Source organism: Muscardinus avellanarius (genome assembly GCF_963383645.1).
Source record: "Muscardinus avellanarius genome assembly, chromosome: 2".
NCBI lineage: Eukaryota > Metazoa > Chordata > Mammalia > Rodentia > Gliridae > Muscardinus > Muscardinus avellanarius.
In genome coordinates, this window is record NC_137787.1 from 32,215,401 (window position 1) to 32,354,779 (window position 139,379).

A 139,379-nucleotide genomic window follows, 5' to 3' on the forward strand; every position below is an offset into this window, starting at 1 on the left:
GGAGTGTAGCTGGAAGGTAGAATACCTCTAGGTTCAATCCCCTGTACCACTAAAAAAAAAAAAAAAAAAAGTATAATTTGAGTGTGTAGTTGCCAATACTTTACTATCTCTGCATGACATATTTATGAATGGTTACCATAGAACATTTTCACTTACTCTTAAGTCACAGTTTAGATAGGCAGAAAAATGAGAATGAGTTCTTACCCTTCATTGTTTTACATACCATCTAAGCCATCATGGCTGCATAACAGTATGTCTGTGACTTCAGCACTCTCAAGACACTACTGGTCAGAGAAGACCCTCTGAAGTCCAGGGAGAATGAACTTCAGATGAAATAAATAAACATTGTTTGGGATTCAGTTTAACTAAAAACTATAGGAGGCTAAAACAGACCAGGCCAATAAATAATCCTCTTCTGCATGTGAATAGTGCCCTTGGCTTGGGCATCATTCTGGCAGTGAGGCCCATCTGAGAGTTTCAAAGTTGTCCATTCATCACTAGCCACCTTGACCACCATGCACAGAAGGAAAGGTCCTCACAAATGGTTTTGCATTTAGAAACTGTGCACAAGAAGGGCATGGTAGCACATGCCTGTAACCCCAGTACTTGAGAGGCTGGAACAAGAGAACTGCAGGTTCAAGGACAGCTCCAGCAACCTAGCAAGACCTTGTTTCCAAAAAAACAGACAAACAGAAAGGGCTAGAGTATAGCTCAAAGGTAGAATGCCCCCTGGATCAAACGTCAGTACTACTTTACAGAGGACCACTGAGTCCATTCCTCCTCAAGGCCATGACACATTCATTTTATCACCAGCAAATAGGAACAATCAAGAAAAGGGGCCAGGCTCTCAGCACTAGGCATGTCTGTGCTTTCAACGCTTCTACACCTTGCCTGAGCACTAGATGAGGAATAGCATAGGCAGTTCAGAACTTGAGTAGAGCGCACAAGATTTCCTTCAATTGCAGAAACAGAACGTGGAGGGATTTCAAATTGTTACCTGGCACTCACTTCAAGTAGAAGGTTCCTCCTTTTGGTGCTTCCAGTCTCATGAAATTTGTTGACTTTCCCTTAGGCTTCACCTCCTCAGTCTCTCTTGAGGTGAAATCCTGCTGAATGATGAATTTGTCAAACAGATTTCTGTTGAGAAAAAATTGTCATCCAAGAATAAATGGGATTTTCTCTGCCTTGCTTCTCTTTGTGGTAGCCCTCTAATATTAGTGAATATTATACCCATGAATATATGTGTGTGTGTGTTTATATTTGGTACTAGGGATTGAATCCAGGGGCATTCTACCTCTGAGCTACATCCAAGCCCTTTTATTTATTTATTTTGAAACAGGGTCTCACTAGATTGCTGAGTCTTGCAAAGTTGCTGAGGCTGGTCTTGAACCTAAAATCCTCCTCATTTGGCTTCCCAAGTATAAGGATTATAGGCTACCACCATGCCCAGCTTTATTTATTTTTTTATTTTGAAACAGCCTTTTTTTATTTTTATATTGACCCTTGCTAATTTGCTGAGAGGCTCACTAAAATGATGAGGCTGGTCTCAAACCCATGATCCTCCTGTCTCACCCTCCCAAATACTAGAATTACAGCCGTACCCCGCCTGCAATGTGCCGTTTGCATTCATAAAAATCAATGAAGTGAATAATATGCCGGGGACTGATATAGGCTAACCAATTTCTGCATTCTTTCTCTCTCTCTCTCTCTCTCTCTCTCTCTCTCTCTCTCTCTCTCTCTCTCTCTCTCTTTCGCACTGGAGATGGAACCTAGGGGCATTCTACCTCCACGCCATACCGCTGGTCCTATATTTTAGTGTTTTATTGTTTTAGTCTTTTTATTAAAACAGGGTCTCAGTTGCGAAGGGCCTCCCTAAGTAGTTGAGGTTGTCTATGAGCTGCAATACTCAGGTCTCCACCTCCCGAATGCTGGGATTACAAGCATGCTCCACCACGCCCAGCCAATTTCTACATTTTCTTTTCATTTCATCCTTAAAACAACTCTGAAGGTAAAGTGGTCAGTCAGTTTGGTTTCTCATTTGTTTCAAAACAAACTTAACCAGATTCTCTCACAAAACGAGGCTTTACTGTAATGAAACCTTTAATGATAAAGCTGGCTTTATTTTTATTTTTCAGAGATTTTAGGTACTGGGAATTGAACCTGGGATTATTCTACTCTTGAGCTACACCTCCAACTCCCCCTTTTTAATTTTGTGTGTGTGTGTGTGTGTGTGTGTGTGTGTGTGCTTGTGTGTGTGTGTTTGTATGTGTGGTGCTGGGGACTGAACCCGGACTCACTAAGTTGTGGAGGGCCTCACTAAGTAGCGGAGGCTGGCCCGAATGCAAATCATCCTGTCTCAGTTTCCCAAGTACTGGGATTACAAGTGTGCGCCACCATGTCTGGCTAGATAGATTGTGTGTGTGTGTGTGTGTGTGTGTGTGTGTGTGTGTGTGTGTGTTACTGGGGATGGAACCCAGGGCCTTCTCCTCAGTGCTACACCTCCAGACCTATTTTTATATTTTATTTGGAAACAGGATCTCACTAAATTGTTGAGAGCCTCACTAAGCTGCGAAGGCTGGCTTTGAACCTGTGATCCTCCTGTCTTAGTCTCCTGAGTACTGGGATTACAAGCGTGCACCACTACATCTGACTCTCTTTTTATATTTTGAAACAGGATCTTGCTAAATTGTCATCAAACCTGCAATCTTCCTGTCTCAGTTTCCCAAGTACCATTCTTACAGACATGTGCCTCCATGCCTGGTTCTTCAAGGAGTTTAACACAGTGTGGAATATGTGAATTACACTTTGGTTTGACAACATATAATAATAGTGTAATAGAGACCTTAACAATAAGGGCTTGTACCTTTCAGGAAACAAAGAAGATTAAAGGTAGAAGTAGAAGATTTGGAATTATACTTGAGTGCCTCGAGAATTTCAAAGTGGCAATCTCTAGAATTCTAGACTTTTTAGTAGCTTCTTCCCCCTTCCCCACGCATTCTCCCCCTTATAGTTCAAAAGAACTGCCAAAGCTACAGCCATCTGGTCGACCTTCCAAGGCACAACTCCAAAGCCAAGCCAGTTTTCCTTGAAGCTCCAGCCAAAGTTTTCTGCATGAATCTTAGTGTGTGTGGGCATTCTCAGCTCCAGTAGAGGTTAGGAAATGTAGTGTTTTATCTAAGTACCTTGTTGTTCCTCTAAAAACTGGTTCTGTTGGGTACGGTGGCTAGAATATAATCTCCAGCAACTCAGGAGGTTCTGGCAGAAGTATGGCAGCCTAGGCAATGTAGTGAGATTATGGGTATGGTGGTACATACCCATAATCCCATTAGTTGGGAAGCTGAGACAAGAGGACAGCAGGTTCAAGAACAATCTCAGCAAGTAGTGAGACTCTCAGCAATCTAGTGAGACCCTGTCTCCAAATAAAAATAAAATTGGGCTGGGGGTGTAGCTCAAAGGTACAATGCCTCTGGGTTTAATCCCCAGTATGATAAATAAATAAATAAATAAATAAATAAATAAATAAATAAATAAGCAAGCAAGCAAGCTGGGGATGCAGCTCAATGGTAGAGTGCCTTTAGGCAGAATGTCCTGTCCCCAGAAACAAGGAAAAGGAAAGAAAGAAGGAGAGAAAGAAAGAAGAAAAGGAAGGAAGGGAGGGAGGGAGGAAGGGAGAATTGATTCTGAAGATAAAAGAGAGAAAGTGGGACTAGGTTTCTAGGAGGCAACTGTGGTTCCTACAACAAGGTAGTAAAAGCACTCTATCAATAGAAAGTATGATGACCAGAAAGCACATTCAGAGCTGGGCGTGGTGGAGCATGCTTGTAATCCCTGCATTTGGGAGGCTGAGACCCGAGGATCGCGGTTCGCGGACAGCCTCAGCTACTTAGTGAGACCCTCTGCAACTCAGTGAGACCCTGTTACAAAATAAAGAATAAAAAATAGGGCAGGGGGTGTAGCTCGGAGGTCAAAGGTGCCTCCGGGTTCCAACCCCAGACCCCGGGGGCGGGGGGGGGGGGCACATTCGATAAGTCACTGGAAAATAATAGTAACTGCATGAACATTTACTGAGATCTTTCTTTTTTTTTTTTATGGTACTGGGGGTGGAACTCAGGGGCATTCAACCTCTGAGCTACACCCCCAGCCCTATTTTCTAGTCTTTTTATTTTTTATTTATTTTATTTTATTTTATTTTTTTAGTGGTACTGGGGTTCCTGGAAGCCCTTCTACCTCCGGGCTACACTCCCAGACCTATTTTATGTTTTTGAAACAGGGTCTCTTACGCCAGCGCGGCTGGCTTCGAACCTGCGATTACAAGCGTGCGCCACCACGCCCAGCTGAGATCTTTCTTTTTCTCTTTCTTTCTTTCTATTTACTGGATACTGGGGTTTTGAACTTAGGGGTATTTTACCTCCAAACTACACCACACCAGCCCCCCCCTTTTTTTTACTTTGAAACAGGGTGTTGATAAGTTATTTAGGGTCTCCCTAAATTACTGAGGCTAGCCTCAAACCTGTGATCCTTTTGTCTAAGCCTCGAAAGTGCTGGGATTACAAATGTGTGGCACTCCGCCCAACAGAACTTATACTTCACGTGCTTTTTTTAAATAAATGTGCTTTACATACACCATTTCATCAAAACCTCACATCAATACTATAATATAGCTAATATTTTCTTCCCCATTTTCCAGATTACACACACACACACACACACACACACACACACACACACACACCTTGAAATTTTTCAGGGTCATTCTGTCAGTTGGTACAAGAGCAACTAGTATTAGAACCTAGACCCTTCTAAAGCCCCAACTTTTGCAGTCAGGTGATGGTTTCCCCACTACCTACAAAATAAGGAACTACCACAAAATGAAAGGTTGAGCGTCTCGGCCAGGTGTGGTGGCTGGGGGAGCTGAGACAGGAGGATCTTAGCCTCTTGATCTCAGGATCTCAGGTTCGAAGGCAGCCTTAGCAACCTAGAGTGACCTTCAAAACAAAACAAAGAAAGGTCTGGAGGTATAGCTCAGAGGTAGAATGCCCCTGGGTTCATTCCCCAGTACCACAAAAAGAAAAAGAAATTTAAAGTCTTTGTTCTGGACACACAACACCTCTGAAAGAAAATGTTTGGTCAGCAATTTTCAGGCTGTGCCTTTATCTCAAAGTGCAGTGTGCAATCAGTGTGACTCTGCTTTCTCTCCCAGCAAGTCGTCTCTTCCATGCCATTTCCATTTCATTTTGGCAAGGAATCCCCTGCTTTTTTAATTTATCGCCCTTATGTGCTTTGGTGATAATTTGCCCCCCCCCCAGCCCCCGGGGAAATTTCCAAGGGTGCACTTAGTGCAATTTTGTAATTTGGGGGGGGGGGGGGAAGAGAAAAGGCTTGCAGTACTCAGGATTGAAGCCAGGGGCGCTCTAACACTGAGCTACGGACCTACATATTCAGCCTTTTTTTTTTTTTTTTTTTTTTTTTTATCTTTTTATTTTCAGAGAGTGTCTCTCTAAATTGCCCAAGATGGCTTGGATTTATAAGCCTCCTGCCTCAGTCTTCCAAGTCTCTTGCATAACAGGCATGAGCCACTGTTCCTGGCTTAAATTTTTAATTTTTGATTTGTGTTTATTCATTATTTGGAGAGGCGCTCTAATAGTCCAGTGACAATAAATCCTAAACAAATGTCTGGCTATGTAATCACTAACAATCTTTTTTAAAAATAGTTTTGTTTCTTTGTTTTTTTATAATATTGGGGATTGAACCCAGAAGGCATTCTATCTTTGAGCTACACGACGAGGCTTTTTTATTTTTAATTTTGGAACAGGGTATTGCTAGGTTGCCGAGAGTTTTGCTAAGTTGCCAAGGCTGCTCCCAAACCGGTGATTCTCCTGTCTCAGCCTCCCAAATACTGGGATTACAGGTGTGCGCCACCATGCCCGGCTCAAAAGATATTTTAAGTAGTATATAAAAACATAACAATTGAGCCAGGTGCACTGTAACTCCAATATTTGGGAGGCTGAGACAGGAGGATCACAGGTCTGAGCAACTTAGTGAAAACTTGTTTTAAAAAATATAAAGGGCAAGGCCGGGCATGGTGACGCACGCTTGTAATCCCCGCGTTTGGGAGGCTGAGACAGGAGGATTGCACAGGTTTGAAGCCAGCCTCAACTACTTAGTGAAGCTCTCAGCAACTTAGTGAGACCCTGTTTCCAAATAAAATAGAAAATAGGTCTGGGAGTATAGCCCGGAGGTAGAAAGCCCCTGGGTTCCACCCCCAGTACCACCAAAAAAAATTATATATATATATATATATATATATATATATGGCTGGGATATATCAGAGGAAGGATATCCCTGGGTTCAATTGCCAGTAACCCTCCAAAAACATAAAAAGTATGCATATTACTTGGTATAATATGATGTTTCAAAACATGTATACATGGAGCAATGTTTAAATCAGGTTAAACATGTATATCTCTTCAAACATGTATTTTTATGGTAAAACACTCAAAATCTTTTAGTTTTTTGAAATGTATAATAAGTTATGATTATAATTACTTTACTTGGCAATAGCACATCAGGGCTTTTTTTTTTTTTGTACTGAGGACTGATCTCAGGGACATTCTACCTCTGAACTACACCCCCAGACTTTTTTTTTTTTTAAAACAGAATCTCTTAGCAATCAAGAAGATACAAATCAAAACTCCACTGAGGTTCTTCTTATCTCCAATCAGAATGGCAATCATCAAGTCAAAAAACAATAAATGTTGGTGAGGATGCGGGGAAATAGAAACTCTTCTACTAATTGCAAATTAGCGCAGACACTATGCAGAGCCGTGTGGAGAGTCCTCAGAAAAACGGAGACGGAGCCACCATATAATCCAGCTATACCACTCCTGGTATAGCTTCAGGCCAAAGGGACTGAAATCAGAAAATGAAAGTAATATATGCGTATTCGTCTTTATAGCAGCACAATTTACAATAGCCAAAATATGGAACCAACACAAGCACCCATCAACAGATGAATGGATTACGGAATTATGGGATATACACACAATGGAATTCTACTCAGCAACAAAGAAGAACAAAATTATGTCGTTTTCAGGACAATGGACGGACCTGGAGAAAATTATGCTAAGTGAGATTAGCCAGTCACAGCAAGTGAAGGATCATATGTTTCCTCTCACATGCGAAAGCGAGGGAGTAACCAGTCCTTTAGACAGTGGAGGAGAAACTTGAGTGGAGCCAGGGAGGTGGTCTAGGGGAGAGGAGGGGAAAGACTGAGGTTCACTGAAGGAATTACTTCCATGAACACATATGTACACACATGAGAATACTAGTGTCGATCTCAGTACCCTTATGAGGAAGGAGCCGGCGTGGTGGCGCACGCTTGTAATCCCTGCGCTTGGGAGGCTGAGACAGGAGGATCACATGGGTTCGAAGCCAGCCTCAGCTACTTAGGCTCTCAGCAACTTAGTGAGACCCTGTTTCCAAATAAAGTATAAAATAGGTCTGGGAGCATAGCCCGGAGGTAGAAAGCCTCTGGGTTCCACCCCCAGTACCACCAAAAAAAAAAAAAAAAAAAAATAGGGCTGGGGTGTAGCTCGGAAGTAGAATGCCTCTGGGTTCCATCCCCAGTGCTGAAAAAAATAGAAAAGAAAAAAAAAGAAAAGAAAAGAAAGAAAGAAAGAAAATAAGAAAAACCAGGGTCTCGCTAAGTTGCTGAGGGTTTTCCTACGTTGCTGAAGCTAGCCTTCAACCTGCAATCCTCCTGTCTCAGCCTTCAAGTACTGGGATTACAGGCGTGTGCCACTGGGCCATCGCTCTAACCAAGTGCTCTTCTAACTGTAACTTAGTACAAGCTGGTTAATCTCTCTGCATCTTTTCCTCCTTTCTGTTCTCTTTCCACAGCCTCAGTTAACTACCATTCTATTCTCAATTCTAGGAAGTGAACTCCTTTAGATCTGTAGGAGTGAGATCATACAGCGCTTGTCTTTCTCTGCTGGCTTATTTCACTTACGGTCAACTCCAGTCCCATCTCTGTTGTAACACATGACAGGATTTCATCCTTTTTTTTTTTTTTTTAATTTAATGGTTGAGTGGTATTCCACTGTGCCTATGTACCACCTTTCGCTTATCCACTCATCAGTTGATGGACACTTAGCTTGTTTCCATTTCTTGGCTGCGGTGACTAGCACTGCTGTAAACATAAGAGTGCAGATGTCTCTTTGACATACTGACTTCATTTCCTTTGGCTATGTCCCCAGTAGTAAGATTGCAGGATCATCTGGTAGTTCTATTTTTTTCTTTTTTCTTTTTTTCTTTTTTTTTTAGGAATCTCCAGTTTTCCATACTGGCTGTACTAACTCACATTGCCTCCGATGGTCGTGCCAGGGTTTCCTTTCCGCCAGGTCCTCAACAGCTCTTGGTATTTTTTTTTTTTTTTTTGCCTTTTTTATAATAGCTCTTCTTGTTAGGGTGAGATGATATTTCACTGTAGTTTTGATTTGCATTTCCCTGAGGATTATTATTGCAACTTTTTGATAGCTCGAATGACAAGACAGGAAATAAAATATCAAGTATGCTCTTTTTATTATGTTGTAGGTGCCATAAATTTATGTTCATCATTGAAGACTTGTGGACTCCAGCTGAAGCTATAAACGTGTAATTCTGCTGCTAACCTTCTCTGGAGAATGCAAGAGAAGCTTTCAATTTTCCATTTCCATATGCTTTATAATTCAACAAAAATTTCTTCTCGCTTTCTTGCCTGCATCTCATAAAACTTAAATGGAAAGTATTAAATAGCTCAATCGCAGGGCAACGCCATGTAGCGTGCTTGGCATGACAACATTTAAAATATATAGTCTTATTATATTAAATATGTCTCATTATTGTAATTACACTGCTTGAAGTGCAGTGGATAACACATCACGTCATTATCTAATTTTATGGAAAAGCTTTCCAAATTGTTTGTTGACAGATAATACCAGATTCTGTTTCTATTTTGCCTAAATTGCAGCCTGTGTTAGGATTTTGTATTTTGCTTTAATATTTCTTAAAATGTGTTTATCTGTTAGGATCCAGTTTAATGTACTTTATTTCGTATAAGATGTACTGGTAATTGCTTAGGAGGCTAGTGTGACGGCACCAAACCTTTTGTGTTTTAGGGTGACGATAAAGTTGCCTCTATAAAATGCCTTCAAAGAACATCTGTACGTGTTTCAAAAATATAAAATAGGTCTGGGAGTGTAGCCCGGAGGAAGAAGGGCTTCCAGGAACCCCAGTACCACCAAAAAAAAAAAAAAAAAAAGAACATCTGTACGGTGTGATATTATGTAGTCATTAAAAGCATATTTTTGAGCCAGGCGCGGTGACAAAGGCCTATAATCCCAGTTCTTGGGAGGCTGAGACAAGAGGATTGTGGGTGCGAGGACAGTGCCAGCAATGTATTAGGCTACTCATCAACCTAGGGAAACCCTGTTTCAAAAGAAGAGATCTAAAGGGCCGGGGGTGTCCTTTGGAGGTAAAATGCTCCAGGGTTCAATCCCCAGTACCACACACACACACACACACACACCCCAAAATCTAAAGACACCACTATCTTGCCAAAAAATCTACTCTCAAACCGGGCGTGGTGGCGCACGCTTGTAATCTCCGCGCTTGGGAGGCCGAGACAGGAGGATCACACGGGTTCGAAGCCAGCCTCAGCTACTTAGTGAGGCTCTCAGCAACTTGGTGAGACCCTGTTTCCAAATAAAATATTAAAAAGTCTGGGAGTATAGCCCGGAGGTAGAAAACCTCTGGGTTCCACACCCAGTACCACCAAAAAAATTAAAAACAAAAAAACAAAAAATCTACTCTCATTAGCCCAGCTAATGTTATCCCTAGAAAAGACTCTAGTTCTGCACAACAAACTTACTCAGCACCCCTTATTGACCATACATTTCACAGTCACTTTCCAACAATTTACTGCCCACAGAAGCCCCAAAACAATCTGGCCTTCCTTTGTTAAGTTTCTTCTCCACAATTTATTGCCCTTTATTAAAATGATACATTAGCTCCCAGGTCTAACCGCTTCTTTGAATTTTCAATTCTTTTCTGATAAGTCACTCCGTGGGTGAGGCATAAACCTTTTCTCCGGTTAATCTGTCTTTTGTTAGTTTATAAGTACCAGCTTTGAATTTAAGAATATCCAAGGGAGTCTACGTGGTGGCTGCAAGCCTATAATCATAGTAAGTGGGAGGCTGAGACAGGAGGATCGCAGGTTCAAGTACAACCTTAGCAATTAGTGATCCCCTCAGAAACTTATGAAGACCCTGTTTAAAAAAAAAAAAAACAGGGTCTTCAACAGCATTTGGGAGTCTGAGACTGAAGGGTCTCAGTTCACGGCCAGCATCAGCCACTTAGTGAGGTCCTTTGCAACTCAGTGTGACCCTGTTTCAAAATAAAGAATAAGCCGGGTGAGGTGGCACACGCTTGTAATCCCCGCGCTTGGGAGGCGGAGACAGGAGGATCGCGCAGGTTCGAAGCCAGCTGCGCTGGCGTAAGAGACCCTGTTTCAAAAATATAAAATAGGTCTGGGAGTGTAGCCCGGAGGTAGAAGGGCTTCCAGGAACCCCAGTACCACCAAATAATAATAATAATAAATAATAATAATAATTAATAATAATAATAATAAATAAAAAATAGGACAGGGGGTGTAGCTAGGAGGTGGAATCCTCCTGGGTTCCATCCCCAGACCCACACACACACACAAAAAAAAGGCTGGGAGTGTAGCTCAGAGGTAGAATGCCCCTGGATTCGATCCCCAGTAACCCTCTGCCCCCCAAAATTGTTTGAGGGAAACATTTCTTCTCTACATGACCTCTATGGGCTGTGTATGATGGCAGAGGTACCTGTCCACTGACAACTGGAACAAGTCAGTTTTTAGCACCCCCTCTTCAATAAGACATCGTATTGAAGATGAAAGTACTTTCAATCATGAAATAAAACAAAAAGCACAGATGTTTAGAATTTTTCTTTAGACTGAGAATATAGCTCAGTGATATATACTTGCCTAGAATATGTAAAGCCCTGGGTTCCATCCTCATCACCAAAAGAAAAAAAAAAAAAAAGAAAAGAAAAGAAAGAAAAGAACCACTTCAAAAAATTTTATATCTAACAATTTGACCATTGATCCCGTGGTTACAGAATGATATAGTAACATTGCCAAAAAACAGAAGGTACATTTTAGGCCATTACTAATCACATTATTACTATAATGTTTTTACTTCTTCATTCACTCTTTAGTTTTAAAATAGATTAAGAAAGTTGCTTTTTATTTATTTATTTTTTTCCCTGTACTGGGGTTTGAACCTAGGGGCATTCTACCTCCAAGCTAAACCCCAGCTCTATTTTATTTTTTATTTTGAAGTAAGGTCTTGTCTTGCTAAGTTACTGAGTCTCACTAAGTTGCTGAGGCTGGCCTTGAACCGAAGCTCCTCCTGCCTCAGTCTCCCAAGCACTGAGATTGCAGGCGTGCACCATAACAGCTGGCACTTCTTGTTTAAATGAGGCCTATGTAGCATCACAGTAGTAAGACGATGACTTGAAACGCTTATCAAGCTTAACTTCCAAGGGAGCATGGCTGAGTGCACACCTGGTACAGGAGCAACTAGCTGGGAGTGTGTCAACTACCTTTTATGTAAAAGCCCGGGTCTATCAGGGAATAAGTCACAAAAATTAAAACAAGAATAACACGTTGTCCATTAAGATACATCATCTATATGATACATGTAAAATCAAAGCTCAAAGGAACCACAGCAATTGTTTAGAATGTAAACCAACAAAGTACTTTTTTAGGAGAGGAGTATTTCATCACATCTTGTTTAGAATTGCTGGCATACGGTGATGATAAAAAGCAGAAGTGTTTTCGCTGATTTTATTATTGCTTTTCAGTTCCCTACAAGCCGGGCGTGGAGGCTCACGCCTGTAATCCCAGCTGAGCGCAGGAGGACTGGGAGTTAGAGGCCAGCCTGGGCAATTTAGCAAGAACCTGTCAGGAAGGAAGAGGGGGAGGGAGGGAAGGAAAGAGGGAGAGGGAATGAAGGAAGATTGGAAAATAAATAAACTCCCTACAGACAGTGCACCCTTTATTGCTCACATCTGGATGGATTGCTACCCATTACACATCCTTTGGCCTACCACTGTTCCATAGTTAAGCTCGTTAATGTTGGTTTTATCGATCTCATCAGAGTTTAAAATCCATTCAGGTTTTATTAGGGAAACATCGGAGATTCACCTTTTTAGAGGAACAAACTTATACTTTCTGATATAATAAAAACGGATCACCTAATGACTTATCCGTGTATTCAACTTTCTTAAATTGAAGAAATTCTGCTGGGCATGGTGATGTCCGCTTCTATTCTCAGTATTGGGGAAGCTGAGACAGGTTTGGCAGATGTGAAGCCAGCCTCAGCAACTTTGCACGTCCCTGGCTATGGTAGAACTACTACCCTGGTTCCAGCCTCAGTAACACACACACACACGCACATGCACACGCACATGGAAAAAATAGGAAGAAGACATTCAACTGGAAAACAATTAGAAAGGTCCAAAAAGCATGGAAACTGTAAAGTGCTGGAGAATCCAAATGGATGATATACATGAATGAGGAGGGCAGGAGAGGAAAGTAGGCTCTGGGAAGCAAAATCTTGCCCAAAGTGGGTGAGTTTATTGGGAACAGCCACTACACAGCCACCTACAACCATATCCTAGTCAGGACACAGGCCCAGTATACCCAGACCTGCTAAACGTTTCTGTTTAATGAGGAGCCCATAATCTAAATGACCATTTAAAAATCTCCCAAAACAGGAGGTATAGCCAAGCGGTAGAGTATGCTTGCCCCGGGGAGTGTGAAGCCCTCCTGGGTTCACTTTCCCCAACACCGAAGGGGGAAAAGAAAAAAAAAAAAAGACTTCTTGATTTCTTAAATGTTGAAAGTTAATTCAAATTCTAGAAAACATTGCAGCACAAACAAAATACGTCCACAGCTGCAGTGCGTCCCTAGGCTACCGATTTCCTAATGAAAAATGCAAAACTAGCAGCTGAACCAGTTTAAGGAGGCTGAGAAAATGTGCTTTATTCTCTGATCCTTTCTCTTTCCTAAAATGTGATGTTTGGGGAAAAAACCCAGATATGTTTACATCATATTCGAAATTATGTGCTGTTTAATGAGAAAAGTAGCATAATTAAGAGTAGGTAGCTGGGAATGGCCTGCACTCCTTTCTCTGGAATCAGGGCCAAGGATGGTGTCACTGACATGCCTGTTGACTTACTGATGTTCGACAGATTTATTTAACCACTGGCAAACCACATTTCCTTTTCCAGGGCAATATGTTTAAAAGATTATTTACCTCCCTTGGCTACAAAAGGAGGAAATACTTCTTCCTTAACCCAAGGCGGCTGCGGACCAGTTCTCCCAGAGAAATCATTAAACCTGGAGGATTCGGAGGCCAGAGCCCCCAGGACTCAGGCTGCGGCTGCAAGCATCCTTGAGAAGTGTTTGTTCCCCCAAAGCTTCGCCCGCCCACCACAACCACCCGCGTGCGCGTGAGTCAGTAGACTGCAGGTAAGAAAGCCAACCTAATGCTTTTAGCTGGAATCTCATTAGAATTGGCATTTGGCATATTAAAAGTGAAGATTTATTCAAATTAGAGAGAAAATAGAAGCTGTTCCCCACATTTCCGCAGGGAGTTAAGAGCTTCGTGTATCTTGGTAAAAAAGATGTAGAGGGTATAAGTCTTCTAAAAGACACCGCCCCCCTCCCCCGTCCCAGGATCGGAGAATCAGCGTCCGCAGGGGGTTATGCAGAATTAAAAGCAAGAATTTGGATGGGGCTTTTGTCCTCCGAGGCCTTTAAGAATGCTCTGCTCTAAGTGCAGCGCCCCGCCCCTTTACAGCCGGTTGCCATGGCTCCTCGCTGTGAACCCCCAGGGCCACCGAGGCTGCCTCCGTGAATCCATTTCCATCCCTGGGAAAAAGCTTTGCAGGGCTTCGGCCTCACCGTGCAACCAAATAAAGGCCCCAAAAGCTAATCTCCAACCCCTCGTACCTTGAAGAAAGCGGCCCAGAAAGGGTCCTTACACAATGAGATAGCTACCTCCCAGTATGGCAAGAAGAAAGAATTTTAAAAAGTGACTCCGTCTCTCACAAATCAACTCCTTTGTGAGACAATATTCCTTTGTACATCTCTTTTTCCAGTGCTTACAGATCTAGACCTATTTTTTCTTTTTTTTTTTTCCCCAAACAACATCATGATTAGACAAGACCTCTTAACAAAAACTAACATGACCAATTGTATTCTCTAAAATGTCTACATCTGAAATTCCTATCGGCAGAGTGTTTGGGGCAAGTATGCTATTTTAACATCAAATAAGGGAAAGAATAATGATATCCCTTAATCACATCAAAAGATAGGAAGCCAAGTTGCTGACCCTAATTTTTTCTTGGTGGGGTTCACCTGGGGGTTGGAGAGAGGACACATTTAAAATAGCCCAACCCAGCCTAACTTTTAAAGCTTTACAAATGGATACAAACTTCTTTTACAGAGCAATGTTGTGTGTGTGTGTGTGTGTGTGTGTGTGTGTGTGTGTGTGTGTGTGTGTTTGCCGGGGTTTGAACCCACTGGCATTCTACCTTCAAGCTACACCTCTAGTCCTATTTTACTATTTCACTTGCAAACAGGATCTCACCTAAGTTACTGAGAACCTTGCTAATTGCTGAGCCTGGCTTACAACCTGTGATCCTTTTGCCTCAGCCTCCCAAGTACTAGGATTACAGCCATGTCCCACCCGTGCAGCTCAATGTAATGTCTTCTAAAAAACAATTCTCTACCAGTGAAATTTCAAACATCAGTGGAGAAAAGCTTTCTTCATGGAATAGGAGATCCTGTTTCCCCAAAATAATGATAGAGGCCCTTGTATATCTTTCCCTGACCGAGAGAGACAAATGTGTGTTCTCTGGAAATTCCCTGCTGGGTTTGGTGGTGCATGCCTTTAATCCAGGTACTTGGGAGGCTGAGACAGGAGAATTAGATTGGAGAGTAGTGTCAGTAATTTAGCGAGACCCTGTTTCAAATTTTTAAAAATTGTGCTGGGGGTGTAGCTTAGAGGTAGAAACTCCCTGGATTCAACCCCCAATACCACAAAAGAAAAGAGGAAAAGAAGAAAAAAAAAGGAAGAAACACATTGTTGCAGTACTAACCATAACAGGCTTCTGAGAATCTGCAAAATGATTTAAAAAGAGAAGCTACCCTGAAATCCTTTTATCCAGAAGAAGTTATGGCTACGCCTTCCTCCCATTCACTCAGTCCTGTAGACATCTCTTCCAATACGGAGATGGATAATCTGATGGGTAAACCTTTTAAGAGAATGGTCTTTGGAGTCAGAATATCTATGCCCAAACTCCAGTTCTACAGTCTACAGTAGAGACTCTCTTAACAGACTCCCAATTAAGGAGTTACCAACTTAACCAGTGCCTCAAACAGCCTGGCTGATGTCTTTGGCCTCCTACGCTCAGGGCTGGCAGGTCGATCATCTCTAGTCCATCTGAGTGTTCCAGCTACCTCTGCACAAGGGAATGACTACAAGTCCTGCTTCTTTAGACTGCCAAAGGGGAGCTCTTCAAACACACAACAAACCGGAGTCCTCATTAGCAGAGAGATTTTATTTGCTGTGCCTTTAATTTATTCTTTTGTGGACTCATTTCAAAGCTAAATAGGCATGTTTCAACTCTGTTGTTTTAGATGGTGGCTAACACATAAAAATGCATAAACACATAAAAATGCACACATATTCCCCGGGGGGTCAGCATGTACTGTGCTTAAACTATGCTTGGCACATAACACTTTTCTGAATCAATATCATTTTTCTTGCTGCTTTCCCTATTCTTTGGTATTCAATGCTTCCTGCTCTACCTCTTCCCCCACCCCACCCCCCAAATACCTCAAGCTATTTAAATAGCCAAAACTTCCTACCTGAAACTGCCTTTTACCTTTTGTGGAGGAAATTGTACTCTTGTGGGATTACGGGCCATAATATAGAACTAGCTTAGTAAATACGCATACTGCTAATGCAAAGGGAACTAGTAGTCAGTCTACTACCTAGCCTTTTCACTGACCACTTCTATTCCCTGGAAAAACTCAAAAGAAATACGCCAATACTATTAATAGTGCACATCTCTGTTGAACCAGGGGCAAGTGTGGGAAAGTATACATCTTACAGGGCAGAGGGATACTGGTAGTTTGAAAAGTGCATTCACCCCTGCCACCCAACTACCACTATAAGAATTATTGCTTTTAGATCTTTCTAGATTTGGTCTTTAAAAGCAGGCAAAAATAAAATCATGGGCTTCTCTGGCAGGTGACCTTTTATGGCCTAACAGTTGTTCAGCCTCAAATATCACACGGTCAAGCTGATGTGAGAGCTGACAAAAATCAATACAGTTCTGCAAAGGAAGCTACGCACATCCAGGCTCGCTTACCTTCAAAACCCATACTTCTCTTGAATTCCTGAATTCTGAGTCCTGCCTCAGATATACAGCTGTGCCCACAGCTGCCAGGGCCACAGGCAGTGAGTGATGGATAAAAATCAGATATGTAATTTCCTTAGAGTAACCAAAGTTCCTTCTCGAGCTACCTAAGTAGAGAAATTAAAATTTAAAATATCCATTTAACTAATATGTGATTCAATTTCTTCACTATCGGCACACACTAAAAACCAGTTTAAAAAAAACAACACAAAAACAACTCTCTCTCCTGAGAAACTTAGTTGGCTGTTCACAGAACTTCCCTTTGACATTTTAAGGCTTCTTTTCATTCCCTTGCTGCTAATATAACTTGACTTCATAAGCAAAGGGCTACCCAGACAAAGAAGGGCTGGGGGAGGGGGAGGCTTCAAACCCTTGCTTTCCAGCCCGCAGCCTGGCAGCTAATAGCAATGATTTCCAATCAGGAAACAAACCCGTTACACAAACATGCCGAATAAAAAAAATCTAATTTGTACAGTATGTCCATTGCTTATTTTTTCCTGGAATACACGATGAATTTCTTTTTCTTATTCTTTTTTTTTTCTTCTCTTTTTTACGAAGGGTGGTGGAGGAAAGGAAAGAACCACATTCAAAACCCAACATCATTCTTCTCTACAGTGTCATTTCAAAAGCCAGATAAAAGCAGCACGAGGAGGCTGGAAGAAGAGTGTCCAACTTAACAGTCTGGGAAAACCACCCTCTACTTCATTCTGGAGCGCCGAGGTTACACCCAGGCATCACAAAACCTTCTCTCCTCACACAACAGTAACTGGTAAGTGTTTTCGTGTTTGTTTTCCCAAACCGACACAAACGCAGCTGACCTGATGAGAATTCCTGCAGATGATTTATTTACAAACCAGCATTTGAACTAACTACCAGCTGGCCAAAAAAAAAAAAAAGGTAAAGGACTCTGGATGGTTACAAAATGTGCTGTCTGCAGACTCAGACTCTGAGTCCTGTCATACAGGATTGACTACAGCTGCTGTCAAATCCTAAAACATAAAGAGATACGAAAATGAGAATATTGCTGGGGTGGGGGTGTCAGTACAAAGAATGCTCACTGATTTTTCTCAGCTCTTACCGAGATAATAACAAACTCATAAACTTGGATTCCAAGTCATTTGAATCCGTAAATAGTCAAACATCAGTTGTGGAAAGCTCACTGCAGAGAAAACTAGTGGAAATGGGACTTGGGAGATGAAAACTGATATTACCTTTTTTAGATGACAAGGTATGAGAAACTTTACCCGTGGACTGACTGTGCTTTCCCCGCCCGCCCGCCGCCTAGCCCTTCTGAAAGATTAACAACTTCTGCTTTGTTTTGCTCTCCTATTTCTTTGCTGCAACTTTAACCTCACATTATCGATTGCCCTTTAGAATCATTGATACCTGGGCTTCACTAACCACCCTCCTTTTTTTTTATTTTTTATTTTTTATTTTTTTGCGGGTCTGGGAATGGAACCCAGGGGCATTCAACCTCCGAGCTACACCCCCTGCCCATTTTTTTCTTTATTTTGAAACAGGGTCTCACTGAGTTGCAGAGGGCCTCACTAAATAGCTGAGGCTGTCTGTGAACCGCGATCCTCTGGTCTCAGCCTCCCAAATGCTGGGATTACAAGCGTGTGCCTCCACGCCTGGCTACTAACCACACTCTTGCCTTGGAACTCTTCAGGAAAGCCAATGTCCCTGTTTCCTACTACCCTCTGCTCCAGCCTTCTCATCTTAGAACTCTTTGAGGGGTACTGTGCACCCCATTCTTCCCATGTTGAAGTGCTTTGCGACGCTGGTTGCTACACGCACGTGATGAAGTGCCACGCTGCAGGTATATTTTTAGGGGATGAAGTGCCACGCTGCAGGTATGTGGTACCTTAGGCAGCACATCTGCAGATAGGACCCCAGGAGGCCTTCTACGCTGCAGCTCACAGAGGGCTCAGCTCTTCCAGAAGCTGAGGAAAAAAAAAAAAAAAAAAAAAAACAACAGGAGCAGCAAGCATACTGCACCCACCCATAGCACCCTAAGCCACAACAAACAGAAGACCATCAACTCCATCAGGGTCCAACTACCCTGTCAGCGGCACCAATTGTTCTAACCAAATTGAACAATACAGTAGGACACACACACACACACACACAAATTATTTGCCAGGAAGGAAGAAACGTTTTATTATTTATATACATGGTCACCAAGACACAGGAGTGGTGCAGAGCACCACCCCAGGCCACACAGAGAAATGCCACAGTTGGACCAGCCAGCAGAGGGCCACGGGAATGATGATCTGTAGGGAGCTTTTATTTTGGTTTTCTAGGGAATGAACGGGCAAAGCAAAGTAAGCAAGCAGCACTAATTTAGGATTGTTCTTTGTTCTTGCTTTTATTGTTTATAGCAAAACTTCAGGGCTAGGACTGTAACTTAATGGTACAGCACTTGCCTACTATACACACGGCACTGGGTTCAATACTCAACACCACCACAAAAAAAAACATAAACAAAACAAAGAGATGAACAAAAATCCCCTTGTAAAGTTATGATATTAACTACTTTTAAGAAGTAGTATTTTGCCGGGCGTGGTGGCGCACGCTTGTAATCCCAGCATTCGGGAGGCTGAGACTAGAAGATTGCGGTTCGTGGACAGTCTCAGCTACTTAGTGAGGCCCTCTGCAACTCAGTGAGATCCTGTTCAAAATAAAGAGTAAAAAATAGGGCTGGGGGTGTAGCTCAGAGGTAGAATGCCCCTGGGTTCCATCCCCAGTACCGAAAACAAAAATAGTATTTTCAGTAGTATCCAGCATATTCACACTTGTACAACTGATCGCCAGAACTTTTTCATCTTGCAAAGCTGAATTTTTATAGCTAGTAAGCCCTGATTCTCCTGCCCACCCCCCATTCTAGTCCTTGGTAACCTCTTTTCTCCTGCATCTCTGACTCTGACTACGTCTGATCCTTCAATGGAGTGGGATCACGCAGTATTTGTCCTGTTGTGACTAGTTATTTGTTTTAGGGAGTCTTCACATTGTTTCCTATATGGGTGCTCACAGGTTCCAACATCTCCATTCCTCACTATCACTTTTCAATTTTGTTTTCTTGTAGAGTTAAGATTATACTGGCTGTGTTGAGGATCCACCATATACATGGATTTCTTTCTTTCTTTCTTTTCTCTCTTTTTTTTTTTTTTTTGGTCTGGGGATGGAAACCAGGGGCATTTGACCTCTGAGCTACACTTCTTTTTTTTTTTTTTTTGGTGGTACTAGGTGTGGAACCCAGAGGCTTTCTACCTCCGGACTACACTCCCAGAACTTTTTTATATTTTATTTGGAAACAGGGTCTCACTAAGTTGCTGAGAGCCTAAATAGCTGAGGCTGGCTTCGAACCCGTGCGATCCTCCTGTCTCAGCCTCCCAAGCGCAGGGATTACAAGCGTGCGCCACCACGCCTGGCTGAGCTACCCGTCTTGACGTATTTTTTATTCTTTAATTTGAAACAGGGTCTCACTGAGTTGCAGAGGGCCTAAATAGCTGAGGCTGTCGGTAAATCACAATCCTCTGGTCTCAGCCTCCCAAATGCTGGGATTACAAGCTTGAGCCACCACGCCCGGCTCCTGGATTTCAATTTTAGAAGCCATTGAGAATCCAGGATTCTTAACATAGTACACTGAAAATACAAACAACCACATAGTTGTGATTCTTTTCTAAACAGTTATTCCAGTTACTTCCTAGCCTAAAAGTTGGAGGCCAGTTTTCTTAGGAAGGTATTAAAGCCAGGTACTTGGAAGGCTGAGACAGGACCATCACAGGTTTGAGGCCAGCCTCAGCAGCTTAGTGAGATTCAGTTGCAAAATAAAGAGGGCTGGGTGTATAGCTCAGGGGCAGAGTGCCCTTGGGTTCATTCAATCCCCAGTACAATAAAAAAAAAAAAAAAAGGATATTAAGTGTCAATATCTGCAAATGTTGGTAAACTCTTAATTTACTTAATATACACATTACATGCTCAAATTTTTAGTTGTTCACAGCGCATTAACATAAGCTTATTAGGAAAACTATACTCACATGACTGAAGATTTAACAGCACACACAGTTGTGACAGGAAGAGGCAAAAGCAAGCAGAGGTTTTCTTTCAGAAACAATTCTATTAAAATATTATGGGCCAGGCAAGGTGACACACGCTTGTAATCCCAGCATTCGGGAGGCTGAGACAGGAGGATCGTGATTAGAAGCCAGTCTCATCTACTTAGTAAGGCCCTCTGCAACTCAGTGAGACCCTGTTTCAAAACAGAAGAATAAAAAAAAGAAAAAATAGGGCTGGGGGTATAGCTTGGAAGTAGAATGCCCCTAGGTTCCATCCCCAGTACCACAAAAAAAAAAAAAAAAAAAAGAATAAAAAAATAGGGCTGGGGGGGAGTAGCTCAAAGGTTCCATCCCTGGGTTCATCCCCAGTACCACACACACACAAAAAAAATACTATGGGATGCAAGTAATTAAAAATGTTCTAGGGGCTGGGGATGTAGCCCAGTGGTAGAGTGTTTGCCTAGCATATGCAAGGCCATGGGTTGGATCCCCAATACCACACACACACAAAAATATTCAAGATATATTAATTGCAGTATTGTGATTATAAACTGCCATTTTATATGCTCATGTTTTGTAGATATAAATTCCTTAAAATTTGATTTTGAAGACTGACATTTTCTCTCCCTTTTGATTTTGGTTCTGTTTCATTTTAGGCTTTTAGCCACTTGAAACTGTTGTTCTTAGGTTCTGCCTCTGGTCAGTTGGAGAAAGTGGGGCATGAGAAGTAAGAAGGGACCTGGTGTTACTAGGCAATAGCTTCTTCCAGAGATAGCCCCCAACTGCAAGATAATTAGTTCCTGTTCCTCCTCTTTCTTTTTTCTTTCTTTCTTTTTTTTTTTTTTTTCCTTCTGTACTGGGATGGAACCCAGGGGCACTCTACCCCCGAGCTACACCCCCAGCCCTATTTTTTTTTTATTATTCTTTATTTTGAAACAAGGTCTCACTGAGTTGCAGAGGGCCTCACTACGTAGCTGAGGCTGCCCATGAACCGATATCCTCCCGCCTCAACCCTCCCAAATGCTGGGATTACAAATGTGCACCACCATGCCCGGCATTTCTTCTTTTGTGTGTATGTATGTGTTTGTTACTGGGGATTGAACCCAGAGGCATCACCCCCCAGCCCTATTTTATCCTTTATTTGGAAATAAGGTTTCAAAAAGTTGCTGAGGGTTTTGCTTACTGCTGAGATTGGCCATGAACCTGTGATCCCCAAGTACTGTGATTATGGGTGTGCACTACTATGCCTGGATGTTATTTTTTTAATTTGGAAACAGGGTCTCACTAAGTTGCTGAGGGCCTAGCAAAGTGCTGAGGCTGGCCATGAACCTGTGATGCTCCTGTCTTAGCCTCCCAAGTACTAGGATTTAATATGTGTGCCACCACACCTGGCTCTTTTCCTTTTAAGTAAGATCTTTATTTTTTATGTTTATTATTATTATTATTATTATTATTATTATTATTATTATTATTATTATTTTGGTGGTACTAGGGGTAGAACCCAGAGGCTTTCTACCTCCGGACTACACTCCCAGGCCTATTTTATATTTTATCTGGAAATAGGGTCTCACTAAGTTGCTGAGAGCCTCACTAAGTAGCTGAGGCTGGCTTCGAACCTGCACGATCCTCCTGTCTCAGCCTCCCAAGCGCAGGGATTACAAGCGTGCACCACCATGCCCAGCTTAAGTAAGATCTTTAGAATGGCTTGTATCTCTAAGTGGCTAAGAAGTTTTCCCTCTTTCCTCGGCTGGTTTCCTGTCATGCCCATGGTGATACCAAGGATCCCCTATTGTGACCTGCTACCTCCATTTTTGCCTCCACTGGCTCCATCTGTAGTCAACTGCTTCCTTCCCAGGGTGTCCTCATTAGGATGAGGGGAACAAAGAACACCAGAAGCAAAGGAAGGAAAGGTACTACATAGAGACCACAGGCCTCAACTTATTACCCTTTTGGTGGTGCCCTCAGTTTCTTCATTTTATTTTTTGGTCATGCATGGTGGTGCACACCTATGAGCTCAGTACTTGGGAGGCTGAGACAGAAGAATAGCAGGTTCGAGACTGGCTTCGGCTACTTAGTGAAACCCTGATCCAAAATAAAAAAAAATAAAATGGGGCCAGAGGTGTGGCTCCAAGGCAGAATACCCTAGGGTGGGCTTTTTTTACCTTTGTGTGGTCTTTTTTTAACTCGCCGAGAGGTTCCGGTTGCTTTTCTCTTTGGAAAGTATTACGGTAATAATGGCAACAGCGACACTTTGGGGTGAACACAGGCAGAGACACAGGTCAGCACATGCTGCCGAGAGACAGACCTCTGGCACTCAGCACAGCTTCCCCATGCAGGAAGTGTGTGTGTGCAGGGGTCCTGTGGGAGAGCCACCCAGGAAGCCAAGGGTACTGTGTTGTGCCCCTCCTGGTCATAGCCACACACCCTGCTGGCTGCAGTTCATCTTCCTCTGATTTTGCCCTTGGAGAGCAGGCTCTCATCCCTGACAGGGCTCGGGGCAGAGGCGGTCATGGATGTTACCACACGTCTTTTACAGGATACTTCTTTAGGTCTAAGTGTCCGGCCCGTGTCCAGGTAAGGAGGTTTGTTTATATAGATATCCCTTGATTCAAAATGAGGTTAGACAGACCCACTGTAAGCTGGAAACATGTTAACTTGAAAACGGATTGAATACGCCTAACCTACTGAGCACCGTAGCTTAGCAACAGCGCGCTGTATTGATTGCCTCCCCTCGTGACTGGCTGGCGGACAGGGAGCTGGGGCTCCTTCCCCTGCCCTGCATCTCAAGAGCTTGCACCACTGTGTGTTGCTAGCCCTGGAAAAGAGCAAATTCAAAACACAGAGTTGTTTCTACTAAATGCATATATATGTATCAACCACTCTGAAAAAAAATGGGAGGTTAGAAACTAGAAATTGCCAAAGATGCTGAGACAAAAGGATCACAGGTTCAAGGACAGCCTCAATAAATAGTGAGACTCTTTATCAACCTTGCGAGACCGTTTCACAAAAAAAAAAAAAAAAAAAAAAAAAAAACGGGGCTAGGGGTGTAACTCAGAGGTAGAATGTCCCTGGGTTTTATCCCCAGTACCAAAAAAGAAAAGAAAAAGGGAAAGAAAAAAACCATCAAAGATGATTAGATCCCCTGCTTTTTTTTTTTTTTTTTTCCTTTGTGGTACTGGGGATGGAACCCAGGTGCATTCTACCTCCCAGCTGCAACCCCCAGCACTATTTTTTAATTCTTTATTTTGAAACATGGTTTCACTGAGTTGCAAAGGGCCTCACTAAGTAGCTGAGACTGTCATCGATCCTCCCATCTCAGACTCCCAAATGCTGGATTCCAAGTGTGCACATCCATGCCCAGCGGATGCCCTGCTTCTGGTGTGACAAAAAACCATTGTGTAGGGACTCCAGGTCCCTTCCTGCCTCCCTTTCCCCACTTCCTCCTCCTGATCAGAGACAAAACCTAAGAACCTCAACTTCAATTTATCTTCAAAACGAATAGCACTGCAACATAAATTTAAGAATTCAGAGTCAGGCTTGGTGGGATACACCTTTAATCTCACTACTTGGAAGGCTGAGACAGGAGCATCACAGGTTCAAGAGCAGCCTCAACAACTCAAGTAGACACTGTTTCAAAAATAAATAATACATGCCGGGCATGGTAGCGCACGCTTGTAACCCCCGCACTTGGGAGGCGGAGACAGGAGGATCGCGCAGGTTCGAAACCAGCCGCGCTGGCGTAAGAGACCCTGTTTATATAAAAATAGGTCTAGGAGTGTAGCCTGGACGTAGAAGGGCTTCCAGGAACCCCAGTACCATCAAAAAAATAAATAAATAAACAATACAAGGTGTGGTGGCACACGCATGTAATCCCAGCATTTGGGAGGCTGAGACAGGAAGATCTCCGCCTGCGGCCAGCCTCACCTACTTAGTGAGGCCCTTTGCAACTCAGTGAGAGCGGTTCAGAATAAAGAATAAAAAATAGGCCTGGTGGTGTAGCTCAGAGGTAGAATGCCTCTGGATTGAAACCCCAATACTGCAAAAAATTTTTTTTAAATAATTAAGAAAAAAGCCAGGCATGGTGATGCACTCTTGCAATCCCTGCACTTGGAAGGCTGTGACAGGAGGATCATACAGGTTCGAAGCCAGCCTCAGCTAATTAAGTGAGGCTCTCAGCAACTTAGTGAGACCCTGTTTCCAAATAAAGTATAAAATAGGTCTGGGGCCGGGCATTGTGGCGCACACTTATAATCCCAGCGCTTGGGAGGCTGAGACAGGAGGATCACATGGGTTCGAAGCCAGCCTCTGCTACTTAGTGAGGCTCCCAACAACTTAGTGAGACCCTGTTTCCAAATAAAATATAAAAAAGGTCTGGGAGTATAACCCAGAAGTAGAAAGCCCCTGGGTTCCACCCCCAGTACCACCAAAAAATAAAATAATAATAATAATAATAATAATAATAATAATAATAATAAAATAAGGTGGAGGTTTAGCAAGGGAATGCTCCAGAGCTCAATCCCCAGTACTAAAAAACAAACAAACAAATGAAAAAAGCCCCAGAAACTTAAGAAATCACTATGGTTTTGTATTTTAATATTAAAACCGGAGGGAAATACACTAAGGAATATAAGCATGTGTGTTTGTATCACTTTGAATCTCAATCTGATCTATAATTACATTGCGCCCATAAAAGCATAAAAATAAATAAAACTACCTCCAGGGAATTTAGATAAGCAGCCCCTCAAGACAGTCAAAGTGTCCCAAATTCAACATTCCACTATTTTCTAGGTATAAACAAACAATAAAAACTACAACTAAAAATGTATTTCATCTTCAAACATATTTATACTTAAAGAGACTGGATGGGGCGGGAATCCGTCCATCTTAATGTTTCCAGAGACTTAGTAAGACCCTGTCTCAAGAAATTATAAAAAATAGGGGCCTGTGGATGTAGTTCCGTGAGCCACAGGGTTCATTCTTTAGTAACAAAAAGAAAAAAGGCCGCGCAGCTACACCTACCTGTTTTGTATTCAATACATTCCTCTGGACTGCATCAAAAGGGAACCAGGAAACCAGGGGCCAGTGGTAAGGGCCATGAGTACATAGTTTTAGACAGAATTGGCTTGTTTTTCCCTGCTACAGAAGACTGACCACATTCTTAGTCCCTGTTTCCTGCAGATTCATGTCTAGTTCCCTGACCTCCCATTTCAGAGCATGCTTCCCCCCCCCTTTTTTTTTAGTGGTACTGGGGATTGAACCTGGGGGCATTCTATCTCTGAGCTACACTCCCAGCCCTATATTTTATTTATTTATTTATTTATTTATTTATTTATTTATTTATTTATTTATTTATTTTGGTGGTACTGGGGTTCCTGGAAGCCCTTCTACTTCCGGGCTACGCTCCCAGACCTATTTTTTACATTTTTATTTGTAAACAGGGTCTCTTAAGCCAGCTGAGGCTGGCTTCAAACCTGCACGATCCTCCTGTCTCCGCCTCCCAAGCGCGGGGATTACAAGCGTGCGCCACCACACCTGGCTTATTTTTTTATTTTTATTTTGAAATAAGGCCTCACTAGGTTGATGAGAGTCTCTGCTGAAGGTGTCCTTGGACCTGTGTGACTGTGTGATCCTCCCGACTCAGCCTCCAGAGTCCTGGGATTACAAGTGTGCGTCACCACACCTGGATTCTTCTTTGCCTTTTACTCCCACTTTTTGTTTTAAGCATTATTCTTTCCTGATGCTTTTCTTTCTCCCACCCCACCCACTATCCTGAGGACAGAGCCCAGAGGTATTCTACCTTTGAGCTTTATATTTTTACCCTCAGCCCTATTTATTTATTTATTTATTTACTTATTTATTTATGTGGGTCTGGGATGGAACCCAGGGACATTAGACCTCAGAGCTACACCCCCTGCCCAATTTTTTATTCTTTATTTTGAAACAGGGTCTCACTAAGTTGCAGAGGGCCTCACTAAGTAGTGAGGCTGTCCTCGACCGTGATCCTCCAGTCTTAGCCTCCCAAATGCTGATATTACAAGCGTGCGCCACCATGCCCGGCACATACGTGTGTGTGTGTGTGTGTGTGTGTGTGTGTGTGTGTGTGTGTTTTGAAATAGCATCTTGCTAAGTTATTGAAGGCCTCCATAAATTCCTAAAGCTGACCTTCGTGCACTATTGTGCTCAGCTCATTTCAACTTTCACAGTAGATTGAGCTTGACCATTTGGCTGACCTCACCGGTCCTTCTTCACTACCCCCTTCAGCTAAACTGTATGTTCAGTGCCTTTTTTTTTCTTTTTTTGCGGTACTGGGGATGGAACCCAGGGGCATTCTACCTCTAAGCTACACTCCCAGTCCTATTTTTTAATTTTTAATTTTTTATTTTTAATTTTTTTGGTGGTACTGGGGGTGGAACCCAGAGGCTTTCTACCTCCGGGCTATACTTCCAGACCTATTTTATACATTATTTGTAAACAGGGTCTCACTAAGTTGCTGAGAGCCTCACTAAGCCGCTAAGGCTGGCTTCAAACCGATCCTCTTGTCTCAGCCTCCCAAGCGCGAGGATTACAAGCGTGCGCCACCACGCCTGGCTTTATTTTTTATTTTGAAACAGCATCTCATTGAGTTGCAAAGGGGCTCACTAAATGGCTGAGGCTGTCTGCAAACCTGGATCCTCCCGTTTCAGCCTCCCAAGCGCAGGGATTACACGCGTGCGCCACCACGCCCACCTCTCCATGCCATTCTGTGTGAGGGATTTGACCATAAATAAGCTTTGTCTGTACAGCGATTCCAGAACCAATCTCCCATCAATCTCAGAGATAACTGCTTTTTTAGAATACTCTTCTCAATGGTGATATATTTATCAGGCAAACAAAAGAGGCCAAAGTATCAACAAATGGCTGTACTCTGACGGATGCTGAGTTAAAAATCTAAATGCTACCCTATTTGTGCTCAAAAACCACTCTGTTGCAGAAATCTTTTCTGTGTAAGAGAATAAACTCTGGTAATGGAGCATTTTGCTTAATTATATAACTAGGAGTTGACATAGCTTTTTATTTATTAGGTCATACCATATCAGAGTGCTGCCATTAGACTTTGACCATGTTTGACCTAACAAAATGGTAGTTTCTTATGCTTCAGGAGAAAACATGAATTCATAATTCAATAGAAGTAATAACCTCAGCCATGTAGTGAGGCGTTCAGCAACCTTGTGCAAGCCTGTTTGGAAACAAAATAATGAAAAGGGCAGCAGGTGTAGCTAGGAGGTAGAATGCCCCTGGGTTCAATCCCTAGTGAAAAAAAGAAATAAGCAAGGCATGGTGGTGAAAGCCGATACTCCTAGTACTTGTGAGGCTGAGACAAGAAGATCCCAGGTTTGAGGCTAGCCTGAGTGACTTGGTGCGATTCTCAACAATTTAGTAAGATACTGTTTCAAAATAAAAAGTATGAGCGTGGTGGCGCACGCTTGTAATCCCTGCACTTGGGAGGCTGAGACAGGAGGATCGTGCAGGTTCGAAGCCAGCCTCAGCTGGTTTAAGAGACCCTGTCTCCAAATAAAATATAAAATAGGTCTGGGATTATAGCCCGGAGTTAGAAGGCCCCTGGGTTCCATTCCCAGTACCACCCAAAAATAAAATAAAATAAAATAAAATAAAATAAAATAAAATAAAAGTATGTCAGATATGATGGTGGACTCTTATAATCCCAGCACTTGGGAGGCCTAGATAGGAGGATGGCAGGTTTGAGGACACCCTCAGCAAGTAGTGAAACTCTCACCAACCTAGCAAGATCCTATATCAAAATAAAATTAAACCTGAGTGTGGTGGCGCACGCTTATAATCCCCGCACTTGGGAGACTGAGACAGGAAGATCACACAATTTCGTAGCCAGCCTCAGCTACTTAGTGAGACTCTTAGCAACTTAGTGAGACCCTGTTTCCAAATAAAATATAAAATAGGTATGGGAGTATAGCCCAGAGTAGAAAAGTCTCTAGCTTCTACCTCCAGTACCACAAAAAAATAAATAAATAAAATAGGGCTGGGGGATTAGTTCAGAGGTAGAATGCCCTGGGTTCAATCCCAAGTACCACAAAAATTAATTAATTTTTAAAAAGGGCTGGGTGTATAGCTCAAAGAAAGAATGCTTCTGGATTTAATCCCCCAGTACCACACATTTTAAAAAGGGGTGGCCATGCACCTTAGTGGTAGAACACTCCTATATTCAACCCCTAGTACCACACACACACAAAATAAGTTCTGGCATAATAAATTGAACAGCCAGGCATGATGGCGCACGCTTGTAATCCCAGCATTCAAGAGGTTGAGATAGGAGGATTGTGGTTCGTGGCCAACCTCAGCTACTTAGTGAGGCCCTTTGCAACTCAGTGAGACCTGGTTTCAAAATAAAGAATAAAGAGCTGGGCCTGGTGGTGCATGCTTGTAATCCCAGAGTTTGGGAGGGTGAGACAGGAGGATCTCACAGGTTCGAAGCCAGCCTCAGCTACTTAGAGAGGCTCTCAGCAACTTAGTGAGACCCTGTTTTCAAATAAATTATAAAATAGGGCTAGGGTGTAGCCTGGAGGTAGAAAACCCCTGGGTTCTACCCCCTAGTACTACACACACACACACACACACACACACACACAATAAAAAAATAGGGCTGGGGTGTAGGTAGGAGGTAGAATACCCTTGGGTTCCATCCCCAGTACCAAATAAATTAATTAATTAAAAATAAGCTGGGTGCAGTGGTGCATATTTGTAATCCCAGCATTTAGGAGGCTAAGACAGGAGAATCATGGTTCATGGCCAGCCTCAACTACTTAATGAGGTCCTATGCAAATCTGTGAGACCCTTTTTCAAAATAAAGAATAAAAAATAGGGCAGAGGTACAGCTAGGAGGTAGAATGTCCTTGGGTTCACCATCCCCAGTACCACAAAAATTAAAAATTAAGCCGGGCGTGGTGGCGCACGCTTATAATCCCTGCGCTTGGGAAGCTGAGACAGGAGGATCACGCAGGTTCAAAGCCAGCCTCAGCTACTTAGTGAGGCTCTCAGCAACTTAGTGAGACCCTGTTTCCAAATAAAATATAAAATGGGTCTGGGATAGCCCGGAGGTAGAAAGCCTCTGGGTTCCACCCCCAGTACCACCAAAAACAAATAAACAAAAATAAAAATTAAAAATTAAAAAAATTTTCAAAATACAAAAACGGGGCGTGATGACATATGCTTGTAATCCCAGAATTTGGGAAGCTGAGACAGGAAGATCCAAGTCGTGGCCAACCTCAGATACCTAATGAGACCCTTTGCAACTCAGTGAGGCCCTGCTTCAAAATTAAAAAAAAAAAAAAAAAGGCAAGGGATATAGCTTGGAGGTAGGATGCCCCTGGTACTACAAAAAATTAATTAAGTAATTAATTAATAAAATAAGGCTAGGAGTATAGCTCAATAGTTAGAATGCCCCTGGGTTCCATCCCCAGTACAAAAAAAAAAAAAAAAAAAAAACAATAAATGTTGTAACTGGGCATGGTGGCACACACCTGTAAATCTCAGTATTTGAGAGGCTGAAACAGGAGGATCACAGGTTGGAAGTCAGCCTCAGCAATTTAGCCAAGCCCTCAGCAACTTGTGAGACTCTATTTCAAAATAAAAAACAAGCCAGGCATGGTGGCGCACGCTTGCAATCCCAGCATTTGGGAGGCTGAGACCAGAAGATCGCGGTTCGTAGACAGCCTCAGCTACTTAGTGAGGCCCCCTTCAACTTACACCCTGTTTTAAAATAAGGAATAAAAAATAGGGCAGGGGGTGTATCTTGGATTTGAATGCCCCTGGGTTCCATCCTCAGACCCACAAATAAATAAATAAATAAATAATAATAATAAACAAAAATCAAAATGGGTATGGGGTTTAGAGGCAGAAACATCTGAGTTCAATCTCCAGTACCACAAATAAATTAATAAACAAATAAAATAAAAATAATAAAAAGTACTGGAGTATAGCTCAGGCGTAGAATGCCCCTGGGTTCAATCCCCAGTGCCAATAAATAAACAGCTAACAAACTCTTGAGAAGAGCTATTTTTTTCCTAATTTCAATACCACTAGCAAGTTCAGGGGGAAAAGCTTAGTACAGTTACAGATGGGAGATGCTAAATTGATATGAATTACTTTATCACCCAGTTATGTCTTTATTATGCACAACCTTTCCCTTTGTCGTTCTGCCCCATGAAAGCTTTCATTTCATTAACTGTAATCAAAATGTAATTACTCACCTCTAGAGTGACTTTATCATTATTAGCACACAGAACTATATACTTAATTACTGTTTTTCTCTTGTGTGTGTGTAGTACTGGGGTTGGAACCCAGGAGCATTCTACCCCTGAGCTACACCATCAGCCCTATTTTTTTTTTGTTTGTTTGTTTTTTGGGTTTTTTTTTTTTTTTGTACTAGGGATTGAACCTAGGGACTTATACATGCTAGGCAAGTGTTCTACCACTGAGCTGTATCCCCAGACCTTTAGTTTTTATATTGAGGCAGGGTATCAATAAGCTGCGAGGAGAACCTCACTAAGTAGCTGAGGCTGGCCGCGAACGTGATCCTCAGTCTCAGTCTTCCAAGTACTGGGATTACAAGCGTGTGCCACCATGCCCAGCTTTAATTATTATTTTTTATATTCATGAACACAGAAGTTGGGAAATTTTAGCTGAGCGTGGTAGAACACACCTGTAATCTTAGTATTAGGGAGGCTAAGACAGGAGGATCGCAGATTTAAGGACAGCCTCAGCAAGTGAGATTCTCATCAACCTAGTGAGACCCTGTTTCCAAATAAGAAATAAAATCGGTCTGGGGGTGTATTTCAGAGGTAGAAAGCATCTGGGTTCGATCCTTAGTACAAAAAAAAGAAAGGAAGGAAGGAGAAGTTGAGAAATTTTTAGAAGACAATATAAGAACTCTTGATCAATTTTGTTTCTTGTTTGGGAGAAATACTTTCTCCTCAAAGGATATTTCACATCTAAGCACGCAGTTTCTCCCTCCTGTCTTTTGCTTTTGGGAATTCGACTGGGAATGGGTGAATTTCAGAACACACTTAACGCTGCTTGTCTTGTAGGAAGGATTATAATATATCAAACACTAGAGAAAAGTAGCATTTTCTGTTTTTTCAAAAATACATTAGATCTCCTAAAACAGAAGGAGGGAAAAAATAATTGTAGAGACTATCTGACCATTTTAATCTCTTTATTAGAGAATTTACAGCCAGACACTGTGGCGCCCACCTATGACGCCAGTACTTGGGAGTTTGAAACCGGAGGATCACAGGTTTGAGGACAGCCTTGGCAACTCAGAGAAACTCTTAGCAACTTAGACCATCTCAAAATAAAATATAAGAAAGGCTGGGATGGTAGCTCAGAGGTAGAATGCTCCTGGGTTCAATTTCTCGAACCAAAAAAAAAAGTAAAACTTACTTATTTCTGGGGGAGGGGTACTGGGGATGGAACTTAGGGGCCTTCTACCTCTCAGCTATATCCTCAATAACTTTTATCTATTTATTTTTTGATACTGAAGATTAAACCCAGGGGAATTCTACCTCTGAACAATACCCCCACCCCTATTTTATTTTTATATTGAAACAGGGTCTCACTAGGTTGATGAGAGCCTTATTACTTGTTGAGGCTGTCCTCAAACCTGTGATCCTCCTGTCTCAGCTTCCCAGGTACTGGAATTAGAGGCATATGCCACCATGCCTGGCTATTTTTTATTTTGAAACTGGGTCTTGCTAAATTGCTTAGGCTGTCCTTGAACCTGTGATCCTCCTATCTCAGTCTTACAAGTATTGGTATTAAGGCGTGTGCCACAATACCTGGCACATTCTTTTGTTTGTTTGTTTGGGGGTACTGGAGAATGGAACTCAGGAGCATTCTACCTCCGAGCTACACCCACACACCTATTTTTTATTCTTTATTTTGAAAAAGGGTCTCACTGAGTTGCAAAGAACCTCACTAAATAGCTGAGGCTATCTTTGAACCATGACCCTCCTGTCTCAGCCTCCTAAATGTTGGGATTACAAGCATGTGCCACCATGTTCAGCTACATTTGTTTTTTTGTTTGTTTGTTTTGTTTTTGTTTTTTATTTGGTGGTACTGGGGTTCCTGGACCTATTTTATACTTTTTTATTTAGAAACAGGGTCTCTTAAGCCATCTAAGGCTGGCTTCGAATGCGCGATCCTCCTGTCTCCGCCTCCCAAGCGCGGGGATTACAAGCATGCGCCACCACGCCCGGCTTTGTTGTTTTTTGTTTTTTGTTTTTTTAAGAAAATTTTTCTAGCTATTACAAGTGGAATCTGCTCAAACTGATTAGGTGGTCTTCAGTAATTTTCTACAGAATAATCATTTCTTTCCTTTTATATTTTTCTCAGACAATCAGTGAATAGCGTATTCATCAATCATATTTAAGCAAAGGCCCAGACAGATTTTCTCTCTGGATGAGGAAAAAAATTGATCAGTTCTCAGGCCAGTTGGACCACAGCAGTCAGTTACGGCACATCCAGGGACTTGACTGTGGTGTACCGATACTCAACACAAGAAATGAACTCATCTACAGAATTATCTGATGCAAAACAAATAAACTCCTTTACCAGAACATTATCACAGGATCAGAATGTCCCTTTTTAGCAAAAAAGGAATGAGAACAATGTAGCTTCATTTTAACAGCAGGAATCATTATTTTTTTAAGGTTCAGTTTAGATCCAAAATGTTACCAAAACCTACTGCAATAAATATCCTTAGTGATCAAAGGGTGTGATCATTAAATTTACTGGAAGCCAAGAATTTGCTACCATTTAACAAAATTAAATGTTGGTTATGTGAATTATTTCATAATATCCTCATAAAAGAATCGAGTAAGGTACTAACACTCTATCACATTTATTGAGCTCTTACTGTAATCCAGGCTCAGCACTAGCCACTTACATGTACAATTTTGTTAAGGCTTACAAACTAGTTAACTCAATAATTTCCTTTCCAGATAACAAGTGAACAGATGGGAATTGTTATTCAACATTTACATGAAGTCCAGGGTGACGGCACATGAATTGAGAGGCTAAGAAAGGAGGATCACAGATTAGAAGCTGGCCTCTGAAATTTAGTGAGGCTCTCAGCAACTTAGTGAGGCTCTCTGTAACCTAGTTAGACCCTGTTTCAAATAAAAAATACAATTAAAAAAAAAAAAATAACAGCCGGGCATGATGGCGCACGCTTGTAATCCCAGCACTTGGGAGGCTGAGACAGGAGGATCGCGGTTCCCAGCCAGCCTCAGCTACTTAGGCCCTTTGCAATTCAGTGAGACCCTGTTTCAAAATAAAGGATAAAAAATAGGGCTGGGAGTGTTGCTCGGAGGTAGAATGGCCCTGGGTTCCACCCCCAGTACTGCAAAAAAAAAAGACAAAAAACAAACAAAAAGGGCTGGCGGGGTTATATAATTTATGACACACGTGACCACCATATCTCATTTAAAGTGAATTCGAGGAAAACAAATTAATATCTACAATATAGTGAGCGCGGCACTATAATGCACTATAATGTCAGTGTTTGGGAGGCCGAGACCGGAGGATCGCAGGTTTCAGGCTAGCGCGCCATAACCTGAGAGACGCTGTTTCAAAGTAAACAATAAAGAGGCCACGGTAGTAGCACCCACGTAGAACAGACCGCACAGACACACACACTCACCCCAAAAAGAAGGACCAGAAAGGTAGCGTAAGGCCGGCCAGTTGCCCTTAGCGCCTCCGGGTTTCCAGAACAGCTTAGAGTCGCCTGCCGAGCCCCGAGCTCGCCGGGCGCCAGCTTGGCGAGCTGCTCCTGGTCCACCGGAAGTTCCCGGGTCCTGTGGGCGCATCGGGACTGATGGCGGGCCCTTGGGAAGACAGACCTTCCCTGCATCTGCTGTGACGGGTGGGCCGGGCATGGTTTGTGTTGGCGCCTGAAGGCTGCGTTTGACTGATTGGGGAACAAACATTTGGTTGTGCCCAGAAAGCAACGTGTTCTCTAGGGAAGAGGACGTGTGTTTGGAAGCTGAGAAGCAGTGTGGGGGGAGTTCTGGACATGGCAGCGATGAAACGGCACGATGGGACAGGGCGACATGGCGCAAAGCGACTACCGCGCTGGGTCCTGCGCGGTGGCGGGGCGGGGCCACCGGTTTTGCTGGGGAAGACGACCGCCATGCATCCAGTGTGGGGCAAGGAGAGTTTTCTTTCCTTTTTCTCTTTTTTTTCTCTTTCTTTCTTTCTTTCTTGCTCCCCCCCTCCCCCTTTTGGACTGTGGATCAAACCCACGGGTTTATTACGTCTGAGCTACAACCCCAGCTCTTTTTATTTTGAAACTGTCTGGCCAAATTGCTGAGTCTGGCCTCAGACCTATTCAAAACCTCCTATCTCAGCCTTCCAAGACCAGGGATTACAGGCCTGAGCCACTTGCCCTGCGAGAGAGCAGTTTTCTTTATGGACTGCGGGGACACTCTAAGGCCCCGCAGGACAAAGCTGGTTTTCTCCACCCAGCAGGGACAGAGACGAAGCCACCGTCCGACTTTATCAAAGCCGGTCCTCTGATCTCCCTCTCCACTCTGAAACATGCATTTTCAGAGAGATTAAAGACTGGAAATAGGTTGGTAAAGGGAAAATTCCCATTCTCCAAGTGCTAATGGCAGGCCTGAATAAGCCATTAGTCAATATTACAGCTCTCTTTAATGTAGGCTTACCAGATCCATCTTAGGAAAATAATTCGGGACCTATAATTTCTGCCTAAGCACATTGTCAGCTAGGGAAACCTGTTGGAGAAGGTGCTTATCGTCTGTGTCTATGTACACGGCATGAAGTTCAGTGCTAAGGTTGCTCGGTAAGTGAATTCAGTCTCAGTACTTGGGAGGTTGAGACCGGAGGATGCAAGTTTCTGGACAGCAGCAGCTATTTAGGTCCTCTGCAACTCAGTGAGACCCTGTTTCAAAATAAAGAATAAAAAATAGGGCTGAGGGTGTAGCTCAGACATAGAATGCCCCTGGGTTCCTTCTCCAGTACCACAAAAAAAAAAAAGAAAGAAAAAGAAAAAGAAGACAGGTAATTCTAGAGAACCTCCAGGATTCTGCCTCTCAGTTCCACCCAATCATTTTGGGATTTGTTGTTGTTATTTTTAGAAATAATTGAATGGGGCCAGGCATTGTGGCACATGTTTGTAATCCCAGCATTCAGGAAGCTGAGACAGGAGGATCGTGGTTCGTGGACAGCCTCAACTACTTAGTGAGGCCCTCTGCAACTCAGTGAGACCTGTTTCAAAATCAAGAATAAAAAATAAGGCTGGGGGTGTAGCTCAGAGGTAATGTGTCCCTGGGCTCCATCCCAGGTACCAACACATTGAATGGTTGAATGGGGAACTCTAGACAAAGGAGGAAAACCCATAGATGAGCAAATAAGGAGGCCTAATTGGGGTGATGGGAGAGGGGAAGAGGGAAGCTCCCTAATGTTCATGATATTCATTCACAAACATATCAATGTCGCTGGGCGTGGTGGCGCACGCTTGTAATCCCCGCACTTGGGAGGCTGAGACAGGAGGATTGTGAGTTCAAAGCCAGCCTCAGCTACTTAGTGAGGCTCTCAGCAACTTAGTGAGACCCTGTTTCAAAATAAATAATAAAAAATAGGGCTAGAGGTGTGCCTGGGAGTAGAATACCCCTGGTTTCCATCTGCAAAAATTATAAATAAATAAATAAATAAATAAATAAATAATAGAAGAAAAGCAAAGGATGTGGGCTCTCTGCACAGTGTTCTGTGAGTAGGTCTGCTCTTGTAATTATGCAGACTGAACTGTGAATGGTTGAGAAGTGGAGATTCTGTTTCTTCTACAGTCCCATGGCTGTTTGGACACTGTCATGTTTATATAACTTTCCCTCCCAGATGTTACAGTTTATGAAATGTGACTCATTAGGGTGTTACTTGTATGGTGAGATGGGAAGAAGTCCCTGAGGACTGGATAATTATGTAAGTCATCCACACACAACCTGAAACATTTGAATCACATATTTCCTGGAGGAGGGGAAAGGCAACAAGGTTTTACCCTGCTTAAATGAAACAGAAAGATTTCAGATTCTTTTCTTGGGGTAGATATAAGGGAATGGGAGTATGAGAATATATTTTTGTTTGGGGAGGTTTTCTTTTCATTTTTAAAATGTTTTTTAATTTATGGAAGTTTTTTGTTTTGGACTTTGGTCTATTTTTTGGTCCAATTGTACAGAAAAATTTCATTTTACTTGGAAAATTTTTATTTATTTATTTATTTATTTATTGGTAGATCTAGAGACTAAACCCAGTGTCATTCTACCACTGAGCTACATCCTTAGAATCCTTAGACCTTTTATTTTTAATATTTATTTATTTATTTATTTATTTATTTATTCATTGTGGCACTGGGTATAGAACCCAGGGGAATTCTAACTCTAAGCTATACTCCCAGCTCGATTTTTTGTTCTTTATTTGGAAACAGAGTCTCACTAAGTTGCAAAGACCCTTGTTAAGTAACAGGCTGGCCATAAAACTGAGATCCTCCTATCTCAGAGTCCCAAGTACTAGGGTTACAAGTGTGAACCACCACACTTGCTTGAAAAGCCTTTCTAAAATCCATTTTCAAAGCCGGTTGTGGTGGTGCATGCTTGTAATCCCAGCATTCAGGAGCCTGAGACTGGAGGATCATAGTTTTGCAAACAGCCTCAGCTACTTAGTGAGGCCCCATGCAATTTAGTGACACCCTGTTTCAAAATAAAGAATAAAAAATACGGCAGGGGGTCTTCTTTGGAGGTCGAATGCCCCTGGGTTCCATCCCCAGACTCGCAAAACATAAAATTAAATTAAAAAATAAAATAAGCCAGGCTTGGTGGCACACGCTTGTAATCCCAGCATTCAGGAGGCTGAAACAGGAGGGTCACAATTCGTGGCCAGCCTCAGCTACTTAGTGAGGCCCTTTACAACTTAGTGAGACCCTGTTTCAAAATAAAGAATAAAAAACAGGACTCCGGGGAGCTTGGAGGTAGAATGCCCCTGGGTTCTATCTCTAGTACTGCAATAATAATAATAGTAACAATAAATAATAATAATAATAATAATAATAATAATAATAATAATAATAATGATGATATCTATTTTCAGCCGGGCGTGATGGTGCAAGCTTGTAATCCCAGCATTTGGAAGGCTGACACAGGAGGATCCGGGGGTTCATGGACAGCCTCAGCTACTTAGTGAGGCCCTTCACAACTCAGTGAGACCCTGTTTCAAAAAATAGAAAAAGACTAAAAAATAAGGCTGGGGGTGTACCTTGGAGGTACAGTGCCCCTGGGTTCCATTCTTGATACTGCAAAATAAATAAATAAATAAAAATAAAAAGACTAAAAACTAGGGCTGGGGATGTTGCTTGGAGGTACAGTGCCCATGGGTTCCATCCCCAGTACTGCAAAATAAATAAATAAATAAACAAACAAACTAACTAACTAACTAACTTTTCAGAGCCAGGTGTGGTAGCACACACTTGTAATCCCAGCATTTGGGAGGCTGAGACCTGAGGATCGCGGTTCCCAGACAGTCTCAGCTACTTAGTGAGGCCCTCTGCAACTCAGTGGGACCCTGTTTCAAAATAAAGAATAAAAAATGGGATTTGGGGTGTCACTCAGAGATAGAATGCCCCTGGGTTCCATCCCCAACCGCAAAAATTAAAAATAAATAAATAAAAAGGGCTAGGGATACAGCTTGGAGGTAGACTGTCCCTGGATCCATCTCCAGTGCAAATATATAGAATCTTAATGAGTACTGACATGTAGATAGTTACAGTTTTTTTCAAATACTAAGTACCAGTTTTTCCTAGAATATTGATTTACTCCTGGAAAAATAACCAAATGTGGCACCATTTGAGGAGCTATCGATACTATCAGAATAATACTAAAAATGTTAATATTTAAAACCATAGCCATTATTTCCCCATTTTATAAAACTTTTAAAGCTCATACAAACTTTTCCTGTGTAGAGAAGCTTTCTTGAAAAAATGCATATTAACATCAAACTGCACAATTCCATTTGAAAACCTATTTTTCTGATTTTGGTATTAAGACTTTTTAGAACCTGTTTAAAAGCGTAGTGAGGAGCGTATTGAGACAGGTGAAGAAAAGGAGCTGCCACTTGATGGATGTGACATTTCTGAAAATATTCAGTTACATAAAAAGAAAATCTCAAAACAAGAATGTATTATATGTATTATAAATAAGAGTCTTTCAGCAAGATGAACAGATGAGTAATTCTTACATCAGTGGTACCCATGAGAAAGGTCTTTTGGAAGAATGCTTGTTTATAGAATCTGTAAAGTAGAATTATTGACCTCCAATGATTCATCTTTTACTGAAGCAGTATTACCAGAGCCCATGTACTTTTCTAAAAGCTCACCCACTCAGCCAGGCGTGGTGGCACACGCTTGTCATCCCAGTATTTGGGAGGCTGAGACAGGAGGGTCCCCCTGTGTGGCCAGCCTCAGCTACCTAGTGAGGTCCTTTGCAAATTGTTGAGACCCTATTTTAAAATAAAGAATAAAAAAATAGGGCTGGGGTATAGCTCAGAGGTAGAATGGCCCTGGGTTCCATCCCCAGTACTGCAATAAAATAAAATAACAAGAGCCAGGCGTGGTGGCACATGCTTGCAATCCCAGCGCTTGGGAGGCTGAGACAGGAGGATGCACAGGTTTGAAGCCAGCCTCCGCTATGTAGTGAGGCTCTCAGCAAGTTAGTGAGACCCTGTTTCCAAATAAAGTATAAAATAGGTCTGGGAGTATAGCCTGGAGGTAGAAGAGCCTCTGAGTTCCACCCCCAGTACCACAAAAAATAAAATAAAATAAAATAAAATAACAAAAAATAAAAATGGCTGGTGGTGCAGTTCAGAAATAGAATGCCCCTGGGCTCCATCTTTAGGCAGTCTCACACACATGCACATGCAGCCTCTTTTATTCTGACATTTAGACACCTAATTTTCAGAATATGTTCAATATTGGCTGCTCCAATTGCCAGCCTTTTTCATTTTTTTAAGTAATTAAACCCAGGGGTAGCCGGGTGTGGTGGCACAAGTTTGTAATCCCAGCATTCAGGAGGCTGAGACTAGAGGATGGTGGTTTGTGGACAGCCTCAGCTACTTAGTGAGGCCCTTTGAAAATGAGTGAGACCCTGTTTCAAAATAAAGAATAAATAATAGGGCTGGGGTGTAGCTCAGAGGTAGAATGCCCCTGGGTTCCATTAAAAAAAAAAAAAAAAAAGCCAGGCATGGTGGCGCACACTTGTAATCCTAGCTTCTGGGAGGCTGAGACAGGAGGATCGTGGTTCCTAGAAAGCCTCAGCTACTTAATGAGGCCCTCTGCAACTCAGTGAGATCCTGTTTCAAAAGTAAAGAAATAAAAAATAGGGCAAGGGGTGTAGCTGGAGGCCAAATGCCTTTGGGTTCCATCCCCAGACCTGCAAATAAACAAACAAACAAACAAATAATAATAATAAAAAAAAAACCCAGGGCTATTCTATATCTGAGCTACACCCTCAGTCCTTTTTATTTATTTAAGTTTTGAAGTAGAGTCTCACTAAATTGCTGAGGGTGTCACTACTTGCTAAGGCTGTCCTTGAACCTGTGATCGTCCTATCTCAGCCTCCCAAGTACTGGGATTACAGGCTGAGCCGCCACACCCAGTTTGACAGTTCCTCCTTTCATAAGACCACGGATCATTTCTCCCACTCTTGTTGGGCTCTTGATGTGAACTGAACGTCTCTGGGATTGTTGCATCATCTTCACAAGTACAGTGGACTCTCGATTAGTCTTTTTTTTTTCTTTTTCTTTTTTTCCCTGGTACTGGGAATGAAACTTGGGGGCAATCTACCTTCAAGCTACACCCCCAGCCCTATTTTTCTTCCTCCTCCTCCTCTTCCTCCTCCTCCTCCTCCTCCTCCTTCTTCTTCTTCTTCTTTTTTTTTTTTTGTGGGGCATTGGACCACTGACCTACAACCCCTGCTCTAATTTTTATTCTTTATTTTAAAACTGTCTCACTAAGTTGCAGAAGGCCTCACTAAGTAACTGAGGCTGTCCGCGAACTGTGACCCTCTGGTCTCAGCCTCCCAAATGCTGGGATTACAAGCGTGTGCCGCCACGCCCAGCTTCTATTAGTCATTCTTGGTTAGTCAGTATTCATCTCCATCATCTTTGTGTCCTGGCTCCTCTTCTTCAAGGTGAACAATGTGTCTTGGACCGATTTATACATATTCCCAGAGTGTACATTCTCCTGCTTTTTACTGTGCCTATTCTTGCCATGACTGCTCTGTCCTTTACCAAGGCTTTCTTGTCCCTCCTGGCCATAAAACAAGAGGCTACTCTTGGTAGCTGTAAGCCTCCAAAGCATGGGGTCCTCATAGGTGCCTTGGAGCTTGAAGACACTTTGTGAGTGTCCGCTCTGGGCAAAACAGTGCATTTGCTGCTACCTGGAGGCACAGAAAATAAAAAGCCATCCAAGCTGGGCATAGTGAACACCTGGAATCCTAGTACTTGTGAGGCTGATTCAGGAGGCCAGCAGGTTCTAGGCCAGCCTCAAACACTTGGTGATGAAATGCCTTTTCCTTTCTGAGGTTCTCGTCTATGAAGAGTTTTTTGCAAGAGAACAAGGAAGGGGTGCCTTCTAGACACTACTTGGGAGTAGCTCAAGCCACGTGGTGTCAGTTGCAAACTACTTTCTTCCAAAGTCCTTGCAATATGCCAAAGAAATATGCAGATCACCCCTAGGGGTCTCGGTTGGTCTCAGTGTCCACTGCGTGCTTTCAAGTCACCGCCCAAGAGTTGCCCAGGCCGAGTGCGGTCAGTTCCACACTGTCTTCTCTCAAAGCCAGGCAACCTGTGGGAGAGAGGAAATCTCCCAAAAGGGAGGGCTTCCCAAGTGAGAAAAACAGTGATGAGAGTGGCTGCTCTACGGGGTTATATACTTCTGAGTCTCTTTTCCAGTTGGGGGTCTCAGAGGCAGATTCCTGGGATCTGCATAGAGTATTTGCATAGCATCCTTTTTTTTTTTTTTTATGGTACTGGGAATGGAAGCCTTCTTCCTCTGGGCTATTCTCCAAGACCTATTTTATAATTTTTATTTGGAAACAGGGTCTTTTTTTTTTTTTTTTTGTGGTACTGGGGTTCCTGGAAGCCCTTCTACCTCTGGGCTACACTCCCAGACCTATTTTTTGTACTTTTTTATTTGGAAACAGGGTCTCTTAAGTCAGCGGGGCTGGCTTCGAACCTGTGCGATCCTCCTGTCTCCACCTCCCAAGCGCGGGGATTACAAGCGTGCGCCACCATGCCAGGCATATAGCATTCTTTTTTGGGTCTCCTCCTTGGTTGGGGTTCCAGATGTTGTGTCCTGGACCCTCTGGGAATCTCCAGGGAATTCCTAGAATTGCTTATCAGCAGAAACAACTGGAGTTTTATGCTCTGGCCACTCTCAGGAAACAATCTCATTGTCACTTGGCATTTGGAAGATCTGGTCTCTTTAGGAGTTTTGAAAGTTACTTAGCATCTGTTGTCTCTCAAGAAATAAAGTTTTTCCACCATGGCCCCCCTGGCCCTATCTGCCGCCTTCTTCTTCTCCTTCTCCTTCTCCTCCTTCTCCTTCTCCTTCTCCTTCTCCTTCTCCTTCTCCTTCTCCTTCTCCTTCTCCTTCTCCTTCTCCTTCTCCTTCTCCTTCTCCTTCTCCTTCTCCTTCTCCTTCTCCTTCTCCTTCTCCTTCTCCTCCTCCTCCTCCTCCTCCTCCTCCTCCTCCTCCTCCTCCTCCTCCTCCTTCTTCTTCTTCTTCTTCTTCTTCTTCTGTACTAGAGATGAAACCCAGGGGCATTCTACCTTCGTTCTACACCCCTGACCCTATTTTTTTATTATTCTTTATTTTGAAACAAGGTCTCACTGAGTTGGAAAGGGCCTCGCTAAGTAGTAGCTCAGGTTCTCCTCGGACTGCGATCCTCCTGTCTCAGCCTCACAAATGCTAGAATTACAAACATGTGCCACCATGCCCGGCTATCTGCCTACTTCTTCCTACCTCCTCAGTGAGACCCCAGCAACATAGTGAAATTATGTTTCAAAATAAAAAATGAAAAGGGGCCGGGCATGGTGGCACACACTTGTAATCCCAGCATTTGGGAGGCTGAGAAAGGAGGATCGCGGTGCAAGGAGAGCCTGAGCTATTACTTAGGGAGGCCCTTTGCAACCTGTTTCAAAATAAGGAATTAAAAAATAGAGCTGAGAGCCAGGCGTGGTGGCGCACGCTTGTAATCCCCGCGCTTGGGAGGCTGAGACAGGAGGATCGCACAGGTTCGAAGCCAGCCTCAGCTACTTGGTGAGGCTCTCAGCAACTTAGTGAGACCCTGTTTCCAAATAAAGTAAAATAAATAAATAAATAAATAAACAAAAAACAAATAGAGCTGAAGGTGTAGCTTGAAGGTCAAATGCCCCCGGGGTTCCAACCCCAGTACTGCAAAAATAAATAAACAAATAAATAAATGTTGCTGGGTTTCTCACTAACTTGCTGGGGCTGGCCTTGAACCTACTATCCTACTGTCTCAGCCTCCCAAGTACTGGGATTGCAGGTGTGCATCACCAGGACTGGCTTATATTTTGTTTTGAAACAGGGTGTTGCTAGATTGCTGAGAGTCTAACTAAGTTGCTAAGGCTGGCCTTAAACCTGCAATCCTCCTGTCTCAAGCCTCCCAAGTACTGGGATTACAGGCTTGTGCCATCACACCCAGCTCCTATTTTCTATGAGAAAAAAAAGGCAAAAATTATTCAAAAATAATATTGTACAAGCCAGGCATGGTGGTGCACGTTTGTAATCCCAGCAGTTGAAAGGCTGAGACAGGAGGATAGTGGTTTGCAGACAGCCTCAGCTACTTAGTGAGGCCCTTTGCAACTCAGTGAGACCCTGTTCCAAAATAAAGAATAAAAAATAGGGCTGGAGGTCCAGCTCAGAGGTAGAATGCCCCTGGGTTCCATCCCCAGTACCGAAAAAAAAAAAAAAATTTGTACAAATGAGAGGGGGTTCTAAAATCATTGCCCTTTCTCCCCCCCCCCCACTTTTTTGCTTTTGTGTTGAAACAGCATTACTGTGACCACCAAAACAAGTTTCCTCTCCACTCCCTTCACAAGGTCACTTTTTAACCCTCTGGAGGAGGAAAGGTGTTTTTCTGCAAAGTGACTTCAACCTCAATATATTGCGTAGGCTTCCTAACTATTGTTCCTCTTCCCTTAGGAGAGTAAGTAGGCTTCTCTTTCTTTAAGGCAGGAAATGTCTTGATGAAAATTAAAACAAGAACTCAGGGGCTGTAATTCAGTTTCCACCCTAAGCCCAGTATTCCCCCTGGACTTCTGGAAATGCCACTGACAATGTGTGATTGAGAATCAAAACATCTTTAGTGCCAAGTAATGATGAAACAGAAAGCAGAGACAGCTATACCAGCTTCTTCTGTGCACCCTTGGCTTCTCTGACACATTCTGTTGGTGTGAGAGATTTCTGAGCTTTTAGACTCATGCAAGTATAGTCATGTTTAGCCTTTAATCATTTCGTTTTAAAGCATGAGTGGTACCTGTTTGTGTGAAATGTTATCATCTATTAGGAGACAGGAGGATCGCAGGTTCACGGCCAGCCTCAGCTACTTAATGAGGCCCTCTGCAGCTCAGTGAGACCTTGTTTCAAAATGAAGAATATAAAATAGGGCTGGGGGTGTAGCTCCAAGGTAGAATGCCCATAGATCCCATTTCCAGTACCGCGAAATACATAAATAAATAAATAAATAAATAAATAAATAAATAAAATGTGTTAGGTATCTTTCTCTTCCTTTCCTTTCTCCCTCCTTTTTTTAAAAAATTATTATTCTTTGCTTTAAAAAAGAGTCTCACTAAGTTGCAGAGGGTGAATCTGTTGTCCTCCTGTCTCAGCCTCCCAAGCACTAGAATTACAGGTGTGTGCCACACCCATCTTTTCTTTCTCTTCTTTAAATTGTAGGTTTAACCCAGAGCATTTCATCCCTGAGTTATACCCTAGCCGTGTGTGTGTGTGTGTGTGTGTGTGTGTGTGTGTGTGTGTGTGTGTGTTTTACTGGGGATGGAACACAGGGGCATTCTACCCCTGAGCTACACCTCCAGCCCTATTTTTTATTCTTTATTTTGAAACAGGATGTCACTGAGTTGCAGAGGGTCTCAATAAGTAGATGAGGCTGGCTACAAACCCAGATCCTCCTGTCTCAGCCTCCCAAATGCTGGGATTACATTCATGCACCACCATGCCTGGCTTACTCCTAGCCCTTATTTATTTATTTATTTATTTATTTATTTATTTATTTAATGGGTCTGGGGATAGAACCCAAGGGCATTTGACCTCCAAGCTACACCCCTTATTCTATTTTTTTATTCTTTATTTTGAAACAGGGTCTCACTAATATGCGGAGGGCTTCACTAAGTAGCTGAGGCTGTCCACAAACCTTGATCCTTCAGTCTCAGCCTCCCTAATACTCAGATTGCAAGCGTGCACCACTACCCCCAGCTTAGTTTTATTTTGAAACAAGGTCTTGCTAAATTGATAAGTCTGGTCTCAAACCTGCTATCCTCCTGTCTCAGTCCCCAAAATACTGGGATTAGAGGTGTACATCACCCTGACTGGCTGTTAGGTACCTTTCTGTGATTCTTGCCTCCAAAATTAGTTCTTCATTGACATAACATTACCCAGAAGACACTAAAAAGGATTAAGACTTTAGCTTTGACTGTTTATATAGAGGAACATATCTGCAACCTAAATTAAACTTCAGATCTCCAGGAACTGTCCTGGCTCATGCCTCACAGAAATAAAGCTGCAGAAGTCCCGTGCCATCAAGGTTTTCAAATTCAGTGCAGACTTTCTTCCTGATAAAAAGTTACTTGTATACATAGAAATTCCTTTCTGAAAAAATACTGGTTCTGGTTTGGAATTTTTTTCTCCACAGTTATCAAAGCTTTGAAACATTGCATTGTTGACGGTGGTGATCTTTTTTACCCAGGCTCTTTTTTTTTTTTTTTTTGCTGGTCTGGGGATGGAACCCAGGGTCATTCAACCTCTGAGCTACACCCCCTGCCCTATTTTTTATTCTTTATTCTTTATTTTGAAGCAGGGTCTCACTGAGTTGCAGAGGGCCTCGCTAAGTAGCTGAGGTTGTCTGTGAACCGCGATCCTCAGGTTTCAGCCTCCTGAGTGCTGGGATTACAAGCGTGCACCACCACGCCCAGCTTTTCCCAGGCTCTTGATAAAATTTGCAGAGAAGTGAAAAACAGACCTAGACTATATCCTTTAATCAAAGGTGAATAAATAGCATTTGAAAAGAGGGGAGAGCTGGGCATAGCAGTGCATGCTTTTAATCCCAGCATTTGGAAGGCTGAGACAGGAGTTTTGCGCAGGTTCGAAGCCGGCCTCAGTTACTTACAACTCAGTGAGACTGTTTCAAAGTAAAGAATAAAAAAAAAAAAAAAAATAGGGTTGGGGGTGTCACTCAGAGGTAGAATGCCCCTGGGTTCCATCCCTAGTACCGCAAAAACAAAAACAAAAACAAAAACAAAAAAAAGGTGTGGGGAGAACATGTATGAACCCTGAGGTTCAATCCTCAGCATTGCCGAAAAGTGAAAAGAAGGGAAAATAATATGGTGCTATATACTATTTTATCTTCTCACTACTCCGAGCCAGATATAAAGGCAAACATAGCATTTGGGCATTAGGCACAGAGTCTTCAACTCATACAGTAGACACACATCAGTGTATAAAGTCCAGAACAGCCGGGCGTGGGGGCGCACGCTTGTGATCGGGAGGCGGAGACAGGATCGTGCAGGTTCGAAGCCAGCCGCGCTGGCTTAAGAGACCCTGTTTCCAAATAAAAATATATATATAAAAAAAATAGGTCTGGGAATGTAGCCCAGAAGTAGAAGGGTTTCCAGGAACCCCAGTACAACCAAAATAATAATAATAATAATAATAATAATAATAATAATAATAATAATAAATAATACATAACAGATTCAAAATTTGGGGGTATACTGAGGGTTTTTTTGTTTTGTTTTGTTTTGGTGGTACTGGGGGTAGAACCCAGGAGCTTTTCTACCTCCGGGCTATAATCCCAGACCTATTTTATACTTTATATGGAAACAGGGTCTCACTAAGTTGCTGAGAGCCTAAGTAGCTGAGGCTGGCTTTGAACCTGTGCTATCCTCCTGTCTCAGCCTCCCATGTGCTGGGATTACAAGTGTGCGCCACCACACCTGGCACTATACTGAGTTTTGAACTCAGGTTCTAACTCCAAGCTACACCCCAGCTCTTTTTTATTTTTTTATGTGGAACAAGGTTACACTAAGTTTCTAAGGCTGACCTGGAGACTGTGATTTTCTTTTTTTCTTTTTCTTTTATTTTGTTGTACTGGGGAGGGAACCAGGGAGGGAATCCAGCCTATTTTTTATTCTTTATTTTGAAACAGGGCCTCACTGAGTTGCAAAGGACCTCACTAAATTGCTGAGGCTGTCTGTGAACTAAGATCCTCCTATCTCAGCCTCCCAAATGCTGGGATCACAAGCATGCGCCACCACTCCAGGCTTGGTACTCTTATCTCAGCCTTTGGAGAACTAGGATTACACGCATGTAATCCCATGCCAGGCTTCATATTCAATATTTTTTAAAAAGTATGAAACACATACACACAAATGTGTGTGTGTGTGTGTGTGTGTGTGTGTGTGTGTTGGTGTTGGTGCTAGGGATTGAACTCCAGGGGCATTCTACTTCTGAAATATATTCCCTGTCCTATTTTATTTTTTATTTTGAAACATGTCTCACTAATTTGTGGAGGCCTCACTAAGTAGCTGAGGCTGACCTTGAACCTATGATCCTCCTGTCTCAGTCTCCCAAGTACGGGGATTCCAAGAGTGTGCCACCACACCCAGCAAAATACCTTTTCAAAACAAAAAATAAAGCCAGGCATGTTGGTGCATGTTTGCAATTCTAGTTCTTGGGAGGCTGAGACAGGAGGATCACAGACTTGAAGGGAGCCACAGTAAGTAGTAGGACTCTCATGAGCCTCACAAGGCACTGTTTCAAAATAAAAATAAAGTAGGGCTGGGAGTGTAGCTCAAAGGCAAAATGTACCTGGGTTCAATCCCTAGTACTAAAAGTAAAAAAAATAAAATAAAGCTGGAAGTACAGCTCAGATGTAGAGCACCTTTGGGTTCAATCCCCAGTCATCGTTGTCATCGTCATCAATAGGAGCCGGGTGTGGTGGCGCACACTTGTACTCCCAGCATTTGGGAGGCCGAGACAGGAGGATCTGGGTTCATGGGCAGCCTTAGCTAAGAGAAAAAAACCAGGCCCTTTGCAACTCAGTGAGACCCTGTTTCAAAATAAAGAATGGGAAAAAAAAAAATAGGTCTGGGGTGTGGCTCAGAGGTAGAATTCCTCTGGGTTCCATCCCCAGTACTGCAAAAAATAAATAAACAAACAGACAAACAAACAAATAAATAAATAAATAAATAGGATTGGGGTATGGCTCACAGGTAAAATAAACCTGGGTTCAATCCCCAGTACCCCCCACACACACACACACATTATAGCTGTGTGTAAATTATCTCAAAACTCGCAAAGGAGTTAAGCTCAAAAGATTTCTGCCTGACCCAGGGATAATCATTCCTCTCAGCAGTCAACAGCACCACACAGATTGCACAAGTTGGGACACTGATTTCTGGGTGGAGGTCTAAAACAACCGGGACAAAAATTGGTGCTGACTTTTTAAGTTAGTGCTGCTTTTTCTTTCTCAAACTGCCCAAGGGAAGCATGGAGGTTTGGCTTGCAGATCAGCCTGCCAGTTCCTTTCGTGAAGAGAACTTGATCCCAGCACAATGAAAATAGATGCCATTTCATTTCCACTTGATTCAGTATTGTTTTTAATAAAAGAAAAACTTTTTCTCCCAACCTCGCTGCCTTTAAAACTGAACAAAACCTTTTCTTTGTATGTTAAAAGACAAGCTTTTCTATCCGAGGTAGATTTTCAATGCCAACTCAATAAAAAAAAATTATGAAGATTATATTCAGTTCATCTAGGCTTTCTGATTCATTTACTAAATCATTTTCTTTCAAACATGATTTATTTGAAAGAAAAAAGCCTAACTCTTTTTCTAACTCTAACTCCATTCTAACTTTTTACTAAGGGCCTTCCATTTTTATAGTTCAGTTTTGGCAATTGTTACCTCCCTGATCACCTTACCGCCACTGAGATCTTTTTCCAGTCCATCTCCCAAACTGCTACCACATGTCACTCCCTGCTTTGAACGGTTTCGCTTGCTCTCAACTGGCAGAGGAACAGATGCAGAGTCTTGACCATGACCTTCAATGCCTTCACGGTCAGAACCCGCCCTTCCTGTGGTCTCTCTTCCAGTGAAACCAAAACAATTCCATTCGTTATAATACACCGAAAAAAACCTTTCATTTATCTTAATGCCTGGCATTAAGCAAGACATGACAAGAGAACTACAAATAGAAAAGATGCTTCCTTAAAAGATAGGCTGTGCCAGGGCTTGAGGCAGGAGCCTACCAGCTTCCAGTTAGTGGAAGGCATCAACATCACCATCTAACCTCCAGTTTCAATTTAAACTCCCCTCTGCTCCCCTCGAGTAAATAAACGTGATATCTTATAAAACACCATTGGACCTTAACATCTTCCAAACAGAGATTGTTCATTCAAAGGAGAGCAAAGTACTCCACTGATGCCAGACATCTTGAGTACATTCTGGGGTGCAGTAGACAGTTTATGTCTGAGAGTCGAAGAAAGCACTGAGCGATGTTGTTAAGTACCTTTTCTCTCTCCTCATGCACACACATACGCTTTCTGCCTGCCTGCCTGCCTTCCCTCCCTCCTCTCCTCTTCTTCCTCCTCCTTTTTCTTCTTCATACTGGAAATTGAACCCAGGAGCATTCTATTGCTGAGCTATATCCCCAGCCTTTTTTATGTTTTATTTTAAAACAGGGTTTTGCTAAGTTGCTGAGGCTGAGGCTGGCCTTGAATCTATCATTCTCCTGTATCAGTTTCCCAAGTACTAAATTACAGGCATGAGCCACCACAACGGACTACACATGTGCTCCTCTCTCTCTCTCTCTCTCTCTCTCTCTCTCTCGTACTGGGGATTGAAAGCAGGGGCATTCTACCACACATGGCTTATATATGTGCTTTTCAAACACTCTTCAAGCTGGGCATGGTGGTGCACACTTGTAATCCCTGCGCTTGGGAGGCTGAGACAGGAGGATCACACAGGTTCGAAGCTAGCCTCAGCTTCTTAGTGAGGCTCTCAGCAACTTAATGAGAACCTGTTTCCAAATAAAATATAAAATGGGTCTGGGAGTATAGCCCAGAGGTAGAAATCCTCTGGGTTCCACCCCTAGTACTACAAACAAAACAAAACAAAACAAAACAAAAAACCCACTCTTCACTAAGAAGATAGCTCTTGAAAAACAGTTTGATGACTATACATGTTTTCTGGATGATGGATGGATCTATGGTAGCTGAGGCTGTTCTTGAACTGCAATCCTCCTGTCTCAGCCTCCCAAGTACTGAGATTACAAGAGTGTACCACCAGGCCTGGCTCAGCCCCGATGGTTTTAACATGAGACACAGTCAGCTCTTGAGTTCTTTTTGCCAGTGTGTATGGGGAACTTTATTTAAGCAATTTACCTAGAGAGAGTTGAGCAACATCAAATCTTTCTCCATCAAGGTGGGTTTAAGCTGAAGTTTCTCTATCATACTTCTGGTACACAGCTTTGTCAGTCGTGGACCATGAAAACCTATTTAATTTGACATTATGGAATAAATTAAACCTCTCTGTATTCGCCATTCTGCCAGAAGAAATCTTTGGGTTTTGTCAAGGCAGATAAACCAGATGTTTCCCTGAGTAGCCAAGCCTCATGCAAAGCCACACTGAAAAGTTTGAAGATAGATATTTCTATCAGATGTCCTCCCCTCAAATCATCTGGATAGTGTAGCCCATCCTGCACTTTCTGCCAGAAGTCTTGTAGTCAATTTTATTTGTTTCGAAAAGTTTCAGTTTTATCATCTGTAAGTCCGAATAGCTCAGAAACCAATTTGTTTAATTCAATAAATACCTCTGTGCTCCAGAAACAGACAATTTGAGTATCTGGGTACATCTAACGCAGGAATGTGATCATTTGACTCGTCACAGCAGCTGAATCCCTGAAGTAAACATGCTCCATCACATTCGCTGGAGTCCAAACCACTGACGTCATGGATGATTCCTGGCTTGGCTCCACACCAGCCATTTTCCACATGTTTCTAGCAGCCTTGGGTGGACCGCGTACACCCCCAACCACAGTGCAGCTTGGCAGTTATTTAAGTGACTACTCAGAGAGTTTAAGATCATGAACATCTTTATTAGTCTTTATTTCAGTCAGTTATTTGCCTTTCAGCAGCACATGTGATTTAAGATAAATACAGTAGCTATTTCCTATTTTCAATCAGGTTTAAAATCCTCATCCTGGAATTATAATCGTGCTATTCCAAACTGAGAGAAAAACGGATGTCTTAATAGAAAGTCACTGTCAGTCAAGACCACTGGACCTTTTCTGGTTGGTTTGTTCTGTTTTTGTGGTACTGGGGATTGACTCAGGAACATTCTCTCTCTAAGCTATTCCCCTGGCTTTGTTTGTTTGTTTATATTTGTGGTACTGGGGATTGAACCTAGAGGCATTCTACCTTTGAGCCACATCACCAGCCCTATTTTACTTATTAATTTTTCTTTGTAGTACTAGAAACGGAACTCAGGGGCATTCTACCTCAGGGCTATACCCCCAGCCCGATGTTTTACTCTTTATTTTGAAACAGGATCTCACTGAGTTGCAAAGGACCTTGCTAAGTAGCTGAGGCTGTCCATGAACTGCGATCTTCCTGTCTCAGCCTCTCAAATAACTGGGATTACAAGCATGCACCACCATGCCTGGCTCTTATTTTTTACTTTTATTTTTTATTTTATTTTATTTTTTGCAGGTCTGGGGATGGAACCCAGGGGCTTTCGACCTCCGAGCTACACCCCCTGGCCTAATTTTTGTTCTTTATTTTGAAACAGGGTCTTACTAAGTTGCAGAGGGCCTCACTAAGTAGTAGCTGAGGCTGTCCACGAACCCCAATCCTCCGGTCTCAGCCTCCCAAATGCTGGGATTACAAGTGTGTGCCACCACACCCGGCTTTCTTATTTTTTATTTTGAAACAGGGTCTCTAGACAGGCGTGGTGGTACTGAGGAGATAGAAAGGAAATAGGCAGATAGGGAAAAGGCCTAGGTAGAAAAAAAGTTAATTTCCTGAGTTTCCTGAGGGGCGACAAATGCCTGAAATTCCAAAGACTCAGGAGATAAGAAGGCCAGAGCTTCACAAAGCCATCTGAGTTTCCTAATCAACAAACCCATGGAGCAAGTCTGGCATTCCTGAAAGGAGACCCTTCAAAGAACTTGCAAATGTCCTATGCAAATTCTCCTTGAAATCTCAAAGTCACCCTAACCACAAACGGACTTGCAAGCGGTCAGGCATCCAGACATCGGCCAGTCAGATGGCAAAAGCAGGGACTTTCCCGCTCTGGACCCTCTCCCCTTTGGTTGGAGCTGTTCTCTCTCTTGCAGGTCGTGTTGGCCCTGAGAGAAGGCAGAGTGCATCTGAGGGCACGTGGCTTGGGCAACTCTCGAGTAGTGACCTGAAGGCCTCTGCTGGACATCATGGCTGACCAGGCCCCTTGGGGTGACCTGCACCTCTTTTCTGGCAGATCGCGTGGACTCTGGGAGAAAGTAGTTTGTAACTGATGGGCTCCAGCCCCTTTGGGGGTGTTCAGCCACCCTTACCCCATTCCCTGCTGCTTCCAATAAACCTTTTACTCCCCTTCCTGAGGTCTTCGCTCTCCGTAGACAAGAACTCGCCGGGGTTTTCTCTCAAGAAACCCCCGTTTCAGTACAGTTGTAATCCCAGTACATGGGAGGCTGAGACAGGAGGATTGCAGTTTTCAGACAGCCTCAGCTAATTAGTGAGGCCCTTTGCAACTCAGTGAGACCCTGTTTCAAAATAAAGAATAAAGGCTGGGTGTGGTGGCACACACTTGTAATCCCTGCGCTTGGAAGTTAGAGACAGGAGGATCACGCAGGTCCGAAGCCAGCCGCCCTGGCTTAAGAGACCCTGTTTCAAAAAAAAAAGTAAGTATAAAATAGGTCTGGGAGTGTAGCCTGGAGGTAGAAGGGGATCCAGGAACCCCAGTACCACCAAAATAATAAATAAATAAATATATAAATAAATAATAGGGCTGGGGTGTAGCTCAGAGGTAGAAAGCCCCTGGATTCCATCTCCAGTACTGCCCCCAAAAAATAGGGTTGGGGTGTAGCTTGGAGTTAGAATGCCCCTGGGTTCAATCCCTAGTACCACCACCACCACAACAACAACAACAACAAAAGAAAGAAAGGAAAGAGAGAAGGAAAGAAGAAAGAGAAAGAAAAAAAAAGAAAGACAGGAAGGAAACAGGATCTCCCTTGGTTGATGTGAGTCTTGTTAAGTTGCTGAGGTTGGCCTTAAACCTTTGATCCTCCTGTCTCAGCCTCTCTAAGTACTGGGACTAATGTGACACTAACCCTGGCTCTTTTCTGTTTAATAAATGACAGTGTTTACTTTAAAACTGGGCAGATGTCTGTAATCCCAGCTATTTGAGAGGCTGAATTAGGAGGATAGTTGGTTTTAGGGAGATCCCATTTCAAAAAATAAAAATAATAATTAAAAAGGGCTAGGGTTATAGCCCAGAGGTAGAATATTCCTGGACTCAAACCCCAATATAGGAAAGAAAGAAAAAAAGAGGGAGAGAGAGAGGGAAAGAGAGACAGACTGACAGACAGACACCACCATGATGGCCATTTGGCTGTACATTTGCCAACAGTCTAAAAGAATAGGTCCTGAGCCCGGGTAGGCATGAGTGTCCTAAAACACAGGCAGGAAACTGAGACTTAGAGACTAAACTGGAAAGGGTTTGACATTGGGGTGTTTCATCTACCAAAAGGTCCCAGGCCTGAAAGAACAGAGCAGCAAAGACAGAAACCATTTCTCTTTCACTGGAGTAGGGCCTATGAAAAAAAGGATTTTGTGTCAAGGAATAAGCCAAGATCCAGGAGAGGGAGCTGTGAATCAAGGTTCCAGAGGTTCCTGCAGGGATGTTGACTTAGGAGGGAGGTCACAAACTCTCCTAAGGCTGTAGAGTTATCCTTGGCTGTGAACAGGATTAGAAGTACGGCTAATCATTTTTTATTTTTTAGGGTATTAAGGATGGAACCCAGGGGCATTCTACCTCTGGGCTATACTCCCAGACCTGTGTTATATTTTATTTATTTATTTATTTATTTATTTATTTATTTAGGTGGTACTGGGGTTCCTGGAAACCCTTCTACCTCCGGGCTATACTCCCAGACCTATTTATACATATATAAATTTTAATTTATTTTTTTTGGTGGTACTGGAGGTGGAACCCAGAGGCTTTCTACCTCGGGCTATACTCCCAGACCTTTTTTATATTTTATTTGGAAACAGGGTCTCACTAAGTTGCTGAAAGTCTCACTAAGTAGCTGAGGCTGGCTTCAAACCCGTGCGATCCTCCTGTCTCAGCCTCCCAAGCGCAGGGATTACAAGCGTGCGCCACCACACCCAGCTTAAATTTTAAATTTGGAAATAGGGTCTCCTAAGCCAGTGGGGCTATTATAATTTGTTTTTTGTTTGGTTTTGTTTTGTTTTTTGCGGGTCTGAGGATGGAACCCATGAGCATTTGACCTCCGAGCTACACCCCCTGTCCTATTTTTATTGTTTATTTTGAAACTGTGTCTTACTGAGTTGCAGAGGACTCACTAAGTAGCTGAGGCTGTCTGCCAACCATAATCCTCAAGTCTCACCCTCCCGAATGCTGGGATTACAAGCGTGTGCCACCACGCCTGGGTGTATTATATTTTATTTGGAAATATAGTCTAAGTTGCTGAGGCTGACCTCGAACCTGTAGGATCCTCCTGTCTCAGCCTCCCAAGTGCAGAGATTACAAGCATGCGCCAGCATGCCCGGCTCAGCTAATCATTTAAGCATGCTAAACATTTCTCTCTTGAGTTTGGTATTAAGCACTGTGGTATACAGAGAGGACAGGCATTATTTTGGACATTACTTCCAAAGAATTCACAGTCTAATAGAGAATTTATTTTTATTTTTATTTTATTTATTTATTTATTTATTTATTTATATTTTGGTGGTACTGGGGGTGGAACCCAGGGGCCTTCTACCTCCAGGCTATTTTATATTTTATTTTATATTTTTATATTTTATATTTTTATTTGGAAACAGGGTCTCTTAAGCCATCTAAGGCTGGCTTCGAACTTGCGCGATCCTCCTGTCTCTGCCTCCCAAGCACGGGGATTACAAGCCTGCGCCACTATGCCTGGCAATAAATTAACATTTTATTTATTTATTTATTTATTTTGGTGGTACTAGGGGTAGAACCCAGAGGCTTTCTACCTCCGGGCTATAATCCCAGACCTATTTTATATTTTCTTTGGAAACAGGGTCTCACTAAGTAGCTGAGGTTGGCTTCGAACCTGTGCGATCCTCCTGTCTCAGCCTGCCAAACTCAGGGATTACAAGCGTGCGCCACCACACCCGGCTGCGAATTTAAATAAAAGTCAATCAACAGCAACGTGGTGTGTTAAGTATAATAGGAAAAGTATTACAGAAGAGAGAAATGCCATTATGGATAAGAGGTCAGGCTCTGGGTCCAGCAGATCTGAATTTGAGTCCTGACTCTTCAGTCACAGGTTGTGTGATCTTGGGCCAGTCACTGAGCTTCCCTGAGCACCAGTATCTTTTCTGGTAGTTGATAATAATAATAATAATAATAATAATAATAATAATATATATGTATATATATATATGTATAGTTTAAGATTTTATGAAGACCAAATTAGAGCATACATGCCTGACAGTAAATCCCCTAAATCATTGGTGATTATTTACAACAATAATAATTATTATTGTAATTATCTGCAGGAAAGTAATGTCAGAAAATGGTTCCAAGAAAAGGTGGTAGTTGAGTTAAATATTGAAGAATAAAACCAAGTTGGTTGGCAGGAAGCTATTGAATTGCTTTTGTTTTTTAATTATGCCCTGCCAGATTCCTCAAACGATTTTAGTTAAAAGAATTCAGTGATAGTAGACTGAGTTCAAGATGCCTGTGAGTAATATAGGATTTTTTTTGTGTGTGTACTGGAGATGGATCCCAGGGGCATTCTATATCTGAGCTATACCCTCAGCCCTATTTTTTATTCTTTATTTTGAAGCAGGTCTCACTGAGTTGCAGAGGCCCTTTTACTGGGACTGTTTGTGAACCACAATCCTCCTGAATGCTGGGATTACAAGCATGCACCACCACACCCGGCTCCTATTTTTTTATTATTTTATTTTATTGTTTTGGTGGTACTGGGGGTGGAACCCAGAGGCTTTCTACCTCCGGGCTATACTCCCAGACCTATTTTATATATTTTAATTGGAAACAGGTTCTCACTAAGTTGCTGAGAGCCTCACTAAGTAGCTGAGACTGGCTTTGAACCTGTGTGATCCTCCTGTCTCAGCCTCCCAAGCACGGGGATTACAAGTTGTGGAGGGCCTCCCTAAGTTTCTGAGGCCGGCCATGAACCTACAATCTTTCTGTTTCGGTCTCCCAAGCATTGAGATTATAGGCCTGTGCCACCATATCCAGCTTCTATTTTTTATTTTGAAAGAGTCTCCTTTAGTTGCTAAGAGTCTTGCTAAATTTCTAAGGGTCTTGATAAGTTGTGAGTAGAGAATTTCTTAACCTAAATTCTCCTGTTTCTGCCTCCCAAGTATTCAGATTACAAACATGGGCCACTATGCTTGGTGTATGTGGGGTGGGGGGAGTGGCATTGGTACTGGGGACTGAACTCAGCAGGGTTCTACCACAGAAGTACATGCCCAGGACTTCTTTATTTTTTATTTATTTATTTTATTTTATTTTTTGTGGTGCTGGGAATGAAACCCAGGGGCATTCTACCTCCGAGCTACACCCCTAGACCAATTTTTTTTTTAAATTCTTTATTTGAAACAGGGCCCTAGACCAATTTTTTTTTTTTAATTCTTGATTTTGAAACAGGGTCTCACTGAGTTGCAAAGGGCCTCACTAAGTAGCTGAGGCTGTCCACAATCCTCCTGTCTCAGCCTCCCAATTGTTGGGATTATAATCCTGTGTCACCATGCCCACCTGCCCAGCACTTTTTTTTTTTTGGTGGTACTGGGGTTCTCCAGACTATACTCCCAGACACCTGTTTTTTATATTTTTTTATTTGGAAACAGGGTCTCTTAAACCAGCGAGACTGGCTTCCAATCTGCACGATCAGGCACTGTTAAAAGGATTTGCTCAAATAAATAAATAAATAAATAAATAAATAAATAAATAAATAGGACTGAGGGTGTAGCTCAGAAGTAGAATGCCCCTGGGACCGATCCCTAGTACCCCTCTCCCGACACAAAGAATAAATAAATAAATTAATTGATGAATGAGAGGGGCCAGGGGAGTAGTTCAGAGGTAGAATGCCCCTGTGTTCAATCCCCAGTACAAAAAGAAATTAAAAGAGCTGGGTGTGGTGGCGCATGTTTGTAACCCTAGCATTCAGGAGGCTGAGCCAGGAGGATCGCAGGTTCTCAGCCACTCTCAGGTACTCAGTGAGGCCTTCTACAACTTAGTGAGACTGTGTTTCAAAATAAAGAATGGAAAATATGGCTGGGGCTGTAGCTCAGAGGTAGAATGCTCCTGGGTGCAATCCCCAGTACTGCAAAAAGAAAAAAATAAGAAATGAAAATTAAGTGGCCATTACTAAGTTTACTTCAAAAGATACAATTTGTCTGAAGAGCCAGTCATATTATTATAATTCTTATTGACATGTTTGTATTCATAAGCAGATTTAAAACGTCCCTGGGTGCAAACTCTGTCAGACTCTTCAGTATTACCTGTGACATCCAGGTGGATGAGCCTAGAAAGCAGTTGGAGCTTTCTGTCTGCCTTTTAAGACATCAGGGCTACGGATACTGGTTTGGAACTCATCACTGTGTAAGTATTAATCTATATTCTTTTGCATCTGCCATAAATAACAAAGGATAGAAAACTAATAAGTGCTGTTGAATATCAAGATTCTCTAAGTCAGCCCTACAAGCATTATGAACAGAGGAATTTCCACTGGTAGAATAAATTTTCTTTTTTCTTTTTTTGTGGTACTGGGATTGAACCCAGGGGCATTCTATCTCTCAGCTACACCCCCAGCCCTATTTTTTCTTTTCTTTTTTCTTTTTTTTGAAACTCACTGAGTTGCAGAAGGCCTCACAAAGTAGCTGAGGGTGGCCGCAAAATTGCCATCCTCATCTCGGCCTCCCAAGTACTGGGATTGCAAGCATGCGCCACCACACGTGGCTGAGCAAATCCTTTTAACAGTGCCTGAACACACAAATGAACCCCTCACAGCATTAAGAATGGTAATCAGTGAGACTGAAGCCTACTAAAACTTGGATGTTATAATCACTAGTCCTACCAAAAAATATGCTATGTTTGGTTTATAAAGTGATTTATGTTTGTCTTTATGTTCCTGATCATTCATTGAACTTTAATTCTTTTTCTTTTTAAATTTGCTTCTATAGATTTCCTCATTCTCCACCTGGCAAGGTCATGGAAACTCTAGAGGAAACATTATTTGAAGAAATTGAGAACTATTCCTATGCCCTGGAATATTACTCCCCAGAATCTGATTTGGAAGAGAAAGTCCACCTGGGAATTGTTCACTGGGTCTCCCTGGTGCTATGTGGTTTAGCGTTCATTCTGGGAATTCCAGGAAATGCCATTGTCATTTGGTTCACAGGATTCAAGTGGAAGAAGACAGTCACCACTCTCTGGTTCCTGAACCTAGCCATCGCGGATTTCATTTTTGTCCTCTTCCTGCCCCTCTACATCTCCTATGTGGTCATGAATTTCCACTGGCCCTTCGGCGTCTGGCTGTGCAAAGCCAATTCCTTCATCGCCCAGTTGAACATGTTTTCTAGTGTTTTTTTCCTGACAGTGATCAGCTTGGACCGCTATATCCACCTGATCCATCCTGTCTTGTCTCATCGCCACCGAACCCTGAAGAACTCACTGGTTGTCATTCTATTCGTCTGGCTCTTGGCTTCTCTAATCGGCGGTCCTGCCCTCTACTTCCGGGACACTCTGGAGCTCAATAACCACACTCTTTGCTATAACAACTTCCATGAGCATGATCCCGAACTCACTCTGATGAGGCACCATGTCCTGACCTGGGTGAAATTTATTGTTGGCTACCTCTTCCCTTTGCTAACAATGTGCATTTGCTACTTGTGTCTCTTCCTGAAGGTGAAGAAGCGAAGCATCCTGGCCTCCAGCAAGCACTTCTGGACAGTCCTGGCTGTGGTCCTGGCCTTTCTGATTTGCTGGACTCCTTATCACCTCTTTAGCATTTGGGAGCTCACCATTCACCACGATCACTATTTCCACCAGGTGCTGCAGGCTGGAATCCCCCTCTCCACTGGTTTGGCATTTCTTAATAGTTGCTTGAATCCCATCCTCTATGTTCTAATTAGCAAAAAGTTCCAAGCTCGCTTCCGGGCCTCAGTTGCCGAGATACTGAAGTATACGTTGTGGGAAGTCAGCTGCTCTGGCACGGTCAGTGAACAGCTCAGGAATTCTGAAACCAAGAATCTGTCTCTCCTGGAAACCACCCAATGAGTTTATTTTTCCACAAATTAGTACAAGGTTTTTGCATGGGTCCCCTCACAAATACTTCCAGATTAAATTTGGTTCTAAGATGACTGTGTTTTTGTTTTTGTTCAGCTTACTGGCTTCACATTTTTGTGTAGATATAAAACTTAGGTGCCACACATTTTACTTCCTACAACTTAAATGATCTGTGTCATGCTTGCTGATTATACCAGTGAATTAATCACAACTATTAAAGCAATATCAGTTTTTTTGTTTTGTTTTGTTTGTGTGGTTTTTTTTTTTGTGTGTGTGTGTGTGTGGTACTGGGGTTCCTGGAAACCCTTCTACCTCCGGGCTACACTCCCAGATATCTATTTTTTTCCCCCAGGTCTGGGGATGGAACCCAGGGGCATTTGACCTCCGAGCTACATCCCCTGCCCTATTTTTTATTCTTTATTTTGAAACCGGGTCTCATTGAGTTGCAAAGGGCCTAAGTAACTGAGGCTGTCCTTGAACCGTGATCCCCTGAGGTCTCAGCCTCCCAAATGCTGGGATTACAAGCATATGCCACCACACTCGGCTTTAATCTTGACTTTTATTTTTATTTATTTATTTATTTATTTATTTATTTATTTATTTTGGCGGGTCTGGGGATGGAACCCAGGGGCATTCTACCTCTGAGCTACACCCCCTGCCCTATTTTTTATTATTTATTTTGAAACCATGTCTCACTGAATTGCAGAGGGCCTCACTAAGCAGCTGAGGCTGTCTGCGAACCGCGATCCCCCAGGTCTCAGCCCCCAAATGCTGAGATTACAAGTGTGTGCCACCACGCCCAGCTAATCTTAACTTTTAAAAAACACTAAGTCTTAATATGACTCACCAGGTGACTCACCAGGTATAGTGGTGCATGCCTGTAATTCCAGTACTTGAGGCTGAGAGAGAAATATCACAGGTTCAAGGCCAATGCACTTTAACTTAGACCCCGTTTCAAAATAAAAGGGTTGAGGGAGTAGCTCAGTGCTTGAGTACCTGAGTTCAACAAACTAATTTCTTTCTTTTTTCTTTTTTTTGGTGGCACCGGGGTTCCTGGAAGCCCTTCTACCTCCGGGCTACACTCCCAGATCTTTTTTTTTTTTTTTTTTTTTGGAAACAAGGTCTCTTAAGCCAGAGAGGCTGGCTCCAAACCTGCGCGATCCTCCTGTCTCTGCCTCCAAAGCGGGGATTATAAACGTGCACCACCACGCCCGGCAACAAACTAATTTCAAAAATGTTAAGAGCCAGGCATGGTGGCACACACTTCTAATACTAGTACTTGGGAGGTTGAGACAGGAAGACTGCAGGTTTGCCACCAGCCTCAGTAATTTAGTGAGGCTTTCAGCAACTAAGTGAGACTCTGTTTCCAAATAAAAAATAAAATAGTTCTGGGAGTGTAGCTCAGAGGTAGAAAGCTCCTGGGTTCTATCCCTAATACCACACACACACACACACACACACACACACACACACACACCCAGCATTAGCAATTTAGTAAGGCCCTATGCAACTTAGCAAGACCTTGTTTCAAAATAAAATGATAGACAGGTGTGGTGGGCGCATGCTTGTAATCCCTGCACTTGGGAGGCTGAGACAGGAGGATCACACAGGACTGAAGCCAGCCTCAGCTACTTAGTGAGGCTCTCAGCAACTTAGTGAGACCCTGTTTCCAAATAAAATAGAAAATAGGTCTGGGAGTATAGCCCGGAGGTAGAAAGCCTCTGGGTTCCACCCCCCCAAAAAAAATAAAAAATAAAAAGGGCTAAGGGTGTAGCTCAGAGGTAAAATGTCCCTAGATTCAATCCTCACTATCATGCATCATATGCACACGCAGGTGTACATACACACAATTAAAATGTTTGCTTAAATTCATTTTAATTTTGCACAAGTAACCTATTAGGTATCTTTTTTCCCCCCTGTGTGTGGTACTAAGAATTGACCCCAGGGGCACTCGACCTCTGAGCTACACCCCCAGCTCTATTTTATTTTTATTCTGAAACAAGGTCTCGCTAGTTTGCTGAGCATCTTGCTACATTGCTGAGGCCATCTTTGAACCTTCAATAATCTTGTCTCAGTTTCCCAAGTACTGAGATTACAGGCCTGCATCACCATGTCTGGCTTAGGCCTATTTTTAAATTACATGTATACCTAATTTCTTAATGTAATCTGTACATGTGTATGAATTTATGAAATAATTGGCTATAATAGTTTAACACTTCTGTTCCAGTTAACTATTAATGCTTAATAAAGCTGTTTGAAAAGCTAGTTGCTTTAAACAATAATTTATTATTACATTCCAAATCTGAGGGTCAGAAATTCAAAGGCAGAGAAGGGAGATTTGTGTCTCTGCTTCCCGGTGTCTGGGGACTCACTTGGACTAGGACAATGCAAATAGATGAGTTTGAAATAGCTGGGGGGCTAGCCGGGCGTGGTGGCGCACGCTTGTAATCCCAGCATTCGGGAGGCTGAGACCGGAGGATGGTGGTTCACCGGAGGATGGTGGTTCACGGACAGCCTCAGCTACTTAGCGAGGCCCTCTGTAACTCAGTAAGACCCGGTTTCAAAATAAAAAATAAAAAATAGGGCAGGGGGTATAGCTCGGAGGTCGAATGCCCCTGGGTTCCATCCCCAGACCTGAAGAAAAAAAAAATAGCTGGGGGCTGGGTGTGACAGCCTCAGCTACTTAGGCCCTCCCTAACTTAGTGAGACCCTGTTTCAAAATAGAGTAAAAAATAGGGCAGGGGTGTAGCTTGGAGGGCGAATGCCCCTGGGTTCCATTTCCAGTACAAGAAAGAAAGAAAGAAAGAAAGAATGAACTGGCTTACCCCTCTTTACAAAGCTATTTCAGAGTGGCCAAAGCCGCCAAGAGACCAAGGTGGAAGTTTCTAGACCCTTTAAGGCTATGAATGGCACCAGCACAGTGTTATTTTTACTGTAACCTATTGTCAAAGCAGGACTAGGCTTGCTCAGATTCAACAGGACTGGACATAGTTCCCCATCTCTTGGTGGCCAGGCTGTCAACAAACATATGCCCATTTCAAATCCCCTAGGATGCAATTATGTTTTTGGAAAATTCTGGGTATGTATAAATGTGTATAAAACGAAAACATTAACATTCAGATAGTGGAGAGGCCAGCCTAATCTCAGAATTTAAGAAAGAATGCATGGATAACATTATTTCTACCTCTGTTCCTATATAAAGACAGACACACCAGGATAAACAGAAAGTATTCCTTCAGTTCAGCTCTTTATGGCATTTAGTCCTCAAGCTCTCTGGTTCTGCAGAAAACCTGCTGCCCTCTGCTGGCGTTCATGTTGCTGATAGCCTGGACATTTCTCCAGTTTTTAGGCTGGGGATTGGAAATACTGCTTAAGTGAAGATTTTATTTAGTATATATATCTGATTAAATAAAGCCTTTTCATAATGCAAAGTTTCTCATACTCATGGTATTCACAACATAAAATCATATTGAGATGGAAAAGTATTGGTTGTATGAAAAACTTGAGTTAAATAATTTTATCTCTTCTCTATCTACAAAAAAAAGGAGACATTTAAAGATCAATTTCTTGCCGGGCGTGGTGGCGCACGCTTGTAATCCCTGCACTTGGGAGGCTGAGACAGGAGGATCACACAGGTTCGAAGCCAGCCTCAGCTACTTAGTGAGGCTCTCAGCAACTTAGTGAGACCGTGTTTCCAAATAAAATATAAAAAAGGTTTGGGAGGTATAGCCCGGAGGTAGAAAGCCCCTGGGTTCCACTCCCAGTACCACCAAATAAATAAATAAAGATCAATTCCCAAAATCTTTTCTAAGAATTGTTGTAAATATACATGTATAAATATGTGTGTATATATCACATTACACAAACCCCAAATTCATCTATAGGGGATGGAGATGTAGTTCAATGGTAGATTCAATGGTAGAAAGAGCATTTAACACATATGCAGGAGGCCCCACGCTCAATACCCAGTACAGCAAAAAACAAACAAACAAACAAACAACAAAAGAAAATGCAGCTGTTTTTAATATTTATTGGTTTGTACTTGCCCGGACATAAGCCCTATCTGTATTTATTTGTGGCAAGTATGTTCAATCAGATTCAAACACCCCAAGCTCTTCCAAACCCCAAGCACCTCATAAACCTTCACAATAAAGTAAAGCTTATTTGGTAAGTATAGGAACCATCTACCTTATGTTACTTAGAGGACAATACGAATTCCACATCACATTCTCAGCAATTAAGAGGGTCTGCCAGGTGTGGGGGTACACAGCTCTAATCCTATTCAGGAATTGGAGGCTTGAAGATCACAAATTCAAGGCCAACCCAGGCAATTATGCAAAATTTGTCCCCAAATAAAGTAAAAGACGTCCTACATTTACTGCATCAAATATTTTATTTATTTTTGCAGGTCTGGGGATGGAACCCAGGGGCATTCGACCTCCAAGCTACACCCCCTGCCCTATTTATTATTATTATTTTTGTGTGTGTACGTGATACTGGGGTTTCTGGAAGCCCTTCTACCTCCAGGCTACACTCCCAGACCTATTTTATATTATTTTTATTTGGAAACAGGGTCTCTTAAGCCAGCGCAGCTGGCTTCGAACCTGCGCGATCCTCCTGTCTCCACCTCCCAAGCACTGGGATTGCAAGTGTGCGCCACCATGCCCAGCCTATTTTTAATTATTTTAAAACCGGCTCTCAGTGAGTTGCAGAGGGCCTCACTACTTCCACGAACCGCGATCCTCCAGAATACTACGATTACAAACAGAATGCTGGGATTATAAGTGTGCACCACCATGCCAGGCCTGCATCAAGTACTTTATAGTATTAAACTCTGGGGCATTCAAATACTGAACTAAATCCCTAGCCCTTATTTTTTTTCTTTTGCGGGTCTGGGGATGGAACCCAGAGGCATTTGACCTCTGAGCTACACACCCTGCCCAATTTTTTTTTATTATTATTTTGAAACAGGGTCTCACAGAGTTGCAGAGGGCCTAAGTAGCTGAGGCTGTCAGAGAACCATGATCCTCTGTCTCAGCCTCCTAAATGCTGGGATTACAAGTGTGCACCAAGTTATTGTGTGCTGGTCTCAAATCTGTGATTCTGCCTCAGCCTCCCAAGTACTAGGATTACCTGGGTGCCAGGCCATAAAGTATCATTTTAAATTTGCAACATCTTGAACTGGTTTTAATTCTTGCCAATTTTTGGGAAGTATGCCTTCCCATGGGTTAGGTCTCCTGGTGGTTGCACATCATGACCCCTAATATGGAGCATCATCTCTTCATTGTGGTACAGGGGATTGAACCCAGGAGCAATTCTACTTGTAAGCTACAGCCCTATTCTATTTTGAAACAGGGTCTTGCTAGGTGGTGTTTCACTACTTGCTGAGGGTGTCCTCAAACCTGTGATCCTGTAAGGCTGTAAAATACTGAGATTACAGGAGTGTGCCACCACACCCAGTAAATTTTTTGGTGTTGTGGTACTGGGGATTTAACTCTGAAGCATTCTATCTCTAAGCTACACTGTCAGCACTATTTTTTTGTAGAGCAGGAGAGGTCTACCTGAGCCACATTCCCAGGCCTATTTTTTGTTTGTTTGAAACGGTCTCACTAAATTGCTGTAGCTGGCCCAGAATCTGCGATCTTGTTTTAGCCTCTCAAGTGCCACTAGTTCACATAACTTTCAACTAATCCCAATTTGAAAACATTGGGTAATGATTGGACATGGTGAAGTGTGAGAGGCTGAGGCAGGACAGCACCCAGGTACTCTGCTGACTATCAAAATTTTCAGGCATGGTGGCAGACATGTGAAATTCTAGTAGTTGGGAGGCTGAGACAAGGGGATCACAGGATCTAAGACTACCTCAAGCAGCCTAAGTGAGACTGTGGGTAACCTTGTGAAACCATTTCAAAGTAAAAAAAATAGGGCTAGAGTGTAGCTTAGAAGTAGAATGCCTTTGAGGATCAATTCCCAGTACCACCATCACCTGAGGCCCTTTGCAACTCAGTGAGACTATTCCAAAACAAACAGTGCTGGGGGCATAGCTTGGAGGTAGAATGCCGCTGGGTTCATTCCCAGTACCAAAAAAAAAAAGGCACTGGGGGAATGTAGCTCAGAGGTAGAATGCCCCAGTACTACACATAAATAACACAAAAAAGGACTGAATGTAGCAGCGTTAAGAGTACTTGCCTAATGCTATCAAGTTCAATCCCAGCACTGCAAAAAGGGAAGAGGGTGGAGATGATGGGCCATAACTTAGCAGGATGATGCATTGCTGGGGACATCACTAATAGGCATAGAACTACACTATGATTCCTAAACACTTAATAAACACGCCAAACCACATTTCTGTAATTTATGAACTATATAATTATCGAATTCCTTCCCTCAAAATGAAAAGCAAACATATACCACCCTTATTTAATGAACAAGAGCCAAGGGCTATCTTTCCAACTTTTATTAAGCACAATGATCTCACAATGAATTTTAGATCTTGTTAAAAGCAGCCACGTCCATAGACTGCACATAGTCCTCAAAGGCAGTGATCTGCTCTTCCAACATATCAGTTCCAACTTTATCATCTTCAACTACGCACTGTATTTGAAGTTTTTTGATTCCATATCCCACTGGAACCAGTTTAGCTAAAAAGAGCATCAAGGAAAATCTTAGTTAGAGAAGTCGTATAAATGGGCAAAAAGGTTGAAAATTTATGCCAATTCCAGATGAGTTTCAGAACGCAAAATCTAAACTCACAGGAGCCCCAGACCAAGCCGTCTGCCCGAATGCTTCTGACGCACTCTTCTAATTTTGCCATATCTGTCTCATCATCCCAAGGTTTCACATCTAGTAGGATGGAAGATTTGGCAACAAGTGCAGGCTCTAAAATATAAGAAACAGCATTATTTAAATAAATACTTGCTTTTACCCTGGTTCAAATCTTGATTTGTTTTGAAAGTACTACCCCCTGAGCAAAACAAATCTACAGGAATATGTCATGTCTGTCACACATATGCCTACTTTCTCTTTGGCTAAGAAAGAGGTGTGTAATTGTGCAACAGTTTCTTTCCCACAGAGGAATGCCACAACTGCTACCATTAGAACAGCTGCAGACCAGTAGCTGTGGACGTTCTTTGAGGAAAAAACTTTCATGCAAAGCTTTAAAATAGTGACCCACTCAAGGAACTTCAAGGCCTAGCTTTAAAAAGGATTACTCAGGCTGGGCATGGTGGCAGAGATGGGAGTATTGCAGGTTTGAAGCCAGCCGTGCTGGCTTAAGAGACCCTGTTTCCAAACATAAAATAGGTCTGAGTGTGTAGCCCGGACATAGAAGGGCTTCCAGGAACCCCAGTACCACAAAAAGTATTACTCATGCTGGGCATAGTATCACATGCTTGTAATCCCAGTACTTGGGAGGCTGAGACAGGAGGATCACAGAGGTTCAAAGCCAGCCTCAGCTACTTAGTGAGGCTCTCAGCAACATAGTGTAGCCCGGAGGTAGAAGGCCCCTGGGTTCTATCCCCAGCACCACACACACAAAAAGGATTACTCGTATTATGAAATGAAGATAAATAAACATCAGCTGGGCGTGGTGACACACGGTTGTAATCCCCGCGCTTGGGAGGCTGAGACAGGAGGATTGCACGGGTTCGAAGCTAGCCTCAGCTACTTAGTGAGGCTCTCAGCAACCTAGTGAGACCCTGTTTCCAAATAATAAAAAAAAAAAGGGGGTCTGGGAGTATAGCCCAGAGGTAGAAAGCCTCTGGGTTCCACCCCCAGTACTACCAAAAAAAAAAAAAAAAAAAAAAACCCTAAATATATACATAAATAAACATTAATTATAAAATGACCTACTTTTGGCTTTCTTTGACTCATACTGTGCAAGGCGTTCTTCTCTTAGCTTCTTTGCTTCTTCACTTTCCTGTTTAAAAAAAAAATTTTTTAAGTATTTGACAAAACTGGTTGCTCCTCCACTGAAAGCTGGTCATGTCATAAAAAGACCAGTTTTATCAGAAAAAAGCAAATACATCAGGAGCTCAGCCGAAAGATGGTGATTTGATTTTATTCATCATGTAACTGGTGAGAATTTTTAAAAGGCTCATCAATTTACTCGCACATAGAAGATGCCATACCTCCTCATCATCAGATCCAAAGAGGTCAATGTCATCATCATCTTTACTATCTGCAGCTCCACTTCCTGTAGTATCTTCGACGTTGGCAGGACCATACTTGCCCAAAGCTTTCTTCACTCCTGGCAGGCTTGAAAAAAAAAAATTCCAATTCAGCTGTTAGGTTGATATATTTTCTTTTCTAAACATTACACAAGCACTTAATTTCATCACTACATATCACTAGGCCCTCCCTTTTTGGTGGTTTTGTGGGGATCAAACTCGGGGGCAATCTACAACCCAGTTACAACCCCAGCCCTATTTTATCTGTTTATTTAGGTACTGGGGATGATCCCAGGTTGTTGCACATGCAAGGCAAGCCCTTTGCTACTGACCTACACCACAGCCCTTGTTTTTATTTTGAAACAGAGTGTCACTAGGTTGCAGTGCTCAGGCCTTGTTATCCTATCTCAGCCTCCGAAGTACTGGGATCACAGGCATGTGTCACCACACCCAGCTACACTAAATCCCCTTACTGCTAATATTTTACCGTTTATTTAGTGGTACTAGGCAAGTGTTGTGCCACTTAGCTATATACCCAGCACTTTTTGTGTGTGTGTGTGGGTCTGGAACCTAGGGGCATTCAACCTCTAAGCTATACCCCCTGCCCTATTTTTTATTCTTTATTTTGAAACAGGGTCTCACTAAGTTGTGGAGGACCTCACTAAATAGCTGAGGCTGCCCGCAAACTGCAATCCTCAGGTCTCAGCCTCCCAAATGCTGGGATTACAAGCATGCGCCACCACGCCCGGCTCTATACCCAGCACTTTTAAGAAAAAAACTGGGAGCGCCTCACTACGCTGTCCAGACTGATATTAAACTTTTTGATTCTCCTGCCTCAGCCTCCCAAGCACCTAAGATTACATAGATGTGCTATTGCTTCTGGCAAATTTAATTTACACTCTTAACATACTCCCAGGTTAAATCTTTTTTTTTTTTTATGTTCAACTCCTCACCCAACAAATATTAGTACCGTGTGAGACATTATATTCAATACTCACTATGATTTACTCTTTCAGTATGAATATTTCTGTTTGAGATCTCATTAAGTATGCTCAGTTCCATTCTTAGTGAACTGGAGTCCACTTCCCCAAACTTCCACCCTTGTTGGCAGTTTCAGAAGATGGCCAAGGAGTGAAAGAATGAGCCACCCTCTCACCCTAAGAGGTGGCCCCCCCAGGTCAGGGTCGAAGCACATTGGCAGGGCAGTGTGGGGAAAAGTTGAATTGCTGTTGTCCATGTTCTACCTGTTCTGTGGAAAAATGGAGGGCTTCAGTCTCTAGGCCTTCTGAGATCACAAAGAAATTTAGCTTACAATAGCCTAACAAAACTAAAGTTGCCTGGGTCCAATTTTGTCACGTCAAAGTCCTGATTAATCTTGGAAAGCAGTTTATTCTGGCAGATACAAAGATACTTTTACCTGGCCTTTTCCTTCTCATAAGACTTGATGTGATTATACCATCGTAGGGCATGACACAAATCAGCAGGTGGTGGGCCGGAAACTGCTTCAAACACCGCCACATCTGCCTGTGATGGCACGTACCTGCCAAAGACACAAAGCCAATTAACACATCTACAATAAAAGCCACACACAGCAGCAAATAAAGGATAGATAGACGCTGTATCCGCCGAAGCAATTGGTGGGAACTCGCCGATTTATTACCGGGCTGGGTTGCTTTTTTTTTTTTTTTAACCATAAGCTGCGTAAGATCAGAGATCATCTGTGTGGATCGCCTTTCTATCCTCAAGAATCCCTGCCACTTCAGAGAAGTTGGAAACAGTTCGATTTCTAAGGCAGCTCTATCTACAGGTTAACATCTGTATCAGCTGGGCATATCCCGGAAAAAAAAACTGGCTGGATAAAGTACTTCTTATCCTCGGCCCCGAGCGCCCTCGGGGTCCGGCCTGATCCCCCGCGCCCGCAGAGGCCACGTGGCGCCGCCGCCGGAGCAGCCCCGCCTCGGCCACTCACCCCTCGATGTAGCTCTTGTCGGCCAGGTAATCGTTGAGCACCTGGAGGCCGGCGGGGCTTTTCAGATCTCCGAAACCCATGTCCTGGTCGATACGGAGGCGCGGGACGGCGGCGGAGAGAAAGAGCGCGAGGGGCCGACGCTCAGCGCTAAGAGAGGAAAAAAAAGGGCGCAGGCCGGCCGGGAAATTCCTTATATAGAGCAGGAGGCGTTTCCCTCCGCTGCACCGGCTAAAGGTCAAAGGTCAAAGTCCGTTACCATTATCTTTCCTCCACCTAAAACGTGGGAGTTCTGAATTAAATGGCCCACAGATCGTCCGAAGGCTTTTCGGTGTGCTTGCAAATAATTAATAAAGGGAGCATTTTTAAAATTCGTACCTTCACGGCTTCCGAAAATTACGGGAACCGCCCCTGGAGATGCCGGAGATGACCGAAGGTGCTCGGCCTCGAGACCTCGGGCACTTCCGGCGGAACTGCAGGTCCCGGTCGTCCGGCCCACTTCCTCCCGAGCTTCCGTCGGGCTGCCGGAAATCGCCGACCGCGAATTGTGGAATCTGCAGTTTCTGGTCCCTCCTGGCTTTCCGTTCTCCAGGTCCGGCCGGCGGAGTTAGCCGAGGCTGCCATATTGGGAAGGCTACCCGGTCTCGGACGGGTCAGCGCGGGTCGGACCTGCCGGCACAGCGGCCCCAGAGGCTCCGAGGGCAAGGCGAAGTAGTGAGTAGGTGAGAAGGCTGAGCTGCCTCGGCCAGAGTCCTTATTTTGTGCCGGGACTGCCCCTTTCTCCTAGGTGACTCTTTATCCTCTTGTCCTTGACGGGTGCCGCCTCCCGCCAGCCGCCCCGGGGCCCAGAAGCCGGCCGGTGAGGGCCGTGCGCCTTAGTTTGTGGTCCGATGGAGCCGGGAGGAGGAGGGTCAGGAGACCCGGCGGAACGCCGGCCCAGTGCAGGCGTGGGAGCAACCTTCCCTCTGCAGAGGTGGACATGACTGTCCCCGTCAGGTGCAGGCCGTTTTGTTGCCCGGGAAATGAACTGTGTGACAGGTGATTTTGGCCTAACGAATGGACATTTCCCCCCAAATTTCCACATACTGTACCGGGAACATACGTTATTGTCTAGCTTTAGGAAGCATCCTGTAATTGTTACTTGTTTTGTTATCTACTGTGTTACTTGTTTTGTTACCTACTGACCACGTTCGGTTGCACTGTTTCTTTAACTGATGAGGGAACTAGCAAAGAGGACTTTGAAAGAGTTAGGCTAGGGTCGCACTAGCGAATATCACAGCTCGGTTTACAAATTCATACGGGTCTGGCGCAGGTACTGTAAGGCCAGGGGTCAGGCACAGCTGTTTCATCCACGAATTGAGAGTGTAGAAAATGGAGCGTGAATTGTTTTGGGTGAATAAAGTTTCTACTTTTTCTTCCCCACTGAGTTGTGCATCATTAAGCAGAACTTTATAAGGCTTCCCCAGCAAAACGACATCTAAATTATAGTTAGAGATTGGAGAATTAACTCATGTTACGAAGTATACTATAAAGCATAAATTCGTCCGTAAAGAGTAAAACGGGTAATTTGACTGGGGAATATTTAGGAAATTTTTATTTTTATTTACTTGCTATTTTTCTTATACTGGGAATGGAACCCAGCGGCCTTCTACCTCCAAGCTTTACCTCCTATTTTATATTTTATTTAGAAACAGGGTCTCACCAAGTTGCTAAGAGCCTCACTAAGCTACTGATGCTGGCTTCAAACCTGCATGATTCTCCTGTCTCAGCCCCCCAAATACTGGGATTACAAGTGTGCACCACCACCACCGGCTCAGGGAATTTTTATTTTTATTTAATTACTTTTTGTTTATGGCACTGAGGATTGAACCCAGAGGCGTTCTACCTCCATTCTGCCTCCCAACCTGGCATTATTTCTTACTTGGCAACAGGGTCTTGCTGTGTTAAGAACCTTGCTAAGTTTCCGAGGCTGGCTTTGAATCTGTGATCCTCCTCCTGTCTCAGCCTCTCAACTACTGGGATACAGGTGTTTACCAGAACACCTGGCTGTCAGGAAATTTTTAGATAACTGGTAAGGGAATTCTGAGAAAATGTCTTTTGGGAAGGGGCCAAAAGGATCTGAGGGTAAAGTCTTTCAGTCTGAGGGCAGGTGTGGAAAGAGTAAGCTAGAAAACTGGTTAAGAGGCTTTTGGAAGAGTTCAGGCAAACAGCAATAGTGACTTGGATTACCGTAATATCTTGGAAGGAGAGACATGAATAGATGCTGAATACATGATGAAGAAGGTGGAGTAATGTATTTCCCTTGTGGAAAAGTGTCCAGTCTAGTTTTAGAACTGGTCATAATGTTTCATATCTAATATGCAATTGTTCTTCATATCTGTAGAGTCTGCATTTGCGGATCTCACATCTTCACTCAACCAACTTCTGCTCAAAGGTGTTCAGGGAAAAAAACAAAAAAATTCCAAAAAGCAAAACTTGTATTTGCTGTATATACTACTAAGCTGAATCCACAAGAATGATGTGTAGGCATACCCTACTGTAGTCTCCTGCAATTTCATAGATCCTTAGTCTCTCTTCAGAATTAATTTGTTCATCTTGTTCATGTACTTTGAAAGTTGCCTGGGTCTTCCTGTCTGAGCTTCTCAAATGCTGGGATTACAGGCGTGTGCTGCCATGCCTGGCTGAAGTGTACACTGCTTTTATATTGCCTTTGTGGGGCAATTGTAATTATTTCCATTCCTACCTAGTTGATAAATACATTTAAAGCCATACTGAAGTATATATTTCTAGATACGAGTATATAAGTCCATTTCTTTTTTTCTTTTTTTCTTTTGAAACGGTCTAAGATGCTGAGGCTGGTCTTGAACCTGCAATCTTCTTCTCTCAGCCTCCCATGTACTGGGACCAAGTCTATTTTCTTTTTTTGTGTATGGTACTAACGGTGGAAGCCAGGAGCCTTTTACCTCCAGGCTATGCCCCCAGACCTATATTATTTTTTTATTGGGAAACACGGTCTCACTAAGTTACCGAGGTCTCACGAAAGAGCTGAGGCTGGCTGCGAAACTGCAATCCTCCTGTCTCAACTTCCCAAGTACTGAGATTACAAGCATATACCACCCCACCTGGCACAAGTCTGTAATTCTTATGTTGGAGCTATGTAATATTATATTTCATGCTAGATGTTAACAGCCTAGTTCTGGTTGACTTTCCTATTCAAAGTGTACGCTAATTTTTTTGTTTCATAACTGGGGAATGAACTCAGGAGCATTTTATCTCCAAGTTATACCCCAGGTGTATTCCATATATTTCCTATATTTGGAAATAGGGTTTCACTAAGTTGCTGAGAGCTGTGCTAGGTTTCTGTGGGTGGCTTCAAACCTGGGTCCTCCTATTTCAGCCTCTGAAATACTGAGATTACAGGCATGTGCCACCATGCCTGGCTAAAGTGTACACTATTTCTATATTGTGCTGGAGATGATAACATTAAAGTTTTTAAATTGTTATATACAGAATACTTTTGTGTGTGGGGTGGGTCTGGGGATGGAATCCAGGGGCATTCGACCTCCAAGCTACACCCCCTGCCCTATTTTTTACTCTTTATTTTGAAACAGGGTCTCACTAAGTTGGGGAGGGCCTCACTAAGTAGCTGAGGCTGTCCATGAACCATGATCTTTTGGTCTCAGCCTCCCAAATGTTGGGATTACAAGGGTGCGCCACCACGGCCAGCTTATGTTGATATATTCTAATCACATAATTTTAACTTTAATACCTTTAAAAGTTCAAAATGAAAAATTATAGTTTTTGGCCCTTAGCCTGTGTGATTGATCGAGTGCACCAAAAAGAAACACACAAACTAAAAGTTCAGGTAACTTTTCTGTTTGCCTATGTGTGTCTTCAAGTGGTAATGTTTATGTATTCTCCCATTTATTTCAGCAATGCAGCAAACCTTATAGAGCAGCATCTTATCTTCAGTACTATTAACACTTAAGTTAATTCTTTACTATAATCAGGACTGTCCTTTGGATTGTAGGAGGTTTTGCAGCACCCTGTCCTTTACCAGTAGCTTTTCCCCAGTTGTGGAAAGTGTTTTCAGACATTGCCATATATTCCCTGGGAAGCAAAATTGCCTCTCCCCACCTTTTTTTTTTTTTTTTTGGTGGTGCTACTGGGGATTGAACCCAGAGTGTCCTACCTCTAAGCTATGTCCCCAGGTTCTTTGCTTTTTATTTTGAAACAATCTCCTTAAGTTGCTGAGGCTGTCCTCAAACCTTGAATCATCCTGTCTCAGTTTCCCAAGTACTAGGATTGCAGATGTGTGTTACCTGTCATAAGGCTTATTGTATACTGCCCTGGGAGGAGGGTTCTAAATATAGATTCAAGGCATTTGTAATGCAGTGAGATGGAACAAGCATATAAATAAATAATTGCAGATCTATAAGATAATGTACTACTTAGCACAGAAAATGGGCCTTAAAACACATGAAAGTTATTTGCTTTTGAGCTATCTCAGAATATCTAAAGAGTATTAAAGCAGGTAATTGAGTTTAAAACATGCAGAATGGCCAGAGTTGGTGGCACATGCCTGTAATCCCAGCATTTGGAAGGTTGAGACAGGAGCATCGCTGTTTGCGGCTAGCTTCAGCTACTTAGTGAGGCCCTTTACAACTCATTGAGACCCTATTTCAAAATAAAGGATAAAAAAATAGGGCTGGAGGTGTAGCCTGGGATAGTGGTGCATGCTTGTAATCCCAGCATTTAGGAGACTGAGACAGGAGGATCTCACAGGTTCAAAGCTAGCCTCAGCTACTTAGTGAGGCTCTCAGCAACTTAGTGAGACCTTGTTTCCAAATAAAGTATAAAATAGGGCTGGGGGTATAGCCCGGAGGTAGAAAGCCCCTGGGTTGAGCTGGGTGTGGTGGCACACGCTTGTAAACCCAGCATTTGGGAGGCTGAGACCAGAGGGTCGTGGTTCATGGACAACTTCAGCTACTTAGTGAGTCCTTCCGCAACTCAGTGAAACCCTGTTTCAAAATAAAGAATAAAAAGCCGGGCGTGGTGGCACACACTTGTAATCCCAGCATTTGGGAGGCTGAGACGGAGGATCGCAGTTTGCAGACAGCCTCAGCTACTCAGTGAGGTTCTCTGCAACTTAGTGAGACCCTGTTTCAAAATAAAGAATAAAAAATAGGGCAGGGGGTGTAGCTCGGAGGTCAAATGCCCCTGGGTTCCATCCTCAGACCCGAGGGAAAAAAAAAAAGGCAGGGAATGTTGCTTGGAGGTCAAATGCCCCTGGGTTCCACCCCCAGTACCACACACATACACACACACAAAAAAAGAGAACAAAAAATAGGACTTGGGATGTACCTTAGAGGTAGAATGCCCCTGGGTTCCATCCCCAGTACCGCAAAAGAAAAAAAAAAGTACATTTATACGGTGCCTATTGGTAGAAAATGCAGGATGAAAGATAGGCTTCTTTTACACAGCTACTAATAAGCTCATTATTCTTGCAGTTTATTTTATTATATTGTGGTGTTTTAAGTGTTTCTTAGTACTGCTGGATGTGGTGATGCATTTCTGTAATCTTAGTACTTGGGAGGTTGAGACGGGATGATCACAGACTTGAGGCTAGTGAGTCTCTCAGCAACTTATTGAGACCTTGTTTTGAAATTAAAAAAGTAAAATAGGGTTAGAGATATAATTCAGGTAAAACACATCTGAGTTAATCCTCAGTACCAAAATGAAATAAAAAACAAAAAATAAGCCCCAATAGCGCTGTCCTTTACATAGGATTAGAGAACTCGTTTTTTTATAAACTAGCTGTTTCTTAGCTGCTTTACATTGAACAAGTTAGTAACTATCTCTGAGACTCAGTATTCTCTGGAATATTTGAGGGAAAATATCAAGACTAAATGTTCAATGTAGTGTATATGAAGAATGCTTTAAACCCATAAAACAGTAATAAAAAAATTTGTGATTATATGCTTTTTTTCCTATAATAATATAACTTTTTTGTTTTGTTTTTAGAAATATGTTAAGGATACCTGTTAGAAGGGCCCTAGTTGGCCTTTCTAAGTCTCCTAAAGGATATGGTAAGTTTTTTTCTTATTTTCATTTGTGAGTATTAGATGATCTTTGTAAAATCATAGGTCTACGGGATATTTCTTCAAAATCCTAAATCTGCCAGACATTGTCTTGCCTGGCTGTAATACTTGGAAAGCTGTCACAGGAGGATAGCAGGTTGGAGGTGAGCCTCAGCAGCGTAGGGAGTCTGTCAGCAACCTAGCGAGACTGTTTCCAAACAAAAATAAAAAGTGCCGTGGTGTAGCTTGGAGGTAAAATACCCCTGGGTTTAATCCCCAATACCATAAAAAGAAGGCTAACCCCATAATTTGTTTGTTTCTATTTTTGTTTTTTGCATTACTAGGGATGGAACTCAGAGGCATTCTGCCTCCGAGCTACACCCCCAGCTCTATTTTTTATTCTTTATAATTTATTTATTTATTTATTTATTTATTTATTTATTTATTTTGGTGGTACTGGGGTTCCTGGAAGCCCTTCTACCTCCGGGCTACACTCCCAGACCTATTTTTACATTTTTATTTGGAAACAGGGTCTCCTAAGCCAGCGCGTGCGGCTGGCTTCAAATCTGCGCCATCCTCCTGTCTCTGCCTCCCAAGCGCGGGGATTACAAGCGTGCGCCACCATGCCCGGCTATTCTTTATTTTGAAAGGATTTCTCTGAGTTCAGAGGGCCTCATAAGCAGGTGAGGCTGTCCACAAACTGTGATCCTCCTGTCTTAGCCTCCCAAATGCTGGGATTACAAGCATGCACCACCACACCCGGCTCATGATTTATTTAATTTTTGCGGTAATGGTAATAGAACCCAAGGGCATTCTACCTCTGAGCTACACCCTCAGCCCTATTTTTTTATTCTTTAGTTTGAAAACAGGGTCTGAGTTACAAAGGGCCTCACTAAATAGTAGCTGAGGCTGTCCATGAACTGTGATCCTCCTGTCTCATCCTCCCAAATGCTGGGATTACAAGCATGCACCACCATGCCAGGTTTTCAAAATTTGTTTTAAATAAGAATAGTAGAAAGAATGATCTCAAAATAAAACTTTGTCTTATTTCCAGAAATAACATGTAAAAAGCCAGGTGTGGAGGTGAATCCCTGTAACCTCAGCTTGGGAGGCTTACAGGTTTGAGGACAGCCTTAGCAAGTAGGGAGACTCTCATCAAACTAGTGAGACCCTGTTTCAAAATAAAGTAAGGCTGAACGTGTAACTCAGAGGTAGAATGCCTCTGTGTTCAATCCCCAGTGCCACACACACACACACACACAAAATTGCATCTAGAAAAATAGGAATAGTATAAAATGAAGTATTTTATGTATAATTTATTAATCTATTATCCTTAACTATAATAAATTCAACAACATTAATTTCATTTCACCTCATTGTTTTGATGATCAGTTCGAACTACTGCCACAGCAGCAAGCAACTTGATCGAAGTATTTGTTGATGGTCAGTCTGTCATGGTGGAACCAGGAACTACCGTCCTCCAAGTAGGCATACATTTTGATTCTTTATTTTTGTGACTGTATGTGTTACTTGATTTTTTTTAAAGTTCCAGTTTAATTTCTTTATACTGTTTATTTACTCCTAAAACAGAACTACAGGCAACAACATTTGAAGATCGTTGGATTTTATTCTTGACAGTTTAAAGTGAATAATCAGCCAGGCATGGTGGTGCACGCTTGTAATCCCAGCATTTGGGAGGCTGAGATGAGAGGATCGCGGTTCGCAGACAGCCTCAGCTACTTAGTGAGGCCCTCTGCAACTTAGTGAGACCCTGTTTCAAAATAAAGAATAAAAAACGGGGCAGGGGGTGTATCTTGGAGGTAGAATGCAGCTGGGTTCCCATCCCCAGACCCGCAAAAAAAATAAAGTGAACAATCATTTATATATTTTTGGCATATTCTTAATGAACTATGGTAGTTCTTTTGTTTCACTTTTACCTTCCAAATAACCCATTAAAAATTTTGTAGTTAAATAAATATTTGGTTGCTTTAGTTTTTTTTTTTTTTTTTTTTTTTTGCGGGTCTGGGGATGGAACCTAGAGGCATTTGACCTCCAAGCTACACCCCCTGCCCAATTTTTTACTCTTTATTTTTAAACAGGGTCTCACTGAATTGTGGAGGACCTCACTAAGTAGCTGAGGCTGTCCTCGAGCTGTGATCCTCCTGTCTCAGCCTCCCAAATGCTGGGATTACAAGCCTGTGCCACCACGTCCAGCTGGTTACTTTAGTTTTAAGTATATATAAAAACACCTAGGACCCGCTTAATGCTTTTCACTTTCATGGAACCTTTCTATTTTAATCTTTCTAGAATTGTGTCTTATAAAGCAGGTAGGTGGATTAGAGTATGTTCTTGAATTCATGCCTCAAATATTTAATGCTCAGCCTCCTCCAAAAATAACAAATTTGGTCATAGAGAAGTGATGCTTCGGTCGGGCGTGGTGGCGCAGGCTTGTAATCCCAGCGCTTGAGAGGCTGAGACAGGAGGATTGCAGCTACTTAGTGAGGCTCCCAGCAACTTAGTGAGACCCTGTTTCCAAATAAAGTATAAAAGAGGTCTGGGAGTGTAGCCCAGAGGTAGAAGACCTGTGGGTTCCATCCTTAGTACCACACACACACACAAAAAAAGTGATGCTTCCTTCAGTCTGCAGGTTAGCACAGAGCTAAACATACTTTATTTCAGCAGTCGTTTTTAGATTATGTGCTAGGTATACACATTTAAGTACTAAATATATTACAAAAATACATTTAAAGTACAATTGAGCTGGGCATGGTAGCACACGCTTGTAATCTTAGCATTCAGGAGGCGGATACCGCAAGATCATGGTTTACCGACAGCCTCAGCTACTTAGAGAGGCCCTTCACAAATCACTGAGACCCTGTTTCAAAAAAATAAAAAGACTAAAAATAGGGCTGGGAGTGTTGCACAGAAGCAGAATGCCCCTGGGTTCCATCCCCAGTACTGCAAAACAAACAAACAAAAAAAAGCAAAATATTTTGGCATGGATAGTAGATGTGGTAGAAAGAGATATCACGGCCATCTTGATCCCTGAGGAAGTTTTAAAGGATGAATGTTTATATGTAAACAAAGGACATGCATTTTGTATGGAAAAATAATTGGCTAAGGCCCAAGCATGTTATGTTTAGGAATATTCACATAGTTTGGTATTGAGAGGACATGAAATATATGCGGAAATGAGATGACAGGATAAAGTTATTAGAAAGGGAAAGTCTAGTCATGAAGCAGGAGAGCTTATTGTTTGACCCACTGAAAATGTTAGTGCCTATAACCAGTGACAGTGATAGTAGAGGATGATAATTTGGAGATAGCAAAACCAGAGTGAGATAAGGAAAGAGAATCTTCTATTTGTCGAGCAGGAAATAAAAAGACCTAAAATTAATAGTAGCAAAGGGAATAAAGAGACCTAAAATTAAAACTAGCAGTGGGAATGAAAACAAGAAGGGCATATTCATGGTATAATAAAATGTAGATAAACAGTCCTTGAGGAATGATTGAGAGCAGAGGGATATTTGTAATTTTTCTGTTTGTTGTTTTTTAACTTTGTTTGGGGATGTGTATAGGGGGCAGAAATAGGATGAATTTAACCTGTGAAAAAGCCATGCAAACACCTACTTAAGACTGAAGCTTGAAGAAGTGGATTGTCAGGACTGTATCTGAAGGTTCAGATATAATCAACATTTGGAATATGAGCTAATATGAAGACTTGGAGAATGTCTGTCTTACTCACTTTTATGCATGCTGCATCTAGCACATTTTTGTAGGCTAAATAGTTAAAACAAAGCTAGGTGTGGTGGCACGCACCCATAATCCCAGTACTTGGGAGGCTGAGACAGGAGGATTACAGGTTCACTGCCAGCCTCAGTATCTTACTGAGGACCTCAGCATCTTACTGAGGACCTCAGCAACTTAGTAAGACCCTCTTTCAAAATATTTTTTTGTTTCTTTGTGTGGTGCTGGGAATTAAAACTATGTGCATTCTAATTCTGAGCTATATCCCCAGGCCTATTTTATTTTTCCTTTGGAAACTGTCTCATTAAGTTGCTGAAAACCTTGCTAAGTTGCTTGGAGCCTATGATCCTATGATCCTCCTGTCTCAGCCTCCCAAGTACTGGAATTACAGGCATGTGCTACCATGCCTGAATTAAAAATAAATGTTTTTAAAGAGCCTGGGGTGAAGCCGGGCGTGGTGGCGTACGCTTGTAATCCCCGTGCTTGGGAAGCTGAGACAGGAGGATCGCACAGGTTCGAAGCCAGCCTCAGCTACTTGGTGAGGCTCTCAGCAACTTAGTGAGACCCTGTTTTCAAATAAAATAGAAAATAGGTCTGGGAGTATAGCCCGGAGGTAGAAAGCCTCTGGGTTCCACCCCCAGTACCACCAAAAAAAAAAAAAAAGCCTGGGGTGGTTGGCTGTGGTGGTGCACGCTTGTAATTCCAGTACTTGGGAGGCTGTGAGACAGGAGGATTGTGCAGATTCGAAGCCAGCCTTAGCTACTTAGTGAGGCTGTCAGCAGCTTGGTGAGATCCTGTATCCAAATAAAATATAAAGTAGGTCTGGGAATGCAGCTTGGGGGTAAAAAGCCTCTGGGTTCCATCCCCATTACCACACACAAAAAAAGAGCCTGGGGTGTACCCAGAGGCTGAACGCCCCTGAGTTCAATCCCTAGTACCTTTCCCACCAAAAATAAAATTGAGGAACTTGCAGAAAAGAAGGGGTGAATAAATGTTTTTGTTTTTTTTTTTTTTTTTTGTGGTACTGGGCATGGAACCCAGGGGCTTTTTACCTCCAGGCTATACTCCCAGACCTTTTTTTTAAAAATATATATATATTTGGAAACAGGGTCTCACTAAGTTGCTGAAAGCCTCACTAAGTAGCTGAGGCTGGCTTCGAACCTGTGTGATCTTTCTGTCTCAGCCTCCCAAGTCTGGGGATTGCAAGCGTGAGCCACCACACCCGGCTTCAATTTTATATTTTATTTGGAAATAGAATCTCACTAAGTTGCTGTGAGCCTCACTAAGTAGCTGAGGCTGGCTTCAAACCTGCATGATCCTCCTGTCTCAGCCTCCCAAGTACTGGGATTACAAGTGCGCACCACCATGCCTGGCTGTGAAAAAATGTTAAAGCAGCACTAATGTCTCTTTATTTATTTATTTATTTATTTATTTATTTATTTATTTATTTATTTTGTGGGTCTGGGGATGGAACCCCAGGGGCATTCTACCTCTGAGCTACACCCCCTGCCCTATTTTTTCTTTTTTTTTTTTTTTTTTTTGGTGGAAGCCCTTCTACCTTCGGGCTACACTCCCAGACCTATTTTTACATTTTTATTTGGAAACAGGGTCTCCTAAGCCAGCATGCGCGGCTGGCTTCGAACCTGTGCGATCCTCCTATCTCTGCCTCCCAAGCGCGGGGATTACAAGCGTGCACCACCACGCCTAAGTAGCTGAGGCTGTACGCGAACTGCAATCCTCCAGTCTCGGCCTCCCAAATGCTGGGATTACAAGTGTGCGCCACCATGCCCGGCATGGACTAATGTCTCTTAACTTGGCAAACAGAAACAGCTTCCGCCAGAATGAGAATGTGAGCCTTGGTTTGGGTGTAGAGCGCCACTGATAGAACTAGTAATAGTCAGCTAGATGGTATGAGATGGAGACTAATCCAAAGGAGGGGAACAAAATAAAGAGGAACAGGTGTAAAACCACTGGGACAGAGTTTGTGATCAGCGTTTCAGAGCAGACGTGGAAAGCCTCATCATCATGTCTGCTGAAGTTTCTTCCACATAAGATGAAAGCCTGCTGAGTATCCTTAGATCCTACTGAGTATCTTCGAGTCAAAGCGGATTGGGATCAAGAACCTAGAAGGGAAATCTCTTCAGGGACTGAGGAAGGCTGGGTGAAGATATATTTATAGATGGGAGTAGTAAGATGGCTTTATTTTTACTGTTTCTGTTTCAGCAACAACAGGAATAAAGTCAGCTTATTGTAATGGGGAAAAAAACCTTAAAATTTGTCTTCTAGGCCTGTGAGAAGGTTGGCATGCAGATCCCACGATTCTGTTACCATGAAAGGCTCTCTGTTGCTGGGAACTGTAGGATGTGTCTTGTTGAAATTGAGAAAGCTCCTAAGGTATGTAAAATTTTATGCATGCTGTAGAAGGTAGAAAATAGTAAATCTTGCAGCGAACTTTTGAGTCACTACTGTGGTAGAGGAGACCCTAGCCCTATTTACTTCTGTCTATAAATTCAATAGCTTTCTTATGTACAGTTTATTTGCTTTATTCTGAAATTGCAAATACATCAATAAGTCCCTCGTTAACCTAAGTGCCATATAATTGTAACCAGTCTAGAAATTAAAAGTGGTTTTTTATTACTTTCAAATGATTTGTCAGACACACAACCAAGCAGCCAGGCATGGTGGTGCGTGCCTGTAATCTCAGTTCTCAACAGGTGAGACAGGATGACAACAGGTTTGAAGACGGGCTCAGCAAGTAGTGAGACTCATTAGCCTAGCAAGACCCTGTTTTAAAATAAAAAATACTTCCCATTTATTTGCTGCTATAGTCTGTCAGTGATATGAGCAGTTATACGCATGGGATAGAATAATATTGGACCATTGTAAATTGAGATGAAGTAACAGCTTCATCTTTTCTGCATGGTCTAGACATTGGTAAAATAAATAAATAAATAAATAAAAATAAAAAGTAAAATAGTGCTTGGGTCTGAGGGCTTGGATGTAGCTTGGAGGTAGATTGCCCCTGGGTTCAATCCCTAGTGCCAAGCAGCACATTAGATCATTAGATGTGCTTATGTGGTATATTTTCACTAGAGAAAAGGGTTGCAATGAAGACATTCATTTTCATTAGGCTAATTGTAATTCTGGTTTAAACAGCTTTAATTCAGTAGTGCCTACAAATGAACACATAATTGTTTGATGTTCTGTTTTACAGCAGACTACAAAAGTGTATGGAAGCCAAGTATGGTAGCATACACCTGTAATACGGGTACTTGGAAAGACAGAAGGGTCACAGAATTGAGGCCAGCCTCGGCTAGCTAGTGAGGCCCTTAGCAACTTAGCAAGACTCTCAAAATAAAAAATAAAAATATGGGTGGGGGTGTGACTTAGATAGAATGCCCCAGGTTCAATCCCCAGGACCACACATACATACACATAAATTGTATTGACTACTAAGACTAAAATTAACAAGTAGAATGTTTTAGTTTAATCCAGGTATGTGGCACATGCCTGTAATCCCGGTACTTGGTAGGCTGAGACGGGAGGTAAGAGATTTGAGGACAGCCTCAGCAAGTTGTGAGAGACTCTGAGCGATTTAGTAAGACGCTGTTTTAAAACAGAAAAGAATAGAAAAGGCTGGGGTGTAACTCAGAGTAGAAAGCCCCTGGGTCAGTCACCAGTACCAAAAAAACCCCAAAGGGATGCCTTAATTTATTTAGTATTGCTATACTAAAATACCTGAGAGTAGGTAATTTATGAAATAAGGAGTTTATTTAGCTCACAATTTGGGAGGCTCAAAGTCCAAGATTAGGCAGCCCTTTCTGGCCAGCCTCTGCTGAGAGTCGCTGGCAGCTTCTTAACATGACAGGAGAGGAAGCAAGAGACCAAGGAGGGGTCAGTCTTGCTGCTTATAATAACCCATTCCCATACCAGTTCATCTCCTCCTGAGAGACCTAACCACTCAAGATCAGCATTAATCGTCGTGGCCCAGTTACCTCCCAGTGGGTCCCGCCTCCTAAAAGCCCCTCCACCTTTCAATACTGTTAGACTGGGAACCAAACTTCTTGCACTTGAACATTTTGGGGGAATAAATCACATGCAAATTGTAGCTGTTTTATTTCTAAGAGGAGTATGAATGCCAGATTATCATAATGAAGAAAATGTAAAAAGTTCTATCTTGGAAAATGGTCTGTTCGTTTCTTGTTTTTAAATGTATATCGATGCTTTTATGTAATTAATGTTTTTGCATGTTGGGTTTCTTATAGTTATAAGTAAATATTAATTTTTCCATTGAAATTCCAGGTTGTAGCTGCTTGTGCTATGCCAGTAATGAAGGGTTGGAATATCCTGACAAACTCAGAAAAATCTAAGAAAGCCAGGTACTTTGTTGTTACTAATGTAGCAGACACTCTTGGCATGGTGTTTAGACCTTTCCATAGATTAGGAATCTAATATTAAATTCCAGAAAAGTTGGCGTGGTTGGTTTGTTTCAGCCATGGAAATGAGTTCACAGTAGAGCAAGTTAAGTCAGAGATTTATGGTATTGAGTTTAGACTTGGATCAGCAGCTGAAAGCCCTTGTTTAGCTGGGCACTGTGTCACACTGCTGTAATCCTATTTGGGAGGCTGAGGCAGAAGGATGACAAGTTTGAGGCCAGCCTGGGCAATTTAGGAGACCTTGTTTCTTTTTCTTTTTCTTGTTTGTTTGCTTGTTGGCTTGCTTTTTTTTCTTTTGGAGCACTGGGGACTAAACCCAGAGGCATTCTACCTCTGAGGTATATTCTTAGCCCTATTTTGTGTGTGTGTGTGTGTGTGTGTGTGTGTGTGTGTGTGTGTGTGTGTGTGAGAGAGAGAGAGAGAGAGAGATACTGGGGATGGAACCCAGGGGCATTCTACTTCCAAGCTACACCTCCAGCCCTATTTTTTTATTTTTTTTATTTTATTTTTTGTGGGTCTGGGGATGGAGCCCAGGGGCATTCAACCTCCGGGCTATGCCCCCTGCCCTATTTTTTATTCTTTAATTTGAAACCGGGTCTCACTGAGTTGCAGAGGGCCTCACTAAGTAACTGAGGCTGTCTGCAAACCACGATCCTCCGGTCTCAGCCTCCCGAATGCTGGGATTACAAGTGTGTGCCACCATGCCCGGCTTTTATTCTTTATTTTTGAAACAGGGTCTCACTGAGTTGCAAAGGGCCTCACTAAGTAGCTGAGGCTGTCCTTGAACTGCTATCCTCCGGTCTCCACCTCTGGAATGCTGGGATTACAAGCATGCACCACCACGCCTGGCCTTATTTTATTATTATTAAATTTGAAACAGGGTCTCACTAAGTAGCAGAGGGCCTCACTAAGTGGCTGACGCTGGCCAGGAACCTGTAGTCCTCCTGTCTCAGCTTCCCAAGTACTGGGATTACAAGCCTGCACCACCATACCCAGCTTAGGAGATCTTGTTTGAAAAGGTAAAGGTCTGGGGATGTAGCTCAGTGGTAGAGCACCCCTGTAGAATGAATCTATGTACTTCAAAAAACAAAACAAAAAAAACTTTGTTTAGCAATTTGTTCAACTTGTGATGAACAAAGAGTCTAGGAATTATTGAGCTAGGGTTATTTCAGTGATTTGTTACTTACGGCTCTGGTACTGATTGTGTTTTGTGTTTTTTATTTATTTATTTATTTTTTATTTTTTTGTGGTACTGGGGTGGAACTCAGAGGCTTTCTACCTCAGGGCTATACTCTCAGACCTATTTTTTTATATTTTATTTGGAAACAGGGTCTCACTAAGTTGCTGACAGCCTCACTAAGTAGCTGAGGCTGGCTTTGAACCTGTGCAATCCTCCTGTGTCAGCCTCCCAAGTGCTGGGATTACAAGTGTGCGCCACCACGCCCAGCCATGTTTTTTAAATTTTTAAAATTATTTTTGTGGTGTTGGGGATCCACCCAGGGACCTTGTGCATCACAGGCAAATGCTTCACCGCTGACCTACACTCCAGCTCTATTTGTTTCTATTTTGGATTAAAGTGAATATTTTCTGAGGACCTTTTCAGCAACTTTTGATAATTCTATATTGTTAAAAGTTCTAATTTAGGCTGGGAGTGGTGGCACACACCTATAATCCCTGTACTTGTGAGGCTGAGACAGGAGAGTCAAAGGTTTGAAGCCAGCCTCAGCAATGAGAATCTCAGAAATCTAGCAAGACCCTGTTTCAGAAAAAAAAAAAGAGAAGGCTGGGGGTGCTCGGAGTATATCTTAGAGGTAGAATGCCTCTGGGTTCAATCCCCAGTACCACACAAAAAAAGTCCTAATTTTCTATGTTCTCTAATGATATTTTATTCAAGACTCAAAAGTTTTTCAAATTCTGTTTAATACTACCAGAATAAAAAGTACATTGGCATTTCTGATAAATGTAAAATTTTATAATGCCTATATAAAATATATAATTTATGAAGATTATTTAAATGGTGAATAGTATATAGGTGAACCATTTTGGGAGATAGCTGTTTATGTCATTTTATATAATTTTTCATGCAGAGAAGGTGTGATGGAATTTTTATTAGCAAATCACCCATTGGACTGTCCTATTTGTGACCAGGGAGGTGAATGTGATCTTCAGGTATTTAATTTAGTTTTGTAAATCTTTTTATTTTCTCAAGTTTTCATTATTAGCAGCTTTATATTGACTCTTTTGTAATCTGCTTAAGGACCAGTCCATGATGTTTGGAAGTGACAGGAGTAGATTTTTAGAGGGAAAACGTGCTGTGGAGGACAAGAACATTGGGCCATTGGTAAAGACCATCATGACCAGATGTATACAGTGTACTCGATGCATCAGGTAATGTTTTTACTTTTGCTCTTCCAGAATATTACTGCATATTTATTTACTACTTGCCATATTTAGTAGAATAACAACAATGGAAAGGATGGCAACTTTTTGTTTTTATGTATACCAACAAATAAGTTGTTCACTTTTCAGTTAATATCAATTTCAGTTGGATTTAAAAATTAGAATATGTGAGCATTCATTTTGTGATAACTTGCTGAGCTATACACATATGATTTGTACACTTTCCTATTTGTGTTATACTTAAATGCAAATAGTTATTGGATTATGTTTTTATTCAAGAGCTATGCTTGCCATTGAAAATATACTCGTGTATATTTGGTGTTTTGAAAATAATTTTGTTTATGATTTTGAATAGGAAAAGAAATAATTTTGCTGACTCGATCATTTGAGAGCATGTTTTTATCTTATAGGTTTGCAAGTGAGATTGCAGGAGTTGATGATTTGGGGACAACAGGCAGAGGAAATGATATGCAAGTTGGCACATATATTGAAAAAATGTTCATGTCTGAATTGTCTGGGAATATCATTGATATCTGCCCTGTAGGTGCCCTAACATCTAAGCCCTATGCCTTTACTGCCCGGCCTTGGGAAACAAGGTATTCATGTTTGAATTTTTGACCGTTCATTTTCAAATTTGACTTTGCTGCTATTCAAAAAAATGTTCAGTTTTATTCCTTTTGAGTTTTAATTATTTCCTTTGAGTTTTAATTATTTCTGTCTGCTAAGTTTTGGTTTATTGCTTTATTGGAAGCACTAATTCATTAGAAGGCAAGTGGTTAAATTGAAGAATAGGATGAACTTGTATAAATTAGTTTTGTTGTAAGTTAATTCTAAAGTATTTAACCACAGAATTTTCGTTTTCACTTATCTTTCAAGGAGTACAATAGTCTTAATATTTTAAATATATAGTCTACTCTTTTATATATTAAGTATTCAACCATGTAGAAATGTTATTATACTTTATTTAACCACTTCTTCCTGTTATACACTTGGTTTGTTTATATCTTAGTATTATAAATTAGAAAATCATTGGCATTCATACATTTTTTGTGTAGTTCTTATTCTTTTGATAAAAACAGCAAATGGAATAGGTAGATACAACAGGTAAGTATTTTTAAGGTTCTCGAAATGTATATAGAACTTCCTTCCAGGACAGGCTCAGCAAGTAGTTCGACTTTCATCAACATTACTTCTGTTTCAGAGTAAAAATAAAATAGGACTGGGATAGATAGTAATAAAATAGGACTCAGAGATAGAATGCCCCTGGGTTCAATCCCCAGGACCAAAAAAGTTAAAAATTAAAATAAATAACATGGCTGGGCTTGATGGTATATTCTTACAATTCCAGGTACTTAGGATGCTGAGACAAGGGGATCATAAGTGTAAGGCCAGCCTAGGAAACATAGACCTTATGTCAAAATAAAAAATGAAACTGGGTGTGGTGGTACACACTTGTAATCCTGGTACTTGGAAGGATGGCTGGTTTTTGGCCAGCTTCAGCTATTTATTGAGACCCTCCACAACTTATTGAGACCCTGTTTCAAAATAAAGAATTGAAAAAAATTGGGCTGGGGGTGTAGCTCGGAGGTAGAATGCCCCTGGGTTCAATCCCCAGTACCACAAGAAAATAAATAAAACAAAAAAAAATTTAAAAATGAGCCGTGCCGGTGGCAGGTGGCACAGGCCTATAATTCCAGTACTTGGGAGGCTAAGACAGGAGGATTACAGGTTCGAGGCCAGCCTGGGCAACTAAGCAAGACCCTGTTTCAAACTAAAACTTAGAGGTAGAATGCCCTGAGTAAAGGACTAGGGATATGGTTCAGTGATAGTGTACCCTGGGATTAGTCCTTGCCAGACAAAGTTGGGGAAAGAAGGTAAGAGTGTAGCTTAGTGATGGAGCATTTACCTATCGTGGGTGAACCCTGGGTTCAGTCTCTAGCACCACAAAATACTATTAGTTTCCATTCTTACTGAGAATTTCTCCCAGGCCCCCTCCCCCCCCTTTTTTTTTTTTTGCAGTGGGCTCTCTACCACTGAGCTATATTCCTGGTTCTTTTTATTTTTCATTTTGAAACAGTCTTGCTAAATTGCCTAGATTCTATTTTTTTTTTTTTTTTTTTTTTTTTTTGGTGGTACTGGGGTTCCTGGAAGCCCTTCTACCTCCGGGCTACACTCCCAGACCTCTTTTTACATTTTATATTTGGAAACAGGGTCTCCTAAGCCAGCGCGCGCGGCTGGCTTCGAACCTGCGCGATCCTCCTGTCTCTGCCTCCCAAGCGTGGGGATTACAAGCGTGCGCCACCACGCCCGGCTAAATTGCCTAGATTCTAAATTACCTTTTAAAGCCTAGCTCAGCCTCCCGATTCCTAGGATTAGAGTAATACACCACCATGCCTGGCAGCTTTTACTTTCCTTGAGTCATTTGAGTCTTAGTGTTGTCTAGGAGGATGTAAATAGCCTAGGCTCTCTCTGATGCCAGCTACATATGTGTACTCTTAGCTAGGAATGCTTTACTCCAGCTATGACTACAACCTCAAACTAGTAGTAGACTCTTGATTCTCCTGGGCTACGGTGACCTGAAGCTAACACATCTTTAGGCCAGTTAGTTGTCTCTGTCTGCAGCAGAGACTCTCCCATCTTCACTCTGCCCTAACCTGGAAGAACCTTCACTTCAAGGTGGTAAGGGGGATAGGAACGGGGATAAGAGGGGGACAGGAGCAGCACAAGGCAGACCATCACAGACTTCTACTGTTCTTACTCAAAACAAGTTTTCATACATTAAAGCTTTTCTCACTGTATGTATGCCTTTGGTGTTTTTTGTTTTTGTTTTTTTGTTTTGTTTTGTTTTGTTTTTTGTTTTTTGGTGGTACTAGGGGTGTAACCCAGAGGCTTTCTACCTCCGGGCTATACTCCCAGACCCATTTTATATTTTATTTGGAAACAGGGTCTCACTAAGTTGCTGAAAGCCTCACTAAGTAGCGGAGGCTGGCTTTGAACCTGCATGATCCTCCTGTCTCAGCCTCCCAAGCACAGGGATTACAAGCGTGCGCCGCCACGCTTGGCTCTGTTTTTGTTTTTTAAGATAAGTTGAACTTGCTCTTTTTTGGCAGTACTGGGAATTGAACCCAGGGGCATTCTACCTCTGAGGTATACCCCCATCCCAATTTATTTTTTATTTTTTATTTTGAAACAGGGTCTCACTAGTTGCTGATGGCTTCACTAAATAGCTGAGGCTGGCTGTGAACCTACAAGCCTCCCGAGTACTAGGAATCCAAGCGTGCGCCACCACACCTGGCTGTTGAGCTCCTTAATTGGCTGTAGAGAGAAATCCTGCTCCCTTTGTTCTTCTTTATTTTGATTCTCAAATTGCCCCAGATTTAGCTAGTTGAACCCCTTTCAAAATGGCTTCTGATTCACATAATAGTTTTATTTTATTTTATTTTATTTTTTTTATTTTATTTTTTTTTTGGTGGTACTGGGGTTCCTGGAAGCCCTTCTACTTCTGGGCTACACTCCCAGACCTATTTTTACATTTTTATTTGGAAACAGGGTCTCCTAAGCCAGCGCGCGCGGCTGGCTTCGAACCTGCGCGATCCTCCTGTCTCAGCCTCCCAAGCGCGGGGATTACAAGCGTGCGCCACCACGCCCAGCTACATAATAGTTTTAGAGGCTTTATTTTCACATTATGAATTTATGTGATATATTCACATATGAGGATACTTTTTCTGAGCAATTTCTCTGAGCTTGTTTGATTTTAGAAATTTGAAAGGATTTGTAAACCAAGAAACACAACATACTGGTAAATTGGTAAACCAGGAAACAAATTGTTTCTTATTCTCAGAGTCAACATAGTACATATATGTGTTTATTTTCTCAGAAAAACAGAATCCATTGATGTAATGGATGCAGTTGGAAGCAATATTGTGGTTAGCACAAGAACTGGAGAGGTGATGAGGATTTTGCCCCGAATGCATGAGGACATCAATGAGGAGTGGATTTCTGACAAAACCAGGTATATGCTTATTGCTTACCATAAGTTTTGCAACTGACTTAAAAGAATTTTATTATAATTACTTATAAAATGTTTGTATTTGCAAGTGAGTTTGTATTGAAATCTGAATTTTTATATAGAGAATGGGTAAAAGTTGACATTAATAGTCCTAGGTCTATTTCTGGCTTTTATATTAACATTGAGAAAAATCTTTTTTTCTCCCACATAGAGAAATTGAAGTGAATTTAGTGAGATAGTTAATTGAAGCTAGATAGTTTTTCAACTATTGTTCATTGGAGAAGAGAAGCTGAATATAAGAAATCATATAATAATTTTGATAAAATACCTAGAGGTACTCAAATTTTATAAATAATAATTTGGCTTTTTAGCTGCTATTGTTTTAAGTAAAAATTTTCTGCTATTTGCAAATATGAGAAGTCAAACTTTCTTAGGTAGTATTTTAATTTTAAGTGATGTTCATAAAATAAAGTTTTCTCAAGCCAGGCATGTTGGCACATGCTTATTATTCTAGTACTTGGGAGGCTGAGACAGGAGGATCGGATTTGCAGCCAGTCTCAGCCATTTAGTGAGGCCCTCCACAACTTAGTGAGACCCCTTTTCCAAATAAATAATAAAAAATTGGGCTGGGGTGTAGCTCAGAGGTAGAATGCCCCTGGGTTCAATCCCTACCACCATGATAAATAAATAAATAAATAAATAAATAAATAAATAAATAAAATAAAGTTCTCCTCCTCAAACCTGGAATAATGATTTGTTTCAAGGTATTTATTATTCTATTTAATAAGTAGGCATTCTACTTAATACTTTAGCTGGTCTTTTATTTATTATTCTATTTAGTAGGTATTTTTATTCTACTTAATACTTTAACCAATCTTATATTTAAATAACATTTCTTATAGATTTTAAACTTGAAAATTATAGTTGCCTCTTCAGCAAGATTCCACAAATGGTGTGATTTCTGTTGTCTAGATTTGCCTACGATGGGCTAAAACGTCAAAGACTTACTGAGCCGATGGTTAGAAATGAAAAGGGGCTTTTAAGCTATACCACCTGGGAAGATGCACTCTCTCGTGTGGCTGGAATGGTAAAAAATTGAAATATAGAGTAAATATTCTGTGATTTTTTTTTTTTCAGGAAATATTTTTACTATGAAGAGGGGGGATGTGTATGTCTTCCCTTTCCTGTTACCAAAATTATAATCAGTCTACTTCTATTTGATAATTTATGAGAATCAGTTGCCAGATATTATGTTGGTATGGGGATATAAAGACCACTGATACATGATTCCTACCTTCCACATTATTGTAGTAGAGAAAGATGAATAATTAGGCAATTATATACTACTCTGGGTAGTTGTACCAGGATTGATACACATGAAGAGAGCACATGGAGGGAGGCTTAACAGAAATGGCATATCAGGGTGTTTTCTTAGAGGTAATTCTTTTTTTTTTTTTTTTTTGGTGGTACTGGGGGGGTGGAACCCAGAGGCTTTCTACCTCTGGGCTATACTCCCAGACCTTTTTTATATTTTTATTTGGAAACAGGGTCTCACTTAGTTGCTGAGAGCCTCACTAAGTAGCTGAAGCTGGCTTCGAACCCATGCGATCCTCCTGTCTCAGCCTCCCAAGCGCGGGTATAACAAGCGTGTGCCACCACGCCTGGCTAGAGGTAATTCTTTAAGCAAAGTCTGAGAATGAATATGAGCTTATCAGAGCAAAAGTGGAGCTGCTGGAGTATACCTCAGTGGTATTGAGGTGCTCGGTATATATGGAGCCCTGGATTGAATTCCCAGTACCCCCACCTCCCCAAAAAAGAACAAAGTGGAGGGAATGTTTTTTTAATCAGAGAAAGACAATATAGACAAAGACCTAGAGGGAATGGCAGGTACTTCAGAAGATGGTTTTGTGATGACTATAATTCCACAGCACTTATTCTCCAGTCTTAGTTTGGAAGCCCCTTTGTTCCTAAATATAAAAGAAACAACTTCCAGCCAATGGTGTTCTAGCCTTGGCCCCACATACACCTCTGCTTCTTTTTACTTTTCAATTAATAATCAGCTTAAAACTTTCTTTTGAGAAGTTTGTTATGTTTTTTTACTTGAAAATTGTTTCATTTTCTAAAATTTCATTATCATCTTTTACTGACAATAGGTTTCTTGGTGATATTCATTTCTAGTTACAGAGTTTTCAAGGGAAGGATGTGGCAGCAATCGCAGGTGGCTTGGTGGATGCTGAAGCTCTAGTAGCTCTGAAAGATTTGCTTAATAGAGTGGACTCCGACACCTTATGCACAGAAGAGGTCTTCCCCACTGCAGGAGCCGGGTGAGCAATATGAAGCTCTGATCTAGGCTTTTCTTTTTTCTTTTAGCTATAAATTACGTATAAAATATACACATTGCCAAGCATGGTGGCATATACCTTTAATCCCAGTACTTGGGAGGCTGAGATAAGAGGACAGAAAGTTCCTGTCCAGCCTTGGCAACTTAGTGAGACTCGTAGCAACTTAGCAAGACCCTGTTTCAGAGTAAAAAGTGCTGGGGTATATCTTGGAGGTAGAAGCCTCTGGGTTCAATCCTCAATACAAGAAAGAAAGAAAGAAAGAAAGAAAGAAAGAAAGAAAGAAGAAAGAAACCCACACTATGGTATCAGTGATTTAATATGGACTCTTCGTAATGTCCACCAATATTTCACCAAGAACTGTTAATAATAAGTACTTGAAACTTTATTTATTTATTTATTTATTTATTTATTTTTTAGTGGTACTGGGGGGTGGAAGCCAGAGGCCTTTTACCTCTGGGGTATACTCCCAGACCTCTTTTCTACTTTTATTTGGAAACAGGGTCTCACTAAGTTGCTGAGAGCCTCATTAAGTAGCTGAGGCTGGCTTCGAACCTGTGCAATCCTCCTGTCTCAGCCTCCTAAGCGCGGGGATTACAAGCATGTGCCACCACGCCTGGCTCTACTTGAAACTTTAAACATACATAACTTTTTTGTGTGTATGAGTGCTGTGCGTTTAATGGTATAAGAATATTACATGAGCTGGATGTGGTGGCACACACCTGTAATTTCTGTACTTGGGAGGCTGATATAAGAGGATTGCAGGTTTTAGGCCAGGCTCAGCAGTGTGTGTGTGTGTGTGTGTGTGTGTGTGTGTGTGTGTGTGTGTGTGTGTGTGTGTGTGTTACTGGGGATGGAACCTACCTATGAGCTATGCCCTCACCCTTTTTTTTTTTTTCTTTTTTTCTTTGGAAAAAGGTTTCACTAAGTCGCAGAGGGCTTCACTAAATAGCTGAGGCTGGCTGTGAACCTGTAATCCTTCTGTCTCAGCCTTCCAAGTACTGAGATTACAAGTGTGCACCACCATGCCCAGCTGGACTGAGCAGTTTAACAAGGCTGTCATGACCTAGTGAGGCCCTGTTTCAAAACAAAAAATAAAAAGGGCCGAGGGTGTCGCTCGGATGTAGAATGTCACTAGGTTCGATCTCTAGTACACACACACACACACACACACACACACACACACACACACAGATACACACACACAATTCTTTGGATTTTGAACATATATTAGCTTTAAAGTAAATTTGCATTTTATATATTGTATTTCTAGCACAGATTTGCGTTCCAACTATCTTCTTAATACTACAATTGCTGGTGTGGAAGAAGCAGATGTTGTCCTTCTGATTGGTACAAATCCACGTTTTGAGGCACCACTATTTAATGCTAGAATTCGAAAGAGGTAATATTTATTCTGGGTTTTAAAACTATGTGATTACTCTATTTTTAATGTGAAAAATAATATTTTGGATGAGTTCTAATAAATATTGTAGAGCTGTGAATGTAGCCCATTGGTAAAGTGTTTGCCTATAATTCACAAGGACCTGGGCTCAATTCCCAGTACAACAGAAACTAAAGAAGTATTAATATAGTGCCCTAGACTCTAAAAAATAATTGGAGGACAATTTGTAACACTTCCATCTTTCCTTGCAACCACCATTTTCACTGATCTTTTTATTTTTAAATAGTTTCAAGATGCTTAAAATGGTCTTTCTATACTTATTTTTATATTACTGACCCAGATTAACTGATTCATTCTCATCCTCCCCCCCCCTCTCTTTTTTTTCCTGCGGGTCCAAGGATGGAACCCAGGAGCATTCGACCTGCGAGCTACACCCCTTGCCCTATTTTTTTATTCTTTATTTTGAAACCGGGTCTCACTGAGTTGCAGAGGGCTTCACTAAGTAGCTGAGCTGTCCGCGAACCGCGATCCTCTGGTCTCAGCCTCCCAAATGCTGGGATTATAAGCGTTCACCACCATGTCTATATATTTGTATGAATATAATTTTCTAAGTCACCAAGAAAATAATATGTAAACAGGGTGTCCTAAATACTTAAGGGTAAATTTCTTAAGAATAAGACTTGTTCTCTCTCTTTTTCTCCACCCTGTGGTACTGGGGATGGAATCCAGAGGCCTTATAAATCTGGGCTACACTCCCAGACCTATTTTTATTTTTATTTGGAAACAAGGTCTCACTAAGTTGCTGAGAGCCTCACTAAGCTGGTGAGGCTGGCTTCAAATCTGCACAATCCTCCTGTCTCAGCCTCCTAAGTACTGGGATCACAATCATGCACCACCATGCCTGGTCTTTATTATTTATTTATTTATATTTATTTATTTATTTATTTTGCGGGTCTGGAGATGGAACCCAGGGGCATTTGACCTCTGAGCTACACCCCCTGCGCTGTTTTTCTATTATTTATTTTGAAACCAGTCTCACTGAGTTGCAGAGGGCCTTGTCTAAGTAGCTGAGGCAGTCCGCGAACCGTGATCCTCCCGTCTCAGCCTCCCAAATGCTGGGATTACAAGCATGTGCCACCACGCCCGGCTTCCTATTTTTTATTCTTTATTTTGAAACAGGGTCTCACTGAGTTGCAAAGGGCCTCACTAAGTAGCCAAGGATGGCTGCAAACTGCGATCCTCCTGTCTCAGCCTCCCATATGCTGGGATTACAAGCGTGCGTTACCACACCTGGCTCAAGAATTGTTCTCTTAATCCAGAAATTTAGTATCTATATAGGATTATTACTTAAACCATAATTGACATTCAAATTTTTCTTAGTTTTATTTATAGCAATTTTATTTTTCTTGTCCACCATTCTTTAGGAGTTGAAATGTTACAAGTAGTATCATGATTCTCAATGCCCACCTCCTCCATTTCACTTTCTTTCTTTCTTTTTTTTTTTTTTTTTTTTGGTGGTACTGGGGGTGGAACCCAGAGGGTTTCTACCTCCAGGCTATATTCCCAGACGTATTTTATATTTTATTTGGAAATAGGGTCTCACTAAGTTGCTGAGGGTCTCACTAAGTAGCTGAGGCTGGCTTCGAACCTGTGCAATCCTCCTGTATCAGCCTCCCAAGCACAGGATTACAAGCATGCGCCACCACGCCCGGCCACTTTTTTTTTTTTTTTTTTTGAAGAGCAAAAGCTAGTTATTTTGTAGACCACACTAGTGTTTTCTATTTCTAACCTAGAGAGTTGTAATAGTGTAACCATATAATTTATTGTCTAAACTGGGTAAATGTGGTGAATGAAAGAGGAATAGTTAATTACTTTAGACTAACAGATAAAAACTGGCACTGTCTTAGACAAAACAGAATATATGGTCACTGCCGATAGGTCTATACTTCCCTGCCATATATAGTAAATACGTGACAGTTTATTTTTGTGAATTATGTTTAAATGTTCTTAATAGATAATCAAGAGAAAATTGACCCTGAGGTGTGAAATTGGCAAAATAATAACTACAGATCAGTTACACTAAATTTAAAGTCTTTGTAGCTAATTTATAGTTAGCATTCCTGCATACCAAACTAACCCACTGATTGCCTTGCTGTGTATTTTTACAGCATTCTATGTTGAAAGGTACATAGTCAATTTTATTTGTTAGGCTTAAATGTTCTATGAGTGTGTTTGTGATGTTAACATTATAGTTGTAAATAGCAGTAGGACTTAGCAGTGATGAACTCAAGGGCTATGCTTATCTTATTTAGCTCTAAAAACAGTGTTTTTATTTCAGCTGGCTTCATAATGACTTAAAAGTGGCCCTCATTGGCAGTCCCGTGGACCTTACTTACAGATATGACCACCTTGGAGACTCTCCCAAAATACTGCAAGACATTGCTTCGGGTACCCATCCATTCAGCCAGGTGCTCTTTTTTTTTGTGTGTGTGGGTCTGGGGATGGAATCCAGGGGCATTCAACCTCCGTGCTACAACCCCTGCCCTATTTTTTTTTTTTTTTTATTCTTTATTTTGAAATCGGGTCTCACTGAATTGCAGAGGGCCTCACTAAGTATCTGAGACTGTCCGCAAACCACGATCCTCCAGTCTCAAGCCTCCTGAATGCTGGGATTAAAAGTGTGCACCATGACACCTGGCAGCCAGGTGCTCTTAAATTATATGTATCTGCTATTGTTTGGTTTTAAATAATTATATTTGGAGCTGGGTATGGTGGCATACGCTTGTAATCCCAGTACTTGGAAGGCTGAAACTGGAGGATGGAAGGTTTGTGATCAGCTTCAGCAATTTAGGCCATTCACAATTTAATGAGACCCTGTTTCAAAATAAAGAATAGAGCCGGGCGTAGTGGTGCTCGCTTGTAATCCCCGCGCTTGGGAGGTGGAGACAAGAGGATAGCGCAGGTTCGAAGCCAGCCACGCTGGCTTAAGAGACCCTGTTTCCAAATAAAAAAGTATAAAAATAGGTCTGGGAGTGTAGCCCGGAGGTAGAAGGGTTTCCAGGAACCCCAGTATCACCAAAAAACAAAAAAAAAAAAAAAAAAAAAAAAAAAGAAAGAAAGAATAGAAAGTTGGGCATGGTGGCACATGCTTGTAATCCTAGCATTTGGAAGACTGAGACAGAAGTATCGTGGTTTTTGGACAGCCTCAGCTATTTAATGAGACTCTTTGTAACTCAGTGAGACCCTATTTCAAAATAACAAATAAAAAATAGGGCTGGGGTGTAGCTCAGAGGTAGAATGTCCTTGGATTCCATCCCCTGTACTGCAAAAAAAATAAATAAATAAATAAAGCGGGGGTGGGCTGAGCCAGGCTTGGTGGTGCATGCTTGTAAACCCCGTGCCTGGGAGGCTGAGACAGGAGGATCACACAAGTTTGAAGTCAGCCTCAGCTACTTAGTGAGGCTCTCAGCAACTTAGTGAGATCTTCTTTCCAAATAAAAATAAAATAGGTCTGGGAGTAGGAACCCAGAGGGTACCACCAAAAAAAAAAAGGGCTGGTGTTATAGCTCAGAGGTAGAATGCCCCTTGGTTCAGTCCCCAGTACCACACACAAAAATTATATTTGTAGTAACAATATGTGACTATTGTTAACAATCTTAGCAACACAGAGAACATGGAAGGAAGCGAAGCATGGAGCTGGGGTGTAACTCAGGGGTAGAGCACTTGCCCAGCATGCCTGGCCCCGGGTTTCCCCAGCTTTGTAAGAAAAAAGGTATTGCCCGAAGTCCTCCCAAGCCAAAACAAGTATTGATGAAACATAGTAATTATCTCTGTATGAGAGAGCAAAATGATGAGTAGCTAGATAAACAAAAGTGAGGTCATAGTGTATGTGCTATTTTTATATACCAGGGTTTAAGGTCCTTAAAAGCATCTGAAGAGAAATAAAACTGAACCAAATTTTTTATGCTAGGGTTGAACACAGTGGTACCCAATTTTTCGAGCTACAACCCTAGCTCTATTTTATTTTTATTTTGAAACAGATTCTCACTAAGTGTTTGAGGGCCTCACTAAATTGCTGAGGCTGGCCGCAAACCTATATTCCTTCTCTATCAACCTCCTGAGTATTAGAATTACAAGGGTGCCAACCACCATGCCTGGCTCCTAACCAAACTCAACTACAGCTAAATATATGTTTTGCTTATCCCCACACCTTTTTTTTTTTTTTTTTTTTTTTTTTTTTTTGGTGGCACTGGGGATTGAACTCAGAGGCATTTTATCTCTGAGCTACACCCCAGCCAATTTTATTTCTTATTTGGAAACAGGGTCTCACTAAGTTGCAGAGGGCCTAAGTTCTCAAGGCTGGCTTTGAGTTTGCGATCCTCTTGTCTCAGCCTCCCAAGTACTGGGATTACAAGTGTGTCAAGTGTGTGCCACCACGCCCAGCTTTATCTCCTCTTATTTCTGATTTCTCTCTTATTTTTTTATTTTTTGTGGTACTGAGAATTAAACTCAGGGAAATTCTCCCTCTGAGCCACATCCCCAGCCCTATTTTTATATTTTATTTTAAAACAGGGTCTTGCTGGATGTGGTTGCGCACGCTTGTAATCCCTGCACTTGGGAGGCTGAGGTAGGAGGATCATACAGGTTCGAAGCCAGCCTCAGTTACATAGTGAGGCTCTCAGCAACTTAGTGAGACCCTGTTTCCAAGTAAAATATAAAATAGGTCTGGGAGTATAGCCCGGAGGTAGAAAAGCCCCCAGGTTCCACCCACAGTACCACCAAAATAAATAAATAAAAGAGGGTCACACTAAGTTGTGGAGGGCCTCACTAAGTAGCTGAGGCTGGCCACAAACCTGTGATCCTCCTGTCTCAACCTCCCAAGTACTAGTATTACAGGTGTGCACCATCACTCCTTGCTGGGACAACATATTTTAAATGCAAATGAGCTTAGGAATTTAATATGCTTGCTGTACTTTTCCATCAAAGTTCTTTTTTTTTTTTTTTTTTTTTACTAGGTTTTAAAGGAAGCTAAAAAACCAATGGTGGTTTTAGGCAGTTCTGCACTCCAGAGAAATGATGGAGCAGCAATTCTTGCAGCCGTTTCCAGCATCGCACAAAAGATTCGGGTGACTAGTGGAGTTACTGGTGATTGGAAAGTTATGAATATTCTTCATAGGTTTGTTGAATTTTTTTTTTTTTTTTTTTTTTTTTGTACTGGGGATTGAACCTAGGGACATACCTCGGAGCTACACCCCCTAGCCCAATTTTTTTTGTTGTTTTGGTTTGGTTTTGGTGGTGGTACTAGGAGTGGAACCCAGGGGCTTGCTACCTCCAGGCTACACTCCCAGACCTATTTTATACTTTATTTGGAAACAGGGTCTCTCTAAGTTGCTGAGAGCCTTAGTGAGGCTGGATTTGAATCTGTGCGATCCTCCTGTTTCAGCCTCCTAAGCATTGGGATTATAAGCGTGTGCCACCACATCTGGCTCTTAGCCCAATTTTTTATTCTGTTTTTTGTATGTGTGTGATACTGGGAATGGAACCCAGAGGCCTTCTACCTCTGAGCTACACCCCAGGCCTTATTTTATTCTTTTTTTTTTTTTTTTTTTTGAGGGTCTGGGGATAGAACCCAGGGGCATTTGACCTTTGAGCTATACCCCAAGCCCTATTTTTAATTTTGAAACAGGGTCTCACTACATTACGGACAGCCTTACTAAGTAACTGCGGCTGTCAGCTATACCCCCAGCCCAATTTTAATTTTTATTCTTTAGTTTTTGTTTGTTTTTTTGGTGGTATTGGGGTTTCTGGAAGCCCTCCTACCTCTGGGCTACACTCCCAGAACCTGCGCAATCCTCCTGTCTCTGCCTCCCAATTGCAGGGATTACAAGCATGCGCTACCTCGCCCGGCTTTATTCTTTAGTTTGAAACAAGGTCTCACAGAGTTGCAAAGGGCATTACTAAGTAGCTGAGGCGATCTGGGAACTGCGATATACCTGTCTCAGCCTCCCGACTGCTGGGATTACAAGGGTGTGCCATCATGCCTGGTTAAGATTAACATTTCTGAAGCTGATGATACATGCTTCTAACTTATTTTAGAAAAGTTACATCAATTTACATTATATACTGTAGATCTTCAAAATGTTTACTTTTTTTTTTTTGTTTTTTTTGGTGGTGGTACTGGGAATTGAACCCAGGGGCCTTCTACCTCCAGGCTACACTCCCAGACCTATTTTATATTTTTTATTTGGAAACAGGGTCTCTTAAGGCTTCGAATCTGCGTGATCCTCCTGTCTCCACCTCCCAAGCATGGGGATTAGAAGCGTGTGCCACCATGCTCAGCTAAAATGTTTACCTTTTTGCTGGTTGTGGTGGCACAGGCTTGTAATCCCAGTACTTGGGAGGCTGAGATAGGAGGATAACAGGTTCAACACCATCCTCGGCAATTTAGCAAGTCTCTTACCAACCTAGTGACATCATATTTCCAAATAAGATATAAAATTGGACTGGGGTATAGCTTGGCAGTAGAATGCCCCTGGGTTCAATCTCCAGGACCAAAAAAAAGTCTACCTTTCTTAGAAAGTTAGTGATAACAACTAGACAAAAACAATTCTGCCGGGTGTGGTGGCGCACGCTTGTAATCTCAGCATTCGGGAGGCTGAGACCAGAGGATCGCGTTTCGCTGACAGCCTCAACTACTTAGTGAGGCCCTCTGCGACTCAGTGAGACCTGGTTTCAAAATAAAGAATAAAAAATAGGGCAGGGGGTGTAACTCGGAAGTTGAATGCCCCTGAGTTTCATCCCCAGACCCACAAACAAACACTCTCCTACCATTCAAAATACAGTTTTTTCCTTTTTGTTTCGGTACTAGAGGCTGAACCTAGAAGCATTCTATCTCCAAACTACATCCCCAACCCTATTGTATTTTATATTTTATTTATTAACACAGTCTGGCTAAATTGCTGAGGCTGGCCTCAAACCTGTGATCCTCCTGTCTTATCCTCCCAATTATTGGAATTACAGGTGTACACCACCACAGTTGGCTAAAACACAGTTATTTTTTTTTTTTTGCGAGTCTGGGGTTGGAACCCAGGGGCATTCAACCCCCAAGCTACACCCCCTGCCCTGTTTTTTATTCTTGATTTTGAAACAGGGTCTTACTAAGTTACAGAGGGCCTTACTAAGTAGCTGAGGCTGTCTGTGAACCACGATCTTCCGGTCTCAGCCTCCTGAATCCTGGGATTACAAGCACGTTCCACCATGGCCAGCTAATATAGTTATTTTAAATTGGGCACAGTGACATATGCATTATAATCCCAGGTTGAAGCAAGAGAATCCCATGTTAAAGGCCCACCTGGGCAACTTAGTGAATCATTTCTCAAAATAAAATAGAAAAAAGGCTGGGAGCTGGACATGGTTGCCAACATTTGTAATCCCAGAGCTTGGGAGGTTGAAATAACAGAATTTCAGGTTCAAGGACAGCCTCAGCAAGTAGTGAGACTTTTATAAACCCTTTGAGACCTTGTTTCAAAATAAAAATAAAATATGTTTGGGGGTGTGGCTCGGAAATAGAATGCCCCTAGAGTTCAATCGCCAGTACCACAAAAATAAAAAAATGAGCCTAGCATGGTGGTGCACACTTATAATCACAGTACTTTGGAGGCTGAGATAGTAGGTTCATAGTTTCATGGCCAGACTCAGTAACTTAGGTCCTCCAAAGCTTAGTGATACCCTGTTTCAAAAAATAAAAAAGGGCCGGGCATGGTGGCACACGCTTCTAATCCCTGCACTTGGGAGGCGGACACAAGAGGATCATGCAGGTTTGAAGCCAGCCACGCTGGCTTAAGAGAACCTGTTTCCAAATAAAAACATAAAATATGTCTGAGAGTGTAGCCCGGAGTTTGAAGGGCTTCCAGGAACTCCAGTACCACCCCAAAAAATAAAATATAAAATAGGGCTGGGGGTAGAGCTCAGAGGTTAAATGTCTCTGGGTTCAGTCTCCAATACTGAGCTCCTCTGGGTTCAATTTCCAACACTTCCCACACACACAAATTTTATATATCTAATATATATGTATACACAAACATACACACATGCATCTAGATATACATGGACTTATTCTAGGCCCTTTTTTTAAAAAGATTATTTTCTGCTTATATCAGAGTAATAGTATTCATATTCATATGAAAAATCTGTAAGGATATACACAAATGTACTGATGATTTTCTCTGAATTGAAATTGTATCAGGGTTTCCTAAATTTTTTTCTTTTGGTTTTTTTTGTGTGTGTTTTACTGGGGATATAGCTCAGGGGTTTTCTATCTCTGGGCTTTCCTCCCAGACCTATTTTGTATTTTATTTGGAAACAGTCTCACTAAGTTGCTGAGAGCCTCACTAAATACCTGAGGCTGGCTTTGAACCTGTGTGATTGATCCTCCTGTCTCAGCCTCCCAAGTACTAGGATTACAAGCTTGCATCACCCACCCAGTTCCCTTTTGGTTTTTGAAATCATCTGATTTTTCTGTAATGAATATATTTAGTTTAAAAAGTGTTTTATGTCTGTCAATTGACTAAGACTCAGACTTAAGCAGTTGCATTTGGTATGAATTTTCCAGAATTATTCCATTAAATGTTACTGTATGAGCCGTGCATGGTTGCGCATATTTGTAATCCCAGTACTTAGGAGGCTGAGACTGAAGGATTGCAGCTTCATGGGCAGCCTTAGCTACTTGTGAGGCCCTCTGCAACTTAGACCCTGTTTCAAATAAAAGAGTATGAGTGGGGCATGGTGGCACAGGCTTGTAATTCCAGCATTTGGGAGGCTGAGACAGTAGAACCCAGGTTTGGGCCAGCCTCAACTACTTAGTCAGGCCCTTTGCAACTCTGTGAGACCCTGTTTCAAATAAAGAATAAGCTGGGTGTGGTGGCACACACTTGTAATTCCAGCATTCGAGAGGCTGAGACCAAAGGATCGTGGTTCACAGACAGCCTTAGCTACTTAGTGAGGCCCTCTGCAACTCAGTGAGGCCCTGTTTCAAAATCATGAATAAAAAATAGGGCAGGGGGTGTAGCTCGGAGGTCTAATGTCCTGGGTTCCATCCCCAGACCTGCAAATAAATAAATTAATTAATAATTAAATAAAAAATAAATTAGAAAAATAAAAATAGGGCTGGGATTTAGGGTGGTAGTTCACACTTATAATCCCAGCATTCGGGAGGCAGAGATGGAAGGATGTGTTTCGCTAACAGCCTCAGCTACTTAGTAAGGCCCTCAGCAACTCAGTGAGACCCTGTTTCAAAATAAAGAATAAAAAAAATAGGGATGGGGGTGTAGCTCGGAGGTAGATAGCCCCTGGGTCCCATCTCCAGTACTGCAAAAATTAAATAAATTAATAAAAATGCTAAAAAATAGGTCTGGAGGTATAGCTGGAAAGTAACAATATCCCTGGGTTCCATCCCCAATACCACAAAAAAAAATAAAGAGAAAAAAAATCTTTGAATGCATTGAATGTATCGCAAACTAGGTATCATTCTAAAAATGTTATTTAGTTTTTTGTACTGAAAATTCTGAAAGTGTGCTAAAATTTCAAAATCACTTTCTAGGATTGCAAGCCAAGTGGCTGCTTTGGACCTTGGGTATAAACCTGGGGTAGAAGCAATTCGGAAGAACCCTCCCAAAGTGCTGTTTCTCCTAGGAGCGGATGGAGGTTGTATCACGCGACAGGATTTGCCAAAGGATTGTTTCATTATTTATCAAGGTAAATCTCACCTGTGACACCAGAAACGAGAAGTGTACATTGTATTTATTTAAAACTATTTGCACTATTTAGTGAGGCCCTTTGCAATTCAGTGAGACCCTATTTCAAAATAAAGAATAAAAAATAGGGTTGGGGGTGTAGCTTGGAGGTAGAATGCCCCTGTGTTTCATTCCCAGTACCACACACAAAAATGAATTTGCAGCCATGTGGGATGGCACATGCCTGTAGTCCCAGCTGAAACAGGAGGATCAAAGATTCAAGGACAACCTTAGCCAGTAGTAAGACTGTCATCAACCTAGTGATTTATTTATTTATTTATTTTGGTGGTACTGGGGTTCCTGGAAGCCCTTCTACCTCTGGGCTACACTCCCAGACCTATTTTTATATTTTTATTTGAAAACAGGGTCTCTTAAGCCAGCGTGGCTGATTTTGAACCTGCGCAATCCTCCTGTCTTTGCCTCCCAAGCGCGGGGATTACAAGCGTGCGCCACAACACCCGGTCAACCTAGTGATTTAAAAATAAATATAACACTGGACTTGGTGGTGCACGCTTGTAATACCAGTACCTAGGACACTGAAACAGGAGGATCACAGGTTAGCAGTTTTCCTCAGATGCATTTTATTTATTTATTTTTTGGTGGCACTGAGGGGTGGAACCCAGAGGGTTTCTACCTCCAGGCTATACTCCCAGACCTTTTTTATATTTTTATTTGTAAACAGGGTCTAAGTTGCTGAGAGCCTCACTAAATAGCTGAGGCTGGCTTCGAACCCGTGCGGTCCTCCTGTCTCAGCCTCCCAGACGCGGGGATTATAAGCATGCGCCACCACGCCCGGCTTAGTGATACCCTGTTTTAAAATAAAGAATAAACCAGGTGTGGTGTATCAGGTGTAGTGGCTCACGCTTGTAATCCCAGCATTTGGGAGACTGAGACAGGAGGATTCTGGTTCACAAGACAGCCTCAGTTACTGCTTAGTAAGGTCCTTTGCAACTCAGTAAGCCCCTGTTTCAAAATAAAGAATAAAAATAGGGCTGGGGATATAGTTCAGAGGTAAAATGCCCTGGGTTCCATCTCCAGTACCGCAAAAAGAAAAAGAAAAAAAAAAAAAAGCCAGGCCTGGTGTTGTATACTCATAATCCTTGTACTTAGAAGGCTGAGGCAAAAGGACAGGCTCATCAAGTAGTGAGACTGATCAACCTAGTGAGGTCCTGTTTCCAAATAAAATCGGGCTGGGCGTATGAAGCCCTAAGGTAAAATGCCTCTGAGTTCAATCTCCAGTAACACACACACACACACACACACACACACACACACACACACACACAGAATCAATCAATCAAAAACCTGGCTGAGGGTATAGTTCAGAGGTAGAATGCCCCTGGGCTTAATCCCGAGTGCTGAAATAAATAAATAAATAAATAAATAAATAAATAAATAAATAAATAGGTGGAGGTGTAGTTCAGAAGTAGCATGCACAACTTTTTGCAATATAGTTAGTGGACTGAATGTTTTCCATTTGAGAATTCTGTCTCCTTTATTTTTTTAAACCAAATCATAGTTATCAGTTACATAGTTGATAATGCTACTAGGAATTAATCCCTGATATTAATAACTAAGAATTAGAAACAACCTAAATGCTCAACCATAGTAATGGCTTACTCAGCCAGGCATGGTGGCATAGGCTTGTAATTCCTGGGCTTGGGAGGCTGAGACTGGAAGATCACACAGGTTCGAAGCCAGCCTCAGCTACCTAGTGAGGCTATCAGCAACTTAATGAGACCCTGTTTCCAAATGAATTATAAGAGGTCTGGGAGTATCGCCCGGAGGTAGAAAAGCCCCTGGGTTCCACCCCCAGTACCACACACAAAAAATAAATAAATAAATATGGCTTACTCATACAGAGGAAGATTAAACAATGAAAGTCGATTTTCCATTTTTTTTTGTGTGTGTGTTATTGGGGATTGAACCCAAGGACATCAAGAGAATTCTACCTCTGAGCTACACCCCCAGTGCTGTTTTATAGTTTATTTTAAAACAGGGTCTCAACCAGGCATGGTAGCACACGCTTATAATCCCAGCATTCTGGAGGCTGAGACTGGAGGATCGTAGTTCACGGACAACCTCAGCTACTTAGGCACTCCATAACTTAGTGAGACCCTGTTTCAAAATAAAGAATAAAAAATAGGGCAGGGGTGTAGCTCAGAGATCGAATGCCCCTGGATTCCATCCCCAGATCTGAAAAAACAAAAACAAAAAACAAAAAACCAGGGTCTCACTAAGTTGCAGGGGGCCTTGTGTTGTTGAGGCTGGCAGCAAACCTAAGATCCTTTTCTCTAGAAAAGTATTTATCACCTCGCCCTGCTAAAAGTCAAATTTTCAAAGAATATTTAGCATTATTATATAATCTGATAGCACATTCTTATATAAACGTAAAAATGGAGCCGGGCGTGGTGGCACATGCTTGTAATCCCAGCGCTTGGGAGGCTGAGACAGGAGGATCGCACAGGTTCGAAGCCAGCCTCAGCTACTTAAGTGAGGCTCTCAGCAACTTAGTGAGACCCTGTTTCCAATATAAAATAGGTCTGGGAGTATAGCCCGAAGATAGAAAAAAGCCCCTGGGTTCCACCTTCCAGTACCACCAAAAAAAACAAAACAAAAAAACAACTGTAAACGTGAAAATGTAACAATCACTTGTGTCCTATGTTATTTACATTTAACCCAGTACTCTGGCAGTTTTTGTTTGTTTATTGTTTTGGTACTAGAGACTGAACTCATGGTCATTCTGCCTCTGAGCTACATCCTGGCATGTTTTTTTTTTTATTTTGAGACAGGTTCTCACTAAATTGTTGAGGCTGGAAATTCCACTAATTTTAAGTCTAATCAAGTTTCTCTTGAATAATTGGAGTGTAAAAGATTCCTGGATATTTAACAGAGAAGAATATTGCATAAACTTCCTTTTTTTTTTTTAAATCGAGGGGATGGGAGGTGTACTGGGGTTTAAACCCAAAGCCTTATGCATGCTAGGTAAGTGCTTTGCCACTGAGCTACATCCCCAGCCCAAGCTTCCACTTCATTTCATACAAATATCATAAATTCATGCTAGACTTTTTTGGTACTGAGGTTGAACTCGGGCGCATTCTACCTCTGAGCTAAAACCCCAGCCTTAGGATTATGGTTCGCAGGCAGCCTCAGCTAATTAGTGAGGTCCTCCACAACTTACTAAGACCCTGTTTCAAAATAAAGAATAAAAAATAGGGCAGGGGGTGTGGTGTAGCTTGGAGGTCGAATGCCCCTGGGTTCTATCCCAAGACCGGCAAAAAAAAAAAAAAATTTATATCTTAAGTCTAATATAATTAAGCCAAAATGCCTGAATTAAAATCTTGTTCTTAATCCTTTCCAGAGGTAGTTATTCATGACTTTTGTTTTGTTTTGTTTTTGGTACTGAAGATTGAACCTGCGGGCATTCTGCCTCAAGCTATACCCCAGCCCTTTTTATTTTTTATTTCATTTTCCATTTTATTTACCTCTGAAGTGTACTTGTAGGCCTATTTTATTTATTTATTGGTTTGTTTTTGTTGTTGTTAGTGTACTAGAAATTGAACCTAGGGGCATTCTACCTCCAAGATATACTCCCAGCCCTATTTTTATTTTTTATTTTGAAATAGTATCTCACTAAGTTGCGGAGGGCCTCACTAAGTAGCTGAGGCTGGTGGTGAACCTGTGATCTCCTCTCTCAGTCTCCCAAGTACTGGAATTACAAGTGTGTGCCACCATACCTGGGTTTTTTTTGTGTGTGTGTATGTTTTGTTTCATTTTTAAATAATAGCTGATGTTTACTTCAAATCAGTTAGACTCCTGTTTCAGACTCCCAAGTACTAGGATTATAGGCAAATGCCATCACGCTCAGCTTTATTTTCGACTTTGAAACAGTTTTTCTGAGTGATGGAGGGTCTTGGTAAATTATTGAGGCTAGCCTCAAATTTGCAGTCTTCCAATCTCAGCCTCCCAAGCACTGAGATTAAAATCATGGGTCAACATGCCTGGCTTGAAGAAGGTTTTGATATACATACTTCATGCATTTACCTATGTACTTATGTATATACAAATGTACAAAAATATAGATCAAACCATATAGATTGATTGATTGATTGATTGATTGATTGATTGATTGAATTTGGGGACATTCTACCTCCAAGCTATACCTCCAGCTGTATTTTTATTTTTTGAAACAGGATCTTGCTAGGTTGATGAGTTTCACCACTTCCTGAGGCTGCTCTTGATCTTCATGTCTTACCCTCCCAACTTTGTAATAACAAGCGTGTGCTGCCATGCCCGGCTAAACTTTATGTATTATAAAACTTATTTTTCTTGATTCAAGTATATTTTCTTTTCTCTTTTCCTTTTTTCATTTTCTTTTTCTTTTTTTTTTTTTTTCCATACTGGAAATGGACCCCAGGGGCTTTCTACCTCCAATCTACACTCCCAGCCCTATTTTTTTTCCCCCCAGTACTGGGGATGAAACCCAGGGGCATTCAACCTCCGAACTACACCCGCAGTCCTATTTTCTTAGTCTTTATATTTTTTGAAACAGCGTCTCACTGAGTTGTAAATGGCCTCACTAAGTAGCTGAGGCTGTCCTCTTGTCTCCGCCTTTGAAATGCTGGGATTACAAACCTATGCCACCATGCCTGGCTTCCCAGCCCTATTTTTTTAATTCTTTATTTTGATATAGGATCTCACTGAGTTGCAAAGGGCCTCACTCACTAAGCAGTACCTGAGGCTGGCCTTGAACCGTGATCCTACTGTATCAGCATAAATGCTGGGATTATAAACAGGCGCCACCATGCCCAGCTCAAATCTATTTTTTAAAGTTTCCTGGGTTTTTTTCTTTCTTTCTTTCCTTCTTTCTTTCTTTCTTTCTTTTTTTTTTTTTTTTTTTTTTGTGTGTGTGTGTGTGTGTGTGTGTGTGTGTGTGTGTGTGTGTTACGAGGGATTGAACCCAGGGGTGCAATACCACCAAGGTACATCCTTAGCTCTTTTAATTTTTTATTTTCATAGTCTTGAACTTGCGATCCTCTTTGCCTTTGCTTCTGGGAGTATATGGGATTACATGCTGTGTTCTATAATTTTCTGTTTATGCTTTTTTTAGTAGAATTACTGTCATATTCCTATTCTACACTTTACATTCCTCTACCATTTTATTCTAGTTTACCAAATTTCACTAATATATCTGAGCATTTCCACTATATAAGCCTAAATATACCTACTTGTCCATTATATGTGTTATGTGTAATATATCTATATATTTATGTATGTGTATCTATACATGTATTTGTATAAAATTGTCCAGGAGGATACATAACAAATATTAAATTAAATTAATTAATTAATTAATTATTTTGGTGGTGCTGGGGTTCCTGGAAACCCTTCTACCTCTGGGCTACACTCCCAGACCTATTTTACATTATTTTTATTTGGAAACAGGGTCTCTTAAGCCAGCAAGGCTGGCTTCAAACCAGCATGCTCTGCCTGTCTCCGCCTCCCTTACAAGGCTTTCTACCTCCAATCTATACCCCCAGCCTTATTTTTTTTTTTTTTCCCAGTACACCACCATGCCCGGCCATACCAAATATTTTAACAGTAATTTTTTTGGGGAAAAAAAAATATTCTGGGGTTGTAATGGTCTTTAATTTCTGTTCTTTAAATACTATATTATTTTGAGCCAGGCATGGTGGCGCACGCTTGTAATCCCCGTGCTTGGGAGGCGGAACAGGAGGATTGTGCAGGTTAGAAGCCAGCCACACTGGCTTAAGAGACCCTGTTTCCAAATAAAAAAGTATAAAAATGGGTCTGGGAGTGTAGCGCAGAGGTAGAAGGGTTTCCAGGAACCCCAGTACTACCAGATAGATAGATAGATAGATACTATATTATTTTGAGCTAGGCATGGTGGTGTGCGCTTGGGAAGCTGAGACAGGAGGATCGCCCAGATTCGAAGCCAGCCGCAGCTACTTAGTGAGGTTCTCAGCAACTTAGTGAGACCCTGTTTCCAAATAAAATATAAAAAATAGGTCTGGGAGTGTAGCCCGAAGGTAGGAAGCCCCTGGGTTCCACCCCACTAACACACAAAATACATACATACATACATACATACATACAATATTATTTTAACTTTAAAAGTATTTGTAATTTTTAATGGGAACTGAAACCAAGTATGTGGTGAACACCTGTAATCCCAGTACCTGGGAGTCTGTGACAGGAGGATTGCAGATTTCAGGCCCGCCTCAGTAATTTAGTGAAGCTTTCAGTAACTTAGACCTTGTTTCAAAATAAACCATAAAATATGCCTGAGAGTATAGTTTAAAAGTGAACAGTAAGCTGGGCGTGGTGGCGCATGCTTGTAATCCCAGCATTTGGGAGGCTGAGACCGGAGGATCACGGTTCGCAGACAGCCTCAGCTACTTAGTGAGGCCCTGCGCTGGTGAGGGAGTTCTATCTCAATGGTAGATTGCTTGCTTGTCTTGCCCACATGAGGCCCTGGGTTCAATTCCCAACAGTTCCAAAAAAGAGAGAGAGAGAGAAAGAAAATGGGAATTGAAAAGGATTTATAGCAGTGTAGCGAGACTCTCAGAAACCAAGCAAGACCCTGTTTCAAAAAATAAAAATAAAAAGGACTGTGGTTGTGGCTTGAAGGTAAAGTGCCCTTGGGTTTGAGTGCCATGAAAAAGAAAGAAAACCCGATTGATGAAAGTACTTTAGAGGTGGGCATGGTGGCACATGCCTGTAATTTCAGTATTTAGGAGGCTGAGACAGGATGATCGCAGGTTTGAAGCCAGTCTCAGCAGCTCAGTGAGGCTCTTAGCAACTTGGTGAGACCCTGTTTCCAAATAAAATATATAATAGGTCTAGGGATGTAGTGGAGGTAGAAAGCCCTTGAGTTCCATCCCCAGTACCACAAAACAAATAAATAGAAAAAAGTATAGTAGTGATTTTTTTTTTGTCATCATCCTGAGGATTGAACCCAGGAGCATTCTACTTCTAAGCTATACCCCCATCCCTATTTTTTTATTCTTTATTTTGAAACAGGGTCTCACTAAGTTGCAGAAGGCCAGTAGAGGCTGTCCACGAACCATGATCCTCCTGTATCAGCCTCCCAAATGCTGGGATTGCAAGCATGCGCCATCATGCCCAGCATGAATCTGTTTTTTTAAATAAATGTGGTTTGCCGTTTTTCCTTTTCACAGGACATCATGGTGATGTCGGAGCTCCTATAGCTGATGTTATTCTCCCAGGAGCTGCGTACACAGAGAAGTCAGCTACTTACGTCAACACTGAGGGCAGAGCTCAACAAACAAAAGTAGCAGTGACACCTCCTGGCCTGGCAAGAGAAGACTGGAAAATCCTAAGAGCCCTCTCTGAGGTACTGGCGACTGAATTCATGGCCGTTCTACCTCTGTGCTACACCCCTAGCCCCATTTTATTTTTTATTTTGAGACAATCTCTCTATGTTGCTGAGGATCTTGCTAAGTTGTGGGGGCTGGCCTTGAACCTGTGATCCTCCTTTCTCAACCATCCTAAATACTAGGATTATAGATATAAGTCACCATACCCGACTGAGGTACTATTTTTGAAGCATTTCTTGGTGATGGTCCAAAAGAAATATTGGACATGTTAACTTGCTAGAATGACTTTCATGCTTAAAGAAAATGTAATTTTCAAATGCAAACAGGATTTGAATAATCTGTAGGGAAAATATGTACAGAAAATGATCATTTGAAATTGGTGGGGGTTTTTTGTGTATGTGTGTGGTACCAGGAATGGAAACCAAGGACAATCTACCTCCGAGCTACACCCCAGCCCTATTTTTTATTCTTTATTTTGAAACAGGGTCTCACTGAGTTGCAGAGGGCCTCACTACATAGCTGAGACTGTCCTCGAATGCCGATCCTCCTGTCTCAGCCTCCCAAATGCTGGGATTACAAGCATGCGCCACCACACCCGGCTTGATGTTTTTATCTTATCTTTTTATCTAAAATACTTCTCTTGGCTTTAAAAATAAGTGTGTGTGTGTGTGTGTGTGTGTGTGTGTGTGTTACTAGGGATTGAACCCATGGGCATTCTACCTTAAACTACACCGTCCAACCCTATTTATTTTTATTTTGAAAGACATCTCGCTAGGTCACTGAGAGCCTCACTACTTGCTAAGGCTATCTTTGAATCAGCAATCTTCCTGTTTTAGCCTCCCAAGTACTGGGATTACAGGCATGCACCACCATGCTCAGCTCATGATTTTAAAATAATAATAATGCACTATTGTCTGTATATTTTATATATAACTAATAACACATTAGCAGAAACATTCAAATTTAGCACAGCACTGTCTCTTTTTACAATGAGTATTTTTTCTTTTTCTTAGTTCTGAGTATTGAATCCAGTGCATCACACATGCTAAGCACCTACTTTGTATAAACTACCTGCGCAATTTTTTTTTTTTTTTTTGGTGGTACTGGGGTTTCTGGAAGCCCTTCTACCTCCGGGCTATACTCCCAGACCTATTTTATATTTTTACTTGGAAACAGGGTCTCACTAAGTTGCTGAGAGCCTCACTAAGTAGCTGAGGCTGGCTTCCAACCTGTGCGATCCTCCTGTCTCAGCCTCCCAAGCGCGGGGATTACAAGCGTTCACCACCACGCCCGGCTCAGCCTCCAACTTTTGATCCTCCTGCCTTCTGGTTAGGTAATACAGGTGTGTTCCTCCATGCCTAGACCAATCCTGACATTTTTATATAGTAAAGCTTGATGTCATTTTGGGAATCTGATCTTTTGTAGATTGCAGGTATTACTCTTCCGTATGATACTCTGGATCAAGTGCGGAACAGATTGGAAGAAGTCTCTCCTAATCTTGTTCGATATGATGACGTAGAAGGAGCTAATTACTTTCAGCAAGCAAATGAGCTATCCAAGGTAAAAGTTTGCCCATGTGTATTTTTCATACGGGTGTATCTACTTTTAGAAGTGTACTATGTGTGTTTTTTTTGTTTTGTTTTCTTTGCGGGTCTGGGGATGGGACCCATGGGCATTCAACCTCCGAGCTACACCCTAGTCCTAATTTTATTGTTTATTTTTTGAAACAGTGTCTCACTGAGTTACGGAGGTCCTTACTAAGTATTTGAGGCTGTCCGTGAACCGCGATCCTCTGGTCTCAGCCTCCCAAATTGCTGGAATTACAAGCATGTGCAACCACACCCGGTGTACTCGTTTTTAATACTATTTATTGGTCTCTTTCTCTTGCAGCTAGTGAACCAGCAACTTCTTGCTGACCCACTTGTTCCACCTCAGCTAACTATTAAAGATTTTTATATGACAGGTATGTAACTATCAACTTGACTGCCAAATATGAAAGGTGAGAAGGAAACAGAGCAGCTCATTTAGCGTTATAGTTATTTATGATCACTAGTATTTGCTGTTTTTAATCTTTGAGGGTTTTCAGATATTGGAACTAATTTAGTTCTATTCTCTGATTATACTCTAATCTTTTATTCTGAAATGTAAGCAAAATTTGAAAATGAGTAAACATTTTATTTATTTATTTATCATGGTACTGGGGGATTGAACCTGGAGGCATTCTACCCACAAGCTAAGCCATCAGCCTGATTTTTTTTCTTTTCTTAATTTCTTATTTGGAAACAGCCTTACTAGATTGCTGAGAGCCTCAGTAAGTTGCCAACGCTGGCTTTGAAACCTCCAATCCTCATGTCTTAGCCTCCCAAGTACTGGGATACAAGCGAGTCCTACCACACCTGGCTAGAGTAAACGTTTTAAGTGTAAAATTTTACTATGATATGGAAAAACCACAATGTTAGATTTAGGGAGAATTCAAAATGGCTGCAGAGGTTTTGTTTGAGAATTACGGATGTAAGAATCAAAACGTGTGTGTGTGTGGTACTAGGGGTGGAATCCAGAGGCTCTCTACCTCTGGGCTATACTCCCAGGACTATTTTATATTTTATTTGAAAACAAGGTCTCACTAAGTTGCTGTGAGCCTCACTAAGTAGTTGAGGCTGGCTTCGAACCTGTGCAGTCCTCCTGTCTCAGCCTCATACGTACTGGGATTACAAGTATGTGCCCCCATACCTAACTTGAATCAAAACATTTTAATTTGAAATCTGTTGGGCAATGGTTCTGATGTAAGTGGTTGGGGTTTTTTGTATGTGTGATACTGGAGATCGATCCCAGTGGCATTCTACCTCTAAGCTACACTCACCAGCCCTATTTTATTTTTATTTGAAAACAGAATCTCTCTAAGTTGCTGGTAGTATTGCTATGTTGCTGAGGCTAATTTTTTTTTTTTTTTGTACTGGAAATGAAACCCAGGGCTTTCTACTCCAGGCTACACTCCCAGACCTATTTTATATTTCTATTTGGAAACAGGGTATCACTAAGTTGCTGAGAGCCTCACTTAAGTAGCTGAGGCTGGCTTGAAACCTGTGTTATTCTTCTGTCTCAGCCACCACGCCCAGCTGCTGAGGCTATTCTTGAACCTGCAGTCCTTCTCTTTCAGCCTCCCAAGGACTGGGATTACAGGCATGCGCCATTTTACACCTATTAGGAATTTTTGTTTGTTTTGTGGTACTGAGGATGGAACTCAAGGGCAATCTACCTCTGAGCTATAGCCCCAGCCCTGTTTTATTTAGGTTTCTTTATTTTATTTTATTTTATTGATGCACTGTAGTCATACATTTTAATGTAGTACAAGATGGTGGAGGTGTAGATACACAGGTCACCTAATATATCACTTACCCAATACCCGCCCAATTCCCTTGCCCTCCCTCCTTCTCATGTTTGGCTTATAGATTGACTTTAATATGATTTTTTGTGTGTGTGTGGTACTGGGGTTCTGGAAACTCTTCTAACTTCATGCGACACTCCCAGACCTATTTTATACTTTTTTTTAAAATTTGGAAACAGGGTCTCTTAAGCCAGCACGGCTGGCTTCGAACCTGCGCGATCCTCCTGTCCACCTCCCAAGCGCGGGGATTACAAACGTGAGTCACCACGCCTGACTGATATGATTTTTAATGTACATCATGAACATTAGAGAATTTCCCTCTTCCCCCTTCCCATCCTAGCCCTATTTTTTATTCTTTATTTTGCAATAGGGTCTCATTGAGTTGCAAAGGTCCTCACTAAGTATTAGCTGAGGTTGTCCGCAAACTGCGATCCTCCTTTCTCAGCTTCCCAAATGCTGAGATTACAAGCGTGTGCTACCATACCCAGCTAAGAGTAGATTTTTTTTTTTTTTTTTTTTTTTTGGGTGGTACTGGGGCTGGAACCCAGGGGCTTTTCTACTTCTGGGCTAAACTCCCAGACCTATTTTATACTTACATATATCTTATACTGTAGAATGTATCTTATACATTCTATCTCTGATTTATACTCCTCGCCTGTTCTATTTTTTATTTTGAAATAGGATCTCACTAAGTTGTGGAAGGTTTCAAGAGGTTGCTGAAAGGCAGGTGTGGTGGCGCACATTTGTACTTGGGAGGTTGAGACAGGAGCATCACGCAAGTTCAAAGCCAACCTCAGCTACTTAGTGAGACCCTGTTTCCAAATAAAATATAAAATAGTCCTGGGAGTATAGCCTGGAGGTAGAAAGCCCCTGGGTTCCATTCCCCAGTACCACACACACACACATACAAAAAGAGGTTGCTGTGGTTTGCCTTGAACCTTTGATCCTCCTATTTCTGCCTCCTATGTACTGGGATTACAATGTGCACCATCACATCCAACATTTTTTTCCCCCCCAGTACTATGGATTGAACTCAGGAGCATTCTACCTCTGAGCTATACCCACAGTCCAATTATTTATTCTTTTATTTGAAACAAGGTCTCACTAAGTTGCAGAGGGCCAAGTAGCTGAGGCTGGCCATGAACTTGTGAACCTCCTTTCTCAGCCTCACAAACACTAGGCTTACAAGTATATGCCACCATGCCTGGCTCCCCCAAGCTATTTTATTTTTGTTTTGAAATGGTCTCACATCCGGGTGTGGTGCTTCCTTGTAATCCCAGTGCTTGGGAGGCTGAGACAGGAGAATTACAGTTTCGCAGCCAGCCTCAGCTACTTAGTGAGGCCCTGTTTCAAAATAAAACAATAAAATAGGGCAGGAGGTATAGCTTGGAGGTAGAATGCCCCTGGGTTCCATACCCAGTATACCCCCCCCCAAAAAAAAAGAGCATTATTTACTTACTGTTGGAGAGTTTTTCCATAGTTTCCTTGATATAAAATCCATATACCATAAAATTGACCCATAAAGTGTGTAATTTAAGGGTTTTACTATATACATTGTTTGTAACTTTCAGTAATTGTGTGTGTGGGGGGGGGTATTGGGGATGGAACCCAGGGGCATCCTACCTCCAAGCTATACTTCCAGCCCTACTTTTTATATTTTATTTTGAAACAGGGTCTCACTAAGTTGCAAAGGGCCTCACTAAGTAGCTAAGGCTGGCCACAAACTGAAATCCTGTCTCAACCTCCCAAATGCTGGAATTAAAGCATGTGCCACTGGCTCAGCAATGGTATTAATGCACATTTTTCCTTCTAACACTTTTAAGGCCGGGCGTGGTGGCGCACGCTTGTAATCCCCGCGCTTGGGAGGCAGAGACAGGAGGATCGCGCAGGTTCGAAGCCAGCCGCGCTGGCGTAAGAGACCCTGTTTCAAAAATATAAAATAGGTCTGGGATTGTATCCCAGAGGTAGAAGGGCTTCCAGGAAACCCAGTACCACCAAAAACAAACAAACTAACTAACACTTTTAAGACTTATATAATATAATTATATAATATAATGTATAATATATATATAATTTTTTTGGTGGTAGTGGGGATGAAACCTAGGGGCCTTCTACCTCTGGGATATACTCCCAGACATCCATCCATATATATATATATATATATATATATATATATATATATATATATATATATATATATATGTAGAGAGAGAGAGAGAGAGAGAGAGAGAGAGAGAGAATGTGTGTGTGTGTGTGTGTGTGTGTGTGTGTGTGTGTGTGTGTGTGTGTGAGTGAGTGGGGGCGCTCTGGGGAAGGAACCCAGGGACATTTGACCTCTGAGCTACACCCCCAAGCCTATTTTTTATTCTTTATTTTGAAAGAGGGCCTCACTAAGTAGTTGAGGCTGTATGTGTAGATTACAAACATGCACCACCATGCTTTGCTTCCTTTTTTATATTTTACTTGGAAACAGGGTTTCACTAAGTTGCTGAGAGCCTCACTAAGTAGCTGAGGCTAGCTTCGAACCTTAGCCATCCTCCTGTCTCAGCTTCCCAAATACTGGGATTACAAGCATGCGCCACCATTCCAGGCTCTTAACTATATATATATTTTTTCCAGTACTGAGGATGGATCCCAGGGGCATTCTACCAGCTACACTCCCAGCCCTATTTTTTATTCTTTATTTTGAAACAGGGTCTCAATGTGTTGCAAATAGCCTCACTATGTAGCTGAGGCTGTCCATGAACTGCGATCCTCCAGTCTCAGCCTCCCAAATGCTGGGAATTAGAAGCGTGCAACACCATGCCCAGCAACTATATTTTTTTTTAATGGCTACATATTGTATTTTACCTAGCTGCTTTATATTATTTAATTATTCCTAGAGATATTAAAAGCACACATTCAAGAAGGGGCTTTTCTTCTGTTTTAAGTGTGTGCTACCACGGTTGGCTTCAGAATTTATTCATTGCATATAATTCATATAATTACATAGAGCCTTGTGGTCTTTCTGTTGTTCTTGAATATGTGTAATGTTAAAGATCTCTGTTTGCTTTTGGAAAAGTTATATTCTAAAAATGCATATTTTCTTATCATCTTTCAGATTCCATTAGCAGAGCCTCTCAGACGATGGCCAAGTGTGTCAAAGCTGTCACAGAGGGTGCCCAGGCAGTAGAGGAGCCATCCATATGCTGAAACGTCTCCTTGGAACTAAGTTTGCTACACTAGGAAATGGACACGTACCTTAGAGTAATCCTTCCCAGGTTTATCTCTTTAAAAATAATTGAAATGATGTAATATTTAAGGTTAAACCATGCTTATTTGAAAATAGCACTATAGTTTTCAAAGAAATTAGCAGTTGTAAGTTTATGTATTGTGTAAACATTAGTTTAATAAAACTGTATACATTTGCTCATTCATGTAAAAGCATTGATAGCTTTTGTGACAAATACAAAGAAAAACCTTAAAACTTGAATATTTATTTATTTATTTATTTCTGGCGGTACTGGAATGGAACCCAGGGACATTGTACCTCCAAGCTATACCCCCCAGCCCTATATTTCAGTCTATTTATTTATTTATTTATTTATTTAATTTTACTTTTTGTTGGTACTAGGTGTGGAACCCAGGGGCTTTCTACCTCTGGGCTATACTCCCAGGCCTATTTTATATTTTATTTGGAAACAGAGTCTCACTAAGTTACTGAGAGTCTCACTAAGTAGCTGAGGCTGGCTTTGAACCTATGCAATCCTCCTGTCTCAGCCTCCCAAGCGTGGGGATTACAAGCATGGGCCACCATGCCCAGCTAGTCTTTTTATTTTTAATTTTTTTATTTTTGGGGTGAACGATACTGGGGTTTCTGGAAACCCTTCTACCTCCGGGCTACACTCCCAGACCTATTCATATATATATATATATATATATATATATATATATATTTTTTTTTTTTTTTTTTTTTTTTTTTTTAATTTGGAAACAGGGTCTCTTAAACCAGCGCGGCTGGCTTCCAACCTGCGCAATCCTCCTCTCTCTACCTTCCAAGTGTGGGAATTACAAGCGCGTGCCACCATGCCCTGTGTCTTTTTATTTTTGAAACAGGGTCTCACTGAGTTGCAAAGGGCCTTGCTAATAGCTGAAGGTGTCCTCAAACCAGGATCCTCCAGTCTCCGCCTCCCAAATGCTGGGATTACAAGCATGTGCCACCATGCCTGGCAAAATTTGAATTTCTTTGTTCATTCCCATAGATTATTTATGTTTGTAAAATGGATGAGATGAAAAGAGCTTCCATTAAGTCCCATGTTTTTCTTTTCTTGTTTTTGGTTTTATGATATGGGGGATTATCTTTGAGCTATGTCCCTATTTTCTTTTTTCTTTTCTTTTACAGTACTGGGGATTAATCCCAGGGGCATTCTACCTCTGAGCTACACCCCTAGCCCTATTTTTTATTCCTTTTTTCGTGGTACTGGGGGTGGAATCCAGGGGATTTTCTACTTTTGACCTATACTTCCAGACCCATTTTATACTTTATTTGAAAACAGGGGATGGAACTCATGGGCTTTTCTACCTATGGACTATACTCCCAGACCTATTTTATACTTTATTTGTATACAGGGTCTCACTAAATTGCTGAGAGCCTCACTCAGTAGCTGAGGCTGGCTTTGAACCTGTGTGATTCTCCTGTCTCATCCTCCCAAGTGCTGGGATTTCAATCATGTGCCACCACACCTGGCTTATTCTTTATTTATTTATTTATTTATTTTTGTTTTGGTAGTACTGGGGGTGGAGCTCAGATGCATCTACCTCCGGGCTATACTCATGTTTTATTTGGAATCAGGGTCTTACCAAGTTGCTGAGAGCCTCACTAAGTAGCTGAGGCTGGCTTTGAACCTGTGTGATTCTCCTGTCTCAGCCTCCCAAGCACGGGGATTATAAACGTGCACCACCATGCCTGGCTTATTCTTTATTTTTTTGAAACAGGGTTCTCTCTAAGTAGCTGGGCTGGCCGAGAACCTGCGATTCTCCTGTCTCAGCCTCCCAAGTACTGGGATTTCAAGCATGTACCACCTTGCCACGCTTATTTTTTTTGTTGAAACAGGGTCTCAGTAAGTTGCTGAGGGCCTCACCAAATTCTTGAGAATGGCCTCCAACCTTCAATGCTCATGTCTTTCCAACTACTGAGGTTACAGGCATGTACCATCACACCTGGCAAGTCCTATGTTTTTCTAAGTGGTCTGCCAAGCTGGGCAAATAGAAAAAAGTTGGACAACTATAATAATAGTTATAATAATAATAGCTAACCAGTTATTAACTTTTTCCATATGCTAAATTCTCTAGTATTATGTGCATTTTCTTCTTATGTCCTTACTACAACCGTAGGAGATAGTATAATCATCTCATTTACAGATGAAGAAACTGAAACCCAAGGATATTAAGTAGCTTTCCCAAGGCCACACACCAAAAACGTTACAGATTCAAGCCTTTTTCTCTTGTGCTGCTAAGTCCATTGTGGTTAAGTTCCATACATGAAGCCCTTCCATTAATAGAGATTCTGTAGGTTATTACTTCGGTTTTTGTGTTTGTTAAATAATACTGGGCATTGAACCCAGGATCTTATGCATGATATGCAGGTGCTCTGTCACTGATGGCTTGCTTATTCTAAGAGTTTAATAGGTAACATATTTCCCCTTTTTTTTTTTTTTTTTTTTTTTTGCGGGTCTGGGGATGGGACCCAGGAGCAGTCAACCTCTGAGCTACACCCCTCTGCCGTATTTTTTATTCTTTACTTTGAAACAGGGTCTCACTGGGTTGCGGAGGGCCCTACTAAGTAGCTGAGGGTGTCCGCGAACCGTGATCCTCTGGTCTCAGCCTTCCGAATGCTGGGATTACAAGTGTGCGCCACCATGCCCGGCTCCTATTTTTTCTTGAATTTGTTACTATTTCCTGGTGGTTTACATGGCATTTTTATTTTTATAATATTATTGTACTTATATACCATTTGAATTGGGTGGTCTCAACTCATATAATTTGTATTATCATTTATTGATTTTTTTTTTGGTAGTGGTGCTAGGGGTTAAACCCAGGGCCTCTAGCAATTACTCTTATTACTGATTACTGAGCCCCCAAGTCCTCATTTTCTCATTTATTTTATTAATGCCTTCCATAGTGTTATGTCAACTAAATTATCCCAGTAAAAGAAGAAAAACATGCCAGCTTTCATATTTTAATTGTCAGAACAAAAGAACCAGGCATGGTGGCATAGGCTTATAATCCAGGTATCTAAGAGGCTGAGACAGGAGGATCACAGGTTCGCAGCCAGCCTTAACTACTTAGTGAGGCACTCTGCAACTTAGTGAGTCCCTATTTCAAAATAAAAAACAAGGCTGGGGGTGTATCTCAGAGGTAAAATTCCCCTGGGCTCAACCCCCAGTACCAAACACACACACACACACACACACACACACACACACACACACACACACACACAGTGGTAGATGGTACGTACCTGTAATTCTAGCTATTCAAGAGGCTGAGCCAGAAGATCACATTCAAGGCCAACCTAGGTTAGTTAGTGATACCTTCTCTCTAAAATGGGGTAGAGTGGGGATATACTTTAGTGGTAGGACACCTTTGAGTGCTATCCTTAGTACCACAAATAAATAAATAAATTACAATTGACCTAGGAGATGATCCAAAGGTAGATCCCCCCCCCCAACGGCACTAGGGATTGAACCCAGGGGAATTTTACCTTTAAGCCACACCCAGCCTTTTTTATTTTGAAACAGGGTCTAAGTTACTGAGGGTTTCATTAAGTTGCCAAGGCCGACCTTTAACCTCTGATTCTCCTCTCTCAGCCTCCCTATTACTGGGATTACAGCTGTGCACTCCCACAACTGGCTAGGTTATTTGTGTGTGTGTGTGTGTGTGTGTGTGTGTGTGTGTGTGTGTGTGTGGTACTGGGCTTGAACCCAAGGGCATTCTTTCTCCGAACTACACCCTAGCCCTATTTTTTAATTTTTTTTTAATTTTTAATTTTTTTGGTATTGAGGATGGAACCAGGGGGTTTAACCTTCAATCTACACCCTCAGCCCTATTTTTTATTCTTTATTTTGAAACACCGTCTCACTGAGTTGCAAAGGGCCTCACTAAGTAGCTGAGGCATGCCGCAAACTGCAATTCTCCTGTCTCAGCCTTCCGGAATACTGGGATTACAAGTGTGCACTCTCAAATGATGATAAAATCCTTCTAGGAGCTTCCCAAACTACAATTCCCATAAAGCAGAACCTGGAAATTTTTTGTTTACTTAGCAAGAACCAAACAACCATACCTCTTCAGAATGGAATGGAGCTTGTTTTGTATCTGCAAACCCAGAGGGAAAGGACTAGGGGAGAGTGTATCCCTGGGCAGCAGGGTTCCCTTGAGACACTGGGGCTGTTCCTGAATATATCCAACGTGTCCTCTGTGACCCATGTTCTCTCCCCTCTCCTTGTGTATCCTGCCCTGAGAGATACAGGGCTGCTTGCATCTTGAGGTCTCTGATATTCTTACCTAATATTTTCTTCTCCTATCTTCATAATCATACATGAAGTATATTTCCTTCCTTCTTCCCTCTTTCTCCTTTTTTTTCTTTTTTTGTTATTGTTACTGTTGTTACTGGGGATTGAACCCAGGGGCATTCTACCTCCAAGCCACACTCCCAGCCTTATTTTTTATTCTTTATTTTGAAACAGAGTCTCAGTAAGTTACAGAGGGCTTCACTAAGTAGCTAGCTGCAAACCCACAGTAGTCCTGTTTCAGCCTCCCAAGTACTGGGATTACAAGCGTGTGCCTCTTTTAGGTTTTTGTTTTCTCACTGGGTTGCTAAGAGTCTTGCTTTGTTGCTGAGCTTGTCCTAGAACCAGGGATCCTCCTGTCTTAGCCTCTAAGTATTAGGATTACAAGTTTGTACCACCATGCCTGGCTTCCTTTTCCTCTGTCCCTTTCTTGTTTGTATTGGGAATTGAACCCAGGGGCATTCTACCTCTCAGCTGCACCCCAGCCATCCTCTTCCTCCTCCTCCTTCATTATTATTATTATTATTATTATTATTATTATTATTATTATTATTATTATTTTGGTGGTACTGAGGGTGGAACCCAGAGGCTTTCTACCTCTGGGCTATACTCCCAGACCTTTTTTATATTTTATTTGGAAACAGGATCTCACCAAGTTGCCGAGAGCCTCACTAAGTAGCTGATGCTGGCTTTGAACCCGTGTGATCCTCCTGTCTCAGCCTCCCAAGCGCGGGGATTACAAGCATGCGCCACCACGCCCGGCCTTATTATTATTATTATTATTTTGAAACAGAGTCTCAGCTGGAGGCAGTGGTGCATGCCTGTAGTTCTAGTATGTGGGAGGCTGAGACAGGAGGATCCCAGGTTCTAGGAGAGCCATATCAACGTATAACAAAACTCTCAGAATCCAAGAGAGACCCTGTTTAAAAAACAAAAAATAAAAAGGTCTAGGGGTATAGCTTAGAGGTAGAATACCACTATGTTCAATCATCAGTACCACAGAAAAAAAAGAAAAAACAGACAGGGATTCTGTAAATGGCTGAGCCTGGCCTCAAACTTTCCTCCTGCCTCAGTCTCCTAAGTACTGGGATGACAGGTGTGTACCACCACCATACTCAGCTGAAATATCTAATCTTTTTTTTTTTTTTCATGGTACTGGGGGTGGAACCCAGGGGCTTTTCTACCTCTAGACTACACTCTCAGAGACCTATTTTATATTTTATTTGGAAACAGGGTCTCACTAAATTGCTGAGAGCCTCACTAAGTAGCCGAGGCTGGCTTCCAACCTGTGTGATCACCCTGTCTCAGCCTCCCAAGCTCGGGGATTACTAACGTGCACCACCATGCCCGGATTCTAATCATTTCTAAAAATGTATATTGATCCTAAGCTAGGCGTGATGGCGCATGCTTGTAATTCCAGCTTTCGGGAGGCTGAGATCAGAGGATCATGGTTCAGGGACAGCCTCATCTACTTAGCGAGACCCTCAGTAACTTAGTGAGACCCAGTTTCAAAATAAAGAATACAAAATAGGGTGGGGGGTATAGCTCAGTGGTCAAATGCCCCTGGGTTCCATCCCCAAACCCACAAATATAAATAAATAAATAAATAAATAATAAATAAATAAATATTATTGGTCCTGATTGTTCACATTTTATTTCACTATGAACTTTTTGATGGAAGTTGATTCTTCATTTTGTGTTTGTTGCCGGGCATGGGGGCACATGCTTATAATCTCAGCATTCAGGAGGCTGAGACAGGAGGATTGTGGTTCACGGCCAGCCTCAGCTACTACTGAGGCCCTTTGCAACTGAGACCCTGTTTCAAAATAAAGAATAAAAAATAGGGCTGGGGGTCTAGCTAGGAGGTAGAATGCCCCTGGGTTCTATCCCCAGTACTGCCAAAAAAAAAAATTTGTGTTTGTTGTTTAATCCAATAAGTACATGTACAGAAGAAGAAATGTTCAGAGGGAAATGAAAATCACCCTAAATAAGGATCTTCCTGCCACAAGAGCCACAAAGGTCTTTAGGAGCCTCTACATTTCTAATCTGGTAGCTTGCTCTTCACCTTCATGGCTTTGCAGTTGGGGCCACTTGGTGAGGACCGTGTGGCTCAAGGTTATCCTCTGGGCCGTGTCCACCGTGGTCTTTCTTACCTGTAAACATTCTAATCATCATGCCTGATCCCTATGTTGAGTAGAATAAGCTCAGTGCTCACTCCTGGGGATAATGGCCACTTTTCCCCAGGCACCAAGATATTGATGAAGGTACTGGGCAAGGTATTTTTCCATCTACATCCTTTGCCCAGGACCAGGTCATTCCTTTCTCCTTGTGAGCACTTCCCTCCCGTAGCAGGGTTGACTCACCATGTGACTCAGCACAACAAACTGTTGAGAAGTTATTGTTTCTGCAGAGTCCCTGATGCAGGGCAGCACATGTACATATTACTGATTAAAAAAAAATAAAAGATGAGAGAGATCTATTTCCTATCACTCACTCCCACAAGGCCCATAGTTCTTTCCTTCGTCCTTTTTCTCCCCAGAAACTACATGGTAGTACACGTTGGTCACCTCATTTCTCCAAGTGGTAAGTCCACTATCAACTAGACTGGCCTTAAATATGGATCAGATGTGATTAGTAATCAGTTACATTCATTTTTTTTTTGGTGGGGGGATACTGGGGATTGAACTCAGGGGCATTCTACCTTGGAGCTATACCCCCAGCTCTTTTAAAACACAGTCTTGCTGAGTTGCTGAAGGTCTGGCTGAGTTACTGAGGCTGGTCTTGAACCTATGATCCTCCTGTCTCAGCCTCTCAAGTACTGGAATGACAGTCATGTATCACTACACTACTATGAATTTATTTTTAAATTATGTATATTTGACTCTTTTTTCTTTTTTTTTTTTGTGGTACTGGAGGTGGAACCCAGGGGCTTTTCTACCTGCGGACTATACTCCGAGACCTATTTTTATACTTTATTTGAAAACAGGGTCTCACTAAGTTGCTGAGAGCCTCACTAAGTAGCTGAGGTTGACTTCGAACCTGTGTGATCCTCCTGTCTCAGCCTCCCAAGCCCGGGGATTACAAGCGTGCACCCCCCCCCCCCCAGCTATTTGACTCTTTAAATAATGTTTCTTACATATCATCATTTTCTTTTATACTGGAGATTGAATCCAGGAACGTTCTACCTCTGAGCAACAACCCCAGTACTTTTTTTTTTTTAGAACTGAGGATTGAACCCATTCTATGCTTGTAAACCCATTTTTTTAGAACTGAGGATTGAACTTTGGAGACATTCTACCTCCAAAGTCTACCCTCAGCCGTATTTTTTTATTCTTTATTTTGAAATAAGTTCTTGCCACGTTGCAGAGGGCCTCACTAAGTAGCTGAGGCTGGCTGCAAACCTGTGATCCTCCTGTCTCAGCCCAGCGATTACAAGGGCCAAGTACTGGGATTACAAGGGTGTCACTACAACTGCCTTCCATTTACTTACTTACTTACTTACTTACTTACTTACTTACTTACTTACTTGCTTAGCAGCACTGGGGATAGAACCCAGGGGCATTCTACCTTTGAGCTACACCCCCAGTTCTATTTTTTGTTCTTTATTTTAAAACAGGGTCTCACTGAGTTGCAGAGGGCCTCACTAAGTAGCTGAGACTGTCCAAGTACTAAGATCCTCCTGTCTCATCCTCCCAATTGCTGGGATTGTAAGCCTGTGCTACCACGCCTGGCTCCTATTTTTTTTTTTTTTTTTAATAAGGTCTCAGGTTCTTTGCAACTCAGTGAGACCCATGCTTGTAATCCCAGCATTCGGGAGGCTAAGATGGAGGATCGCAGTAATCGGACAGCCTCAGCTACTTAGGCCCTCCGCAACTTAGTGAGGCCCTATTAAAATAAAGAAAAAATTGAGGCAGGGGTGTAGCTCGGAGGTCGAATGCCCCTGGGTTCCATCCCCAGGCCCACACACACAAAAAAATTTTTAATTAGGTAAGAAAAAATAATTAAGAATGGACATGGTGGCACATGCTAGTAATCCCAGCATTCAGGAGGTGGAGACCGGAATATCAGGGTTTGTGGCCAGCCTCAGCTACTTAGGGAGGTCCTACACAAGTCAGTGAGACCCTGTTTCAAAAAATACAAAGACTGGGCCGGGCGTGGTGCCGCACGCTTGTAATCCCCATGCTTGGGAGGCAGAGATGAGGATTGCGCAGGTTCGAAGCCAGCCACGCTGGCTTAAGAGATCCTGTTTCAAAAATATAAAATAGGTCTGGGAGTGTAGCCCAGAGGTAGAAGGGCTTTCAGGAACCCCAGTACCACCAAAAACAAAAAACAAAAAACAAACAAAGACTAAAAATTAGGGCTGGAGATGTAGCTCAGAGATACAATGCCCTGGGTTCCATCCCCAATACCACAAAAAATACAAAATTAAAAAAAAATAAAAAAATAAATAAAAATACAAAAAAATAGGGGTAGGATGTAGCTCAGACGTAGAATGCCCCTGGGTTCCATCCCCAGTACAACAGAAGAAAAAGAACAATAAAAATAGGGCTGGGGTGGGGTTGAGCCGGGAGGTAGAATGCTCTCCTCCAAAAAAAAAAGTCTCACTGAGTTGTTGAGGGCCTTGATAAAATTTCTGAGGCTGTCTGGGAACCTGCAATCCTGTCTCAGCCTCCCATTTACTGGAATTACAGGTGTGCGCCACCTTGCCCAGCCATTTTTGTTTTTTATTTTTAAACAGGATACTGTTAAATTGCCGAGGGTTTCACTAAGTTGCTGAGGGTGACCTCAAACCTGCAATCCTCCCGTCTCAACCTTTTGGGTAGCTGGGACTACAAGTATCCGCTACAGCACCTGGTTTAGAACAATTTTTTTCTATTTGGCTCTGGCAATGTAATTCCCAACCAACAGTGTGAATGTGGGTTACATAAACTTGAGTTTTTGGACAGCAGAGTAATATACCATTTATATCAAATTATAATCCTTGCCTTTTCAACTGGGTAAAAATCTGTACTGTTGATGACAGACATGAAAGAGAAGGGCAAACAGATGGGTCAGCAGAAGCTCTTCACTGTTGCTGGAGGACAAATCTAAACCAGTGTCCTACCATGGGGAATTCATGACATTTACTTTTATGAAGGATTTAGGCAAGTGTGTGAATATAATTTTTCTTGTGGTGTGTGTGTATGTTGTGTGTGTTGTGTTACAGGGGTCTCAACCCGGGGACATTCTGCCTCTGAGTTACACACCCAGACTTATTTATTTTTTTTAAACAGGGTCTCTGGGATGATGAGTCTCAGTACTTACCGAGGCTGTCCTTGAACCTTTGATTCTCCTCTCTCAAGCTACTTTTTTTTTTTTTTGCGGGTCTGGGAATGGAACCCAGGGCATTTGACCTCTAAGCTACACCTCCTACTCTATTTTTTATTTTGAAACAGGGTCTCACTAAGTTGCAGAGGGCCTAAGTAACTGAGGCTGTCCGCAAAATGCAATCCTCCAGTCTCAGCCTCCCAAATGCTGGGATTACAAGTGTGCACCACCATGCCTGGCTCCATTTTATTTTTATTTGGAAACAGGGTCTCAGCAAGTTGCTGAAAGCCTCATGAAGTTGCTGAGGCTGGCTTCAAACCAGTGATCCTCCAGTCTCAGCCTCCTAAGTACTGGGATTATAGGTATGCCCAGTTGGCATCTTAATTTTAGCACAGTAAAACCCATTTCAAGATGGACATGGTGGCATACATCTGTAATCTCACTACTTGGGAGGCTGAGACAGATGGATCACACGTTCATGGCCAGCCTTAACAACTTAGTGAGACCTTCTGCAATTTAGTGAGATTTTTTCAAAATAAAATCTAAAATATGGCTCCTGGCTTTCATGATGTGAAAGCAGAATCCCTCTACCCATGCTCTCTCTGCTTCCCATCACTATACCCTGAGCTCTGCAGATTTCAACTGACCTAACATGGACTAAAGCCTCTGAAATCTCTAGAATTGTGAACATATATTCTTTCCTTAAAAAAAAAAAAAGGTTAGCCGGGCATGGTGGTGTACGCTTGTAATCCTTGAGCTTGGGAGGCCGAGACAGGAAGATCACACAGGTTGGAAGCCAGCCTCAGCTACTTAGTGAGGCTTTCAGCAACTTAGTGAGACCCCGTTTCCAAATAAAATATAAAATGGGTCTGGGAGTATAGTCCAGAGGTAGAAAACCTCTGGGTTCCACCCCCAGTACCACCACACACACACAAAAAAAAGTTTTAGGGTATAGCTCAGAGAGAATGCCCCTCTGGGTTCAATCCTCAGTACCACACACTCAAAAAAAAAAAAAAAAGAGAGAGAGAAAAGTAAAGGTATAATGTGATTTGAGATAAAGCAGAAAATAATTAGACCTTTCTTTAAGATAGCTAAACTTTGAAAGAGTTAATGGTTCAAATAGCATACTTTAACATTTAAATTTTACTTATTGAGCTGGGTGTGGTGGTGCATACCTGTAATCCCAATACTTGGGAGGCTGAGACAGGAGGATCCAGGTTTGCGGCCAGCCTCACAGCCTCAGCTACTTAGTGAGGCTCTCCACAACTTAGTTAGACCCTGTTTCAAAATAAAGAATAAAAAAAAATTAGGATAGGGGTGTAGCTTGGAGATAGAATGCCCCTGAGTTCAATCCTAAGTACCACAAAAAAAATTTTTTTTAATATACTTAGTGGCACTGGGAAATAAACCTAGGGGTGTTCTACCTCTGGCCAAAACCCCAAGCTCTATTTTAAAAATTTTTATTTATTTATTTATTTATTTTATTATAAATATTATTTAATAGCTGAGGACTTTTGTTTTTGTTGCTTTGATGTTTGCTTTTATTGCTGGACATGGTGGTCTATGCCTGTAATTCCAGTACTTGGGAGGCTGAGGCAGGAAGAGCACAAGGCCAACCTCAGCCATTTAGTGAGACACTCAGCAACCTAAAGAGACCCTTCCTTCTTCAAAATAAAAATATAAATTAGGGTTGGGGATTAAGCTCAGAGGTAGAATGCCCTTGGATTCAATCTTCAGTACCTTAAAAATAAATAAGCCAGGCGTGGTGGCGCACACTTGTAATCCCAGCACTTGGGAGGCTGAGATAGGAGGATCACACAGGTTCAAAGCCAGCCTCAGCTACTGAGTGAGGCTCTCAGCTACTTAGTGAGACCCTGTTTCCAAATAAAGTATATAATGGGTCTGGGAGTATAGCTCGGAGGTAGAAAAGCCCCTGGGTTCCACCCAGTACTACCAAAAAAATAAAAGAGAGAGATTATTGTTAATGATTAATAACATATAATTAATGATTATTGTTTGTGGTTCTAGGGGTTGAACCTAGGAGCCTTCTCCCACTGAGCTACATCTCTAGTCCTTACTTTTTATTTTGAGACAAGGTCTCCTGAAGCTGCCCAGGCTGGTCTGGAGTTTGCCAACCTTTTGTCTCAGTATACTGAATAACTGGGACTGTATAGTTGGGGACACTGCCTGGCTCTGCAGTTTTTTTTCTTAGCTTCATTTTAGAGAGATAGACACATTATAGGAATAGAATATTTTATGCCATCACCAATGACCATTGTATGAAATATAGTTTACTGCTTACAAATTTTATGTAATATAATGTTTCCCTCCGCATTAGAGGAAGGCATAATGGTTACCGTCTAGTTCACGGCCGGCCTAATGGCCTCCTTGGAGGCTGATGTTAACAGCACTCTATACAGGGCAACAGGAAGCATCTGTGTATCCTACCGCAAACTCAGTTGATCCACTCTTTCCCCATTTGAAGTATGAATCTGTTGGTACTAAATTACTTAATTGGGCTGAGACAGGGCAGTTGCACGTTGGAGGTCATTCTGGGCAATATAATGAGACCCTGTCTCAAAATAAAAACTAAAATGGACTTGGGGTGTGGCTTGGTGGTAGAATACCCCTGGGTTTAATCCCAGTACCACAAAAAATAAAATTGCTTAATCATACTTTAAACATTTAAATATTTGTGTGTGTGTGTGTGGGGGGGGGGTACTGGGGATGGAACCCAGAGGCATTCTACCTCCCAGCCCTATTTTTTATTCTTTATTTTGAAACAGGGTCTCACTGAGTTGTGGAGGGCCTAAGTAGCTGAGGCTGGCCACGAACCCAGATCCTCCTGTCTCAGCCTCCCAAATGCTGGGATTAAAAGCCTGTGCCATCATGCCCGGCTCTCCATTTATATATTTAGACATACAATAATAACTTCTTTTGTGTGTGTGTGCGTATGGTGCTGGAGATGGAATCCAGGGGGCATTCTACCTCCGAGCTAAACCCCCGGCCCTATTTATTTATTTATTTATTTATTGATTGATTGATTGATGGTACTGGGGTTCCTGGAAGCCCTTCTACCTCCGGGCTATCCTCCCAGACCTATTTTTTTTTAAATTTGGAAACAGGGTCTCTTAAGCCAGCGCGGCTGGTTAGAACCTGTGCAATCCTCCTGTCTTCTCCTCCCAAGCACGGGGAGTATAAGCGTATGCCAGCACGCCCGGCTTATTCTTTATTTTTAAACAGGTCTCATTTGAGTTGTGGAAGGCCTCACAGCTGAGGCTGTCCATGAACCACGATCCTCCTGTCTCAGCCTCCCACATGCCGGGATTACAAGCATTTGCCACCATGCCTGGCTCCTCAAATTTTTGAAACTAGATTATAAAATGGCCAGTTTGAATGTGATGTTTAAGGGCTACTGAAATGATGAGAATTCCACAGATCTTTTGTCAGCTGTTGGTGCTGTGTATGTGGTGCTGGGCCTTGTGCATGCGGGCCAGGGCTCTACTCCTGAGCTCCACCCCAGCACCTATCTTGGATGTTGTTAGTGAGATTAATAGAAAGTTACTCCCTCAGAGCCCTTCTTATTTAACTTATCTAAAGTCACATCTTAACTATCAAATAGTCTCAGAAGAACTGTACTTCTCAACAGTCTCAAATATCAAATAGTCTGCATTCATTCATTCATTCATTCATTCATTCATTCATGCAGTACTGGGGATTGAACTCAGGAGTGTTCTACCTCTGTATTACACCCAGTCCTTTTATTTATTTATCTATTTATTTTGCTATTGGGGATTGAATCCTGGGGCACTTTACCTCCAAGCTATACCCCCAGCCCTTTTTATTTTTTGTTTTGAAACAGGATCTCGCTAAATTGCTGATAGTCTTGCCAAGCTCCTGAGGCTGGTCTTCCTGTCTCAGCCTCACTACATCTGGCTCAGTATGATGTATATTTTGTGCCAGGCGCTTCCTGATGCTAAGTGAATAAAATAGACAAAAACCAAAAGATAGGCTGGGCATGGTGGCGCACACTTGTAATCCCAGTACTTGCGAGGCTGAGACAGGAAGATCACAGGTTTGCAGCCAGCTTCAGTTACTTAGTGAGGCCTTCCACAACTTATTGAGATCCTGTTTCAAAATAAAGAGTAAAAGCCGGGCATGGTGGCACATGCTTGTAATCCCAGCTTTTGGGAGACTGAGACAGGAGGATCACAGTTTGTAGACAGCCTCAGCTACTTAGTGAGGCCCTTTGCAACTCAGTGAGAACCTGTTTCAATTTAGGATAAAAAAATAGGGCTGAGGGTGTTGCTTGGAATTAGAATGCCCTGGGTTCCATCCCCAGTGCCACAAAAAAAATAGAGAATAAAATAAAGAGTAAAAAATAGAGCTGGGCGTGGTGGTGCACACTTGTAATCTCAGAGTTTGGGAAGCTGACACAGGAGGGTCGCGGTTCGCAGACAACCTCAGCTACTTAGTGAGGCCCTCTGCAACTCATTGAGACCCTGTCTCAAAGAATAATGCGCTTGGGAGGCTGAGACAGGAGGATCACATGGGTTCGAAGCCAGCCTCAGCTATTTAGTGAGGCTTTCAGCAACTTAGTGAGACCCTGTTTCCAAATAAAATATAATAAAAAAGGTCTGGGAGTATAGCCCGGAGGTAGAAAGCCTCTGGGTTCCACCCCCAGTACCACCAAAAAAACAAACAAACAAACAAAAAAATTTATTTTTCAGTACTGGAGATGGAACCTAGGGGGATTCTACCTCCTACCATACCCCCAGCCCTATTTTTTATTCTTTATTTTGAAACAGGGTCTCACTGAGTTGCAAAGGTCCTCAGTAGGTAGCTGAGGCTGGCTGCAAACTGAGATCATCCTGTCTCAGCCTCCAAATGCGTGTGTACCACCACGCCTGGCTCAAATAGAGTTATCAGTTATAAAATAATTTCCATGAGGTTAGCCAACAGATGTCAGAAAAAATAACTTTTAGTACAAAATTGAATTATCAATTCCCTATAGAACATACAAAAAGACAGCCTGGTCATTTTTTACCACAAAAACAGAAAAAGTTCTCTATCTCAGCATTATTTCACTTTGATCCTATTTATCTAGTAAGCTTTGCTCATTAAAAATAAAAAAAAAGAAGGCTGGGCGTGATGGCGCACGCTTGTAATCCCCGCGCTTGGGAGGCTGAGACAGGAGGATCCCGCAGGTTCGAAGCCAGCCGCACTGGCTTAAGAGACCCTGTTTCCAAATAAAAATATAAAATAGGTCTGGGAGTGTAGCCCGGAAGTAGAAGGGCTTTCAGGAACCCCAGTACCACCAATAAATAAATAAATTAATTAAAAAATAAAGTAAACTCATGACATCTATTGCAATGAGTGAAAAGTCAGTTATAAAGCCGGCAGCACATTGGAAGTTCCGAACTAGCATTTCAACTTGAGAAAAACAAACACATTTCTCAATTCTGGGAAGCAGGCACCAACATGTGTAATACACCAAAGACCTAAACTTAATGACTAGATAACAGTTTTAATAAGTAATTTTTATTAAAGAAACCTAAAGCTGTCTTTAAGATCTACTTTCATTTACAGTAACCTTTCTTCATGGGCAGACCGACCACGACAGAATCAGGATTATTTCCAGAAACGTGGTCAGCTATACATTGGAGGGTTGTATTTAAACCCCTAGTGATCTCTTCTCTTATTTACGTTGTGGAAATAAACAGCTGTATTATGCCTTTCTGGAGAATCAATAGGTTTTATTTACATGGCTTTGAGGAGACAAAAGACATTTCTTTACAAGTGTCTTACAGCAATCTCAGTTTGGAGGATAATCAATAACAAATATATATGATATATGAAAGCATATAAATATCTATACATACAAAAATATCAATAAACTGACCATCAAGTCTTGAAGTACCAATTTATGAACTGACCACAACAGAACTTAGAACCTTTTGTAAAGGAGAAAAATCATGTTAGCCTGCAAAAGAAATATTAAAAGACCACCGTCACGAACCTGGAAAAAGAAATTAGGATAGAGAATAGAAAACCATAATCACCCGAAAACGCGTGTCTGGTAAAGATTTCTTTCCAGCAGAGGATGCAGAAACATTTTTCCCCCTGGAGCAAGTGCACACGTTTTCTCCTGGACCCCCAGGGTCTTCCCCGCTTTCCCCCTGGCGCCGGTGTAGACAGCCGGTGCGGACTTTTCTGCAGAGATGCGAAGTCGCGATTTGTACTTTCTGGGGCGCGAGTGCACTTTCCCCCCCGGGCCCCCTCTGCGCTGCCTCCAAGATGGTAGGAAAGTTGTCGTTTCGGAGGGCAGAGGAGCTGCTCTCTGGTGTTATGTCGCGCAGTGCCTGTAGTGGTGCTGTAGGAGGCTGCCGCCTCTTCTTGTGCAGCCCCGGCAGCCCTGCCTTCTTGGCTGGAGAGTATATTCAGGGATTTCCCCTTCATAATCACCGACCCTGGGAGCACTTTTTAGTTTCCAAAATAAAAATATGATCCTCACCCCTCTTGCTTGACGGGGAAAGGCTCTCGCCGAAGCCCAGGGGGGAGCAGTGGCGGCGGCGGCCGCCGAGCGTCCTAGTCCGTAGCCAGCGCCTCTCACTCTGATCTGTCACAGCCCAGCCAAGGGAAAAGGGGGGAAGGAAAAAAAAAAAAAAAGCTGCTGAAAGGTAAGCAGAGGCGGCCCCAGGCCCGGCCCACATCCCCGGGCTCCCGTAGGGCGGCGGGCTGGGCCGCGCAGGCAGGGCGGGCGGCGGGCGCGCTTACGTGAGGCCGGGGATTCGCCGGCCCACGCCAGGCCGGGGCGGAGAATGAAAGGGTGAGTGGGGCCCGCGCCGGGGCGGCGGGGCCGGGGCCCTCGGGGGCGCCCGCGGGCGGCGGCGGCGGGCAGGCGGGCGGACCCCGGGCCGGGGCGGGCCGGGCGGCGCGGCCTGCGCGGGCCGGCGGGGGCGCGGCGGGAGGTGCGGTAGGCCTCGGGCCGGCGGCCGCGCCCTGCCCCGCACCCCGGCCTCCCTCGGGCCCGCGGGCCTCGGCGCGGGACGGCGGCGCGGCGGGGCGATCGCGCGCCGGCCCGAGGCTCTCCGCGGGGCGCAGGCCGGGACGCGGGGCCTAGGAGCGGGGCAGGGCGCCCGGCGCGGCCCGGACCCCGCGGCGCCCCGATTCCGGTACCACTTGGGTTTATTTATCCGGGGCCGCGCTCGGGCGGGCGGGCGGCCGGGGCGGGGCGGCGGCCTGGCGGGCGTGGGGCGGGCGAGTGCGGCGAGGCGTCAGGTGCAGCCGCGGCCCGGAAAGTTTCCTTTTAGGCCCGAATTGGGGGCTGCCCTGTCCTCGGGGAGCCGCGGCGCCGCCGCCCGGGACCCCCGGGGGCGTGGGGGGAGCGCCCGGCTGTTCTGAAACTCTGGGCCCGGCCCGGCCCGGTCCATTGAAGGTACGCGCGGCACCGGCCGCGCCCCACCGCGCCCCGGCCCGCCGGCGGCCGCCCGCCCCGCCCGGCCCGCGCCGAGCGGCCTGCTCTTCCGGTTTGGAAAAGTTTTCAAGGGATTTTTCCCCCTCTCCTCGCGTTATTAGTTAGCGACTGGCTCCTGGGGGTGGGGAGGGAGGGAGGCTCAGGTGGCGTTCCTCCCGGACAGCCCTCGCCGCGCGCAGCCCGCACGCCGCCGCCGGGCGCTGCCTTGGGGCGTCCTCGGCGGGCCGGCGCCCCTTCTGCCTGCGGGCCCCGCGGCCCCCGCCAGGTCTCCCTACAGCCCAAGGACCAGCAGTGCATTTACCCCATAATAACTATTTAAATGTAGGTGGTTTTCTTCGATTGCATCTTAGAAATAGAAAAAAAATTATATATATATAGATATATATATATATAGATATATAGATATATATATATGAAGGTTTTCAGGAAACAAACGTGTTACTGCCACCACTCAGGAGGGTCTGTTGAGCAGCCCTTGGAGAACTCCATAGCTACCCTTTGGTGTTGGTTGATGCACTTGTTTTTTTGTTTGTTTGTTTTCTGTTTAAACAGATTCAGTTTTAGTTCTATTTTGGTGTCGTGGGCTCTAAAAGTTGTTTTTTATTTTTTGTTTGTTTGTTTAATGAAGTAAACTTCAGTTTCCAGATTGAGAGTTCGCACTCTTCTGGGAGAGGATGTTTTCTGTAGGCTACACTTACCTCCTTCTGGTTGGTCTTTATGGTTGAAGTTGAAATGTTAATGGCCCTGACGCCCTCCGCCCTCCACCCCCTAGTGTGGGCGAGTTTGGAAAGGTTGTTTTTCCTCTTTTATTCGCGCCCCCCCCCCCCCTTAGCGAGCTCGGCGGCGTTTGTGTCTGTGGGTCCTGCCTGGCAGCAGGTTGGAGATCGCCGCAGAGGCGGGCGGTGCACGTCCGGCTCCTGTCCAGGAGCAGGAGCGAGAGGCTGCTGCTGGCCTCTGCTCACAACTTGACTTCAGTCTGGTTTCTGATGAGACTCCTCCTGTGACCCTGAGCAAGTACGTCAGTCTTTTCCCTAGACCTGCCTAAAATAAAACTCTTTTCTCCACAAGGACAGGTAACTAGCCATTTATCACTGTGCCTAAGAAAGTCTTGATATTGAAGACTATGGATTTGATACCAAAATGCAAATTACATTTAATGGTTGTTTTAGCTGTATCGATCAGTTGAAATTACGTATTGATTTGGACGTTTTCATATGTGTACCAAAAATTGTTACTCCTATTATGGTTAGTTCTTACATTTAGAGAGAAAAAAGTCATTCTGTGAGTCCCTTTTCACAGGGGTGTGTGTGTGTGTGTTACTGGGGATTGAACCCAGGGGCATTTTATCTCTGAGCTATATTTCTATTTATTTATTTATTTATTTTTGAAATAGGGTCTCACTGTCCGGGGTGGTAGTGCAAACTTGTAATCCCAGCATATAGAGGCTAAGACGGTAGGGTCATGGTGGTTTGAGGCCAGTCTCCACTACTTAGTGAGACCCTTTGCAACTCAGTGAGACCCTGTTTCAAAATAAAAGAATAATAAAAAATAGGGTTGGGGGTGTAGCTCAGAGGCAGAATGCCCTGGGTTCCATCGCCAGTATATTTAAAAAAAAAAAAAAGGATCTCACTAGTTGCTGAGGGCCTTGCTAAATTGCTGAGGCTAACCTCAACATGTGATCTCTTGTCTCAGCCTCCCAAGTACTGGGATGATACGTGTGTGCCACCATGCCTAGATCCCAGAATATTTTAAGGGTTGAAAGAAATCTTGTCTTGCCTCATAACTTAATGTTTTAAGGTATATTGTCAATTTCATATTCTTTTTTTTTTTTTTGGGTCTGGGGATGTGACCCAGGGGCATTCGACCTCTGAGCTATACCCTCTGCCCTATTTTTTATTCTTTATATTTGAAACAGGGTCTCACTAAGTAGCTGAGGCTGTCTGCGAACCTGATCCTCCAGTCTCAGCCTCCCGAATGCTGGGATTACAAGCATGCGCCACCATGCCCGGCTTTCAATTTCATATTCTTAAGCTTTCAAAAACATATACACAAATAAAAGTTTTGTGGTATACTCCTACCCTTTCTCCCATTCCAAACATACCTTAGTTCCCTTTAGCAGGCTTGATTTTTGGGGGGCAGTACTGGGGATTGAACCCAGGGTCATTCTAGCCCCAAGCTATACCCCCTGCCCTATTTTTTATTCAAAATATGAAACAGGGTCTCACTAAATTGCAGAGAACTATACTAAGTAGCTGAGGCTGTCCTCAAACCACAATTCTCCTGTCTCTGCCTCCCAAGTACTGGAATTACAAGCCTGGGTTACCACACCTGTCTAGGCTTGATATTTTTAAAAGTTACATTCTATTTGATACTAATAAAAGACTTTGAATCCAAATATTGAATTAGCCTTAAATTGCTAAGGGAATATACTTTTTCACTATTAAGTGTCTAGTTTAAACTGTAGATGTTTATTTTAATTTATAAGTCTGAAATTTTATTTATTTATTTATTTATTTATTTATTTTTGCGGGTCTGGGGATGGAACCCAGGGGCATTTGACCTCCGGGCTACACCCCCTGCCCTATTTTTTATTCTTTATTTTGAAACCGGGTCTCACTGAGTTACAGAGGGCCTCACTAAGTAGATGAGGCTGTCCGCGAACCGCGATCCTCCAGGTCTCAGCCTCCCGAATGCTGGGATTACAAGCGTGCGCCACCACGCCCAGCTTAAGTCTGAAATTTTAAAAAGTGGAATAATCAAGTGTTCCTTTCTCTGTGTGTGTGGTACTGGGGATTGAACCTAGGGGCATCTACCTGTAAGCCACGTATCTGGCCATTTCATTTTTATTTTGAGACTGGATCTCACTAAGTTGTTAAGAATCTTGCTCCTTTGCTGAGGCTGCCCTCTAATGTATGATTCTTCTGTCTCAGCCTCCCAAGTACTGGGGTTACAGGTATGTACCACCACACCTCACTCAGATTTTATAAAGACATTTATATACCCCATCCCAGCTGTTTCTCTGAGCAAATCATGTTGCTGTTATTTTTAGAAGAGTAAAAGTTTTCATTTAGATGGACTTAAAAATTTCAGAGTAGTCAAATTTAAAACGTCATTTCCAAGAAATGCTGATCCATTCATTCTTACCTAAGAGATTCCCCCAGGGTTAGCAGTTCTCACTCTCCAGGCTAGGAACAGGGGTCCAAATAATGGAAGGCTATTTATATCTGAATACAGTCACAGAGCAATATACTGCCCCCTCCCCCGTACCTGGTAACTTGGGAAACAAGTGAATAGATGAGACTGGCTTGGAAGCTGCAAATGGTCCGCAAAGCAGATACTCCACTGTATGTACAATGGAGTCACATCTCTGTCCGTATTAATTTATGCTAATGCAACTGTTTGGTTAAACAAACAGCACATAGTCTCCTTACTTTATCAGTGTGAATATGTCCCAGAGACCCTGAGTATAAAAACTAATTTTAAGCTGGGTGGTATAGCACTTCCCTAGGAGGTGCAAGCCTGTGGTTTCAAACTCCTGGAAGCTTCCCCCCCCACGCACAAAAAAGCTGATTTATTTAATTAATTTTTTTGTGGTAATAGAGATTGAAGTTGGAGGGGTTGTTGTCTCTGAGCTGCACTCCCAGACCCTTGTTCTTTTGGTGGTACTAGGGCTAAAATCAGGGATCTTCTACCTCCGAGCTACACTCCCAGATCTATTTTTTTTTATAAATTTTATTTGGAAACAGGGTCTCACTAAATTGCTGAGAGCCTCACTAACCAGCTGAGGGGGACTTTGAACCAGTGATCCTCCTGTCTTAGCCTCTCAAGTACTCAGATTACAAGCATGTGTCACCACACCCAGCCCCTGTTACAATTTTTTTAAATTTTATTTTGGGTACTCGATGGAGCCAGGGGCATTCTACCTCCAAGCTACACCTCCAGCCCTATTTTTATTTTTTATTTTATTTTATTTTATTTATTTATTTATTTTGGTGGTACTGGGGTACCTGGAGGCCCTTCTATCTCCGGGCTACACTCCCAGACCTATTTTTACATTTTTATTTGGAAACAGGGTCTCCTAAGCCAGCACGCGGCTGGCTTCGAATCTGCGCGATCCTCCTGTCTCTGCCTCCCAAGCGCGGGGATTACAAGCGTGCGCCACCACGCCCGGCTGCCCTATTTTTATTTTGAAAAAGGGTCTCACTAAATTGCTGAGACTGGCTTTGAACCCATGATCCTCTTGTCTCAGCCTCCTAAGTACTGGGATTTAGTCAGGTACCCGACTAAAAATTTTTATTTTGAAACAAGATCTAAGTTGCTGAGGATGGCCTTGAACTTGTGATCCTTCTGTCTCAGCCTCCCAAATACTGGTATCACAAGTGTGTGCTACCACACCTGGCAAGAGGGAAAAAAAGGGCTAATTTTAGACAGTGCTA

General features: G+C 42.3%; 3 protein-coding genes across 4 annotated transcripts; 2 read left to right on the forward strand and 1 right to left on the reverse strand.

The window, feature by feature from the left end:
- Window positions 1–58,427: 58,427 nt before the first annotated feature.
- CMKLR2 (chemerin chemokine-like receptor 2) lies at window positions 58,428–59,519 on the forward strand (the record flags this gene model as incomplete). Its single annotated transcript, XM_080690369.1, has 1 exon — window positions 58,428–59,519. Exon 1 carries the CDS (start codon window positions 58,452–58,454, stop codon window positions 59,517–59,519), a length of 1,068 nt encoding a protein of 355 aa, XP_080546495.1. The 5' UTR covers window positions 58,428–58,451.
- A 6,495-nt stretch (window positions 59,520–66,014) lies between these two features.
- EEF1B2 (eukaryotic translation elongation factor 1 beta 2) lies at window positions 66,015–69,785 on the reverse strand (the record flags this gene model as incomplete). Its single annotated transcript, XM_080689242.1, has 6 exons — window positions 69,666–69,785; window positions 69,114–69,236; window positions 67,658–67,784; window positions 67,380–67,446; window positions 66,282–66,407; window positions 66,015–66,169 (listed from the first exon to the last, which is right to left on the reverse strand). The coding sequence occupies exons 1-6, from the start codon at window positions 69,743–69,745 to the stop codon at window positions 66,015–66,017; spliced, it is 678 nt and encodes a 225-aa protein (XP_080545368.1). The 5' UTR covers window positions 69,746–69,785.
- A 5,905-nt stretch (window positions 69,786–75,690) lies between these two features.
- Window positions 75,691–117,804, forward strand: NDUFS1 (NADH:ubiquinone oxidoreductase core subunit S1; the record flags this gene model as incomplete). Of its 2 annotated transcripts, XM_080689514.1 has the most annotated exons (18): window positions 75,691–75,751; window positions 77,135–77,226; window positions 81,776–81,883; window positions 83,792–83,868; window positions 86,013–86,094; window positions 86,183–86,313; window positions 86,736–86,921; window positions 90,203–90,337; window positions 91,307–91,421; window positions 92,513–92,658; window positions 93,947–94,075; window positions 96,414–96,543; window positions 99,091–99,251; window positions 103,674–103,828; window positions 111,069–111,244; window positions 112,653–112,787; window positions 113,118–113,190; window positions 117,713–117,804. In XM_080689514.1, 18 exons carry the CDS (start codon window positions 75,691–75,693, stop codon window positions 117,802–117,804), a joined length of 2,184 nt encoding a protein of 727 aa, XP_080545640.1. The 2 variants fall into 2 exon arrangements, with proteins under 2 accessions (XP_080545640.1, XP_080545641.1); XM_080689515.1 differs by lacking the exon at window positions 81,776–81,883.
- Between the last annotated feature and the right edge of the window lie 21,575 nt (window positions 117,805–139,379).